This window comes from Triplophysa rosa, linkage group LG14 (genome assembly GCF_024868665.1).
Source record: "Triplophysa rosa linkage group LG14, Trosa_1v2, whole genome shotgun sequence".
Classification (NCBI taxonomy): Eukaryota; Metazoa; Chordata; class Actinopteri; order Cypriniformes; family Nemacheilidae; genus Triplophysa; species Triplophysa rosa.
The window spans coordinates 8,489,052-8,593,282 of record NC_079903.1 but is presented as its reverse complement, the minus strand read 5'-3'; the positions used below and the strand labels follow the sequence as shown (position 1 = coordinate 8,593,282).

Here is a 104,231-nt window from a genome sequence, read left to right as displayed (position 1 = left end):
CTTTCTCTTACCTTATGATATTTTAGTGTAGATTTAGTTGAGTTCTCAACTCGCATAAAGGTAACACAATACTCCCTGTGGATTGAAATGCAAAAGTACATCTGGAGTCTAGGGAACTATTCATGACTAAAAACAAACCAGGTTCCTTTTGGGTTTGCAGCGGTTTTGTTAGCAGCTTAAATATTTCACCAAAAGAAGTGTGTAAAAATCTATACTCTATACAGACAAAGTATTTAGCAGTTGGTAAGCCTGCACTTTCTAAAGTTATAAAAAAGACGAAACGTTAAAATCTGCTATCGTGGCACCACAGGTCATTCATAGAGGCATAGATCTTAAAGTCACACTTCACCCAAAAATGAAAATTCTGTCATCATTTACTCACCTTCGAGTTGTTACAAATCTGTATAAATGTCTTTGTTCTTATGAACACAGAGAAAGATATTTGGAAGAATGCTTATAACCAGACAGATTTTGCCCCCCATTGACTCCCATAGTAGGAAAAATGACAATGGTATCAAAAGTTCTCCAGAACTGTTTGCTGTCCTACATTCTTCAAAATGTCTTCTTTTGTGTTCAACAGAACAGAGTAATTTTTCCTACTATGGGAGTCAATGGGGGGGAAATCTGTCTGGTTATAAGCATTCTTCCAAATATCTTTCTCTGTGTTTATCAGAACAAAGACATTTATACAGATTTGGAACAACTCGGAGGTGAGTAGGCCAAATGATGACAGAATTGTCATTTTTGGGTGAAGTATCCCTTTAAGCTGTGACGTGAATGTCACATTTCATGATTTTATGAGATCTCCAAAAAACTCTGGTAAAACATATATTACAATTAAATATTTGTAAGGCAGGAAATACTTTTCTAGATAGAACCTTCAGTTATGTAAAAATATATTTCCTCATTTTACCTTTGGTGAATCTTGTATTTATTTGTAGTTTGTCTTTAAATTATTTTTTATTATACAAAGTATATTTACAACGTCTTTATGACCTATGGCCTGACATACATTCTCACACCAACAATTAATATCTTTTGTAAAAAAATGTATTCAGTAAAATGATTCACTACAATTTACTGAGTTTGCAAAGATGAAGCAAATTGTAGAATTATAACATACTCCATTCTGTCAAAATCTGAAAAGTTGAGATCACAATATATGTTTAAAATACCAGCATCAGATCTGAGTACTGGCAAATTTACTGTGACCTAGATATCAATATATCACATCTCCTAATCCCTTCAGATTCCCACCCATATCTTGTTGCCCTCTATATAAGGCACAGAAACATAGAAGTCATGAAAACATTATACCTGACCCACCCCTAAAGAACAAGACCCACTGCTCTGCTGAGAAATATGTTTGCAAAGCAAAAAAGTGACATATTTAGAAAGAAATTTGCTCTTGTTTTATCCTCACACTGTGAGTAATGAAATATTCTGAAGACTGATGGCTCTGCGTGGGCTCTGCATCCAGAGTGATTTTTAGTCAGCTTACCCTTTCTATAAACAGGTTTCTTGGTGCAGTGCATCATGGGAATATGCTTTTATGTTATTAAGAGCAGTCAGCTTTCTATAAACAGGGCTTGTGCCCCATCAGGGGTCCCCTTTTTAAACCTAAGGGTCTGCTTTCATCAAGGTTCATCTTTTCTGTACTGAACTGTGTTTCACAGAAGCACGACATTCCAGAGATATTGTGTCTTGGTCCTGGAGAGATTTGAGTGCCAGAAATCCATACAGCGAAAGAGGATGATGTGAGGATCATTCGAAGCAGTGGGCCTCCGCTCTCAAAACAAAGGTTCGCTCGCTCTCTCCCCTGTATGTCTCACAGATGGCACCACCTTGATGCTCCTAAATAAACAACACAGTCATGCCTGGCTCCATATAGTGACCTCCCAGAGTAAACCACCTCTGTATGGGGCTTATTAGATTCAGACACCGCATTTGTATAGGTTGAGGATAACGTTTTTTTGTCACTATACAGTAGGCCATGTAAGTTCTATTGTACCGTGGTTAATTCTGCGTGTCATTTTACTGGGAAAATTTTATTTTTACGGTATATTTCTGGGGCCCCAGCTTCCAGAAAATTTCATTTTTTTACAGTGTAAGTCAGGGTAGTCAAAGTAGTCATATCTTTAAAATGTCAAAAAATATATATCGTTACTGTCCTGTCCGAATTTGCTGTTTTTCAGGAAATGGGAAAACACTATACTTTTTCAAAGATTAAATACTGTGTTGTCAAGCTCTTTTAAAAACTTCTTATTGGTTACATATTTGTCAAATTTTCATACTGAAATGAATGATTTTATAGATTTTTTTAGATGGCTTCTTAAACACTGATTTCAATCCTTACTCGATCAATATTAAAGATGTCAAAGTTACATTTTCACATAATGTTCTTTTCATTATTATGTAGATTGATTTTATTGAAAAACAGTAAATCACAAAAAAATAACTAGCTGGGTTTTCACAGGCAGTGTCACAATTGTCATTAAATTGTGAGCGTGTCAGTCATTGTAGGTGAATACTGTATTTTTTTAAACTATGCTGAAATGCATATTTTATGCTTTAAGACAATATGAGTAGAGGAATATCTGTCGGTTTTAATAATTAGACCATCAACATTACTCTAAAACACATGAGTTTCTCTTTCAATTCAGTACATTGCAATTTAGTGCATTAGTGCACCTGCCAGCACATTTATAAAGTGCTCTATTACCATTATTATCCCATTACGCCATTATTATCACATTAACCGTGTTAAAATGTGCCCGTTGAAAAGACAAGCATTCTGTGTTGGTGCATGTCAGTTCTCTTCCTGCCCACAGATCCGTTAAGGTGCACCACTGGCAAAACAAAGTGCACAAGGTAAAATGACCCGACTGTCACACGACCCTTTACAACAAGGAAAGAAGTAACCCGCCACACAAAGCAACAGCTTTCATGTCATGGGAACGCAGGTCCAGGCTCAGAGTTCGTGAATTAAAGCATCAGAATGGCTGAGGAAACCAGATACTGTGTTTATCTCTAAATCCTGGCACCCTTCTTTTGGTTCTCCTGAGCCTGTGTATAAAGGTAGAGACAGAACACAGAGACTGTATTGTTAGAAGAAAACTACACTGCAAATCTAAGCCGAAGAGAAGGCATAGCAGGTTATATAAGCAGATATGTAGCGACATGTTTCCTGAATACCATGAGTTGAATGTATTTGTCAAGCCTAAAAATGCTGTAGCCTATGGCATAGGGTCATGTGAGCTTGGTTCCAGGCCTCAAATCTTTCTATAGCACCAGAACATCAGCGGGCTTTCCTTTGCTAGTTCTAATGCAACATTTCCAAATTATTTTTTAAATGCAATGAAAAGATTTGTTTCAGATGCAAAAGGTTTTAGTAACACTTCTTGTTTATTATTTAATTGCATGCTTTTCATTGTTTGTGGAGGAAGAATATAGGTTTACTTTATATTAGTATACTCTTGCTTGCGTGCTATCACTTTATTAGCGGTTTTGTATCATTTTCCCCTTTGGATTAGTTGCTTGTGTTTGTATTGTTTTGCAGCTCAAGTCAAAAGAATACTGCAAATGTAGATCCATCCGTGTAAGGTTGGGCAGTAAGGCAGACAATGTAAAATCCTGAGTCATTCTGAAGTAGCTGAATAAGTGCACATCTGCTCCATTCTTTTGGCGTCCCTGGCTTTAAAACTATTATGAATGTAGCTTATTATTACAAAATAAAGTTACATTAAACATTCAGATTTGATGCCCTTTATTAGCCTATATATAGTTCATTTTTCTTGTCTGGTCATGCTACAAAACCCATCCAGTCTTGGCAGAAATACATGCATTCGCTTCGCATTCTTGCATGGAGACAGATTACAAAACCATTTTTATTCCACAACGGGGCCAAGAGGCTTAATTTATTGGCACACATATGAGTAAAACTGTAAGTCATGGCATGTCCGAAAGGCGTGTTTGCTATGATCACTGTGAATGGAGACAATTGTGCACTGTATATGTTATTCACCAAAATCCTTCCAAAATTAATAAATAAAATAATAGTTTTCTAGAATTGTCTGGCTTTGGAAAATAGTAAAAGAGTCCCATAGAAGCCTCAGTTGTCTCTCAGGTTTATTTTATGGAAAGCATAGGCCAAAAAAAATACTCTTCCTCTTGTCATTTCAAACCTATGACTTTCTTTTTTCTGCAAAACACAAAAGAAGACATTTTGAATAATGTCGGTAACCGAAAAACGACGGTACCCATTCACTTCTATTGTATGGACACAAAACCAATGCAAGTCAATGGGTACCGCAGGTGTTCGGTTAGCAACGTTCTTCAAAATATCTCTATGCGGAAGAGAAAAGTTATACAGGTTTGAAATAACAAGAGGACGAGGAAATTATGACAGAATGTTCATTTTTGGGTGAACTATCACTTTAAAAAATATTTGTTATGTTCTACAGAGGACAGAAAATTATTTGGAATGACATCATCGGGGTGACTAAACTACTTTAATATTTGGGTGCACTGTTATTTTAATTGCTTTTTATTTCAGAATTCAGCGTGAAAACCTTTCATTCAGACATAGCTGTTCGATTTGTGATTTACGCCTGAAGGTGTTTGCTGCCTAAACAGCGCTGCAGTCCCCCAAATCCAGTTTAATCTCGCCTGAGCTGTGCTTGAACTGCATGTCTGCTTAAAGACCGACAAGTTTACACGCTGTAACCTGATTCCCTTGCTCTCCAGACTGAGCGTGCTATACTTCTGCAGAATGTGCGTCTTAAATTAAGCCTATATATGGGAAGCAATGATGTGATTTCATAATGCTGTTACTGGATGGGCTTTTAATTGCCATGACCTCTGACTCGGCACATTAGGTGAAAGCCAACAACCTGATACTATACCCGTCCCTCGGATTGTAGAAATGCTCAGCAAGTGAGGGGAAACTTCCAACAGAGATAACATCCTTATAAGCTACACTGCAATAAATATCTGTCAACACTAAAATAAGATGGTTAAAACTACTCCATACAAGGCCTTGTTGTTCTGGACTGATGTTCTGCTCTCCTGTAGTGGTTTTTCAGTCATTTCTGACATGTGTTTCCAGATCATACAGACCATCTCGTGGGATAATATTGGTGGTCTGTCTTTGCTGAACTTTATGGCAAATCTGTTTGTGTGTGTTGTCCTGTTTTGGCTTGGTTTATCACGAACAGCTGACATACGCAAATCTTACAAGATGTACAGTACTTTTTTAATTAAGTTAATGTCTTTATTCATTTATCTGCTAGTTTTCAATTAGGTACTAAAGTATAAGGTCCATTATAAAGTTATATCTTACAAAATAGGCCTAGTAACTTCCAAAAAAGTCTTTTAGAGAATTAATTTAGTCATCTTCAATAACACTGATATATATACTGTATATATAATGTTGTTCAATGCTTTAATATAATATAGAATAAAATATTTAAAAACTAAGATAGTCTGTCTTTTGTCTATAACAGAATGAAGAAAACATTTCTTGAGAATATTGATTAACTGAATGTGCATCACGCCAAACTAAGAAATTCCAATTACACGTTAAATACATTTGGCCAAAGATGGTTTCTGTCATTTTAGTTAGTTCTTATCACTCTGGTGTGTGTATTCAAGTGTTCCTTTTTCTAATAAGTTTCATTTCAGTTAGTTATAATATGTTATAAAAATGGCCGTGGTAACATGATTTCTTCATTTACGATTGGGGAATATGGGCGGGACCTTGATACCGCGGCTCCACATCGCTCTCACTACTGCGCAGACTCTGGCTCCAAATGACGTCATCGACGCAATATGTCAGCAGCCATAACTCTGACATTTTGGCTTCATTTCTCTACAAGGGAAGTGAATAAGGTCGCGTCGTCCATCTTTTTTACAGTCTGTGTACCACACACACAGACCAATGTCTTCTCTACTACTGTCAGAAATAGCCTTTGGCTACAACTATATTTCATCTGTGTCTGTTTTGTACCCGACCACTTCCTCCCAGTGTCAGAATAAGATTAATCAGTTTCTCACTTTGAGATCCAACAAATTCAAGCACTTGGTGTTATGACCCAAGTACACGCCACGGGCTTGAGTTGCAGACGACAGGGAAAAACAATACTCAACGCAAAAAAAGCAATTTACAATATGATTTTACTTTGGAAAGACAGTGAAATAAAACAATCTATTTAATGGGATAGTTCACCCAAAAGTTAAAATTCTTTCATGATTTACTTAGTCTCAAGTTGTTTTAAACTTGTTTGCGTTTATTGTTCCACTGAGCACAAAAGATGATATCTATAAGAATGTTTGTAACCGAACAGTTCTGGGGCACCATTGACTTCTATAGTGGGAAACAAAACTATGGTAGCCAATAGTGCCCCAGAACTGTTTGGTTTCCTACAGTACATTATTCTATATTCTTTTGTGTTCAACAAAGCCAAGAAATTTATACAGATCTGAAACAACATGAGGGTGAGTAAATGATGACACAATTTTTATTTCTGGGTGAACTATCCTAGCGCAAATCTGGCTTACAATATAATGTAATGCATTTTAAAATACCGTTGGGTCAGTGCTGTTAATGGAAATTTGCATACATTTTAATGACTGATTTAAAAGTGATTCTAATATTCCTTTGTATGATAAACAGTTTTGGTACTATGTTGGTCACAGCTTGAACAAAAATCATTTGAGGAATCACTGGTTTGTGTATGTGACCTTCATCTGAACGGGGTTGATCAATAACAAGGACGGAAAATAATTGCAAAATATTTAGGAACAGTTTAGCAAGCATCATTTGAGGTTTTACGGGTCATGTGGTTTAACTTGAATCCCTCTGCATGACCCTCAACATGACTGAAGGAATGTTATTTATCTCCTCTGTGCCATAAGAGCACCCCCATCTGCAGCATGTCTATAGCTCAAGCTTCACATCGCATGTGCATGTTTACCGAGTCCCATTCCTAGCAGAATATCCTCAAATATTGTTCATTTCTTAGAATTATGATTGCCAATTCTTAAAACAGTGTTTTCCTTATTTTGAACAGAATATTGATTGTTTTATCATTTAAAGGACCAATGTGGAGATTTTAGCGAGATCTACAGTAGTGGTGATGTTGCGAATTGCAACCAATGGCTCACTCCACCCCTCCCTTTCGAAGCACTACGGTGGCTCTCACAGGACAAAGATGTCATCACGTTTTCACATCTTTGCCAAAGGAGATAACGTATTTATGAAACAAGCTCTGTAAAGCAGTTTGTCCGTTTAGGGCTACTGTAGAAACAATATGGATGGCGAATTGACTGTCTCTGTAAAAGTGTCTCCGATTCCTTCAGAACTAAAGGGCCTTCTCTATTTCTCTCACAATCTCTGCCCTTCTTTCTTCAACACATACAAGGATATCCTGGTTTCAAGTTTATTCGATCACCCCAGCATTAGCCTTGAGAGTAATGCCGAACTGAACACACAACCAATGCCAGACCATTTCCTCGATCACATTCCATTTTGTGGTTGAGGGGAGTAAACCACGTGGTTCTAGTGAACACAATCTTCCATGAGGTCATGGAGTTGCTGCTCCGTGTTAATGACGACAAAAGAAGACACATGATTGGCTGAGAAAAATACACCCACCCTTTCATACAGTATCTCGGATATCATCATATTTCACCATGCAGACTTCATTCGACCTTTTTGCTTGTTTTTCCACATGTGGAATTCTCTTCAAATATGGAAGAGAATTGTTCATGTTTGTGAGTTTGTTTCTCCATTTGTTGGGTTTTATTGCTTCTGGTTTGTACATTTTAAATCACAGAAATCCTACAAATGTTGTTTCTCAAAAACATGTTTTTTGTCACATCCGTAATGCATACATTTTTCTCTTTTTTAAGAAATAGAAATGCATGCATAGTCTGATATTTTTCTTATGTTTGGACTCTTAAGAGGTTTAGTAAAATATATAGCCTTCAGATGACTTAATCATATATTGCTAATAAATACATTATATTTCAAATTTTGACTGAAATTGTCACATCCATACACTGGAATTACCCTGCTATATTCCAGGTCTTCTGAGAAAAGCTTTGTGTAAAAATAACAGTCAACCAGAAACAGATCAGATTCAATCAATAATCAATGGCATTCAGCATCAGTGACCTTATGGCTGTTGATGTGTGAATGACGTCCAGATAAAAGATCACGTGACGGTGTGTAAATAATGACATGAATTGTTATTCTCTCTGAAAAGCTAAACATACAGTTTCATATAAATTATGAGGAAAAAACTCCCTCAATCTATGATGGCAAAATAATGCTGTCTTTATTTTTTGTGTTTGTGCAAAGCATAACAACACTTTTAGTGTAGCAGTCTGAGATGATATTACAGGTTCAAACATCATGTTCTCAACCGTACAGTATTGAACCCCCCACCCCTAAATCCCCCGCCCCCCTCAGCTGACTGCAGACCTGCTATGTGACGTGAACAGATCTGCAGAACGGCATATCCATGTCAATGTTTGTAATCACATACGCACATCAACACACACAAAAGTATCACACATTGCTCACTTTATTTCTGCCCCGTGCATGAGTCGCTTAACCATAAATCAAACTCTCTCTTTGATGGTTTGCACAAGACTGCCAACAATAAAAGTGTCCAAATTCCTTTCTGTCACCTTATGTCTGTTTGTGCGACCTATTGTCAGGAGACCCAACCAAAATAACCTGTCAGATGTAAGGTGACATGACATGTACATGCCCATGTCTTATTTATTGGTTCTGTTTGACTTTGTTATGTGGTTTCATCACATTGAACATTAAGTTGACCACGTTCCTTGAATAAGAACAGACGGTACTAAGGTTAAGTGCTTTGGAAATTGAGCAATGCATTTTCCTTGTTCAACATGGTTTTAATGTATTTCTGACAAACCTACAATTAAAAAAAAAAACAATGAAAAATGAACAGGCATTTTGGTTCTTTTTATAATAAAAATAATATATTGCGACTGTAATTTGAAAACCTAAAAATCAGCTAAATTTTACAATGTATTAGAACATTATTGTTTTTTTATTATTATTATGAATTATTATGTTAATAGCTTAACATCTTAATATTAACCTTGAAACACAGGCTTGTTTCACTGTGTTAGTGAGGATATCTCATGGACTTTTATGCAGATTAAGGACATTTTCTGTCCCCCCCACACACGTCTGCTTGCAATTGACTGCTATTAATATTCATAAGACCCTATATACTGTATAAGTAAATTCAGAGCTCATACTAATAGTAGAGACTACCAGCCTTCATATTCCATTCATGTCCACATATTGATATTTCAGTCCTGCACATCATTGTCTCTGCTTTTCCCATTCCCCCTTCTTCATCTCTACACATCAATTCCTCTTCACACTCCACTAAGACACTGAGATGAGTCGGATCAATACAGTCATACCATATGACCATCAACATACTTTTATGGCATTTTTAGCATTTGCTGGTTTTTAACATAAAATTGACTTGTCCAAAACATTATCAAATGTACAACACACATAATACTTGTCCAATACATTATCAAATTTAAACATATCAGATAAGAAGTTTAGACACTTTTTGAAAGAAGTTGCATTAAGGCATGATGGCAATTACGTTACCATGGTTACACTACCCCCACTGTATCCCCCTGCAGGCATTTATGTGTCATGTAACCACAGCCTGTCACTATAGCAAATTCCCCTTAGACCTGCTAGGCACCTTTCTCACAGCAACTTGTTTAGACCTATTTCAAGACACTGTGTTTGGTAGAGCACAATATCATATAAGAAATTCTGAAGCATACATATGTACACTGTGCAAAGTATGCAACTTTTCTGTATCAATATAAAGCCGATGGTGAATTTTAGTTACAAAAGTGCAATGTGCTTGACTTCACCTTCCGTTCTGGATGTGTTGATGTGTTGAATAACTCAGAAGTAACATTAGCCACAAGTTATACATATTTTTTCAAACCATTAGGTCATGTCATGTGGCAACCGCAATGCATTCATGTGCCACCAATGTTACTGTTGTAAATATCTACTGTTTGTTAATATTTAGTGGTTCTTGCTTTATTCTTATCACTTATAATTAAATGCACATACCCAAAACTTACAACTTTTTCCAAAGTAATGATAAAAAATCTCTCATAGACCTAAATGTGGAACCCTCTGTAAAAATGATTTGTTGTTTTAACTTAAAAACAATAAGTTACCTGGCTGCCTTAAAATTTTAAGTTAATTCATCTTATATAATATTTGTTGAAATACTTAATATTAGTTAACATAACCATTTTGCATCAAAGTCATGTAATAACTGATGTTTTTATGTTGAATCAACTCAAAATTTTAAGGCATCCTGGTAACTTAATTTATTAAGTTTAATTTTTTTTCAGTGCATGAAGCAATCCAATAAAACGAGTAATAAGATATTAGCAACCTTGTGAAAACAAACTACACTCTTGCACGGGCAAACATCTTTGACTTTTTTTTAGAGAAAAAAAATCAAAAATTGTTCTTAATTATATTAAAGTGTACACTGTGGTCTAAAATCTTTCTTAAGCGTTCCTCTTTCTGTCTGGTTGGCTTGTCTTGTTCCTGGCTACACTAAACTTAAGCTTTAAGGTCATGGGAACCTTATGAAATTCAATTTGTTTTAAAGTACAGTAATATTTATAATGCAGCCACTTTAACATCGAATGCTACTGCAAATAAAGTCAAGAGCTAATAAAAACATTAACTTCATTTTCATTTGTTGTGACCCTGCCTGGAGATATGCAGTTAAATGAAGAGCAAGCTCTCCTGCATACCTCACTAGACAGCGAAGACAATTGTCTGCCATTTAAAGAACCTGGCAAATTCATAAAGTGAATAAAATTTGGGATGGAATCTGTCATTGGGACAAATTAGTTTGACAGCAAGTCTCCTACTGGGTTGATTAAATTCATAAAAAGCTGTTGGATTATTGAAATTTCTGTTGACTGATGCTCACACCTTGGACGCCGCTTGACTTTGTAGCATTAGTAAATGATTTGGCACAGTTTAATGTTTCCCTGGACCACACGTTTTATCCAGCTTGGTTTCTGCAAAAACCAGGTTTCGTTTGACAGTGTTTTACAGTTTGCGTATGCTTATTTATATAATATGATTTAGAGATGGCCAATATTTTGATGCTATATAAATGAAACAGAAAGCCATGTTTTATTTCATGCCATTGCTATATCTCTCAAATATCTGTGATCTAAACGCATGTCTTATAACTGTTTGGCATTGTTGTTGTTAGTTCTCATTGTGGCCCATGCATGGAAAGCACAGCACTCAGAACTGCGTAATACCTGATAAACCTTAATAGGCACCTTGAATGTTCCTTGGAAACAACAACGCAGATATGATGTGGTAGTCTATGACATCCTTTTCTCCCGTTGTTTCTCACTCGTGGAACCACATGGCACCTTAATCTCTTTATTCAAGGCGTCTGGATGGATGTGACTGCCAACATTGCTACTCTAACAGATGGCCTAGTTTCAAAAACTAATCCTGGACTAATACTAGCACAGCGGGTGTAAGTCTATAGGTCTATAAGTGATTAATGTAAACATGCAGGTGTGAATTTTACAGTTTGTATTGTGCCACAGGAACAATAAAACAATCAGTGTTTATATGTCTTTATAGACATTTGTTGTCTTTAGAATGAAACGAAAACTGTATTTTGTATGAAACCGATTAGAAAAGTGGTAATGACTGCAAGTTTTGTATTTGGATGATGTGGGAAGCGAGTGGAACAGTGGAATGTTCGCATGAGGGAAGCGGAATAGCAGGAGGGTCATTGCGGGGGTCCGTCTGCCTCTAAAGGGGTTTGGTGTTTGATTGCTCGGTCCTATGAGAACATGCACCAAGCGACCCTCATAAAAGCCCACAGAGAATATGAAATTGAACACAATTTTACTTACTAAGTCCTCGCCTTTTATGTAGGCAATGTAAATGGATTGCAGGCTTTTAAAGCCTCCAACAAAAGGCAGTGTTGTACATTATGCAAGGGAGAATGAACACAAAGGCATGATCCAAATGCTTCCAGTGTTTAATAAAGCCAAGGACCGGGATTGACCCGTGAGATGTATATGATTTATTGTGGTATATGGCCAGACTTCAGGATTAGGACTCCTTAATCATTTTACATAATTTGTCTATATAACCAAAATATTATTTATTTATATATTGGATTTAATGGTTTTAGTCGGATAACTTTGAAAGTACTTTAATCCATATAATAACTTTAAGAACTTTTGTTTTGTTGTGAAAAGACAGAATGAAGCACCGAAGAGTAAAAGAAAAAAAGAGAGGTTTCTCTAAAGGTCCTGTTTTGCCACACATTAAAAAATCAAGCACAATCATTTTTTGAGAACATATCTATTTGGTGGAATTGCAACTAAATATTAGCAATTTGTTTCTAATAATATACACATCTGTCACATCCCAACAGACCATTTTTCACGCAGCTGACAAAAAAATCAACCAATCAGATACAAACTGTAATGACAGATATGACAACTCATCACTCATGGGTTTATGAATAAATCACATGTTTTTCCTGTAATACTACGTATTTCCTCTCACATTTGACACGTAAGTATACATTTAATATATATTTGGAAAGACAGATGCTAAAGTTGGAATAACAAATGAATAAATGTAAATGTAATGTATTTATAAGAATATTTCATTCTTTGAGGTATAAAGAAACACAAGTACCAGAATGAGCAGATTTTGAATATTGGAAACCGGGTGAGATCACAACCAGTGTTGGGTAAGTTACTCTGAAAAAGTAATTAATTACTAGTTACTAATTACATATTCAATAGTGTAATTAGATTACTGTACAAATTACTCTCTCCAAAAAGTATTTAGTTACTTATAATTAATTACTTTCTATATCTACATCAACCTTGATGAGTTAAGTGATTGAAGGATAGACATGAAAGGGCTTATTTAATTAATTCAATCAAATGATATTAAACTACATAAAGTACTCTTATTAACTGACCAAAGTATTACAAATGTGAGAATTATACATTAAACCACGGATTTTAAAGTTAGACTTTGAATTTTGATGTCAATTCCACTATTGCACACACATATTACACAAAGTATTTAGTTTAATTACATCAGAAGTAACTGTAATTAAATTACTTTTCAAGGGAAAAGTAATTAAATTACAGTAACTAATTACTTAGTAACTAGTTACACCCAACGCTGATCACAACTGACACAATTTAAACAATAAATACTTCAAAATCCAGTTAGCAAACCATAAACGCTTGGGATTCTCAAAATCACTTCATTTGACATTTCTAGCAATTATTGTCATTTGTTTTCCTGAGTTGTTTGTGTTATGTGGGTCAAATGTGGGTCATTGCTCCTTTCAAACATCTTTAAGGTGTGTGTTTTGACTTAAGTATTAAGGAATGCGCAACCTCTTGTAATTATAATAAAATTCCTCTAAAATAAGTTATGATAGCAGTAGTATCGATAGGCCTAAATGGTTTTAAACAACATTACTTGCTTTTTATCTTCTTTCTGGATGGCCTACATACATCAAATACTTATGAAAATGATTGCTTTAGGTTTGGGACATTTTGTACAGATCAATATGAATGGAATCTAGAATCAGCTTATGAGGCTTTGCTGTACATTTCCTGAATTCGTGCAGCAATGCAGACTTGTAAAACCAGAATGCTTTTCAGTTTATTTATACAGCACATTTCATAGACAGTGAAAATGAAAAGTGCATTACAAAACCACAATAAAAAAGATCACGAGTGAAAAAAAGACTGTATTTTAAAATCAAATTAAAAATGTGAAGAAAAAAAATAGAATCAAATAAATGTGAAATTGAACATGGTTACGATGAATAAAAAGTGTTGAATCAAAAAAAGCCTTGAATAAAAAATATGTTTTAATTATGTTTAATCAGAAAAAGATTAGGAAAAACAAACACAATGTTAAAAATGTATTCACACAATTATTGTTTTACAAAGTGACTTACAACACAAGGGCAATCCTGCTGGCACAGAAGTGATTCTTATATTATTTAAAGATAAACACTGTTCACTTATTTTGGATAAGCTGACGTGTCCTGCTGTATATTTACAAAAACCTTAAACTTGCACAGTCCACTGTTCAATGCTGCAGGTCTCTTGTCATTCACTCTCTGTATTATTCTGCTCTCTGCTGGATGATCCAGTTAGTGCAGTTTTGGATCTGACTTTGTGCCGTCTTATAAAAACCTATGAGATTGAAACTGACTTTTATCCAGTTGCCTGGATAAATGAATTCCCCTCCTGTGATGTAGGAGCCACTCCTATGAATTTATGTCTTCGATGGTGCGGCAGCATTCATTTGAAAAGAGCTAAAAGGAGAACTGAGAAGAGCCAGAGCACTGAGTTCCAGTGTGTTAAAGTTGTTGCACTGTTGCGAAATCTAACTGTAGTCTGTCTTGTGAAGTGTATGTACAGTAAACATCTGTTATGTGAGATAAGGGTAGTACTAAAAAAACAGGCATTTGTATGAATTAAATTTGGCTTAAGATGAAACATTTCTTTGCAAATTCATCTATAGTCCGGTATTTTTATATATTTTTATGTTTTATTTATATCTCGTCTGTCAACTTCAGACCTATTTTAGTAGGTGTGGTATTTATTGGCTTAAGAGATTCAATTTAATTGAAAAGCAAACCATCATTGACAATCTGGGAGGTTTGTGGTTACATGGAGAAGACTGTTTAATTTCATCATAAAAGCTATATTTTATTACTAATGGGAAAACAATTAATTACAATAAAACTGATATTTAGAGTAAATTTACTCTAAATGTAGATTAAGTATAATCAAATATAGATTTAATTAACAAAAATGTGTATTTTGTCAACAAGACAATGCATTTTTTTACTTTTAATGTTAAAACAATCTTATAATATGCAATATAGACCAACCAAGTGCAAATGTAAAATTGCATTTACAAAATTATAAATACCATCCTAACTCTTTGAGGGAGAAAATTTACTTACATAAAATATCAAATACTTCATGGAGTCTCCATTTATACCGCCTCCTTGTGGCTATATGGTATACTCTTGTAAACCATGAAAACATGATGATGTGGCCCAAACGTAACTTCTTGTAGACCTCCGTAAAGAATCAATAACTGTTTCATTTAATACAATTTATATACAATAAAATATTAATATAAATGAAGTAGGTTATAAAATAAATTGTTATATTATAACCAAACACAAACCGGAAGTTAACTTCGGGCCAGGCACACTATAGAGACCGTTTTAAACCACAGGTGCAGAAAATGCAAATTTATGTATGAAATGCATTATGTTTGGGGGCTATTTCATGGATAAAAAAGGAACATTTTTTATGTGTTCCTACATTTTCCTTGAAATTCACTCCATGGACTCCATCACCTGCATTCCCCCATTTACAGCCCTGGTTATAAGGAAATAGAATGTATACGTGCAGTCTGGCACTCTTTCCTATTAATGAATGCTAAGGAAACAACAGCCCAGCTGCAAGATAGCAATGACCCTGTCATAGGTTACTGTGTTATCTGGTTTGAATAGAAAGGTCAGACCAACAGATAAACAAAATGCAAAGTGCATTTAAAAACAAATATCAAAGTGACAAAAAATAAAACTAATAAAAAGCAAATTAACATCACATTTGACTAAATCTACTACTCATTTAATTATTTTTATTAACTAATTTACTAAATTTGGAACAAACTTACTGATCAAATGTATACATTGGATACTAAGGGGAAAAGGTGCCTGCCAAAATTCACAAAAGAAGTAAGGATTATAACACACTATACATGTTTTTTTTTGCTTATTTTCATCTCAAATAGGAAAAATATCACTTTGTTTCAAGGCTCCATTGAGATTAAGGCACATGATGAATAACAAATCCAAGGACAATTCAATCTGCCGCAGGCATTCATGGTCTAGCTCTACAAGATCATTGTCTCATCATCCAACTGTCTGGTACAGATCATCCACTAAGTCAAATTTCTTTTTTACAAATAGTTATTCTGCTTTTGTGCAAGGTGTGGTGGGGGCTTAGTTCACCTATCAAAGAGAAACTTTTGTCATTCACCCACCCATGTCATTCCAGAACGGATGATGTTGACACTGCCCTTTTTTCAAACAATGAAGGTGAATAGTGACTAAGGTCACAAACATCTTGTTGTGTGTTCCACGAAAAAAAGTAATTATTGGAAAGTCAATGACTCACAACTAGATGGCATTAATTTCTAGGCTACTATTGCTGGACAGGAATAAGTCATGGTTACATTGAAGGACATAACAAAAAATTACGTGTGGTAGGGTGGATGTTTGCTTTATAAAACACGTATTCACTTACAAAATGTTAAATGCTTTCTCTTGTCACTATACTACAATTTCCTTTAGCAAGTACTACAGTATTTTTTCACCCGAGTGTTCATGTTAACGGGACTTTTATTTTGACGGGTCGTCGGGAAGCGCTTGAGTTTTAGCGAGTTTGACGACAGCTTCATTCAAACGGTAAAATGCTCGTAAAATAAACTCTCAGAGCAAATCTGGAGATGAAGTTCATGTGTTTATACCCTCATACAGTGCAGACGCAGACAAATCCTCGACCATCACTCGTGTAGTATGTTAATCTGTGCACCTCATCAGGGGTGTACTTAACCAATAAACGAGGTAACGTTAATGTACCGAATTTCGACTCCCGTGAGATTTTGACTCCCCTACTTCTGATTGGTTCATTCACTTAGGAGGCTGCTTTGTGATTGGTCCCTATTTCTAAAGCCCGCCCCCAAACCTAATCCTAAACTTCGTAGGGGAAAACAGGGGAGTCATAATCTCACTGGGAGTCAGATTTTGATATGACACGATATTCTTACACACAGACCGATTTTTTCGTAGCACTGTTTCGTAGCACAGCATTTTTTTCAAATTCTCTCTCACTTGCCCATACAAAACATTCACTTGTCCCGGACAAGTGTTAATGTCGAGCCCTAAATCTTACTTACATCTTATGTATATTACTTTTTGTTTTTAATTCTACATATTCAAATGTTTATATATTTTGTGTTTATGTATATACTGCATAGATACAGTATATGTGTACTCTGAGCTCCTGTAACCACAATGTAGTGTGTGTGTGCGTGTGTGTGCGTGCGTGCGTGTGTGTGTGCGTGCGTGCGTGTGTGTGTGTGTGTGTGTGTGTGTGCGTGCGTGCGTGCGTGTGTGTGTGTGTGTGTGCGTGCGTGCGTGCGTGTGTGTGTGTGTGTGTGTACACTTGGGGAAAAAAGCTAATTTCAAGTCTAATAATACAGTATAACAGTATGTGCAGGACAAGAAAATAAAAGAAAATAAGAAAACAGGGAAGAAAAAAGCCTAAAAGTCAGAAAGGCTAAATATTTAAATTTCCTTTTTAGACAATTTAGAAGATATGTTTATGCTATTTTGTATCTATCATGTAGTAAATTATTTAGTTATTTAAAAGGTAATAACTCATATATAGTGTCATGATTCTGCCTCTTCTGGTCATGTTTTTCTCAGTCTTGTGGCAGGATCATGACAGACCCACGTGTTTTGTGTAGTGTATTTCTGGGAAACTATGAGTTTAACCACAGTAACATACAAATAATTAATGGTGATTAACCATTACCTATTTTATACACTTTACCTGATGCAGCAGAGCGACAGACTAAATGTACTCGTCCAGCGAGTGATCGGCAGATCGTATATCAACTCTAAGAAATATTACTTTCCTGGCCTTGGAAAAACAATATTCTTACTGTAGTACAGTACCACTTCAGAAATCTTAACGAAATCAAGCAGTTTAAGTGACGTTGATATGTGATAAATAAACACAGAAACGATTCGAGCGTGGTTACAAATGCGGTTTTATTTACTACACTAACGGGGAAATAAAACCAACTAACTAACAAAGACCAAACACTAACTAACACACATAAAACGTAAAAGCAGTAAATAATGAAAGAAATAGACAAAGCAAAGAGTGGCAGTATTAAATCAGCTATTCACATCTGCATAAACCATCAAGGACAATCTCCTTATTTAAAAGGGGCCAAGCTTATACGCAACTATTTAGAAATCGATCAGATACTTGCATTGGCTTCTTGGTTGTGCAGGGACAAGCTCTGGTGCGCGTGTAAGAGGTTTCAGAGTCCTGATCGGTTCGAAGCAAGCGGGTGAGTCCGTCGGATTCTTTCTTAGAATCAGATTGCCTGACGAAGGTAGAACGGACTTAGCCGAAGCAAACTGCCAGAAGAAACTGTCTCCGAGGAGAGAGACAGGTCTCGGGAGGGTGAACGAACACGAGTGAGCATGAACACACACAAGCGAGCACGGTTTCCTGCATGCCCAGATGTTTTAATCCCGGGGGCGTCACGCCCCTTCAAGGTGGGCGAGCCAATGTGATGAGATAGTTTTGGGCGCGAAAACATGTTTCTTTGTCCGGCACACTAGCTCATTTGCATTTATGGTCGCCTGGGAGTTTGGAGGAGGAATAGTCTTAGAATAAAATAAAATGCATTACTGTGCTATACACCATATTCTAAGAAATGAAGAGGGGAACATTTAGATATGCCCATGAAAGGGTTATAATCACATTGACCTGTAGTTTGTACAAGTATGTAAATATACACAGAATACCACTAAGCACACATGCCTTTGAGGTTATAGGTGAAGGAGAATAACATGGGGACAAGCATACAATGTGGAGATACATGTATATTCACTTTAAACCAGTCTTTTGTGGCTAAGGAAAGAGAAAGAGACATTCTTTTGGAAGAATTTGAGGCTCTCAGTCCCTGGGGGCCACATGGCTTTTCTCACTTTGGTGAACAGTCCTGTCCTCCCCCAAGAACCTCCTTTGAAGTCCAGGGGAGAGTATTGGAATCTGTCCTGGTCAGTGATGAAGGTGTTGGGATAGGGCAGTTGGATCAGACTTGTTGGTACCTGGTAGACGCCCTGGGTGAGAGGTTACTGTGTTTTACGATTTTATGATCCCAGCTGGTAAACTTTGATCCGACCAGACCCTTGTGTGAGAGAGACAGGGCATTGTTTGTATTTGACATGTCATGCGCTCTCTCTGGTCTCGTCTTTGTCCCCGCCCTCTCGTCTCCTCATTATTGATTGTTAATTATTTCATGCCCTGCACCTGTTCCCCTCTTGATTTGATTCCCTATGTAATGCCCTTTTGTTTGCTGTCCAGTGCTGGTTCATTTTGTATCGTGCTCTCATGTACCTGTGGTGCCTTGTTCCTGCCTTGCCTTGCCCTTGCCCTTGCCCTTGCCCTTGCCCTTGCCCTTGCCCTTGCCCTTGCCGTGGTAAGTTTTGTTACCTTTGGTTTTAGTTCTTATTTTTGCCCCCCTTGTGGGAAGTTTTTGTTTTCCTTAGTAAAGTCTTTTACCCAGTCCGGTCCAGCCAGCATTCTAGCAGGTAGCCAAGGCTGCCCCTTCCCCTGTCAAGTCCCCCCGGACTCCGTGTTTCCTAGCGCCCCCCGGACTAAGACTGTTCCACCCTGTCCCAACCTGTTTGCATTTCCCCCGATAGACTCTATTGCCCCCCCCATGTTTGTTATTTTTGTAACCCCAACCCTTTGATTGTTCTTGCCTATTTACCCTTGTTAATGTTTACCATGTTCTGTTGGGTTTTGTCTACATCCCAGTCTGTCTCCTCTCATCTGTCCCCCTGAGGAACACCAGGTTGTCGTTCCTTAAGGGGGGTTCTGTCGTGATTCTGCCTCTTCTGGATTTGGATTTGGATTTGGATTTGGATTCAATTTATTGTCATTGCACATGTACAAGGCAACGAAATGTGACCTCTGCATTTAACCCATCCAGAGAGTAGTGAACACACGTACCCCCGGAGCAGTGGGCAGCTATCAATGCAGCGCCCGGGGAGCAAGTAGGGGTAAGGTGCCTTGCTCAAGGGCACCTCAGTTGTTACCCGCCGGCCCTGGGAATCGAACCGGCAACCTTCTGGTCATGAGTCCGACTCTCTAACCATTAGGCCACAACTGCCCCATTCTGGTAATGTTTTTCTCAGTCTTGTGGCAGGATAATGACAGACCCACGTGTTTTGTGCGAGAGACAGGGCATTGTTTGTATTTGACATGATTTGCGCTCTCTTTGGTCTTGTCTTTGTCCCCGCCTTCTCGTTTCCTCGTTGATTGTTAATTATTTCATGCCCTGCACCTGTTCCCCTCTTGATTTGATTCCCTATATAATGCCCTTGTGTTTGCTGTCCTGTGCTGGTTCATTTTGTATCGTGCTCTCATTTACCTGTTGTGCCTTGTTCCTGCCTTGTCCTTGCCTTGTTCCCGTTGTTAGTAAGCTTTGTTACCTTTGGTTTTTAGTTCTTGTTTTTGCCCCCCTTGTGGGAAGTTTTTGTTTTCCTTAGTAAAGTCTTCAGTTATTGTTTTTTTCCCCATCGTGGGTTTTGTTTTATCCCTTAATAAATATATTTTCTGCTGCTACCCGCTGTCTGCAATTGGGTTCTTCTGCCACATCCCTGACATAGTTACAAAGCATATTCTCTAACTAACTTACGACATCCGTGCGTGCGTATGATACTACCATTCTGTTTTTTTAACATGGTTTTTTTATTGACAGTAATAAACAAGCATTAGGGGGAGTTTACAAAAAGATATGAAAGAAATTGCAAAGTTTTAAAGTTTTCAGTGCCTTTTGTTTCAAAGAAAATCGAATTGAATCAACATAGTTCCATTTCTTTTTTAAAGGAAATAAAATAGGGTTTTATTCCAGAAAATTTACATCTGTGTAGGCTATATATTTTTGTTGCTAACAAAATGATCAAATTAATAATATAAATATAATTGCTACACTGTAAAAAATGATTCATGGCCCTAGTAAATATGGCTCAATTAAATAGGCTGATTTTCCTCAAAAAATAAGTTTTGCACATTACTTAATTTCTTGCTATAAATGTTACTAAATTCATTGAGATTGCAGTTTGCTTAAAATAATGAGTAAACTCAGCAAGTAATTTTTAGTAAAGTCGCATGAATCTGGTTATTAGTCAATTTGACTAAACATTTTAAGATTTGGTTAGATCATGTGACACAGCAGCGGCCATTTTCTGAAAATCATCTCCTCAGACCATAAAGGTGAGTAAACTTAACTTGTTTTATACTAAAATGTTTTATAAAATAAATCCCCCCAATAGTGTGAAGATACATGTTTCTTAATGTTTTCATTTTAAATAAGTTTAATTGTGGTGGTAATTGTGGTTTAATTGTGTAAACGTGCGTGCACAGCTCGCTTCAACTTTTGTGAGAAGAAATTTTATTTAAGTTGCTTAAATGAGATTTATGGTAAACAATCACGATTAACTACTTTTATGAAGGCATGAAAACACGTTGATAGTTATATTCGCCGTCCAGCTCCTTGAGCTTTTTAATTTAAATTTGACACAAGGCGCCACATTAACAGACAACGTTTTTAAGTGAGTTAAAAAGAGCGCGAAGCCGTTATTTCTTTATTTCAAACTGTTCATCTGTCTACCTTTCATCTGTTTATCTATACCTCGTGCGAGCGTTGCTATGCAACGCGACAAGCGTCTTGTTGTTAATGGTTTCTGTTATGTTTTGTCATGTCGCATCTTGAGGTGCGGACAGGTTGTGACCGTTTACCTTGAGCTTGAAGTGCGAACTGCAAGGCGGAGGCTGGAACAGCGGGCTCAAAATCTCTATGCATCGAAACCTCCTTAAAACGGCACACTGTCACTTTGCAGACACATAGAGGAGAATTGTGTCGGCTAAGGCTAGTGATTTTTTTTTTCTTTTATTGTAGTACTTATGATTGTTTGTGTGTGTCGTAAACGCATATTTTGCATACTGAGCAGTGTAAGTGAACAAAACACAGTAGTGTTAACACTTTGTTAGTGTGACACTACACTGTGGCAATGTTGTGAAGTTCTGGTAAAGTTCCATTATGTGACTTTAATATATTTGTTTTATATTTTAGGAAACCAATTCCTCAATGAATGTTAAAAAAATCTTGGGAGACCTAATTTTCATAGTGAGGAACTTATACAGAACTAGGTAAGAACTTATGCAGAATCCACATGATGCAGCAGACCTGTGTGTGTAACATAACAGTTCATATTGATTCTTTACATTCTTTTAATTATCAGTATGTATATTTATATATTTTATACTATTCTAAATTTATATTATACATTAATATCATATTGCTTTGTTTCAGGACAATAATGGTGAAGTTAATCAACCTTGCCAGAGGAGGGATCTCCAGATACTCCAGATCTCCATATTCAGCTCAACACCACACCTAACATGCAAGCATACAAGACCATACACAAACATAACTCTACACTGTTATCAAACACACATACACACTCATTCATACAACACCACAAATATTAAAAACCACTAGCCTTAGCCATGTTGATGGTTACTGTTGTTATAATGTTGTCAGAATGCCTGTTATTTAGTACTGTTTATTTGTTTTTGTTGTACAATGAAATTTACATTTCTGAACTGCTGTATGTTTCATGTTTAAATTATTCAGTGAAAAAATAAAGCTTTTAACATTTCACAGCTGTCCATTGTTTCTGTATTTTAGGTGTTAAGAACATAAAAAATATTAATCTAAACGAGCTTACATTTTGTCATGGGGGTAAACTAGACTTTTTTGGTAGAAATAACAAAAATGTGTTAGTAAAAACAACTTAAAATTGTGAGTCACACCAACCGAAAAAATTAAGCAAAATCCCTTGCTGGGAATAGGGTTAGGGTTACTCAAAAATTTAAGCAATGCCTACTAAAGAATTTAAGGTAATGCTGCTAAAAATTTCATGTAGAACTGGCTTAAAAAATTGGTCGCAAAAATGATGCACTATATTTTTAAGTAACTTCAGCGTAATTTTTTTTTCAGTGTAGTATGGTAAATTATTTGATGATTCTCCAAAACACCAAAAAGTATATGTTTCCAAAATAAAACAAAATCTCTATCAACATTCTTAATAATAAAATCATAAACATTTTCACAAAAAGGTTTCACAAATGGGCAGTACAAGTACAAACCCGATTCCAAAAAAGTTGGGACACTGTACAAATTGTGAATAAAAAAGGAATGCAATAATTTACGAATCTCATAAACTTATATTTTATTCACAATAGAATATAGATAACATATCAAATGTTGAAAGTGAGACATTTTGAAATGTCATGCCAAATATTGGCTCATTTTGGATTTCATGAGAGCTACACATTCCAAAAAAGTTGGGACAGGTAGCAATAAGAGGCCGGAAAAGTTAAATGTACATATAAGGAACAGCTGGAGGACCAATTTGCAACTTATTAGGTCAATTGGCAACATGATTGGGTATAAAAAGAGCCTCTCAGAGTGGCAGTGTCTCTCAGAAGTCAAGATGGGCAGAGGATCACCAATTCCCCCAATGCTGCGGCGAAAAATAGTGGAGCTATATCAGAAAGGAGTTTCTCAGAGAAAAATTGCAAAGAGTTTGAAGTTATCATCATCTACAGTGCATAATATCATCCAAAGATTCAGAGAATCTGGAACAATCTCTGTGCGTGGGTCAAGGCCGGAAAACCATACTGGATGCCCGTGATCTTCGGGCCCTTAGACGGCACTGCATCACATACAGGAATGCTACTGTAATGGAAATCACAACATGGGCTCAGGAATACTTCCAGAAAACATTGTCGGTGAACACAATCCACCGTGCCATTCGCCGTTGCCGGCTAAAACTCTATAGGTCAAAAAAGAAGCCATATCTAAACATGATCCAGAAGGCTCATTTAAAATGGACTGTGGCAAAGTGGAAAACTGTTCTGTGGTCAGACGAATCAAAATTTGAAGTTCTTTTTGGAAAACTGGGACGCCATGTCATCCGGACTAAAGAGGACAAGGACAACCCAAGTTGTTATCAGCGCTCAGTTCAGAAGCCTGCATCTCTGATGGTATGGGTTGCATGAGTGCGTGTGGCATGGGCAGCTTACACATCTGGAAAGGCACCATCAATGCTGAAAGGTATATCCAAGTTCTAGAACAACATATGCTTCCATCCAGACGTCGTCTCTTTCAGGGAAGACCTTGCATTTTCCAACATGACAATGCCAGACCACATACTGCATCAATTACAACATCATGGCTGCGTAGAAGAAGGATCCGGGTACTGAAATGGCCAGCCTGCAGTCCAGATCTTTCACCCATAGAAAACATTTGGCGCATCATAAAGAGGAAGATGCGACAAAGAAGACCTAAGACAGTCGAGCAACTAGAAGCCTGTATTAGACAAGAATGGGACAACATTCCTAAACTTGAGCAACTTGTCTCCTCAGTCCCCAGACGTTTGCAGACTGTTATAAAAAGAAGAGGGGATGCCACACAGTGGTAAACATGGCCTTGTCCCAACTTTTTTGAGATGTGTTGATGCCATGAAATTTAAAATCAACTTATTTTTCCCTTAAAATGATACATTCTCTCAGTTTAAACATTTGATATGTCATCTATGTTGTATTCTGAATAAAATATTGAAATTTGAAACTTCCACATCATTGCATTCTGTTTTTATTCACAATTTGTACAGTGTCCCAACTTTTTTGGAATCGGGTTTGTATAAATGAACCACAGTTTCTAAGCAATTATTACAAAAAGTGCAATTCGTATCTATATCTTTTTTAAATTTCATAAGGAAATGTTTTGTGGGGTAGATTCTATGAATAAGTTTAAATGATACTTGCTTAATTTTGTTTGTGATTAAACATTGACCATTCTGTTATGTTGTGGCGCGCAGGGTCACGTGACGTCAATGTGCGCACGTGTAAGTGACAAAGACGCTCATGGAGAGAGTGAAGGAAAGGGAGGGGACGGAAGCAAGTTTACTAATCCTACTATAGTGACGCCCATCCTCATACATATTATTTATGCGCCATGATTGGTTGCTTTAGGAGCACTGTAAATTAATATTTATGAGATACGCCTTGGTCATAGTAGGAGACGTAACTTCGCTACCAGCACACACAGTGTTGGAACTGATACGATGGGTACTTTTTGTTCCGCAAGAATTGGAAGGTGTTTTATATCATGGTTCCCATAAACACAACATTTTAAATAGTATTATTTTGTGAAATCAGCGTACACAGGACCTGGTTGAGAGAATCCCGGAAATTCAATATGATCGGGGCTGGTCATTTATAGTGCCTTTATCGCGTAAAGGTAAGCAGACTAATATTTTGTTTATATATGTAGGTATATTTAACCTTCACAAACAGACAATATATATATATATATAGGCTAAATATAGTTACATAAATTAGGACGCATGGTAATAAAATGGTAGAGGTTTAAAATGTGGATTAAACAAACCATCACCCAACGGATTTAGGTTGTTATTTCATTCATTCATTTCAATTATTTACTAATTGCAAAAAATAAGTTTGAGTGTGTTGTTGTGTTATGAGAGTTATTACGTTAGAAAGCTCGCCTACATAACAGTTTGTAGTAAACTTTGTCATAGTCTATGCGGTACATGTGCGTGTAATGCAGTAATGAATAGAAAATAATAAAATCGACAATAGAACAGACATTTTAGATGCTATTTTAGTGTAGATTGTCTTTACCTTTTTACGTTGACAAATAAAAAAAATGTGTAGTCGAGTTGTTTGTGATAACACCTGCTAATTTTCTATATACGACATTTACTTCTGTATAAGCGTATAATCTGTATTTGATGTAATTTATAATGACAAGGATTTATTGAGTGTATATGATATGCTTTGGTTTTGATAAGTTTAGGCGTTCAGGTGTATGATTTGTTTGCACTTAAGTTACTCGCATTACCAATGTCACGTTCTTTCTTTAGGTAAAATAACTGGATCTGTGCTTCACTGTCAAAGTTTGTGAGGCTCGTGCTAATAGCGCCGCCAGGCCGGCATGTGCTGTGAGGATTTTTCTGAAAATGTGGATTGGACGTGAGCTACGTGCGCCTCCGAGGGTAGACGAGATGACATGGAGGGGCTGGAAAACGGAGCTTATAAATGCAAACGGGACCGAGAATATCCGTTCAGTGCCGAATTGCTGTCCTGAGTCTCCTGCTGTGAGTAAAATGGGTGTCAACGGGAACACGCTGGAGGAGCTGCGAGTCGGTCACGCTTCTGGGATCACGGTCCTCAAGAAGGAGAGCAAAAGCGGTTTGCCCTTGTATAATGGTGAAGGATTGGCTTCTGAAGGAAGTTTTCATGATGTCCCAGCACATCAAACCGGATCGAACGGACCGGTGGAGACCCCAAAGGTGAGTCTCGTAACTCAACCCAACTCTGCGGGACATGCGGATAGGAGTTTATTGCCTGGGAAGAGACCCTGTGGAGATGTGAGGTTAAGACCGGTCCAGCATCAGAGGAGAAAAGATGAGGAGAACAGAGATTCGGGGTTAGGTAGCAGCCATGGAACGGTGGAGGGATGTAGTGGTACTTCAGACACGTCCCATGGAGCGGGCACATCTTCGCTGGAATACAAAAGGAGGAGACTTGAAATGGACCCCAAAACTGACACTAGCAAAAGCACACGGACTATTGCACCCCTTGCGTCCAATCACCAACACAATAACTGCACTTCTAATTGGGTTCATCATAATGGGCACAAAGTTGCAGTGAACCACGCACCCCCAGGGCAGGAGAAGCAGGCTGAGGTGCAGTCCACGCCAGCCGTGCCCTCCAGTGCGGGTTTGTCTCCAGAACAGGTGGCTCAGCAGTACATAGTGCCCTGTATGAAGTTTTACGGCATTTGCGTTAAAGACAGCTTTCTGGGCCCTCGCTTGGGGGATAAAGTTCTGGAGGAGGTGGAGATTCTAAATCGCAGCGGGAAATTTCGAGGTGGCCATCTGGTGAGCCAAAAGAGCATACCCTCTATGAACATCCGTGGAGACCAGATAGCCTGGGTTGAAGGGAACGAACCGGGGTGCGAGAACATCGGCTGCCTCATGGCTCACATCGATGAGGCCATAATGCGCAGTGCTGCCAATGGACAGCTGGGAAATCGCGTCATAAACGGCCGCACCAAGGTGAGTTGTAGGTGATCAGGATTCAGGTCCTATGTGACCCTGTCTGTGAAAAAAGGCCAGATAGATAGCACAGGGACGTCTGTAAGATGTCTGCAAAACAAGCAGTTTTACATCCATTCTAAATTACAAACAGCAGACGTCTCAGAGACGTATTGCAGATGAGCAAACAATCAAAAATACGTTACGCGGATGTAAATGCAGACGTCAAATATACGTCTTACAGATGTATGTGTGCTCAAGTCTCAAATTCTAACTCTGAGATAACAAGCATCAAATTAGATTTTTACCGTTTAATTTCACTATTTGTTCTGTACATTATGTAAGATGATTTTATGTAGAAAACAGCAAAAAATGACTTTAGCTGGGTTTTCACAGGCAGGGTCACCTATTTGTGCTAACATTCTTCAAACTTTTTCAGTTCAGAAGTTGTATTCTTACTCGGTTTTTGTCTTGTTTCCAAACACAATTATCTAAATATCCTTAAAGCAAGGTATATTTTTCTGAAGAAGTAAAATGAATCAAAATGTAATAGATTTCACAAAAATAAAAGATATATATTGTTTTTCCCTTTGAATTGTTTTCTTACCCCATTGATAAACAGTAAAAAAGTAGAAAAAAATCTTTCCTTCTCAGGTGAATATATCTTGTGTTTAAGGGTTATTGTTTAGGAAAACAAAACAAAAAATATATAAATAACCTTTATATAAATAAAAGTAAAGGCACTGAGGGAGAACGTTCTTATAAGATCTCAGATCAGTGTTTTTCTAACCCATACACAAACATTCTTGTGTATTAAAAAGCCTCCATAGTCAGTAAGGGACAGATGCGGTTCACCAAATATTCCAATAATCAGCCTATTCCTCACCTTGGTTAAATGGAAATGTTTTTTAATGGACATTTCATGAAATTAAACCTTGAGTGTTTTTACTTAGATAAAATAATAATATTTTGAATTAGCCAAAGCAATTTTTATTGAAGTCTAAAAGTATGGTTATGACTTTGTGACACCATGAAGAGTTCAAAACTGTTTCCTTTGTTCAAGTTTCCTGGCACAGAGGATTAAAAATGTTTTATGGAGATTTATGTCAGCACATCGACCTGTACGCGCTCGCGTTCAGAATGTCGCAACAGGCTTGTCAGCTCATAAGAGCGTCAGAGTGAAACTGCCCCTATGACGCAGGTCTGGTTATTTGAGCTTGCCAGGTCAAACCTGCCCAGTGGTATGTTCTCCGCTATAATCTCCATGCGGTGGCGTTTACCAGACACAAATCAGACAGATGTATCTTCAATAGTTTAAGTAGCTGTATGTGACTTGTTTATTTGGGTTTACACACCCAATAGGCATTCCTGTTTGTAATCACAGTCTGTCCGTTTCTGTTTCTGTAAACTTGATCCAGATGACCTTCCTGTGAATCTTACAGTGGTATTGCTGTGTTGATGTCAGCATTCTGGTAAGAGTGAGTCAGAGTGGAATGGCTCTCTCCACAACTCAAAGAAATCTTCTGATGGTTGAGTTGAAACGGTCAGTCTGCTGTACCAAATGTTGCCCTTAATCTGCAGCACACTGCCTTAAATCCTTGCGTGTTTCGGCAGTTGGAGTGGAATGAAAGTATAGCCAGGGCTGTGCGTTGACTTTTTTTGCACATAGCACATTTGCACGTCTGTTATCATCTTTTAAAAAAACACAAGTGCAGGTCATCACATAAATAGACAAGTAACTGAAAAAGGACATTAACGTTATACAATTGGATAAATTAGGGCCATATAATTTTTTTGTTTTTAACAAATACAATTTTCAATGCTCTACTATACAGTCTGTCCATAAAAATAATGTATACTATAGTATTTACTGCAATAGACTGCGGTAAAATTCTCGTGTGCTATAGTATATTTGTACATTACTATAGTAAATAAAAAAGTGTACTATAGTGTTCTTTAATATTTCAAACTTGAATCAAGTTTGAAGGTTGAACCTTTTTCCGCGGCATGAAAATAACTCGTCAGGACTCTCGGGCAAGTCTCTTGTTGCGTCTCTGGTGCAGTTATTGTCCCCGATCACCCGCCTCTTTTGTTCTCGTCTTCCTCTCCTGTGCTTTATCAGACCCCTCGCTTTCTAGCTGGCCAAAATACTTTCCCGCTGTTGCCCTGGAAACAAGACGATGTAGCGTGTTGTGTACTGCGAGAGAGTGAGTGTGGGTGGGTGCATGTGGTCCGTTTTTAAACCAGGGCCGTTGCATAAGGACGTCACCCTGATACATGTAATTCAATCTCATATCTCAATATAATTCAACATATATAACAGAAACTCGTTGCAAAGAGAGACAAAAGCGCTGGCAAAGAGGATAAAAATAAAGAGGACAGTGAGTACCAGCGTTTAACTGCACCAGGCACATCGCAGTAGATTCTGCAGCAGACCTCACATGCCCCCCCCAGAGGACAGCATGTGCGCCGAGAGTAATGCGTTTGTACGAGACTCGCACGACAACCATCCGTACACAGCCAAAGAAAACATCACAAGAGAATCGCATAGACTAACAGAGCATTGTTGCATGTGATATTGACAGATATGGAAGGGATAATGCACATTCAGGTTGAGTGTAGAAGAAAGGGTATTTTGGGGGGTTAATGGACATAAAATGTTGGTTTAAGTTTCAATTTTATGTGAGAAAACGAGACTGACACAAAAGGCATGAAAAGAGCACTATGTAGGAGACAAAAATTAAAACGTGGATGTCTTTATTATGTTAGACTGTGTATTATTATAACTGCACAATGACCTGAATCAAGTATTTCACAGAGCCGTGTAATAAAGGCACGTAATAGACTTCTTTAAAGTGAGTAAACTAGAGTGAAATGAAGCAGACAAAGGGATCTAAAAATGAGGGAAGAGCTTCGCAGCGTTTATCTGCAGCAGATCTGACCTTAGGAGACGACACATGTCTCACATGACCTCCTTTATAGCACGTGAGCATGAGGAGAGTGCGTACCACACGCACACAGATTAAAAGCACTGGAGATTTGAAATAAACAAGGAAAGTGAAAATTCTGTCATTATTCACTTTCTTTTTAAACCAATATGATGATCATCACGGCAGGTACATTTTTGAAGAATATTCTGGCTACTCTTTTCCAGAAGGAATTTCAACAAAAGCACCATTGAAAGTAAATGTGACTTGGGCTCTATATATTTCAGTTTTCTGAAGTCAGATGACATTTTTTTATTGTGTCAAGTCTCAGAATCTAATGCATGAGTCTCATCCCACATCTGTTTTCTGCGCTCTTATGTGAAAATGCTCTAGAGCATATCGATGGAATGTATACTATTATTACACTGTAAGTCGCTTGGATAAAAGTATCTGACAAGTGCGTAAATGTAACTACACCGACCACTTTTCTGGTGCTTTTAATTCGTTTTAAAGCTTGACAGGCCCAGTTCTAATGTATTTGTATTTTATGCAAAAGAGTGGTCAGGATAATCTTCAAATAATTTATTTTATGGTTCACAAAAACAGGGTGAGTATATGGTGTCAAAATATTTACTTTTGGTGATCTTTTCCTTTAAGCTAAGTCTAGACAATGGCTCAGGCAAAATGGACGATTGGATTATACAGATGTACACAAGTGTAGAAAGGAAATGTAATGTTGGCATCTCTGTTTATTTGCTCTGCAGTGAACGAGCAGAATACAGTAATGCTGTAGATGAGTATAGAGTTACATACAGACTTTCGACTGGACATAATTTCTTCCATCAGACACACAAATGCATATTTGAGAAAGTATTTTTGAGAATGGGGTAGTGGAAAGATTTTAAAGTGAAAGTTAAAAATGACATCAATGTCTAATGCGAGAAAACGTAAACATGTAAACCTTCCCTCATTTCTATGTGAGTTTAGAGTATGTTTACCCTCTTATTCTGAAGAAATAGGAAGCAGATTTACAAACAACTGGTTTAGACCGTGTTCACACATGACTTCTTTTTTTAAGATGCTAGTCTGTTTTACATTATAATCCTATGGAGTAAATTGCATTTCTAGCGAGAAATTAGTATCGTAAAAAAGACGCTCTCGGTTTATAATTCAAATAGAATTCCGTCAGTGAAGTCCCGGCTCTACCTCCACGTGGTACTGACTGGTAACAAGCCCCCGACCAAAAGGCAAACCCAATCAACATCACAAAGAAGGTCACAATCTCAACATACAATGTGAGGACCCTTAAGGACTAGGGATGTGCTCTACAACTAATTTGACAGTCGTTTAAACGAAAGATTTGTAACCGTGTAGTCTAAAACTAAGAATGGCCCAGAAGGCGGTCCAAAAACTTTGCGTAGGGCCTATGTAATACATTTTAAAGACTAAAGAATGTAGGCTGTTAATTAGGGCTGGGCAAAAAAATCGAAAAATCGATTAATCGTTTTTTTAAACAAATCAATTCAATATCGATTCTCAAAAGCCGTGAATCGATTTTTTTTCTTTCATATTTACGCAAGCACTGAACATTCATTTACGTTAATGTTATTGCTACTACTATCCACTAGATGTCACTTTTCTTTTTACAACGGGTGGATGTTACAACAGGGAGTATCCTTCATTCATTGCTTAATTAACATGGGATCCGGGTGTGTCCTCGAATTTAACATCACCTTCATATAAAAGGCAGCGGTTCACATGATTGCAGCCTCTATTTACAGCTATTTTTGTGAAATTTTGTTTGTTATACTGCATCTTAAATTTAAAATAACTGTTCTGTTTCAATATACCCACGTGTTTTTAAAGTTTAATATATAGGTTTGTGGCTCTTCATTTCATTTTTTAATTCACCATTGTAATGTGATATTTACTGATCTTTTTTAGAAATATCTATATGATTTGTATTAAATCTATACCCAGATAGCAAGCAACCATTGAATCAATGTTAAAAAATTGTTAATTTGTCAATGTTAATTGCGTTGAATCAATATCACTTTTGCACCTGCAATTTATGTTGAAAAATTTTTGAAATTTCAACAAATCACAATTATTAGGGCCCGAGCACGGAGGAGCAAGCCACCGGCTTGCACCGCAGTGCAGAGCCCTATTGTTTCTGTGTTATTCTCCCTCTTTGATCGCTAATTTGAAGGCCTAAACATGCTCAAAAACTCACAATAACATGTACACGCATCAGACGTGGCGAAAATTTACTTCTGATAGGGGTTTCAAAATTAGGCGTTGCAAAATGGCTCGCTAGCGCCACCTAGAACTGCCCAGGCCACTACGCAAAACATACATGCACCAAATTTGGTGGGCTCATAGAACCGAATCATTAAGAAAAGTCTCTTGGAGCATATCTCTAAACCCAACGGGAAGTCCTTGATTTTTGATTTCCTGTGCAATTTTGTAATTTGTTTCAATTTCCAGTCGTCGTACTTTAACGAACTCCTCCTAGAGTTTTAATCCGATCAACATCATCTTCATGTCATTCTCATCTTAAGGCCTTTGCGAAGCTAAATTGCGGAGATCTTGACTTTTCGTGGGGGAACGTGACCCTGGCGGCCTGCCAAAGTTTGGCGTTCCGCCATGAACAGGAAGTTGTTGTAACTCAGGCCTACAATGTGCAACAGGCCCCAGACTTCACCCAGACTTCACACATTTGATAAAAGTCCTGGCCTGAAGACATCTACATGGTAATTTTCAGATACAGTTATAGCGCCACCTGCAGGAAACAGGAAGTGACATGTTTCAAACTGTGATTGACTCCTCATAGAGATTCGAACAGGTCAGCATCATATTTGGCCAGTATGATCTTCAGACCTTTGTGATGATACATTGAAAGATCCTAACTTTTCTCTGAGGGGCGTGTCCATGGTGGCCTGACAAAGTTTGATGTTTCGCCATGAAACAGGAAGCTATAGTAACTCAGGCACACAATGTCCGACCGGCCTCACACTTCATATGTTTGATAAGAGTCTTGGCCTGAACACATATCCATGTCAGTGTTCACTTATAGTCATAGCGCCACCAGCTGGCAATAGGAAATATGGCACGGAAAAATCTATAATCAGAATCAGAATCAGAATCAGAAGAGCTTTATTGCCAAGTGTGCTTGCACACACAAGGAATTTTCTTTGGTGTTGGAAGCTTCTAGTACAGACATTCAACACAATGACAATACAATAAAATACGATTTACAGTCTAAAAGATTCTAAATTGTGCATATATAAAATAAAGACTATTTTACAGAAAATGGGGGATAATAACATATAAGAGACATTGTACAGGGTAGTATATAGTAGAATAATGTAACTCCTTATATGCACGTTGCCCACTGTTCATGAGACCGACGGGTGGTGATGGCACAGGGTTGCGGTTGCACTTTTGCGCGAGGGCCCGATCATCGCTGCTTGCAGCTTTAATTTGTATTGTAACGCGGCATGATTTCAGCCTCTGAGCTCGAGGTCTGATGCTATTGGCCCCGCCCGGTTCGCTGTAAGCCCAAGCGCCAGTGTTGCCAGGGTCGCGGTTTTCCCGCACAATTGGGCTATTTTGAAAATGCAGTTGTGGGAAAAATTATGGAGCCGTGGGTTGCGGGGTTTTTGGGCTACTTTCATAATGTACTATGGCCGCCAAAATGTTTATTTATATTCTAAGGATAAATGTTAATTGATGAGATTCTTAATGTGTATTCATACTCAGATGAATGCCTGGCAACTCCAGGACCGGCCCGTTCTCGAAAGTGTGGGGAACTAGCGTCAGACAGGCAGGCTACAGTACAGGGAGGGACGCGGGAGCTCAGCTCAACCAAAGAGGAAAATATAGCGGTGGACAATGCATCCGAATTATGCTTTTACCAATGTTTCGTAAGGTGCATGTCACGTTGCACAATGAAAGAAATCACGCGTGAGTGTTCAACAGTTGATTCTTCCGGCTGCCAAATATCACGTTTGAGCAGCGCTATATGCAGTCTATAACAACTAAAACATTGACGTGCTTGTACACATTATACATATGCAATAAACTTAACCAAGCTTATTTCTTAAGCAAGTTTTTGCATGTCTTACGAAGAGAAAACACGTTTCTCGTCCATTTCCGTGCGTGGCCTCGAGCACACGTGGGATCTTTTCTAAAGGGACACTCCACCCAAAAATGAAAATTCTGTTATGGATTACTCACCCTCTAGTTGTTCCAAACCTGTATAAATGTCTTTGTTTGGTTGAGCACAAAGATATTTGGTAGAATGTTAGCAACTGAAAATTATTTTGCATCATTGACTACCATAGCAGAAAAAATAATAATGGTAGTCAAAGGTGACCCAGAATTGTTTGCTTTCCTAAATCCCCCAAAACATATTTTGAGTTCATCAGAACAAAAAATATATACAATACCTAGGAAACCATTCAGATAAGTAAATATAGCAATAGAAACGTCTTTTGGCAGTTGTTAACTTTGATTCGACACCGGAAAATAATTGGGCTAGTTTTCATTCCCTTTGGGCCGGTTTTGAGGGGTCATTGGGCTGCTTTCAGGAAGCTAGTTAGCAAGATCCCTGTGACCAGCAGCAATGACAAGGTATGCTAACGTTTACATGATGACTAGCTAGAATTCTATATAATCTAGTTCAGTGATGAGATGGGACTATTTTGTATTTAAATACCTTTGAAAAAAATTAATTGTATTTTGTATTTAAATGTGTTTAATCTTAGTATTTTTGTATTTTCAAACTGAAATACTTTTTGCCAATCAACCTCCTTATAAGACTGCATGGATGGGCAGTGTATTCAAATACATCCATTTGAAATACAAAATACTATTATTTTGTAATAGTATTTTGAATTTAAATGCATTGAATCTAGTGGTTTTTATTTATTTATTTGTGTATAGCCTAGTTAATTCAAGAAATCAGCATTCTAAATTGGTTGATTGGCAAAAAGTATTTTGTATTTTGAAAATACAAAAATACAAAGACTTATTTTAGAATGTTAAGTTCTACTTCTGTAGTTATTTTGGTGAAAGTGACTCAAAAGTAATACAGGAGTCATGTAACGTATTACAATTCTGAGACAGTAATATTGTAAGGTAAGGGATTATTTTTAAATAACAGTAACAAGTAATCTGTAATGTATTAAAGTTTGGAAGTAACTTGGACAACACTGGTCTTTGGCGGGAGAAGCAGCGCTCACGGAGCTGAAAGGGTTCAAATGAATGCGTTTGGCGCTAAATAAAGATATATCGGCAAAATAATCAACATAACTTTCCCTGAGTGCGTGTGATGTGTGCAGCTCAGTTATGTAGACGTGCTGCTCAATTTAGACATAGACAATTTAGAAATAGTCTAATGTTTTTAATAGTTTATTATGTCTCGCGGTCCGGATGGATTGAAGGATAAGCTGGGTGAAAACCTGTCACCCGGTGGTAACTGGACTGTTGCTTGTCAGGGGCAGGGCATGCGTCTTTTCTGTACTTAGACTCGGTGCAGGAGAGCGAATGTTGCCATTTTCACCACTCTGGGAGCGTTTAAGTGTTTAAAAATGTCAATATTTTTATCTAAATTTCAGGTGGTTGACGCGACATATTTTCCCACACACGCTCTCTGTCCGCTGGTGGGAGTGTGCTTACCTGTAGATGTGTGCGCACGTGTCTCAGAGGGGAACTGTAAAGCGACCATGTAGAAATAGAAATGACATGCCTATGCTGCCATGTAATTAAGATAAATAACATAATGCTATTTAGCTTGTTTAATACGAGAACAAGGCATATCCTTGATGTCCATCGCAGCCAAGGTCTACAACCGCATACTCTTCAACCGAATACGAGAACCGATCAATGCAATTCTCAGGAAGAACCAAGCAGGCTTCCGAACAGGCCGAAACTACACCCAGCAGATCCATATACTGAGAAGAATAATAGAAGGCGCCTATACTCAGAACTAGGGATGGGCGATATTATATCGTTTGCGATATACCGGTAGAAATTCCCCACACGATAGGAATTAGTCTTCCCGCGATATAAACGATAAATTCTAGTTGATGACGTCATCCCCTCTCTTTGTAGATATCTTTGTGAGACCCATTCACAGCTCACATGTGAAGTGAAAACGGGTATAGCGGAGGGCGGACGTGAAGCTGAGAAAGAGTTTGCACTAAAGCTCTAAATCTCGTTTAGGTTGGCACTGTAGATGCGTCCGAGTTAATGTTTAGTTTCACTTTCGTTTTATTTAATTCGTTTGTTAAGTATTCGTTGATAGTCATAATGCGTTACACCACAACATTTAGTTTGGCTAAAAGTATTTATTTAAACATTCGTTAGATGTTATGTGCGCGTGCGCAAATAGTTTAGTATGATTTCTTGCTTGTTATATACAGGATGAACGGAGCGTCCCGTGCGCAGCTCGCGCCCACATGTGCTTTCATAGCGACACAGCGCGCACAGCACTGCTGCCTGTTTACATACGGTACACATGCGAGTTTGTATTACGTTATTTTAAATACGTTTATGAGCGTATAAAAGCATGGATTATTTAATTAGATTTCTTTTACCCGCATTTTTCTGTTCTCTTTCTGTAGCGCGAGTCATAGACAGATTCAGTGTATGTTGCTGTGAGAAGAGAAGGTTCACACAGTTCAAGAGAGAGTGATTGACAGCGTGATGCGATCGATTGTTTCCACCCAACAATAGAATATATACAGTTTTAGGTGTGACATGATGTGTTTATTGAGCTTTAGTTCATTTAACTTTTCTTTACTACAACCTTTTGAAGTCGAATCTCACTATTACATTTTATATTTACAAAAACACTGTAGGTATATTTTAGGAGCTGTTTGATTTGGGGTAAGTTTTACTTTTTGATAATATTTGTTTTTCTGAGGGTCTAGACTACATGCAGCTACTATCACTTGACGCAAAAAACAGCGGTGGATGACATTATGGATATATCGTCATTTTTATCGTTATCGCAAGAAATACCAGGAATTATCGTGATAAAGTTTTAGGGCCATATCGCCCATCCCTACTCAGAACATACCACTATTCATATCGTTCATTGACTTTAAGAAGGCGTTCGACTCAATCGATAGGGAAATGATGTTTGCCATTATGCGACATTATGGAATACAAAAGAGGATCGGTGATGGGATCAAAGTATTGTACGACAAGTCAACAAGTAAAGTTTTCTTAGAAGGCCTACTATCAGAAGCATTTGAAATCACAACTGGAGTTCTCCAAGGTGATGTACTAGCCCCGTTCTTATTCATAATCGTGATTGACTATATTTTTCTAGATTATCCGAAAACGGATATCTCACGCACAAGGCCAAAAAAGTGCAAAAGCTACCATGTCACAAGAAGTCAAACAAAGACGAAAGAACCTGAACAAGAAAGAAAAGTCAATGATTTAGCCTTCGCGGATGACATAGCTCTTCTAGAGAGCGACGCGAGTGCAAGAACAACTAGACGCTCTCATACGAAACGCCGCAAAAGTTGGGTTAGAAATAAATATAGAAAAGACTGTACAAATGCATCTCAACCAACCAAGCGCACCAAACCTGACTATAAACGGCCAAAACCTTGCTGTGGTTTCGGAATTCAAATATCTAGGATCCACTGAAAATGACATCAAAGCAAGAATTGGGCTGGCATGGACAGCCTTTGACTTGCTTAGACCCATACTTAGATCACCAATAGTAAAAATAAAAATAGACTTGTTTAGAACAGCATGTATCTCAATCCTGTTGTACGGATGTGAGACGTGGACCCTCACAGAAGCTCTCTACGAAGACCTGGATATCTTTGCAAGAAAATGTTATCGGATCATGCTAGGTCTAAACCAATCTGAGAGTCACATGACAAATGAGGAGCTATACAGGAGAACAGGGCAAAAGACAATTAGAAGCACCATCCGGGAGCGGCAACTCAGATTCACCGGACACAGTCTTCGCATGGACGTCGAAGAACCAGCAAGGATTTACGTTCTCTACAAATCGAGTGTAAGGGACAAAAATCGAAGAGGAGCACTGCGGTCAATATATCGCGATCAGATAACAAAATATCTTAGGAAATATGAGGACGACGAGGAGACTGATCTTTCTATCGATGGAATAACCGATCTTGCAGCTTCGAAAGACGAGTGGGAATTTCGAGTTGATCCGACCAAAGTTGCCGTGCCCAAAAAGCGCGCACGATGATGATGAGAATTCCATTACGCTGCCTATCTCTCTAAGCTGCCTTCGTGCACAAATGTTATCTTTGAACATTGCCGGCTGCTATTTGTAACAATGCTGCAAGCGTTTTTTTACTTTAAAAAGTGCCATTGTCAACTTTTTCTTGTCAAAAAAAGTAGTCAAATGTGAACGTAGCCTTACTAACCTTTCTGACCTTTTATTGACTATCCTCAGAAAAAATTAAGAGACCATTGCAAATTTGCATTTAGTCAGCATTTCTAGATGTATTGTGGTCATTCCAGTCCAGTGCTTGTTGAATTTCAACAAAATCAAACCTCAGGAGTGACATAAATTCATCCAACAGCAATGTGAAAGACTGACAGCATGACAAGACACATGAAAACTGTGATAACCAGGTTATCACATAAAAATATATTTTGAACTTTTCCTAAGTACTTGTACAAATATTACTGTTGTATTACTTAGAAGTGAATATGAACTTGTTTTCTTTGCAGTATTTGAGGTCTGAAAAAATACAGAACATATTTTCTGTTATTTTGAACTGTTTCTCCAGTTTTCATTTTCTGAAAATAAATGCAAATAGAAACTATATTTTTATTTATAATTTGGAAGAAATGTTGTTAGTAGTTCACAGAATGAAACATAAATGATCAGTTTACTTTTAAATCATTTTGAAATCGTCTCATATTTTTTTTCCGCGGCTGTATTCTTAAAAGCAGGTATATATGCATCATAGCTATTGAGATATACATAAGTCCTGCATTCTCTCAGTACGATTATAAAAAAATAATGAAAATACTGAAGAGGTTAATGTTTTTGTTGATTTTTTTTAGTAATTCTGCTCAGAAATTGAATTAACTGAAAAGGGTCTTCTGACTTGTATTGCATTTTCACTCTTATCTTATTGTAAACTTTAAGACTTGATGAATAAATTACGTACTAGTCCATAGTAAGTAAAATCCAGCATAATAAGTATTTATCTCAAGTGCTTCCAGAAGAAAATGTCAAGGAGTCAATTAAATCTTAATATATGTGGATTATGCTTATTACATGAATACAGAAATATTCTAATAGCTGTGAAACATGTAAATGTATTTTCCGGGAATAAAGCATTAAGGCTTAGTTAACCAAAAAAACCAACAACAATTAATATTTATTCATCCTCATGTTGTTTAAACCCCCATGTCTTTCTTTGTTGTTGAGAACCTAAATGCAGAATTCCTTAATCTGTGAATCGTCTTGTTGTCATTCTGAACGCGTTGCTCTGCCTCCGATGCACCAGACTGTGCGCCTGTCCTTATCCTACCCTGATGTCCTACTTATCAACTGCTGTCTCATCATCAGGTTTACACACTGCTTTATCTGCAGCACAGCCTGTGCTCCATATCTACCTGAATATAATGACATGAAAGGAAGTTACATGATCAAAACAATATTATTGTTTGAAGAAGCGGTTACATGATAAGAGTAAGACAATGGCATGCATAATCAAAGGACTTACTAAATGTCTCACACAAATTTTTTATAGCATTATTACTTCACTTCCAGAATGTTTTCACAGAACTAATAAAATCATCACAACATCACAAGAATTCCATCTGTTTTTTTTCCGACAACACTAAGCCATGACTCGCATATCCCAAGTCATTCGTTTATCTGCATATTTAAGCCCAGCCCACTGCAGCACATGATAAGGCGGTTAACTTCATTTCAGTTTGGGAAGAGTTATATATTCAGCTTCTGACAGAGAACGTCTGAATGTTTTCCATTGCATTCCTTTATGTTACTACTACACTACAGTGCTGAGTTTCTAAAATTGAGATTGACACTGCATTTTGGCATATTTTATCCAAAGCATCCAGTGTATTAAATTCGTTCAGGCATTCCTCGCAGTCAAACCCATGACATTGGTGTTGTCTGTTGGTGTCTGATGTTCTTTTACAGATCACCACAATGTTGATAAAACCATGGACCATGTCCATATCTTGTCAGCTAAGCCTTGTTTAACATTGATTGTGGGTTTTCTACGTTTGTGTATGTTTGTTTGGACATCTACCAAAGTGGTATTGACCGCTTTTTTTTGCACAAATGTCACCAGAAGTTTGTTTCATTTCGTGAAAGGTCACAGGGTTTTTTTCTGGGGGAAATCCTTTAGACGGTGAAGAACCAAGACCAAATTAAAGGTTATTTTAAAAAAACTGTAGCTTTTGGAAATAGCTTATATTTAGCTAGTAAACCAGTTAACACTTAACGATAAGGCTGTATTTGTTAAAGGGACAGTTCACCCCAAAATAAAAATTCTGTCATTATTAACTCACCCTGAAGTTGTTCCAAAGCAATAGAAATATCGTTGTTCTGTTAAACACATAAGAAGATATTTGGAAGAATGTTGGAAACCAATCAGTTCTGGGGCACCATTGACTACCATAGTAGTTTTTCTTCCTACTATGAAAGTCATTAGTGCCCCAGAACGGTTTGGTTACAAACGTTCCAGCACAACAACAAAATTTATATTGGTTTGTAACAACCTCTGTGTGAGTAAATGAAGACAGAATTTTAATTTTTGGGTGAACTGTTCCTTTAACATTAGTAAATACATAAATAATTGTTTTAACATTTACTAACATTAACAAGGATTAATGTGGCTCAGTATTTGTTCATGTTAGTTAATGCATCTACTAATGTTAACAGTTACAGCCCAACGTATCTTTTTTAATAAAAAAAGTTATGAGTGTTCAAATAAATAGATTTTGAAATTTTTGTAAAACTTGCCTGTTTGTAAGTTACCGGAAATAGAGGAGCAAAAAATAACACTTGTATTGAGCTGTTCCACTTTATTTTAGGAATGTAACAATAGCAAAATCTCACTGTACGATAAAACCTCGGTATAAAGTCTGCGCGGTATGACATTTATCGCAATTTTGCTATTGCGATAACATGATATCGATAATATTGTTACATCCCTACTATATTTGGACAATCTCTACTCTGTTTTATCTGTTTAATCGGGAGGTCATATTTGTTTTTAATGAACTACTTAGTCTGCCAGCAGGGGTCATGTGATCAGCTCAAGGGCCGGTCAGTGCAAGTCTATGACCGCGGGTTTGTTTTGCAGGGGTCATCTGTTTATGAACTATGTCTTAAACAGACATTTGAACATTTAGTTGAACATTTAATTTGTTTACTTAAATATTCGTTTTTGATTCGCGTGAACTATTATTACAGATTAACAGATTATATGTCGTTATAAAAGAACATAGGGGTTTTTGGAATAGTATGTGAACCCTGTTGAGAATACCAGAAGCTGTTGGCGATCTGGGCTGTGAAAATGAGGCGGGCCGAACGTGCCGCTTCCTCTATCTGTCCACGTGACGCACGTTGTGTTATCCGCGATACTGTACTGCAGTGATAAACGCTGAGATAACGGCTCGGGAGGTGGCGTGTTCTCTCCTGGGCTTGATAAAGTGCTGACCGTATCACAGACGAAAGACCCAGATGGCTCGCATTCCTGCTGAAACAGACTCATCAGCATGTTCCCCGTCATCTGGCAGCTGTCGTGCCAAAACCGAAATGACACAAGCTGGATTCGAACTGGCGTCACCCACATGGGCACGGCAGCTCGACGTGTGAGAGCATGTGTGCCAGACTGTATCGCCATGGCAACAAATACAGCTGCAAAGTCAAACACACCACTAAACTCTTGAAGTCTGAAAGGTGAAGCGGCACGGCAACAGCCGGATTAATTTGACCGGATTCTGTTAAGAACAAAGTCAATAATGACGAATGAAGATTTTGGCAAAGACAATTAAAGATTTTCATTGTGCCATTTTTAGAAATGTGATATTCATTTTTTGAGCTGGGTGAGACAGGAATGTGGTCATAAGCCCTTATAAACTGCTCTGTCATAGAGAGATAATGGCAGTTTATGAGTTGTGAGGCATTATGGCCGCTTTGTGTGTAGACACACCAAAAAGCACATGCTATTTTAAAGCATCAGTGTGCGTGCACTTTGGCAGGTGCCAGTGTGAAAAAGCTTCGTCATTCTGACAGCATAGCATGCGACAAATCTCTTAAAGGGCCAGCAAGCTAAATGAAAAGAACTTCTAGTAGTGTTGTACAGCAGTTGACAGTAAACATTACATTAGATTATCAGAAGCTTATAAACAATGACCACATACTTCATACAGACTTTACTGAAACTAAAATTATATTACAGTATTACCCAAAACTGATGTCCCAACACAATCTCACGGGAATGAGTAACTTTGTATGTTTTAGTACGATTTGCTTTCGCACCAGTGACATTAGGTTTAGGGGTGGGGTTAGGGGAGGGGCTTTTTTCTAATAAACATATATTTTTGTATGACACATCATACGAATTAGCCAACTCCCATGAGATCAGGTTGGTTGTTCACCCTAATTGACATCTTTGCCCTTTATTCAAACATATTATATTGTTGTTTTAAATATGTTGTTATGTGTGCACGTTTTGTAATCTGAATTTCAGCATTAGGACGCATTTAAGGAGGCTTGGCAAAAAACACACAACACATGCACAATGTTTATAGAATCCAAGCCCAGGAGAATGACTACTATGGTCAAAAACAAAAGAGGATGAACAAAATATCAATAACTGAAAATAGTACTTAGTATATGCTTTACATGTGAGCTTTTTGTTTTTGTATGCATTTATGTATATATATTAGAAGAATAAACCTAGGGCTGTCAAACGATTAATCGCGATTAATCGCTTCTAGAATAAAAGTTTGTGTTTGCATAATATATGAAGAGTTTGGTTCCAAAATGAGATGTTTTCAAAAATCATGTTTTTTTATTGTGCATTCCAATTAATATCAATCACACTGCAGTTGGTTTGTTTTGATTTAAGCCATAATAACTAAAAAATATACAGCTACCTAACACGATAAAACAATAAAAACATGATAACATAATAAAAAACATGATTTAAAAAAATGCATTATAAATGCATCTAAATATTTCCTAAATATATATACATGTATGTGCATGTTTTTGTGTTAATAAATACAAAATTAATATCCACAGTACACAGACATATATTATGTAAACACAAAATTGGATTCTGGATGCGATTAATCGTGATTAATCGTTTGACAGCCCTAAATAAAATCCATATTCCCTGGTGTACTGTATTTTGCCCTTTTGCTAAATTACACAGTAAATACCTTACACAGTAAATTAAATTACACCCTAAATAAAAACTACAGTAAAACCTTAACCAAGTTTCATTTTTTTCTTTATTTTGATGCATTATTTTATTTGATCAGTTCTGAAATCCTGTTAAATGCATTCACAGTGGCCTTCTCTTCAGACCAAAGCTTTTCTTAGCACTCTGAAGGATAAAACTAATGAAGGACGAAAACAAACAAAGAAATTCTTTCAGATGTAGATGTCATAGGTCATGTGTTTCTCAATGCACCTCTTTTTTCTACCAGGCCATGGTGGCGTGTTACCCCGGCAACGGAACAGGATACGTGAGGCATGTGGACAATCCCAACGGCGACGGGCGATGCATAACCTGCATCTACTACCTGAACAAGGACTGGGACGTTAAGGTGTGACGTCACGCTTTCATTGTTCTGTGATTGGTCGGGCATGATGTAATTTAGCAACATCACATAAGAGTGCTGAATATCAGCCGTGATGATATTCAGTATAAAGGCATGATGGAACATGCCTTGTCCAATCAGATTAGAGGATGTACTGTACATGCGGAAACCAAACATTTTATGCTTTTATTTTTGTTTTACAGGTTCATGGAGGTTTATTGCAGCTCTACCCCGAGGGGCGTAATGTTGTGGCTAACATCGAGCCTTTTTTTGACCGGCTGCTCATTTTCTGGTCGGACCGGCGAAACCCACATGAGGTCAAACCAGCTTTTGCCACACGGTGAGATTTCTACAGCTTTTGAGTATTTAAAGCTCACGGTGCAGTTATGTAGGTCTATATTTAAAATGGTGCCAAAAGTCATTTGCTGCAGTGCTTTAAATTCTTCTTCTCTTGGCTTTAGGTCGTGAGCATACACATTTCCTCTACCCACGTCTCCTCATAACCTCTCATCTATTACACCTCCATCAGTCCAAACACACACACACATACAGTATGCTTTTGCACTCATGTCTCCCCTACATAATGTCCACCACCTTTGTTCTCACAGCAATATAAACACTATTAAGGTTTTGATCCTGCCCTATAAATGCCACACCTGCAGTTGGTCTTCCTCAGGAAGGGTCTCTGTGATGAAATGACACTTTAAACCTTCTATTTTTGGACATCCTCGCTCATTAAAGAAAAACAAAAGAATTCTACGTTTACATTATGTTTTACATTACATTCTGCATTTAGAATGAGGGTGGGTGCATTTCAAGCCCCACAGCTGGGGGCAAGGCGGGGCACAGGAAGTACGTGCTTCCTGAATGTGAGTGCCTGTCGTGGTTGCCGGTGGCGTGCCGGGACTAGAGACGCAGGAATAAACAAATGAGCTGAGCCTCTTTACTCAAAATATTTTACTTTACTTACATAAACTGTAAATTATTGCATATTGCGTTTTTCGTCAACATCGTGCTGCCCTATTTGTTATTCTTACAAAGGTAGTTTGGTAGTGTTAGATGCTGAAGTATTGTCTCAAATATCTTTTACTAAGCCAAAGGTAGCTGTTACAGGTGCAGGTGTGCAACAAGGGTCACAGAACCCAAACTCCTAAACTGGTAGTGAGTCAACCATTTTATCTCTCAACTGATTTTAATTTGTGTTTTCCAACAGCTACGCTATCACCGTTTGGTACTTCGACTCAAAAGAACGAGCAGAAGCTATAGAAAAATACAGACTTGGTGAGTTTTGTCCCAGTAAAAACTAGGGGTGGAACGGTTCACAAAATCCACGGTTCGGTTCGTATTACGGTTCTGTGGTCACGGTTTTCAGTATACATGCAGTAGTTAATGTTAATTCTCTTTTAACACTCCAGAAATACCATACACCAGCACAAAATATATAGCCTTATAATAAAAAATAAGTTATTATTAAGGTCATGTCATGTAATCAAAAAACTGAAAGAATGAGGCAACTAGATTTTAGACAGACACATTGTGACACTGACAATCATAAATTAAACCTATAGGTGAGATTCCGATACAGCAAGGGGAGGAGATGTTGTTAATTTCAACAGGCTTTTCATTTATTTGTAAAAAAGGTTTACAACTGTTGGCCTTAAATTCTAGCTGAGAATACATTTAGTTTAAGTGGTAGGGGAAAAGGAGACGGGATGTTTGAGGACAATATGCGCTATACATGTGCTTGCGCTTTTAGCGTGACCTGCGACGCCGCGTGGACCACATGACAGTGCCGCGAGAGTGATTCGTCAGTAGATGGCTCCGGGTGGCTCCCGGTGCTGTGATGTTGTGGGCCGATCAGCCTGCGCATCACCGCATGAAGTCCAAAAAGCCTAACTGTAAGCAGAGAGTATTAGTCAATGCATTGAAGAAAACGGCGACCATGGATGTAAAGAAACGAGGTTCAACCAACAAGCAACCATATTTTTTTTAATAAGCCCAGCAACCTGCGACTCATGATTTTTAACGCGACTTTAATGTAGTATAAGCGGAAATGTCAACTATGCTACTAACGTTCGCCTCTGTCTGTGCCAAATGGGAAAAAGCATGTCGCGCTGCGTATGACTGGACCGAAGAATACACGCGTGTCTCGAACCGTGACAAGTGAATTGAACGGTACTGAGTTTTTTTCATGAACCGTTCCATCCCTAGGAAAAACTGATCAGTAAAGAGTTATATATGATTTGGAATAGTAACAGAAGATGCACCGATACAAAATTTCTCCACCGATAGCTATAGCCGATTATTCAGAGTGATATCTGCATATACCGATTCTGAAGATTAAATGAATATTTCTTAACTTTCTGAGTGTTATTAATTCATATAATGACTATTATTATTGACCATCAAACTGGTGATGTTTCTTAACATTTTCTATACAGAGCACACATTTATTGCATTTTCCTGTCCTCTTTTGATTGACAGGACATGTCGGCCCTGATCATTGGCTGTTTTCCTTTTATCAGTCGATACGATACCGATTTACATTTACATTTAGTCATTTAGCAGACGCTTTTATCCAAAGCGACTTACATAGAGTTCACAGAGCAATAAGCGATAAGTCATACAGTGTTATTCGGATTGTTGGCCGTTGGATCGGTGCATCTCAAATAGTATCCAAAATTGTTACATACTTTAAGATTCCCAAAAAGCTGAATTTTTAGTTGTGCTGTACTTTTACTGAAGACATTACTTTTATCCATCTTGAAAAAATGATATTTTTTTCTCTCTCGTCCTTTTAGCTACAGGACAAAAAGGAGTGAAGGTGCCTGTCACACAGAGCAACAGGACTTGAATAACAGCCAGCCAAACTCAGAAACTGTACTGTTCTTGTGTTCTCCAACACACGCCGCTGCATGATTGGCCGTTGCAAGAAGATGCAAGAAGCCTGAGAACCATAGCTGGCCTCAAAACAGCCAACCGGAGACTTGTGATTTGATGGATCCTCTGAGTGTACACAAGATTGTTTATGAATGAAGACCTCTAACTAATCTCACTCCAGCCTGAGGTGGTCACGGCTCTAAACGGCTGATGGGAATTCCAGACTTTCATCATCCCGTGGAACGTCAGTTGAAGAAAAGTCGCAGTTTTAAAATGGACCCTAGTTTTGAATAATTACAGTTTTTTTCCACGATTAGTTCTAATAATTAATCAAATCTGTAAGCCCGCCCTTCTTTTCCCAACCGTGCATCCCTGTGTGTGAATGGGTTTCATGAACCTTTCAGGTGGCCTTTGCACTTGCTCCGATCGACAGGAAATGAGGGTGTGAGACCAGCGGACGTGTCATATCCTGTTCAACTCCATGAATGTGTTGCTCGCTAAAAGTTCTGACTCTTAGCAAAGCTACAGCACTGAGAGAAAATAACATCGTACAGCAATGCATTGCCGTTGCTATGATTGACTGTTTTAGGCTTGAGCGTTAGGGAACGTTTAAGGGTGAATTAACTAAAAAATTCAATGACGCGCTTGAATAGTGTTGCATTTGCTTTGTTTTAACAATTATGCAAATGTGGTAATGCCACAAGCCTGCCCACAAAAGTGTGGAAGCCAATACGCACGCTACAGTTGGCTAGCCTTCAGTTCAGTCTTTTATCCACCATTCCAATCCATCAACGTCAGTTTAACGTCAATAAGATGTTGGACTCACTCCAACATTCACAACGTTGGAGATATTACCGATTGGTTGGAAATGGAAATCAAGTTGCATTTAGCAGACAACTAAATGACTTCATGTCAAGTTGTCCAGTATTCTGCGCCACGTGTTGCTATTAGACATTTTCCTGATGTTGCCTTGACGTTGAAGTGAGGTTGCCTGATCTCTCAACCTATATTTAACCAAATATCAACGTCTTAACGTATAAAGTTGACCTGCTGGGCTAAATTGCCTCTCCGAAAATGTCTACACAGCCTGACTGAATATTTGCCAAGTTATGCTTTTCTCCATCATTTAACGAACGATCGCTCTAATGATCACTTGTTTTAAACATGCATGAAACGGGGATATCCCACGTTTGGTTAGTTTGTAAATAAGACGGAAGGTTATGTTTAAAAGAACGTACTGAAGTGGCCCATCCTCAATTCATAACATGGCAAAACAGGGTGTTTGTGACCTTTTCTAATCTTTGTACGTATGTGTAGTAGTGAAAGATGACATCTTTGCATCTCTTCATGGCTTGGCCTTGCCTGTGACAGTGTTTCGGTATATTAGATCCCTCTCTCACACACAGTTTAAATACTGCTGCGCGCTAGCTCGGCTAGCTAATGTTTCATTGTGTATAGGGATGCACTTAACTGAATCACTTTGAAAACAAAGAGCTGACAATCTCATTCTCGCCTCAGTGAGGTCCTACACAGCAAAATAAAACTACGATGAGGCTCTCTACAAATGATGGCGACGTTTGGAAACGATGGCACCCTCGCTTTACCAGGTGTCCACGTGCACTACATTCGGCTGTGTTCGGAATGGAATACTAGCATACTGCACAGTGCACGGTAGATCCTGCATAGTGGTTTTATAGGAACACACGCATGTGACATGATGATAAGCATTTTAAATAGACTGACATTAGTTCCAATTCATCACACTGGAAATGGAAAGTCAAGCGCAATGCATTGTGGGATACAATATTTCCCACAGTGTGCTCTTCTGTATACTCCACATTTTGGGAAATGTAGTTGCATCCATAAAACGGCATATTATGCACAATGTACATACTTTTTACAGCAAATATAGTAAAAATAGTATGGTAGTATGCTTTTCCGAACACAGCCACAGTCTGAAAACTGGGAGCCTCATAATAGAAGAAATATGCAAAGAAACAGCACAGATCAGGACACAACATTTTTTTTAAACCAGGGAAGCAACTGGACCTTTTTTTCTCACAGCATACTATGTGAGAGTATTGAGCTGACCTGTGTGAGAGTATTGAGCTGACCTGTGCTGTGTTTGAGTGCCACTGGCAGCCAGAGGAAGTAATGCACTTTATTATATTGAATGCGTGAAATTTGAATGAGCGAGTGAATCTAGCTCATGCTTAGTGCTGTTTAACAGCATGAGACTTAAATCAACTGAGAACAAAAAAGATGTTTGCTTAACCTTTCTGAGTTTTACAGTATTTAATTAAAATGTGTTGGATTTTGTAAAGCTGACCTCTGTGTTCTTATTCTCTTTCACTTATTTAGACTTAAGTATTTATTGTCATTCTCAGGAAATTGTGTTATTTGTGAAAGAAAATGATTTACAAATGGGGGTCATCTATTAAACTATTACCCAAACCTAATTTTGGTTCTCAAAGCAAAAACAGTGATTTGATGTTCTGTTAATGTTAGACCTAAATCTGTTACAACCTTACAAACATTTTGATAAGTTAACTGAATAAAATCTGGTAGTATCACAGTTTTCTTTCTTGTTATAAATAATATTATTGTAATATTATGCAAAGTACATTTAACATGTTTCAGCGTTCAAGTTCTATTAAAAGTGATTTAAAAATAAAATATACAAGATTTAGGAGCACTTTCTCATTATATATGATTGTTTTCCACATTTTAGAATAAAAGTATAAGCTCAAAACAAAAATTTCTCAAATATAGTATAACTTTGAGAATATTGTTGTCTAAAATAACCCAAAGTCAATCAAAACTGTCGAATATTTGACCATATTCATTGTAAACACACTTTTATAAAAATGTTCTCTTGACTTTTTATGAATCTATTCTGGGCTTGTATTAGCTTATCATCTACTTCAAAAACATTTTAAATAAAGTTTTAGTGTTGCAATGAATGAAAATTTAAAAAAATATGAATTTATCTACATGATAGATTTAAAATTTTAATATTTTCATTGACAGATCATTTTTATTATCATATGAAACATTTTAGCCGGATGACCCAGCTTTTCATCAGTAGTGTATATAAGTCAATCAGCAGTAAATGATGAGGACACATGACACACATCTGGCACAGGTTTCTAGGAATGACACATTTGTTTGTCTCTTCACTTAAATAAGTGTAAACAAACAACAACTTATCACAACTCATTACACTGAACATACCAGTTAACCTATTGATGGAGTGATAATATTGACAAAGAGTTTTGATTGATCTCACAATGGTAGGTGTTTGTATTTTGAAAAAAAGAGGCTGGTCCCTGATCAGTGTATTTTCAAGATGGAGGGGAGATATTAGTCTTGGAATGTGTCGACAAACAGGAAGTGTTTTTCCTTATCCAGTCTAAATACTGAGAGAGAGGAAGGCCCTGGCCATTTATCTTATCAACTGTATCAACAAAATTTACCATATATCTGGAGAGACATTAACTGAAATTAATAGAAAACATCTCTGAAATATCACCAGGTCTTCACAGAAACACAATACACTAGCAGTCCAAAGATTTGAATACAACAGTACTGTTAAATAATTTATTGAATATGTATAATAAACGAAATTGTAAATAACACAATTTGAATAATGATATGTGTGAAGAGACCGAAATCAATCATGTGTTTATTAAGGAATATTTTCCCATTATTTATTAATTTGACAAAATTACAGCTTGACAAAAATAAAAACAGATTTTCTTCACACATCCCATGTCATTTCAAGCATTTTCTGGGGACAAAGTTTTGGTGGAAACTGGAGATATTAAAGAATGTATTAATCTTTAAACATTGATTTCTATTTTCGTGCAATTATTGCAATTAACTTGTTTCATAGATTAATTATTTTTGTAGTAAGTCTGTATATCAATAACATATACTGTATACTGTGCATCAAATCAGAAACACAAAATGAATATCTTATTTTTCATATTTCATACAATTTTCATAGTCTTCATGAAGGGACAATATAGGGTGAGGTTCAGATCTTATTATTTACATCAAAGGGGACTCTCTCTTTAAAATATTCCTCACATACATACAGTACATACACGCACACACACACACACACACACACACACACACACACACGCGCGCGCGCGCGCACGCACGCACGCACGCACGCACGCACACACACACACAGTCCGTCTTTCCTGTAACCCCCTCCCTCCTCTCCTTGCTTCTCACGCTATATGACCATCAGGTTACTCAGGCGTGGCGACACACAATCCCACAGGATCACATCAAAAGTGAGAGAGAGGCCACCGGAAGGGGGCAACACGCACACAGTATGTACTAAACAACTAATACCTAATCCATTTAAATCATAGTTTCCTCATGTTTTATTAGTTTACTGTTGAAGATTAGCATATTTCTATAAAAAATAAGTGATAACCATAAGTTGTTCTCTAAAATGTGCTTAATTCCATTGTACTGTATATGGGGAAGTAATAATACAACAAGGTTATTCTTTTAGTGGAAAGTGGTGTTCCTCTGCTTTGCAACTATTGAAATTAATAATAAACAATAATAACAAACAAACAATAAATGATAAAACACTGGGATGTTTGGGTATTCTGTAGAGGCTACTCTTTGATACAGTGAAAAAAATGTGCAATAAAAGTTTCATATTTGAAAACGCGTTTATGTATTTTAAAATCCATCTTTGATTGGGTTTGAAAGATTTCATGCAACAAAGTATGCATTTTGCCACCATGTCTCAGAGTTGCAACAACAGATAGACTTTAATTAAATGATTAAAAAAATACATGTTTTATTTTGTTATAAGTTGTGCCCCACCTTCATATCTGTGGTTTTACAATAATGGATGTCATTACTACCTTTAAATGTAGTTATGCATTTATTGCATTCTTTATGAGTTAATTTTGTTAAATTATTTATTCATTATTTTCGACATGTCTGACAATTTCATGTGTCACACTTTGGTGTTGTGCTGATAACAAAATGATGGTAAATTGAGTCTTATTCATAAAAAAATGGTTGGCCTCCAAAAGTCAGTGGCCTATCTGTGTCATCAGAATTTCAATGAATATTAAATAACTTAAAATAATCAAAATGTCCGAATATGAATATACAAATGAGAAATACACTGCAGTCGTTTCATTATTTTTTTTTTTTTTAATTATCTGGTTTGCTACCAAAAAATGTTTATAAGAGGTTGCGTTTTATTGTGTTTTGGCACCATCGTGTGGACAAACGTCACACTAAATTATTACCAGCATTTAACCTAACCTTGCGTTATTTTCTGTTAAAAATATAATAATGCGTGACAAAAATAGCAACATTTTAAGGAACCTAAACACCACATATCAAGAATATTTATTAAATATAACTTACATTACGACGTTACACGCCGGAAAGCATTGATAGATGGCGCCACTCCGTTTCACGCATACTTCTGTGAACACACACGAGAGTCTTCACACACACACTCGTCTGCAGTGTGAAAGGTCAGAGGCCGTAGAGGGGTCGTGTTTGGCTTTATTTTCATTTCGTAAACAATGGCCTCCATACGTTGGTTAACGTGTAGGCGGCTTGTTTCTCCGTTGGCTCAGATTTTGCGGCGGTCGGTACCGGCTCCGGCACGCTCCGTTCACCGGGCGACTGCGCGCCGCGCGGCCGAGAAAAACCCGCTGAGCCGAGCACGAGTACCGGAGCAACAGCACATCACTGAGCTGGATAAAGCAGATGCGCTGGTAAACGGACAAACACGTTATTTGTTTCATCATCAGATAAAACGTCTTAGTGAACGTGTTAGTTACTTTTACATGGTGATGCCATAATAGTTGCTATTTGATTCAACTTCCTTGTCATCATATACTGAGCACCAGAGATTGTCCATGCATTAACATGTAACTTAACCAAAATTACATTTATATTATATTGGATATAAAACATTTATTTCCTAATGAGAGACCCCCCCCCCACATTTTCAGGTGCGTAACGTCAATTGTTTTTCTTTAATAAAAGCTTAATAGAACTGCAAAAATGATAAACGTGAAAATAGAAGATGCACTGTGGAAGTGTAGAGACAGAAAGTGTATTATATAGAAATGTGATGGTGTATAAATGCTGTCTAGGTAGACAGTTCACTAAGTAGTCTGCTCAAATGGTTTTGAGACACTGATCATTTGTGATGCGTTCTCTTCATCTATGAATATGTATCTGAATATGTATGTTTTTATTTTTAGATGCTGAGGAAGTCTCATGAAACCGGTGAGTATTATTGGTTCAGAGGATTAGAGATGATTAGATGTGACACACGTTGTAAGCTGTACCATTCACACACAACAAAGTCTTACCTGTGGAGAGTATGCAGTCGAAACTAATACAAGTGTGTTGTCCTTTCTGTCAGACTAGTTTAAAGCATTATAGTTTCCATTAAAACTAATACAATTCACATTTTAAACATTCCGTTAGAATTCCTGTAATGTTTTGTATTGTTTGCTTTTATTGCAGGATTTTTATCATGGTTTCGCAACGGTTTGTTGGCGACAGGGATTGGAGTTATAGCTTTTGTACAGAGTGATGTGGGCAGAGAGGCTGGATATGGTACTTCATCATGTTACTTTTTCTCCCTTCCTGATTTTCTAGCATACCTTTTGAAATATCTTTCATGTGTTTTTAAATACGAAGGACTGTTACATTAACAAAAATGACACAACATCAAATGTTGGAAGGTGGGCTCTAGGCAAATGAACCCTTTTTATTGGAGCATCTATTTAATTTAATTTAATTTAATTGTTCCTGCATAATTCTGCATGGCTTCTATATAAATAATAATAAAAAATGCTAAAAAAATAGAATAATCGACACTTGGACCCTGTCTACACCGGATGCGACGTAACGTGACGTGACACAATTTACTAAATTGTGCGGTCTGCTGTGTGTCACATCAGGTAATGAAGTTCTACACACGTTTATTCACACCCACTTGGGCCAAACACAGAAAATATGTCAAGTCAAGACACATTCCTGTTCCAGTCTTAGCACTTCTGAACATTCTCTTTCTGTGCTCCTGCAGCATTCTTCATCCTGGGCGGAGTGTGCGTGTCATTCGGTGGTGCGTCATACGTGGGCAGTCTTCTGTCTTTACGGAGGATAATGCTTCTTTCTTTACCTGCCGTGCTGCTCCACACAGGTGTGGTGTCCAGCGTGGCCCTCTTCTGGCTGTGTGCGGTATCGCTCTATATCGGCCGACTGGAGGTGGAGATTATCCACGATGAGGATGAGGACGAGCACGAGCACGGGAGAAATGAAGGTGGGGAGTGTGCCGACTGCAGGGCCAGACGCGAAAGACGCGGCCCTGAAGAAAAAGGCCAAGAGAAGTGAAGAAGAGGAGAACATTTTACACTGACCTAGGACCAGAACTTTATTTTCACAGTCTATTAAAACTGCTTTACTCAGGTCTCAGGTCAGCGTAGAGCGGCGGTTTCTATCAACAATACTTTGCAGTACTCTAATACTCGAGATGTTGATTTGAGTGACTTGTGGTGTGTGTTATTCAACATGAGCTCTTAAACGCGGGCTGTCCCATTGGTTTTTTACGGGTCATTGCCATACATGTATATTTTTGTTGTTATATTCTCTGGTTGTGGGATATGAGCGCTAAAACATGAAAGTGAGAGTTTCGACAATCAGGTGTTTATTTGTCAGACTGTTTTAAAGAGACATGCGCACAATTTTCAAAAGTGACATGTTTCACAAATAAACAGTTTCTTAAAGTTCTGTTGTCGTTTACTCATTAGACATTTCATTTATATCCTGCACGATGTAAAAAAAATATCTTTTCCATACAATAAAAGTGGATGGAGAGCAGACGAGCTGTAGTCACCATTTGCTTTCATTGTATGTGAAAACCTAAAAAGTGAGTAAATGACAACAGAATTGTCTTTGCTGGTTGAACTATTTATTTTGATTATGTTTTATCATCTTACATCAGCACATAAAACCAGTTTGTTCCATTGTTATTAGCAAGCTGATCTATTTAAGTCCTGCTCAGGTTGAGGTTCAATGTAATGTGATTGGCTCATGTCTGTCACGATTCCGTTCGGAATTTTCTACGCTGGTCTACTCCATAAAATCACGCCTTCCAGATTTGATTGGAAGCGACGGATTCTCCACGGAACCATTTTCAAAGGTTAGATTAGATAGCTTGACATCTTCATTTCCTATCTCATAGATTTTCACCCAGGGAAAATTGATGCAGAACAATCTGATCTGTTCATTTATGCATGAATCCAAGTTGTACATGTTGTTATTACCTTTTTATTTACAGCACGCGGTCTTTAATGCATAGATAATCTCGTGATTTGAGATGTAGAGTCAGGTGTGTGTGTGTGGCTTCACACACGTACACTCACTCTATGAGAGTGTTTGGTTGGAGTGTTTCTACTCCTGTGTATGTTTACGTTTCATGATCACATATCACATTGAGTTCTTGGAGTGTGATATCATCTTCTACATGCTGAATAGTTTCTCTGTTCAAAGCGTTATGCTGGATTTTGAGAAAGAAATTGTGAGAGAGTCCTTTCCCATATTAAACTGTTGTCAATGAGTTGTTTTTTTCTTGTCTGTAGACTTGGAAAATCTTTACGCTTCAAACAAGTTGTAGAGCGTCATCTGTTGATAAGACCAGTCTCAGTTTATAAAAACCAAGTGCTGTGGGGCAAAACATACACTATGAAGTATAAAAATTCCTGTCTTGACACTTTATTAATTTTCTTAATAAATGCATTAGCTAACCTCAACTAACAATAAACAATACAGTTTTTCAGCATTTATTAATCGTTAAAAGCCAAAACTATTCTTCGTGTTATTCATGCATGCATTCATTTATGTTAAAAAGTTAAAACTTTTGATTTAAAAAATGTATTCGTGAATGCCGACATGAACTATGAGTAACAATACTGTAGGAGCATTGATCACTGTTAGTTCATGTTAGCTGATGTATTCATGCATTCCCAAATGCAACCTTATTGTAAAGTGTTACCAATGTTTCAGAATGACTTTTAACGTACCAAAATTATAATTAATAGAATTATTGTGTAACAATTTTCCAACAGTCTTGTGTTTGTGCTTTATGTTTTATACATTATAATTGTTTAATTTCTAGCAACATAGTTTTCTTTATAATTTGTTGCAATATAATCTTGTACTCGATGCTAATATGCTCAATAGCAGCATTTTATTAAAACACTACAAAGGATGTTTTATTCATGATAATTCACAGTTAGTACCTTATGTTTTAACCATTTTATAAAAGCAAAAATGCACCCATTCTTGAGTGAATAGTCATAGGTTGCATTGTGTCTATTAGTGACCTTTATCACAATAGAGCATATGGCCTGCAGTATAAACAAGTGTAGGCAACATTTTGATAATTGATAGTCCAATATTACATTAAATTACATTTACTAAATACTAATTGAAATTTAACAAAACAATATCATTTCATTTATAATATAAATTTAATTTATATCTACTCAAAATTTTTGGTGAAACAATTTACATAAAAAAGATTAAAACCGGTTAATTCAATTTAAATTGATTAAATGTTAGTGAAAAATTTAAGTAAATCTGAGTAATTCAATTATTTCATATGTAAAATAAAATTTAGTAGATCTACTCAATTTTATATTATATATAAAATATAATTGAGTTCAGATTTACTTAATTTTTTTTACATTTAATCAATTTAATCAGTATAATTAATTGATTTCACGGCTTTAAAATTTACTCAATATTTTTGAGTTTAAATTGATTCACCAAAAAATTGAGTAAATCACATTAAAACTTTTTAGAGTGGCTTGTCTTGTTTCGATTTTCTTTAACTAAAAACAATACTGTCATTTGAAATTTGGGAGAAATGTTGTCGCTACTTCACAGAATGAAACAAAAATGATAATTTTACTTAAACACACCAATAAATACTAAATTTTGGAAAACTGAAAATAATTTAATTTGAATCTTATTTGGCACCAAAATAATTTTGGTCTTTGTATAGATCTTAACTTTTTTTAACATGAAAGATTCACTGGTTTGAATAATTTTGTATAGTTTTCTCCAACTATTAGATGTTTTTTTTATAACAGCAGTGAAACTATACTAAAGTGTAGAAAGTTAGTTAAAATAGTGAAAGTCAAAGGAAAAACGAGTGCAGGTTGAGGCCAATATCAGGTGGCTCCTCTAGAGGGAAATATTCATCGTAAACAGTGATCTGGTGATCTGTATGCGTGTGGGGTGTTTTCAGAGCGTGCAGGGACTCTGGTACATGTGAATCGGTTCTATAGTTGTTACACTTCTGTTTGTACATCTTGAAAGGGCTCCTTATTTATTTGATTAGACATTTTAATTATTGTCATCAAAGATTTTGGGGATTTCCAGTCACTGTTGTTGTTATCAAAGATCTGCTATAAATCCTTTGAGAAATGACAGCACTTATCTGTCAGCATGTAAATGAATTTGGGAATGGTTACTGGTTTTGCTTTGTAAATTCTCAAAACACATCGTGTCAGTTTTTAAATTATTATTTCTATAACAGACAGATTTTTGCCCATGTGACTTTCTGATGTATATTTATATGTTAATATGAAATGCATTACACTATAGAATCCATCACTCTTTTCAAACCAATGACATTCATTGTATGTTGATTGTGAACATTTATCACGGAGTTACAGACTATTTGTTTATGCATGACCTTCAGTGCTATTTACAGTACATAATGAGTCTATGAATATGTACATAAATGGGGCTACACAAGCATATTTGTCTCCCACAATTTCTGAGAAGGACAGGTTCGATGTGTAAGGTGCCGTGAATTCTGTGGTGCTGCTGATAGAAATGTCACAATGGCGAGCTTAGAGGTTAAGCTGACAGCTTTAAAACTGTAGTTTCCTAAGCCTAGCCACTTATAATGTAAAATAGCTGTATTACTACAAGATGTAGTGAAAATCGAGATAAAGGGACAGTTCACCCAAAAATACAAATTGTGTCATTGTTTACTTAGCCTCATGTCATTTCAAACCTGTATGACTTTCTTTCTTCTGAAGAACACAAAAGAAGATATTTTGAAGAATGTTGGTAACTGAACAGCACTGGCTTCCATTCACTTCTATTGTATTGACACAAAGGCACTGAGACATTTTTCAAAATACATGTATTTTCGTTTGTGTTTCACCAAAGAAAGAGTCATATACAGGTTTTAAATGACATAAGGGCGAATAAATAAGGACAGATGTTTTATTTTGGGGCAAACTATCCCTTTAAAGGGTAAATAGCTTTTTTATTTATAATATAAAAAACAACTTTTTATTTTATATATATTTGTTTTTACATACATTTCGACAAAAAAACAACAACTAATAAAAATAGAAAAACTTTTGCATTTTCATAGTTGATAAAACAAGCCACAGCGTTTAACTAAATATAATAAATCGGCAAATGTGTGAATTGTCTTTGAACTGTCATTTACACAAACCACCCAACACCATTATTCTTTAAGTAAACAGTAGCCCTAAACGGACAAACTGCTCTAAAGAGCGCGTTTCATAAATACATTATCTCCTTTGCGAAATAAGTGAAAACGTGACGACATCTTTGTCCCGTGTCAGCCACCGTAGTGCTTCAGAAGGGAGGGGTGGAGTAAGCCGTTGGCTGCTATTCGCAACCGCACCACTAGATGCCGCTAAATTTCAAACGCTGGACCTTTAAACGGTCATAACGCAAGGCATTTTATCACACTATTGGCTGCTACCGAAATCGCCTACCTCCATACTATATAGTAGGCGAAAATGAGTCATGAATAGTATGTCCGAAACCTCAGTATGCAAAAAACAGTAGGCGAGAAATACCCGGATGGTCTACACTTATCTATCCCATAATGCCACGGGAGCTGAGCAACGGTCAAATTAAAAAAATAAATCAATATAGCGGAAAATTTTAAAGGCAGACGTCCGTTTTCAATGTAAGTGCCAATAAATGAATTTCTCGTGACTAAATTATGTTTTTATCAACGCACACGTATAGGTTGTTGTTAATACGTCATAGGTCAAAGAGCATACGGTCACATGACCATAAAACATGGCGGACGCAGTATGTCCGAAATGTATTCATACTACCCCCACTCATACTATATAGAACGAACTATTTTAACGGCTGATAGGTAGGTACTCATTCAAATTCAGTACGTACTGTCACAGTATGCGATTTCGGACGCAGCCTATGCACTACTTGTTGACAAAGGTAGCTTGTCACTGAAAGAGATCTTCTGTTTAGAAAACAGCTTGGCTTCTATAACGCTCCGTAAGAAATCAGTAGTGTTGTTCTTTTATTGAGAAACTCCTCGACGATGCAAGCCGAGGTGGGGATGTAAAACCCAGCCAGACGTTCTTTGTTCTTTTCTTGCCTATTTTCAACTCCTCATCCTCTGGTGTTTTGGTGCAGTTTGTTAGTTACTGATTCCGGGCGTGTCTCAGTGCAGTTGGCCCGCGGTCTGTCTGTTTCTCCCTAAGTGCGCGCAGCTCTGTTTCACATTCAGGGCGTTTGCGGAGGCCGACACGCGGCTAAAGGGCACGGCGCCCAAACACGCATCCCCACCAGCCAGACTTCACACACCTGTGTTACATGAACTGAGTTTTTAATCACGCATACGTAGAGAGCCCGTGTGTCAAACTGCAATTTTATATTTTCCATGCTTCGCAGCGAGATCACTGATACATTTATATATTATATAAGAATACCAAAAAGTCTGAAGATATCGGCGCAGAGGGTGTTTTAGAGGAGAAACTTGAAGTCACTGTGTGAGGTATTGTATGCGCGCGCACGCACACGGTCCGGCCGTTCGCCTTTTTCTTCCCAACAACTCGACTGCTTTAGTATGCAATTCCTTTACTCGTCAAGAGGGAATGATCTTCACACTAATGAACTGAGGCCTGCCACTTGAATGTAAAACAGGTTTTAACCCGTCTTCAATGTCAGAGCCCCTCCCTTGGGTTTCCTGAAACAACACAACACCACCGCTAGCAGCACGCTTCGCGTTTCAATCACAATGTCTGCCTTTGTCTCGACCCTGCGGCCTGTTACTCTGACGGCGGACTGCTTCCCGACTCCGCTTCAAAGACGCGGACCGAGAGTTATGAATCTGTACACGGATTATGATGAACGCCAATCAAAAGACTTTATTGTGAGCGCAGCGGAAGAGTTGACAGACTCGGGTAGCTTACATGCGCTCCCAGAGGGAGCCGATCACATCAATCCCATCCGTTTTCTTTCATCTTTTCTTTATTTTACTCTTCTTTTGAACATGTTAACACGGACCGGTGCGGATTGCAAAATTTACACTGGATAATAGCTGATTGTTAATCTCTTTTGATCGCTCACTTTTCCCATCCCCTTTACGCCATTGACTCCGAGTTTAGAGCGTGCAACTGGTGTTTGTTGTTTGGGCTTTGTGTGTTCTTTAAGTAGTTTATCCAGAAGTGACATTTCTTTATTTATGCACCAGTTTTAAACTAATGTGTTGGGTATAACTTTATATAAAACATTGGATATTTGTTTAGGTTATTATTTACTCACTCATGTCATTCCAAACATAGGGTTACTTTCTTATGAGGAACACAAAAGAAGATATTTTGACCAATGTCTTAGTAGTTTTGTGTCCATACAGTAGAAGTCAATGGGGTCCAATGTTGTTGGTTACCACATTTTTCAAAATATCTTCTTTTGTGTTCAGCAGAAGAAAGTAAGTCATACAGGTTTGGGTAAGTAAATCATTTTTGGGTGTACTTACCCTTTAGGTATAGAAAAACTTTAGGCATGCAGACTAATCCACACTTTTGAAGCCATTTGATAGCTTTTTGTGCAAAATGAACCGAAATTTAAGTCAGATTCATTGAAAATTCTGGCAGTTGTAGCTCGCAAATCTAGTTTATGCATGTTCATACTTCATGTACAAATTTCGTGCCAATTGGACTAATTTTGTAGAACGAGTTTTAAAAGGTATGTTTCGAATAAAATTCATTATGGTGTACAGGAAATATAGTGGAATATGAAAAATTTGGTATATTTGGTTTGAGCCAAAAAATCTAGTAATGTAAATCCAATGACATGATATTGAATTTCTCATATGTTATAAGCATTTTCATAAATTTCGTTATACCTCTTAACTACAATAGGGGGTGCTGACCTAAAACTACTGGTCCTCTTAGAATATGGTCATGATAAACCATACCAAGTTTTGTAGCGATTCACCATTGCATTTGTAAAACACGGCATTTTATTGGACATCATTTTGACACAATGGGCGACGCCCACAGTGGCCGGCCAAGGAACACTGGGTATATGGTTCCATTCGCCATGCCTCAGGGAAACAAATGAGACCACTCTCATTATTTTTTAGAGCAAAGTTTTCAAAGGTTACTCAAAAGGTACACATACCAAAAAAAACGGGAAATCAAAATGTTGGTGTTTTTTTGTCTGTGGGCAACTATATGTGCACAATGAAATGTAAAGTACGCAAGATATGTCTCTTTAATGGCTGGACTATTTTTATTTATTTAAAAAAAGGAACAGTGCTATTATTGAGATATCTCTCAACGTCCTTCTAAATGTGTGTACCTGGTGTGTGCAGGGTACTTCAAAGGATGCTTTTCCAAGAGGGTTTTACCACAGCAGCTAGAATGCGGCACACTGTCAAATGTTAATCTAGAAAAAAACTGAAAGAACTTCACAAACAAACTTGTCAATTAGTTTTCAACAAAGTTTTCAATTAGTAATCGAATCAACCATCAATACCAATGCTCTCAATTTAAACTTTTTAAAAAGCAAGAACAAGTGGATAAACGGTATGAAATACACTGTGAATTCTCCACGGATTAATAACTTTACACAAACAAATGCTCCATTATTGGAATAGAGTTTATTGTTGATGTTTGGATTATCATAATAATCATTTTTACAATGTATAATTTTCATTTAATGCTCATGGCGCTGTATGTTCACAAACATCTCCTCATCATAAAGAAGTTGAAGTCACAGTGGTTAGAGTCAAGAGGACATCAACTCTTGAGCTGATATTTTCTGGATTGACTCTCTCGCTCTCTCTCTCTCTATTTACACATTCACTCGCAATCACAAATGGAAATAAAAAGACCATCTCACATCATGTAGTGCTACTGAAAACCACTTATATATGATAATACTGCATGAGAAACACATATACACACAAAAACAACAAAATACCTAGAAAAGTGTGGCGATATGGAGAGATGTTTGTCGTCATAAATGCTTTTACTGCTTATCAAACCACATTCAGTTATCTTCGGTGTGGCTTTATAAGAACTTGATATAGTTTTTATAGTCCACTTAAATACAAACACATTATTGTAAGTATTTTAGTTTTTGGAACCTTCACATCCCATAAAAATTCTGTCATCATCAATCTCATGGCATTCATTGAAAAATGACTAACAGTTGGGGTTAAATTCAGTATTCAGTATTCACAGTATTCAATTAAAACCAGAAAATAAATTGAAAGATTTAACATTTATAAGAAATCTAAAAACAAAAGAGCAGCATGAACATTCTTTAAAAAATGTTTCAACATGACAAGAAAAAAAGATGACATAATTGTTATATTTGAGTGAACTACCTTTGGCTCTGTAGTCCTTTAGTGACAGTTTCATAAAAGGTACAATCCTTAATTTTACATCTGAGTAAAGACTGAATTATTATAAATGACTTCAAATCTGTTCAGATTTTGTCACGTGAAAGTGAACCATTTTAATTTTTGGAGTTTTGTGATTCCACACACTTGATATCCATTGGCTTGTTAACATATGACTTGAGATTTTACTGGTGGAACATCATACAGACACATACACCAAAAGATGTCCTCTTAAAGGCGGGGTGTCCGATTTCTCTTAGCCGTTGTTGATGTTCAAATCACCAAAACAAACACACCCCTACCCCCATCTTTCGCTTTCGTCAGCGCTCGGCTCGGCTAATGTCCGTCCTGTGCACTGTGCACCTTACTGCTCATTGGCTACAAGGTTGTTTTGGTATATAAGCGTACCAAATAAGCGTTTTCTGAATTTACAATATTTCTTCCAAATTTCAAATGAAAATCTTGTTTCTATTTGCATTTATTTGCAGAAAATGAAAACTGGAGAAAGAGGTCAAAATAACAGAAAAGATGCTCAGTATTTTTTCAGACCTCAAATACTGCAACGAAAACAAGTTCATATTCAATTTTAAGCAATACAACAGTTCTACATGTATTTTATTTAGGACAAGTTCAAAATATTTTTTTAATATATGATGACCTCGATTTTTATGTGTCTTGTCATGCTGTCAGTCTTTCTCATTGCTCTTGGATGACCTTGTCACTCCTGAGGTTTGATTTCGTTGAAATTCAACAGACACTGGACTGGAATGACCAAAATACATCTAGAAATTCTGATTTAATGAAAATTTGGAATGGTCACTTCATTTTTTCCATGGCTATATATTAAGCACTACCTTTTTCATATTGTAAATATTATGTCAATGAGAAATTGAAAGGAAATATGCTTTTTTTTATTAAGTAGGTCCTAAAAAAGAGGTTTCTTTTTCAATTTATTTTACCATTAAAGATTGCACCTTTATATAACAAGCTCACGCTTACTGTAAACTTAATTCTTGTGATTTTACTGTAGGAGAACTAGAATACAGAATACTAGAATCATAGATGAAGTGCTACGTGTCTGCAACAATATCCTATAAGTGCTTGGACATGATAAATGACAAAACAACACACACAACCACCCCCAACCCACCCGCCATCCCAACAAACCCCAAATTACTGACAGGAAGGTTAGTCCATGATATTTGCTCTGGAGTTTTTTGGAGGCTTTGCATGTATGAAGTCTCTAGTGTGGTCTATATATGGCTATGACCTTACATGGGTATTTTGTTTTCAAGTGATTCTTTTCATACGTTTAAAGACAATTATTCAATTTTCTTTTTTTACAAAAATGAAAATTCTACATTGTTCAAAAGTTCTACTTTTCATCAGTCTGGTCCCTCTGAGGGCCACCCGGGGACCTCTGGACTGTGCTTTCTTATGTATGTTGTCAGGAATGTCTGTTTTGGCAATTGCCCACCATTTTGCTCCGGTCCATACTTGCATATTCCCAGAGCCATTGGTTAAAATCAAACGGCCCAAGACAAAATTTGAGTGGGTCCCTTCTGGGGACAACTGCTCTTTATATTCTCAACGTGTAATTGCATGATGTCCTTCATATGTTCAGTATGGCTTTAACTGCTTGTTAAGAGAGAGGAAGACGTACAAATGAACAGAGAAGAGGATTCTGGGAAGACTGTTTGCCCAATCTTTTCCTGTGGTCCCTTTTGTAGTATTATTCCTTATTTCTTAGTGCCTCTCCATTTCATTTTCCCTCTCTCTCTGTCCATCTCTCTCTCTCACTTTTTCCCTCTCTCAGTCCTCTTCCGTTCCAGCGGCACCCCTCAGTCCATTCATACAGAAGGGCAGAGTCGGAGGAAAGGTGGGTTCTGCCGGAGAGAAGCCACTGAAGGGCGGCAGAGACGCGATCCTTTGCAGGTGTGGAAAGAAAGCCGGGGTTTTAGCCACGTAATCCGAGCGATGACCTTCTGCATGACCCGCAGGCATCTCAGCGGGGGCGTAACGAATCGTACTGGGGGCGTAGAGACTTTGAGGCCCTTGTGGTCCGAGTGCCAGGGGATGAAAGAGCACCCGTCCCGCAGCTCCGCTCGCGGTCAGTCTCTGGAGCAGCTCGAAGTCTGAAGCGCGCCCTCCGTGAATAGAACGATCATCTCTGGCCAGAGGTGTGGCAGAGATGGGCGGAGACAAAGTTGGGGAGGGAGGGTTGAACAAACCCTTGGGTGGAGCTTCTGTTGGGGTGGATTTTGAAGGCTGACTGCTTCCGTTGGTTCCTGCACCGGATGGAGGCTGGCTCCAACGCCCCCCTGAATTTGTTCCCATCACTTCCTGTTCAGTTTTAATATTTGATGCTGAACTGGTCACCACGCTCTTTAGATGCTGGATCACAGCGCGACCGTTATGGATCTTACCGTTGCCCTGTTTGGCCGTCCCATCCTCATTCTTCACGTGTTTGCTGCTGGAGGCGTGGTCCCATTGAGTCTCTCTCTCTTCCTCCTCCTCCACCTCGCTGTCGCTGGCTTGGTCTGAGGAGGTACAAGGGCTGTCCTCTCTCTGACGAAACACCTCCACACGCCTCCTGCTCTCTGGAGGACCGCTGTCAGAGTTAGGATGGTGGGATCGCTTCCTGGTCTCCTCTGCTTGGCTGGAAACCGAATGCGCGTAGGTTTCCTTTCCTTTGCGGTCTGGTTCGGCTCTGGCCGCATTACTTTTTATAGGCTGCGTGACTGTGGAACCTGGAAAAAAAATAATGTAACATTGTGTTGAATTTTGGATTCTAAAAAATGGGTTGTGAACCAAAAAAGGTTGAGAGCCCCTGGCTCAGAACATACCTTGTGCCTTTGGAGAGTTGTGTCGTGGGGAGGAGCTTACTTGAAGCCGTTCTGCCCTCAGGCTTTCTGGGAGTTGTAATAAGTCCAGAGGCATGTCTGCCAGCTCTGGTCGACTAAAAATCCAGATAAAAGAGAGTGAGCGCTTCTCCTTCGGGAGTTTCACACATTTGACCATTTAAATGCTAAACCTTGCCTCGGTGCTACATAGAAACATAACTACAAACATCACACTGTTTTACATAATGTTCTTCAATGATTTATTAAGATGGAATCACACAACAGGAGGTCCACCAGCGTTAAATAGGGTTGCGTTTCTACCTCGTGTAGTCCCCAAACCTAGCTTTCTACCTAGATGGCATTTTAAGGCATCTTAGTTGTGCTCATGCTGGGAGTTTCAAAAGGAATGCAGTAAAATAATGCTGCCTTCTAAAAAAAAGTAGTTTCTTGTGCGCTGTTTGAAGTCTCTGGGAAAATGAACATTTTTGCAGGGCTGTCAAACGATTTTTCGCAATTTATCGCATCCAGAATAAAAGTTTGTGTTTACATAATATATGTCTGTGAACTGTGCAGATTCATTTTGTATTTAGAAACACATACATATTTAGGAAATATTTACATGTATTTATTTATATTATATTTACCAATAATTAAATTATATATAGATGTTTATAAAAATATATATTTTTCTTAAATATATGCATGTGTGTGTTTATAAATACAAAATTAATATGCACAGTACACAGACATATATTTTGTAAACACAAACTTTTATTCTGGATGCGACTAATCGCGATTATTCATTTTTTGTTTAATTCTGTGAACTACTGATAACCTTTCTCTCATATTCGAAATTATGAGTATTGTTTTTTAAGTAGTTTTTCTTTTTTTTAAACATATTAATGCAATTAATTAAACATCACAATATAACAATGTAATGTATAAAATAATATTTTAATGGAATAAGTCTGAATTCATCGAACACTGGACTGGAATGACCACGATACAGATATATACGTAAATGCTAATTAAAGGCAAATTTGAAGTGCTTTCTTATTTTTTTCTCCAGTTGTATGTTCCATGTTTGGCCACCATGCAGCCTAAAAAACAGCCTATGTAGGTAGTAGTCAAGAAGTCATCTCATTCGGTTTTTGGAAGAGAGCTCTAGATTTGACAGTGTAGACAGAGGTACACACTTGTGTCACCCCTTCCAAACACACACACACACACGCACACACACACACACACACACACACACACACACACACACACACACACACACACACACACACACACGCGCACCCAAAAAGCTCTTGTGAATGAGCATGGCTCCAGCAGGGTGCTGTAGAAGTTAATTAGCTATCGTAATTACAAAGCTAATTAACTAAAACACCATTCAGCCAGAAAATTTTGACATCCATTTGCTGTAATTATATATCACCAGTCCAATTATCACTGAAATACAGCCAACTTTTTCCTTGTTTCTGTCTGACTCCTTTTAACATGCGCATGCTCGTGTATGGAAGATCATCTTGCGGATGAGAGCAAGAGTGCTGACGGGACCTCTTTTGAGAACCATGAACATAGTTTATATTATGTAGTACAACGTTTAAACACATGAGATCAGCATGGGACCGTTAAGGCTGACCTGACCACATAGTTGACCCAGATGACGTTCCGCTCATGGGGTGCTTTGTGGTTGATGGACACGGTTGCGCAGGACTGAATCCATAGATAGCCTCCTCTCCTCTGCAGCCAGCGATAGTAGCCCGTCACAACCTGCCCCTTCCGTAATACTGCGAGGAAGGATATGAAGATGTAAGGGGTTGGTCAGATAAAAAACATAGGCTATTACTACTTTTCTGAATACATTTCTTACACACAAATGTTGAAGATGCACAGTTTGTGCATATGGCTAGGGGGCGCTGTTGTCAATATGTAAACAACATTTTTGGAGTATTTTGTGAAATGATTTGATTTTGTAAGAAGAATGCTATGACAGTTATTTTCTTAAGAGCAAACCCAGAATAACCCCACACACATTGTAAGATCCTGACAGACTTACAGTCTTCATGGCTCTGCCTGATGGTGTCCAGATCTTCTACATAGATGAAGTGGTAGCAAGTTTGTCCGACCACGTCTGCTGGACTGAGATCCATATACTCAGAAATCCTGCAAAAGCCACACGAGTACATGTCAGTGCAACAGTCTGCAGCTGCCGTCCGATTGGCACAGGCAGATCTTTTGGCAACGCAATGTTGCAGACAACATACTGTGCTGTTGAATGGTTTAGAGTCACCTGACTGAAATGTTTCTCATTTAGAAAAATGTAGTCTCGTTTTTTTTAAAGAAAATAATATAGTTGTGCAAATATAATAATTTCTTAGAAATCTACACTGTAAAAAAAATCTGTAAAAATAGGGCGCAATATACTATATTAATATGAAGGAATTTTCCGGATTCATAACAGTTGTTTTACCTGTATTTAAAACTTTGCACTGCATTGAATAACATTTTAGCATTTACGGAAATGTCCGTCAAATAAACGGATAAAGTACTGGCAGAAAATTACATTACAAAAGTACATTTTACGTCATTTTTAACAGAGTAGAAATGTTGTGTTTTGATATAGATAAGAAGCTGCTGTTTGATAAAAAACCAAGCAAACATTTCTGCAAATTCTAGGTGAATAAAAATGATAAAAACATGCTAAAATACTAAAATATTATTTATTTTATATTTTGTTGTCACAACATAATTCTCATAGTAACATTTGTTTAATTTCACAGTGTAGATGAGAAACAAATATTTAAAAAGATATTTTGCAGCAAAAATATTGAGAAAGCTCTAATAAGTGACCCTAAACTTTCAAGCAGTAATGTATGTTTGTATTTTACTTCACTAAAACGCATGCTGGGAAATTACCTGTTCTCACAGTAGGTGACTTGTAAGTCCATGTTGACCCTGAACACAAACATGTGACTTTCCATGCGCACTTCATTAAGCGTGGAGGGCGGAAGTGTGTGAGCCAGAGCGACTAACCCCATTGGCCGATGCAAGGGACGGGAGGTGCCTGGCACCAGGGCGGGGCGACAGCGTATTCGACCTGTTACATGAATCACCTGATAAGGAATTAAATGAGTTCAGTTCAGTTCATTAAAATTGTTAAAAAATATTTAATTAGATGAGAAAATAAATAAACATCCTTTGATGATGTAATCAGATGAGGGAGTAGATCACATATAAAGGACTCACTTTATAACCAGAAGATTTAACGTGGATGCCGCGTTTGGTGAGGGTGGATTTCATCCGGATAAAGAAGCCACGTTCTGACAGCTCATTGGCAGGAGAACAGGGACTGGATGGTGCTACATACATCATAAAGATTCCTACGCGTTAAAAATACTTGAATGTCTACAGATAATGACAGCAATTCAGGAGTAAAGCTTGACTTCTGATATCTTGACTGTGTTACCTGATTCTGGAGTTCCCGCCAGTGAAGGTGTGGAGGCGGAGCTTGAAGCACTCTCATGGGAAGTTTGACAGCCTGCCTCCGCCCGGAGGTGTGGCCTAATGCCAAGACGATCTGCCATCTCAACATGGTCCGCAGGGTGGATGTAATCGAACACGCTACTGCCGGTCAACTCAACCTGTGCATACACATGCACGATAGATCAATACGATAACAGTCATTAGACGAAAAGGTGAATTGCATATAAGAAACATGACATTGAATCACTACATATTGGCTAACAACCAGTGAGTGACCTTGAAAAGCATAAAATCATCCGTAGTCCATAGTATACACACACACATACACGCTCATTCCAAAGCAAACATCAGAGAGAGATAAAAGCAACGCTACACATAAAACATTAATTACGGCACGCCATGACCTACACTAAATATTCTATCTTCTGCACATTACAAAATGTATAAGAAGAGTCTTCAGAAAAGATGAAGCTCATAAAATATACACAACAACTGCCTTGTGTAAGCATATCACACAAGGCACACGGCATGAAAAAATAAACCTACAAACCTACAAAAAAATCTACAAAATTAATGAGATTACTTAAATAAACTTGTTATCATGTATTCATCCTTATGTCGTTTAAACCTATACAATTTCTCTGAAACACAAAAGCAGAATCTGTCAAAGCTCTTTTCTCTTTATGCAACAAAAGTGGAGGGCAGACTGGCACACTGGCAAGCTGAAAAAACAACAAAAATACCACAAAAAGTTGTCCACTACACCATACAGTACTGTGCTGTGCTATATATTACATTATATTACCTTAAGTTTTTAAGTTGAATCATATTGGCTTTACAAGTCATTTCAACTTTTCAATAAAAAATACTATTTTAAACGCCTTTACATTAACTTAACCAAATCAAATCAAATCAGCAATGTCAACTTATTTTTGTATGTTACATAAACTCAACCACTAGACAAAATTTTAAATAGTAAGTTAAAATGACTTGTAAAGGCAATTTGACAATGTTACTATACTATACCATGCTACACTACACTATACTGTCCTATGCTATGCTATACTGCATTACACTATACTACACTACTTTGCTGTGCCATACCTTAATTGACATGTTATGTTATACTATAATACACTACACTACACCTTGCAGTACAATACTATACTGTGCCGTACTGTACCTTGCCATACTATGCTATACTATAATATACTACACATTACTGTACCATACTATACTTCACCGTACCATACCGCACCATCTCGTGCTATCCTATCCTATATGCTATTCTATACTAATATATACTACATTATACCTTACTGCACAATACTATACTTTACCATACCATGCTATACTATACGATACTGTACTTATCCTATACTATAGTAGTATAGAAACAGGCCTAAGATGCTAAAAAAGTTTAAACTTCAAGTTTTGGAGCTTGAACTTTCATTATACTGTATAAAAACACGCAGCTCGGACATTCTGCCTAACATTTTCTGCGTTCCACAGAAAAAAAGGCTAGCACTTTATTTTACAGTCCTGTTCAACATGTGCAGTTTGTACTTACTGTGTAAATGTGTGATTACTAAGTACCAGCCCTGAGTCTTGCCCTCAATCTAACCCTAACCCATATTAAGAACAATTAGTTTCCAGTATTTTGTTGGGTAAGTACAGTATCTTGTAGGTATTTTACAAAACTACTACCTAATAACTAGAACGAGGAAAAAAAACGATTTGCATTCCCATGACCCCTGGATCTATAAAAACTAATCTGTGTGGGTCAGATTTCATTCCATCTTGATAAAAGGCCGGTTTCTCCCTAACACCCTTGTCTGTGGGACACAGACATTTATTATGGGATTAGATCCATTTACGGAGGGATTTTAAAGGATTTTCCGCTGGCCGTCAAGGACACTAATGTGTGTGCGCAAGGCGGGTCGGGTGCAAACAGCGGGAAGAGCAGAGAGAGAAAAGGGACGGAGCGGGCAAGCAAAGAGCCGGGCTGTGTAATTGGGGATCAGTTGAGGGATGAATTTTGAAGAGTCCGGGCCCTTTAAACCTGTGTTGGCTAATTGAGAGGTAAAAGTAAAGGTAAATCCAACAGACAGGTGTTCCGGCTAGGAGAACTTAATCTGGTCCACAAGGCCTCGGATAGGGATGTGTAGCTCATAAAAGACTTCAGGATCTCTGAGATTCGGAAACATACAGACAACAATGGTGCATTACGAGGAAACTACATTGGGAAGTCAAATTTAGTTACGATCCATGCGCTTTGTTTTGAAGAAAAGAATAAACTGACAGCCCTAGTACAAACTCTAAAAATACAATTAAAACTCATTAACCTCAAGTTGCACAGAAACCTTGAAAATATATTGAAGCAGTGTGAAGTTAGAAAATATTGTTGGTAAGTGTTAAGAAGAGGGTTTAGAAGAGAGAAAGAGAGAGAGAGCGAGAGAAAGACATGATATAAATAATAGCTAGGCTTTAATATTTATGAGGCGTCCGGGCAGTTGTCCACAACACTCTCTCAGTGTGTTTCTGACTGATGGGCGAAGAGCAAGCGAGGAGGAAGCAGAGGAAGAGGAGGGGAGGAGGCATGATGATGGGTCCGCATACTAAATAGCCCAGGATCAATTTCCCACCCCATACGCCCCTCTGTATTTCCCTGATGGCGTGGCTTCGGCCATGGGGAGGAGATGAGAGGCTAAGCTCCAAGACCTCGATCTAGGCCTGAAGCTTTGGGTTCTGAAGGCCAGCAGCCTGGAAGCAGGTATATCATCCTCAGTTCTTGACCCTGCGTAATCCGCATAAGGAACCCCACAGTCTTTCGAAAGGTCGGGAAGATTAACCGGGTGGACAAATCCATCTATAGGGTGTATAATGGGGTGTCATGACCTCTGACAAAGGGTGTTAAATTGTGTCCTATTGCTTATAGATAATGTAATAATTGCTCCTGTGTTGACCTTATAACGGTCCAAAAAAGGCTGGAATAACACAGCAGCCAAAAGTTTAGACACTTGAATGAGTTTTGTTTTCTGTTGGCTGAAAAATCTTTTGATTTACTGGCTTGTGATTAAATTACTTAATTTTGCAGAATAATACAACATGTGCATAAACATGAATTTCGTAATATAACTGAAATGTAGTTGCATTATAATTTGGTTGTTTTGTTCACTATTACGCCTAAAAACAATAGACATTACAGGGAAGTAATATTCCTATATGGAAAAAAGACAGGGTGCAAGTTTTCAGCATGCATGGAAATGTAAGAAGCATCGCAGTATGCCAGACGTATTCTAAATTTGGAGTATGCCAGGCTTGGAATATGACAAAAGGAGAGTATACCAGATTTGGATTATGGCAGATTGAAAGAATGCCAGATTTGGAGTAGGCCAGACTGAGAATGACAAATTTGGAGTAGGTCAGATTGAGAGTATTCCAGATTTGGAGTATGTCGGATTAGGAGAATGACATATTAAAATGATGCCAGATTTGGAGAATTAAAGTTTTGGAGTATGCCAGATTTGGAGTATCTCAGATAAAAGTATTCCAGATTTGGAGCATGCGGATTAGGAGAATGACAGATGAAGAGTATGCCAGACTGACAGTATCTCAGATTAAGAGTATGGTGGATTAAGAATATGACAGATTTTGGGAATTCAAATTTTGGAGTATGCCATATTAGGAGTATCTCAGATTAAGAGTATGCCAGATTTGGAGTATGCCAGACAGAGTATGCCAGATTGACAGTATCGCAGATTGAGAGTATTCCAGATTTGGAGTATGACATATTTAGAGTATCTCAGATTAAATGATTCCAGATTTGGAGTATGCCGGATTAGGAGAATAACAGATTAAGAGTATGGCACATTTTGAGTATGCCAGATTGAGAGTATCTCAATTTTTTGCCTATTCCAGATTTGGAGTATGTGGGATAAATAGTATGCCAGATTTGGGGAATTACAGTTTTGGAGTATGATAGATTTGGAGTATCTCAGATAAAAAGTATGCCAGATTTGGAGTATGCACAGTGTGTGCAGAGCTTTGTATTCACAAATATTATTAGCTTCTTTAAGTATCCCCAATAAGTTTAATGGCATACTGTATGTTTTGGCCGAAGTATAATTTTCATACTTTCATACATAAAAATAAAGTATCTTCTCATTTACATTTCTCTAGGTACCTTTAAAGCATCATAGGCACATTGCTGGTATACATTAAGCTGCCTGTTACACGTTCTGATCAAATTATACAGTATGATACTATGTGTCTTCCTCATAAAAGACAATCCCAGAAAGCATTGCAACAATGGTAAATGTAGACTGTTAATATACGTATATCTCATTTAATACTGAAACGTGATGGTAATAACATAATTTAAAATGGACGATTGTATAGACCTTTGACTAGGCCTATTTTTTATTCATAGAAATTCCCATTGAATATCACATCACATATTCTTTAGCAACATGCTAACTCTTTTGGAATCTGTGAGTGGACTATCCTGTTTGCTCAGAGTGTGTATGCTCAAGCTATTTTGTGTGGTACTGGCAGTGAACCCACTTTGCCTACACATCTATTGAATTTCACTTCTGCGCTCCCAAACTACTTCTCTAACAGGAGAATTTCTTAACGGGCAAACAGAACAAAATAAATCTTGTTTTAAATATGCCTCTGCTCACGCAGGGTTCAGGTCGATGGCTTGTTTGGCTCGCATCAGTAAAGGCCAGGACATTGCAGATTGATCTGGTACAAAGACATAATCCACACACTTCTAACACAAGAGCAGGATGCCCACAGCAAGGACGCAGATTCGATCAACACACAACTCCTCCTTTATCACTCTCTCAACGGAGTGCAACAGCCGGGTTTAGGAAGTAAGAATCCAATTCATTTTCCTCATAGAGTTAAGACAAACCTTTAAACATAGATCTAACAGGAACGAAGGGATTGTTCAGAGCTAATGTGTGCTTCTGAAGAAGCTGTAGGTCAATGGGATTTCCACATTGGTTTCAAGAATTTGACGTATTGACAAAGATTTATATTTTATTTTATTTTATTTTACTTGTCATATTTTTATTAAATAATTGTAACATTTTATTAATTTTACATTATTCACAATGCTTCAGTGTATTTCATTGCCTTATAAAACAATTCATAAACAATTGCAATTTATGTTTGTAGTCTTATTTGTAAACTTTAAAGCTTAAAACGCTTAAAAATGCTTAAAATCCTCATAGAGAAAATGGATTTGTAAAATATCTTCCAAAAGATGGCAGCGCATAAAGAGGGCGGTCACTGCTCTGCTCAATACCTCTATCCAAGAGCAACCCCTTCTTTTCCTCAACCATCCAATTCCATTCACATCTATTTTCCATCCTAAACTCACTATCTGACCCCCCCGGTCGCATCTGCGAGTGTGTTTGTGTACGTGTATTCTTTTTTTGCCACACAATCAATGTGGCTTTTAAGATGTCTATCGATTTGTTCCCGAGACAGACCCCGGCTCGCTGGAGCGACGCTTTGATTGCTGTGCGAGTAATTACTGTTATTATTTATGCATCTGGGTGAAATGGCAGGACTTAACATTCCCCTGTACAAGAGGCCACAGGCAATCAACACAGAGAAAAGCACCTGGAGAGGCCACCGGCTCTAGAGACAAAGAGAAATGAGCACAGGGACACAGGGAAATTCTAACATAGCCTCTTCATACTCTCTTTTTGATACCTTTCTCCATTAATATATAAACATGAAGCATTAAAGCATATCGGTAGATGAAATGAAATACACTTGGGGAGTTACTGTATTCAAAACGGCATCTTAAACAAAATTTGGATTGGATGAGACACATTTCTAAGATGTTGTAAAATGATGAAAAACACACAATTATACATTCATACATTGCATGAGATGTTTAACTTCATCTGAAATTTAACTTAAAAATTTGTTAATAAAAAGTTCATGGACATGTTATCTATCAATTATTCACATTGTTTTGTATCTTAAAATGTGTATTTGAATATGTTTTCATCTCACCTGTGAAAGACCAAGGTAGATGGACACGGTCTCTGAGATATAAAGGAATCTTCCTTCTTGACTGACCACAAACACAAATCCATCTAGAGACTGAAAAAAGAAAGACATGAAAATCTCTCGCACACATACTGACCATTTCAACACAAAAAACAAGCAATTATTTTTCTCATACCACATCAGGTGGATCACAATGTGTCATGGCAATGTTTCTAGACTCTTAAAAAAGGTGCTCCAAAAGATGCCATAGAAGAACCTTTTGGGTCCCTAGATCTGTAGAAACTTTCTGTTTCACAAAAGGTTCTTTGTTGCGAAAAAGGTCTTCAGATTATAAAAAAATGTAAGAAAGAGATGGTTCTTTAAAGAACCTTTGACTGAATGGTACTTCATGGAACCAAATCTGGTTCTTCTATGGCATCGCTGTGAAGAAACTTTTAAGCACTTTTATTTTTAAGAGTGTAGTGACAGCACAAGTTGTCTATCCACACTGGAAAAAATGCTGCACCACACAGTCACAACATAATTATTTAAAATATAAATTTACATTTTAAATACATTTTCCTGAGCAATACATTTGTGCACATTAATTTTTAGTTTTAAAAATGTAATAACTTGCTCCGCCTCTGAATAAGTTTCCTTTTTTGATGATGTCATCAAGCCCTCTTATTTTTAGCCCCTCCCCTCCAGCCACCTGTCACATCACTGGCAAAATGCACAAAGGGGGGGGGCTCAACCAAAAACAAAACCAGAAAAATTATTTAAAAATAAAACTATATTATCTATTAATAAATTTGACACAGATATAAAACACTTACAATAAGTACCACCCTACATTTCTTTTACTTGTTGAATGTTGCACAGAAATACATGACATCACGTAAAATAAAATGTAACTTGGTCTTTGCACGTTCGCTTTAAAATACTGTACATCCAGTGTAATGTGCAGTGTTTGTATTTTGGACCATTCTAAAGAAAAAACGCAACACAAAAATCACCAAAGAAGAGTTGTAAGTGTGTGAATGATTTCATACAGCATCATTAAAGAACTGCTTTATAGAATTATATTAATTGTAGCAACACACAGGGACGGGTGAGAAATGCACTGGACACTTTATTTGAGACTGACTGATGTTGTGGCAGTGGTAATTTATGCAAGTGAGGAGCTCACTATGCAAATGAGAGTGGACGGTATGCTGGAAATAAAGAGCAATTATCTAGTTATTACTGACAGAGTACGAGACAAAGAATTTTTAAAAGTGTTCATTTGATTTCTATCAGCACCTTTCCTCTCTGAACATTTAACTTCACTCAAGGTAACATTCTGATGAATGTCTTTTTCTTTTAAAATGTTACCCCTTTTAAGACTTACAGTATTTGTTGTTGCGTCGAATTACAATATACGGTCATTATAACACATCTTTAACAACAAGGCTGTAAATAGAGAGAATATACAGTACAATAAATATACACTACTGTAGCCCCAAAAGTATTTTGGACTTGATGAACTTAATGAAGATCAGATTATTTTTCAAAACATAAACCTATTTTTGTGAAACATTTGCTTTTAAAGAGGCTTTGTGCTATATTAAAATGAAATATGTAATGCAATTACATTCATATATTAAAAGGATAGTTCACCCCAAAACGAAACGAAAATTCTGTCATCATTTAAGTGAAAAAAGTGAAAGTGATGTATTCACACACAACATTATTCCTCCTGCTAAAGGGGAAGTGACATCAGTCTTTGGGATCAGTCGGCTAATGGTCTAGTGCCTGTTTGCAGATTGATATTGATATTTTGTTGCCATTTAATGTAATGATCAAATGTGGTCCTGCCTGTGAAAACCTAGCTAAAGTCATTCTTGTGTGAATGTATTTACTGTTTTTTACATAAAATCATAATTTAATAACACAGAGTAAAAATATAATCTTGATATATTTAATATTGACTAAGTAAGGCTGTGTCAAAGATTGAAATCATACTGAAATTAATGAATGAAATTAAACTTTGATGCTCTTTATCTCATTCTAAGATTTTGAGACTTTAGTCTGATCTTCGCAGGCAGGGCCACGTGTAAGAATGCTTTTAAACATCGAGTGTTATAAAAATCCACATACTTTTGAGGACAGTAACAAAATATTTAATTAATAATCATTACCGACACTGACATGAATGAATGAATGAACTGTATGAATAAACGAATGCAGGAGTTGCTGTACCTGTAGAAGATGAGCTCCCAGGTGCTGCTCAAATATATCAGTGGCCAATGAATGACTCGTTCTTCTCACTACAAAAAAAAGCAAACATGTAAGCATTCACAACACATAAAACTTAAGCTAAATGGCTTTAAACCTTTTTATAACTAAAAATACATGTAATTGTATTCTTATTTTTATAGCCACAAAACACACAAAAACCTAAAACCACCAATCAATCAGACATTGAACTTGGTATCAAAGACGATTTTGAACTTTTGAAATATTTTTGAATCACGTTTTTACAAAAATGCATCCTGTTACACAATGCAAACGTCATAAACATCCACTCTAGAAACTGATGTGTACAAACAAACACATTTTTCTGTTACGTTTAACTCTAAATTGTGTTGTCCCTTTTATTAATTGAACACAAAATCAAATTAATTAAAGTAATTCAATTATTAATTAATTAAAATTGTGTTATTATTTAACGCATCCTTTTTGAGATTGTGTATTAGTATGAGGATATGCTCATTATAACCATACAAACTCCAGTCCCTTTAACATACATTTTAAAATGTATTACAGAAAAACTATAATAATTTCAAACGTATTGTAAGGATTTTAATGCAAGATGTACTAAATTTAATATTTGTTTAATAAACAACAAAAAACATAAACCGCTTTTAAGACACCTTTTCAATCCTTTATCGCAGATATTATCAAAGACAGTGAGCATCAGAAGCAGTGCTGTTTATTGGGCTGATGACACCCGCACAGACATGCTAATTCACCCTCAGCACACAATAGCATCCTGGGCCGCCTGTCATCACAAAACAAACACATTTACAAATCACACAGATGACAATCGCTGTGCATTTCAAACACGGCCCGCTCTGATCTTACACCGTGGAAGCCACGTTGAGATTCGCTGCGCACACAGCAGGTTGTCTCTCTGCGAGTGTGCGCTTCTGTCGCTCTGATGGCTGTGAAATCAATAACTGTTTTGAGAGGAGAATACAGCGAGCAGACCCTGAGCTCACTTCTCCAAACCTTTAACTGTTGCTTTCCAGACGGAATATAAATTGGGAACTTCCATGCAACACTAAAGATGAAACTTAATGGGACTGTCAAACTTTAAAACGAATGAACTAAACACATGATCAATTCCTTTTCAAAAATTGAAAATAAAACATCAAGCCATATGTGTGATTATTATGTCTGTATGTCTGTATGTGAGGATGCAACTCTAATCTTGTTGTTCGGCTGGCAGGGCGCTAACAGCTCCAAGGTCATGGGTTCAATTTCCAGAGACTGCATGTACAGACTAAACGTATAGCTTGAATGTACTGTACTGTATGTTGCTTTGGAGAAAACCGTCTGCCAAATATAAATAATGCAAATTTATTCGACAGCGCTCTAGACCTATTTAACTTGCACAAAATGAAAACTTCACTGCGATCAGGTCCAATTCACTTCGAATGTTCTGATCAGCTTTTAGAAATCAAACAGAACAGAATGAAACACTTTTGATTTCGAACCCCACTCGAACAATGTGGTTTTAATGCTAACTTAAATAACAACTTAAATATCAGCATACTCCTCATACAAATTTCTAGCATATGGACTTCTTTTACAATTCGTATATATTTTTCAGAGATGCACGGATACTACATTTCTCCACCGATACTGATAGCCGATTATTCGAAGTGATATCTGCCAATACCGATTCTGCAGATTAAATGGAAATTTCTTAAAAGGGTCATATGACACGGCTAAAACGAATAGTATCCTTCGTTTTAGATGTAATGCAATGTGAATAAATGATTTAAGGTTCGAAAACGCTGTATTTTCCACATATGGAATTCCACGCATGTTTGTATCTCCTCTTTGACCCGCCTTTCTGAAATGCGCAGATTTTTTACAAAGCTCATCGCTCTGAAAAGCGAGGTGTGCTATGATTGGCCAGTTAACCAGTGCGTAGTGATTGGTGGAATACTGCAAGCGTGTGATGGAAAGTAACGCCTCTTACCATATTTGGAACATCAGGTTCCAAAGCAATTGTACTGACAGGTACGCCCACCTTACTTGTGTATACATTTGGGCGGTCTTAGTCAAATCATACCATGAACTGACGTAGATTTGTGGGGGTGTGGTTACACGAGGCGTCTCAGGCAGGTCTGGGTGAGTATTCGCTTTTAGATAGAATGCATCTTTTGTTCCGACACTTTATTTTTTTTACAATTTTACGTGTCTAATACATGCATGGGCAACTTATAACACACCAAAGACACAGAAAAACACGTATTCGCGCCATATGACCCCTTTAACTTTCTGAATGTTATTAATTCATATAATGACTATATTGAACATCAACCAACAGGATATATGATCATTGGCTGTTTTTAGAATATCGGCTAATAGCCGATAGTGTGAAAATGTGTTTTTATCAACCGATACTGATTATTGGCCAACATATCGGTGCATCTCTAGTATTTTATTTTTATTTATTGATTGGTGTTTGGTTGAATAACCATTATTTAAGTCTCTTGTGTCTCAGATATTTCTTCTAAGAAAAAGATTCAGAACCTCAAAAAAGTCTCTACTGGAGATTCAGAAGAGATATCAACAATGTCACAAACTGAGGTCAGATTTGTTTAGTCTGCAATCACAAATCAGTATTATTGAAGATCTCAGTATCTCAAACTCAAACATTTCTCATCAAATTTACCCAAATCCAGAATTAAACCTTCCTACTATTGTCTCATTTGTTTCTATTTTTGTTTTTTATTTGAACAGAAACATCTGAGACTAAGTCGATACTTAAATGAAACATAACTGAGAACTCCATCGAATCTCCTTAGCTTTATAAAAGAGCAACCTCTGAGCAATAAAACGATTGTTTGGGAAATAATACAGATTTGAGGCGATGAGACACATATGCACACTTTATACATAAACACAAATATGGCACAAACGTCTCCCTGATCACATACCCCAAAACACAGTGGCATTAAAGGAATGGGGTCCCCTCAGAGGAATATCAATGAGTCTGCCCCATTCACAGGCCTGAAAGGGGGGTTTGGTGTAGAGACCGGGATCACGGCTCAGTATGTGTGTGTAAGAGTGTGTGTAAAGTAGGGATAGTACACAGAGCACTACTTGTTCGTCTTTGGGGGTCACATGCACGTTGGCGATTGAATTGTTTAGCACCCCACCATCCATACACCGAGGGTCTTCCCACAGACTTTGAGTGATGCGGTCCAGCTATAGGGCAGGGCTGACAGCCGTACTGCTTGATGGATGGACAATGGCCGGCCCTCATTTCCCAAAGTCAGCCATAACAGTAGAGGCTAATGCATAAGTCGAACCCGGCCCGATAGGGAGGACAGTGAGAATAATGAACGTTTTTTCTCAGCCTTGGAGTAAACAGGATCTATTTGACAAAGCACATCCAACATTAGCCCTAGATTCCTTAACAACTCATGGCTCTTCAATATGGGTTTCACTTAACAGTGTTTTATTTGTTTCATAGTTTTTGTTAAAGAAAATATGTTAAATGAAACAATATTTAAAATAAATATAAAAATAATGTAACAAAATGACAGTTAAATTTAAGAAGAGCTCAAATTTAGCTGCGCAAAGCGGAACATCAATCATGATTCTTTAAATGGATTTGCAAACAGAGTATGTTTCATGACAACGATGTAGTAAAAACGAAAGAGTTTTTAAAAAGTTTCAAAACTATCTGTGTGTTCACACGGGCAAAACGACTTAAAATGCTATACTATGGATGCCAGGCCACTAGTTGTCAATGTCACTTTGTAAAGAAACACTACGCGAGTTTATAATTTGGTAAACAACACTGGTTTTAGTCATGCAGTATATCTACTTTTTCCTGTAGAAACGTAAGTACAGTATGTTAAGTAACACAAATAAAGACCTGTATTCCAGCATTGTTGTCATATCATATATACAGTACATATTGTTTTGGGTAAAACGTAATACGCATGCGCATGACAACACCGGTTTTTACAGATTTGCATCTGCACAGTTTATAGTCGGTTTTATCGGATGCACGTACCTGGCCCGAAGTTAACTTCTGGTCTGTGTTTGTGTATCGGTCTGGCTTGTGGCTAATAATATAACTATTTATATTTTAACCAATTTATATTCATATTAATTGATTTCAATATTTCATGGTATAATAATTGTATTATATAAACAATTTGTTGAAATTTATTGTATGTTAATTTTATTAAATTTACAATTTGTTGAATGGGTCCTGTAACTTTGTTGCAGTTAAGTTTAGCCAAGTTTTGTTAGTTTTGTTCATTATTGTAAACCAGTAACATGTAGCATAAGATGTAAGACGGTGGTTCCTGACCTGCCCTGTCCTTATATGGACTAAAGGGACCTCTGATGTTTGACATGAGGATCTTTAATCTCACTTGGAAAATGAATGAACTACCCCCTATAGACAAGAAAAACAACAAAATCTCTTTAAAACTTCAACTGCTTCTCCTGGACAGCAATGATATTTACTTTGTCTCCTGATTCTGAGCCAGGTTCTTCTGAGAAACAGATCTTATAAATCTCGCATGAAGATCGTATAGAAGAATCTCAACAATGACTATGTTTACATGCACCTTCATGGTACGAAGTAAAATTGACCTCATGTAAAAACAATAATTTAGTCTGAATAATGTGATTAAGCTCATAATCATAGTAAGCATAATTGTTGTAAAATTGTTGGTGTATGTCGATTTTAATCGCAATAAGAAGGCATGTAAACGCTTTAATCACATCTCGACCAATGCTCTGACCAATGAGTTTGTGTCACGCATCTTGAGCGCACATTTGTAGTAAACGTGACATTACCGTCAATACAACTCGCTACCAGCAGTCTTTGAATAATCACACGATTGGTGCACATGTAAACGTAGTCAATGTGCCAATTCACGCTCAGTTTATATTCAGAAAACAAAACAAAATTTGCAGTAAAACCGCAAAATTAACTCAAAAATTTCCCATCAAATTCATCCAATACCAACTCTCCACATTCATTGTATGTCAACAATTGAGAAACATCTGAGACAAAGCAGAAAAATGAACCCAAACCGAGATCTCCTCAGTTCTCCCAGCCAATAAAATTGTCTTGTGGGTTTTAATCACAGCTTGACACATGGGTCAGCTTTGAGGAGGCCCTCCGATGTTACCGCTCCACCACAATAAAGCCCAAGAAGACTCGAGTAATTTAACGTTCTTCTCCTTCACACACAGAGCAACCTCACATCTCGTCCCTTTCATTCTTTCAACCCCCCACCCAACCCGACAACCTTTTAACCAAGTTAGAAGGTTACTATGGGAACTGCAAGGTTGGCCTTTCATTCCACATTAGTTTGCTCAATCAAGTTGGCTGATGGGAATCGTAGGCCGATCACCTAGCAACTTGTTTACAGGGCGGTGGACGTGCAGCGGCACGCACCCCCCACCTCTAACCTCAAGGATAGAGACAGGAGCAATGATTCTCAGACAGATGGAAAAGAGAAAGAAAACGTCTCCAATCGTAACGGCCCTCTCTGCCGCAATTATCCTATCACTCTGCCATCCCTCCCTCTCTCTCTCCCTCAGCTGTTACCTCTCTTCTAGCACGGTCGAACATAATTTGAGTGCAATTAACGTCCCTTAAAAGCCCTCAGTGCTTTAAATGCTTGGAATTAGGGGCGGGAGACAGACACATACAGGGAGAGAGAGAATAAGAGAAATGAGTGAGAAAGAGAAAGACAGTGTGAAAGTCAAAAACAAGACAGTCTGACACACACACACACACACACAGAGAGAGAGAGAGAGACAAGGTGTAAAATAAGAGGAAATATTTACAATTGCGTATACATAACAGTAACACGTTATGGTGACTATATATTACTTTTTATGTTGTTAATACATTTTTTTTTTTTTTGAACTTGCTATGCAAAACTCACCACAACACTGTTGCCAGAGTTGGCATGACTACTTTCCTGGTAGTTTGTTCCTGATATTTCCTCAATAGTATTTGTAACTTTTGTCATATGCATAGAATAGTAATTTGATAATAATATAATATATAATCAAGAGACCGTTCCACATTTTAATTGAATCAGCATTTCTAGATGTATTGTGGTCATTCCAGTCCAGTGTCTGTTGAATTTCAACAAAATCAAACCTCAGGAGTGACAAGAAGTCATCCAACGTGAAAGACTGACAGCATGACAAGACACATGAAAACTCTGATAAAAATCCAGGTTATCATATAAAACATAATTTTGAACTTTTTTAAATACATGTACAAATATTACTGTTGAATTGCTTAAAAGTGAATATAAACATGTTTTCTTTGCAGTATATGAGGTTTGAAAAATACAGGTCTTTTCTGTTATTTTGACCTGTTTCTCCAGTTTTTATTTTCTGAAAATAAGTGCAAATAGAAACAAGATTTTCATTTAAAATTTGGGAGAAATATAGTTAGTAGTTCACATAAGTAAACCAAAAATAATATTTTTCCGTAAACACATAGGCTACCTACAAACAGTAAACCCATTGGAAATAATTTTGAAATGGTCTCTTAACTTTTTCCACAGCTGTATATTTGAATAAAACCCACATTTCCCTTTTTGTCAAATAATTTTGTCTAATAAGTACCTTAAAAGTTTAATGTTTTGTACCACGTGCTTCATATTTGTGATTGACATGTTACCTTAACGGGAATAAAATGCAAATGTTGTAAAAATATTCACCGGACACCACTTTTGGCCACTACTGTATATCAAAGGTTAAATATTACTTCAAACGTTTACATTTCAATGTCTATGAAAACATAAGTAAAAGTTCAGACTTTGAATACAAATGTTGAATGCTCTCTCATTTGTAAATTGCCTCAAATAAAAGAATACTGAATACATAAAATCTAAATGAATAAATGTAAATTAAACATGAGAATTTTACATACAAAATGTAACAACTGATTCTGAATTGATCATACTCAACTCAAAGACTAAAGGGGTTCACCTCAAGTCTCCATGATATTTTGGTCCCTAGATACAGTATGCCTCCGGTCCTTCTTACAGAATATGCCTATGGTTCTGTCAGGACCACTGTCGTCAAGTTAAACAATCACAATATTAGCAAACTTGCTTGGACAGAGCAGGAGCGCAGCAATACATGTCTTCCCACCTGGGGGATCAGAACAGTTCATGATGCGTAACAGGATTCAATTAAAACGATCCGACAGTTACAGGCAGATATTGTGGAGATGGGGAAAGGCAACTTAAATAGGACGCAGTCTAGTATGTGTTGTATGACTATTGGTTAACGTTGATTAGCTGTACCTGATGTGAATGGCTGATGCAAGCTTGACTCACGTGACCTGCCAGAAATGACGCTACGCTTGATGATTTTTCTAGGATCATGCACAAAAGGTTATTATTTAGGGTCAGGGGTTTGATCAATAGCACAGGTAACACAAGCATAAGCAAGCACCAGTAAAGAATAATGAATCATACAAAAAAACTTTAAAACCGAATTAAAACAGTAAAACATTTTGGGCATGATCTGCATGGGCTAATAAATGTGCGTGTTTCCTTTAAAGGGCCATGGGTCTGATGGTCTGACATAAAAGGTTTAATCACCCCATTATCCATAAAGACTATCATTCCCGCAGCAGAGCCTGAACAACTACACACTCGCGCACGCCGCGTGCATATGCATAGCACATAAAGACAGATAAAACATCACTATTTTGTGCCACAGCCATTTCACATGCCCTCACGTCCCTCATAGTCTCTCCGTTACTCTTCGGCTGCCCCTCCCGATCCCTCTTCTCTCTCTCTTCCTCCATCTTTTACTCTCGCCCCGTGTGAAGGTCATGCAATTGATTTTCCTCTGTCTATTCATTTTTCAGTCCTGCTTTTGAAACGTGGGAAGCAGACAAAAGCTATATCCCCCCACCAGTGCGCAGAACCTCCCCCCACTCACGCCGCTCTCACCCACTGCCGGAGCGCCGGTCCCGCGCTCGCATTCCAGCAGTGCGCCATTACCGTAACAGCCCGGCTCCTTCCGGTGCACCAGCCATCCCAGCATGATAGAGAATATCATCACTGATATGCTCACACAGTCAGTGTTTGTGATTGACACCTGTTTTTACTAACAGGTGTGACTCCAAATTGTCCTGTTCACACAGAAGCTTGCAACCAAAGTCAGTCCTATTCTCACAATAGCCACGAAAACCACCGGCAACCATTTTTCAAGTGATTAAAGTCACAACCTGTGATGAAATAAAACAGTATAAATCAATTTGAAGTCAGTGGTTGGGTTTGACCAAATTTGACCCAACTATGAGTTAAACCCAGCATTTTTTGTAGAACTGACCTTTATGCTATTTATGTAGAGTATGTGAAGTGTCTTATGAAACGAGATAACTACTACATCTAAAACACAAGTTAAGTGTTGGGTTGTGGGTAATCTATGATGAAAGCCGCAACAGTTTGGTTCAATAGAAATCTGTTTTATGTTCTCAAGTGTGATAATCAGAATGTCTAAGTATTGACTGAATCCATTCGTTTTTTTCTAACAAACACATGCGCACCGATATCATCAAACACTCCCACACTCAACAACTCAGAGCTATCATTTAATTCTACCCACAAGCATACACGTCTATATCATATTTTGCATCCATTTACTTTCTCGCAGGTGTGTATATCCACACAGGCGTACGTATACACAGTCAACACACATTCACACACACCTAATTGTAGTTGAGTTGTTTCCCCTCTGTAATAATTGCAATTAGACAACCCTTGTAATTACGCTCTCCTCGTTATATAGTTAATATCTATAATTACAAATCACACACATAATTTCCTCCACATGTGCTTTCCCCTGTCTCCTTTTACACTAGTCTTCGCTCTTCTGTTATGCTGTACATTTGACTGGATGGGTGTGGATGCCGATGTTATTCTGCTTCTGTATCTTTATCGTTATAGTCGTGTTGTCAACTCCGCAATTCTCTTGAATTTAGAACGATTTTTAAAACTTTATGTTCAGAGTCGTAGATATTAAAATGGAAATTCTGTCATCATTTACTCACCCTCGAGTTGTTCCAAACCTGTATAAATTTCTTTGTTTGAACACAGAGAAAGATATTTGCAGGAATGCTTGTAACCAAACAGTTCTTGACCACCGTTGACTGCCATAGTAGGAAAAATTACAGTGGTAGTCAAAAGTGACCCAAGACTGTTTGCTGTACTACATTCTTCAAAATGTCTTCTTTTGTGTTCAACAGAACAAAGAAATGTATAAAGCAGTTTTTCCTTTGACAATTATCCATTGAGAGGATTATTATAATGCATATACACTGCACGTTCAAAAAAGTCACCACCTGGGCAGTGCTATGATCCGGGGTTGCTGCAGTTGGTCAGGTCTAGGTTCAGCAACGTTATGTGCCCAAAGAATGAGGTCCGCTGCGAATATACTGAATGACCATGTTATTCCATGATTGAGTTTTTTCTTCGCTGATGGCACAGGCATATTCCAAGATGACAATGCCAGGATTCATCCGGCTCAAATTGTGAAAGAGTGGTTCAGGGAGCATGAGACATCATTTTCACACATGGATTGGCCATTGAGAATCTTTGGGATGTGCTGGAGAAGACTTTGCGTAGCGGTCCGACTCTCCCATCATCAATACAAGATCTTGGCACAGAATGAATGTAACTCTGCACGGGAAAAAATGTTGTGACATTGCAGAAGCTTATTGAAACGATGCCACGGTGAATGCGTGCCGTAATCAAAGCTAAAGGCGGTCCAACGAAATATTACAGTGTGTGATTTTTTTTGGACGGGCAGTGTATTGAAAAGGAATAAAAAACAAATAGCTCATTGAAAATAAAACACACATTGAATGCGGTATTATCTGTTTTTAATATTTGAAACCCTCTTTTGTGATAAGAGGATTCTTGTGGTCATTCTCCTGGGCCTTGTCTCAGTAAACTTTGTAAGTGTGTCATTTTATTCCAAGACTCCTTAAATTCTTCTCAAAACTGAGCTTCAGTTTATTCTCTAAACACACCAATAAAACATGCATACAAAACAATTGTAATGCATCTTAATACATTTGGGCATCAGTTTGGCCACGTCTGTACTTCACCAATATTCACCTGTGCTATGTCTGTTTTTAGAGAATTAAATTGTTAAACTTTCATAAAAACCATCATAAAAATAAAACAAGTTCCACATGAGGAACACTGTTTGTGTGGCACACAGACGTGCTGCCTATGGAGAACGTTCCAAATAATCCCTTTTTTTGATTCATTTCCATTAGGATGATGGTAGTAGGCAGTAGACCGAAAGACAGCTGACGTGCTTTAAAGCCAGTGATTCATACAGACATACAGAGAACAAAAAGAGACATTTGTCTGACTAACCCAACCGAATTGCTCAGATGCTGCAGGTATAATGAAATTGGCAGGTGGACTACGTACGCCTCATCTCTCAGACACGGACGTTCTCGCTCTGACCACTTGTTAACAAGCATCAGCGAGGACTCTGGCTCTTTTGTTCATCCCGCCGGCTTCCGCGGAGCCCTGAGCGCGGTCTGCGGCTAATTGGCCGTTAGATCTATTGTTCACTTCACAATTGAGATGAGACTATCAGAGGATGCAATGAATGACGGTACGTACATGAGAAGCCAAATGACCCCGCTCTTGAATTAAACTCAAATGACAAGGCCCCCCTCAGAAATGAGACATGAGAAACAAACATGATGGCTTCGACTGGTTTTCGCTCCCACAGTCAACGTGACAGAGAGTCAGATGCGTGCGACAGGAACGTATAATTTCAGATGAGTCACGTTTACCTCCGCATGACTACGAGCGATTACTCTTGCGACCCAATCTCAATTACTTTTCTGCGTGTGCGGCGTTCCGCGCGTGCATGTTTAAGCTCCCTCTCGCTCTATTTTCTGCATTCTTCCGTGCAGTTTTCAACGTGAGAGTATCCCGAGCGACGTACACCCGCGACCTATAAGACAATAATAGCCTATTCCATTTAAATTCATCATTTAAATTAATAACGCATTTGTATTCATTGACAGGCCGCCACCGCCGTGTTTGAATTGAGTTTCGCTGTGGTTCACTTGAAGCCATCTAGTTAATGCTACCTCAAATACAAAAATCGACACTGGGATGGATGCTAAAAGCGTCACATAAATCTGCCTCGAAATGTGTAAGATATAGTAAAAGACCTCACAAGTTCTTGCTGTGTCTTCGAAGTGTAAAAAGAGCTAAACCAGAGGGAAAACCAGCTAGACTAAGACCAGCAGACCAGCTTAGGCTGGTTGAAATGTTTTTATTTTTGACAGGACAGGTGTTTTGAGCAAGCTTACCCTTGTTGCAATTGTTCTGCCCCTCCATTAGAGGGCTCCAGGGCGGGTCTCCTTGGCTGGCAAAGTGTCTCATATGCAGGTAGCTGATGGTGAGGCGGATGATGGAGGCCTTGTCCAACTGGCTGGTGATTGCTCCGGGAAGAGGGAGCATTTTGGCCAACTCAAAGAACTCAAAATTCTCTTTACCCCGCCGAGAACGAGCCGCGTTGCGTGACTTCTCCTTCCTCAAGTTTTGCAGGCTGGGGAAAGATGAAACATTAAGACGGTGATCAGACAATGATAAAAAACAATAGATTTGTGTCACGTTTATTTTGGTTTTACTGGCCACTAAAGCAGTGAGGAATAGACATGCTTTTTGAACACAGTTTGTGTACAATAAAGAAACAAAAATGTTGTTTAGTTATACATTTTAGTAGCTAAAATTCGCCTGACTCTGATGTGCAATTAAAATATTGTTTTGTTTAAAGCTGCAATATGTAAACTTTGCCTCAATATCTCTGTTCGAAAACATAAAATTGCAGGGGTCTTGTTGAACTATCTCCTTAATATGGGTTGTGTTTTGGATCCTTTGTGCGGATGAATTTGATGGTAAGAAGTACGATTTTATTGTCCTCTATGTCCTTTTTAATAACCCAAAAATGAAAATTCTGTCATTTACTCACCCTCTTGTCATTTCAAACCTCTATGACACAAAAGAAGATATTTTGAAGAATGTTGGTAACTGAATAGCAGCGGCACCCATTCACTTCTATTGTGGACACAAAACCAATGCGAGTCAATGGGTGCCGCCGTTGATCGGTTACCAACATTCTTCAAAATACCTTCTTTTTTTGTTCTGCAGAACAAAGAAAGTCATTCAGGTTTGAAATGACAGAGGGTGAGAATTTTCATTTTTGGGTGAACTACCCCTTTAAGGCTTAAGAATGTATACACTTGCTGTATATTTTAATACAGTATTAACACAATATTAAAAACGTACTGGAAGAGTTAGGCAAACTTCTGTATGCCATAATCATATACAGTATTTACATACATGATGTTACATATTTTTGTGATTTAATGTTTAGAATTTCTTGTTTTTTAATTCGTGAAGTTAATAATATATAGATATATAGATTATATCCTTTACACCCTCCAACTCTTACTGCACGTCTTCAATTTGTTAAAGCTATTTTCTTAAAGATTTTTGCCAGCAGGATGTCACTCTCAGTCTTTTTTCTTTCTGTCAGCCGTACGTCTCCGTTTCTCCAGCATCTCGGAGCATGATGGCTGACCAGTGATCAGCTTTTTATAGTTCACTGTAGCTGGTGGGAGGCCTGATCTTACATCAGAACCGCACCGTGGTCTACCCCAAATCCAATCGCTCCGTCTCTTTCCCAGGCTCCCTCCTGGGTGGTGAGCCCCGGTCTTGATTGAGGAATCAATGGAGGGCGGGGCTGTCTCAGAGGCAGGCCTAGGTAGCTGTCGCTCTGATTGGATATCGACTCGCTCTCAATGGGGCCTGAGTGGTGGAATTATGTTGTCACGGCGACTCCACAATTTGCGTCTGTTCTGGAAGACGGAGGCGAACGTGTCCCTCTCTCTCCGTCGCTTTCTCTCGCTCGCTCGCTCTTTCTGAGTCGGTGACATTGATTCTTATTCATCCTGCAGATGCACGGCGAGTGAGGGAGGGCACGGAAAGAATGTGTGTGTGTGTGTGTGCGTGTGTGCGTGTGTGTGTGTGTGTGTGTGTGTGTGTGTGCGTGTGCGTGTGCGTGTGTGTGTGTGTGTGTGTGCGTGTGTGTGTGTGTGTGTGCGTGTGTGTGCGTGTCTGGGTGTGTGTGAAAAGGGGTACCGAGTGAATGAAAGGGAACTGCCAAAAAGCTTACACAAAAGAGTCAGTTCCTCAATTTGAAAAGAGACTAATTTATTTGTTTAGACAGGACTGCGCTGTGTTTTACGGGACAAAGTGTATAAATCAGCAAACTTATGTGATTTGGCGTTTTAACGGCGGTTTATGACCTGTGTGTGTGTTACCTCACAGTACATCACTAGATGTGTCATGGTGCGTTTGTTGCCCTGTGTGATTTCTTGGTGTGTAAACAGCTTTGTTCAGAGGACAAAACACTAGAACATCCCATCGTAGTAAAACGGCCCTGGAGAGTTCAATCAATACAGTCATTGATTCTGTTTAGTTTTTATATCCTCCACAGTTGAGTGGACATTAATAATTCTGCTAAAACTAATGGAACCGCAAGAACAGCATTTCAATTATTGGCTGTTTGTGAATATCCTTGTTTATGTGATTTCCAAGCCTGCATTCTGATTGGTAGGGGTGGGCAGTACGATCAAAAACCGGTTTTACTATCTAATCAACTTTATTTTATGCGAAACAACCATGATACAGTTATACAGCCGTGGAAAAAATGAAGAGAGCACTCCAGTTTTGCTGTAAATCAGCATTTATACATGTTTTGTGACAATTCCAGCCAATTGTCTGTTGAAATTCAACAGACTCAAACCTCAGGAATGACATTAAATCACCCAGCAGCAATGTAAGTCTGAGAAAATGCAAAGACGCATAAAAAAATGAAGTATGTAAAAAACTTCTGTAAAAAAACAGTAATATGCCGCTTGTTTCTTACATTTCTTATATTTTTATACACCCAGTCTGTTTCTGTATTGTAAAATTTTTACCGCATTTCAAAATATGTGAAAATAGTCAAATTCTGTACAATCACATTTTTTACAGTCTAAAACAGGAACACCATGTTGTTTAAATATGAACAGCATAAGTATATTCGCACTATGAATATGAACACGTTTTGTTTTCAGTATTCAGGATCTGCAAACTTTGCATCTTTTTTGTTTATTTTTTAACAGCTTGTCCTATTTTCATTTTCTGCACGTCAATAAAAATCAATATTTTCATTTGGAATTTGGGAGAAATGTAGTTCACAGAATTAAAAAAAAAAAGATAATTTTACTTAAACACCTTCTTAAAAATAATTCTAGGAAACTTGAAAGTAGTTTTGGAGTGTTCTCTTCATTTTTTCATGACTATATAGAAATCCAAAACACATCCATTTCCACAAATGTCACAAAATCTGTTGCGGTTTACATTTTTAGATCTTCATACTAGCCAGACTTACTGATTAGTAAACATAACATTGCAGCTAAAACTAAAACTATGATATAGTAACAGATTTCACGCGAAACACCTGTTACACAAAAAAAAAGCAATGTTACAGTTAGGCACTCAAGTCTATTTCGTTACGGTACTGTACTACAAAAAGTACAGCCTCGTGTACATCTTGCTTAATGCATTAAGGTGTGTGTTGAAGTTGTGTTTGTCCTCACCAGGGCAAGGTTGGCGGTTTGGCGAGCAACCCCTGTAGGAAATCCCACTCCACGCTCACACACTTCCCCTCGCTGACGAACGGCATGGCCGCCATCACGCCCCTTATGGGCCGCCACCTCTAACTCAGTCTGTGATTGGCCGAGGCTATGTCAGTCCGAGACCCCCAGCAGAAGAGCTGCAAGAATGGAAAAAAGTTTATCAGATGAGCCACATACAGTAATTTGAGGTTTACCTTAAACCAGACATCCCTTTAAAATATACACCATAATGCCATACTGTACATTCAATATTTTTGTATTTGTAGCCATTAATAAATAGTCGTAGTTAGATGCCTGCACAGCCCTTCCCAAATAAAACACACCTACACAAATGCATACACTCCAATTTCCAGTGTCCAGTTCCATGAGCTTCCAGCAATCTTTGGCCCCAGTGCTTTTCGTCTTGGCCTCAGCTCTATGACATTTAAAGGGCCAGCGTGCCCTCCAGCTGCGTGGTGCCATACCCACAGGCGCGAGATGCCTGCTGGCCAGCTCTGGGTAAATCACAACACTGTCATACTGGCTGCATGCCACAACACTTACATCCCCCTCTGACCTGACCTGGCACTGCACATACTGTACACACACACACACACATCACTAACAACATGACATCAGCGGATTACTCATATGGGTCGATCCAACCTCTGACATGACACTGAACTTGTATAAAGCCGTTAATTTCAACTGATCCCAGGGCAGCCATGACCAACATCATCATAGCTCACAAGAAGGCTTAACCATGAGTTGAGAGACTGTATCAGATGTGCTTTATTAACCTGCACATATCACGGAATACATATGACTTGACACATATGCACAATCCCATGAGAAAGACGAGAATTTCCTTGTATCTTTTTTATTGCTTCTTTAATTCCTTTTAGGTTCCCTGAACTATAAAGAAACAACCTCTGAGCGATATTTTTCTTGCATACTTGTTTGGATGTCATCATTTACACATTACATAAACTTGCATGACACATCATTCCAGCAAACATAAGTGATGACAAGAACACATAAGATACACATCTACAACTAAAGAAGGAAGAATACAAATACTAATAGGAGCTCTTAAACTACAACAGTACCACACACACATAGACATTTCTGCTCTTTAGCTTATCATTTCTCATCTAATCGTGTGTGGGATCTCGCTCTGCATCCTCACTATCTCCACAGACATAATGGAGGTCCTGTCCGCCGTAATTGTTCAATTAACTCCACAACCTTGTTGCAAGGTGTGTTAGAATTCATGCCCTTCACAAACGGACGACGGCATCAGAGAAGGTCACGGCCTCCTAAAACTTTGAAAAAACAACACATCATCTTCAACGGTGTGCTCCACTGAATGACTTGAGTGTTACCGGAAATAACTGTAAAGTTGTGTTATGAATGCATCATGGATTTGTATGTTTTTGTGCATGATGAACATATATCGGCCCAATGATAGAATTAAGAACATGAGCAATTAATTAGCACTAAAATTTAAAGGAAATCATTTATTAAAATGTAAGCCTAGTGGTCTGCATGTAGGTGTGTTGTGCAACAGGATTCTGGGACAACTCGATTTGGATCATGGACTTATGTCCGTCTTTCTCACCTTGTATGATTACCTGTCCTATTGTATCTCTAATATCATATTCAATAAAGCTATAAAGGCCCAAAAAGTTTCTTTAAATTAAAAAATTAAAAATGTTGCCCAAGCTCAGATCTGCGTCTTTGCATCTAACATTATGCAGCTCAGAAATGCTTTTAAAAAGTGCAGAGCAGAATCTGAGGATTTCAAAAGTTGAAATTAACTTGAAAGTTGAAATTATGCACAAAATGTGTAAAACACTGCAAAAGACACAGCATGCGAGTGCAATGGTTAGTATAATGTCTATCTAAGGTTCTATCTGCATTATGAACAGTTTTGAGGTTTTTGAGTTTTGAATTCCATTTGACTTACTGTAAAAACAATATTTGTCATTTTTTGTTGTTTCAACTCAAATAAAAAATAAGTTACCTGGTTGTCTTAAAATGTTGAGTTAACTTTAAAATATTAGTTAATTCAATTCATTTGATGCAAACTCGATGTGTTGATTAATATTTTTAAAGCAACCAGGTAACTTATTTTTGTTGAATCAACTCAAGTCTTTTTTTTGTTTAAAGAAGTCCCAAAATGTACATAACATAAAGAAAAAACATCATATCATATAAATACGTTGTCACATAATATGAATATGTGAAGAGCTCAATTTTTACAAAAATGTCAGATAGAACCTAATAATTCCAAGACGACAACATTGTCTAGCATGTGTTTACATAGGAAAACAATGTAAAAGTAGCGCAGTGGAACGGAAGAACACATTCTGGTTGAACGGCCCCAACACTTTAACCAAATCCGTAAGACTTGAATGGATCATAAGAATGTTAGGATGAAAGAATGAAGGGATATTTCATGTTCCATGTGGGGAAGTCTGGGTGGGCAGTAAATTGTGCTACACGGTTATAAAGAAACATCTGTGCATGAAAAGTAAATGAAAGAACTATAACCATACAATCTGGTTGGTTGATAGGATTACTTGGGTAAATGTTAAATGTTACAGTTAACTGTTAAATACTTCAAACATCAAAACCGACAATCCATAACTTTTCTTGGTTAAAAATAAACATTACGCAGATTCACAATAGTAAACTTAATGACTATGATATGTTGTGCTCACTTCAAGCAGCATAATAACAAATTTTATATTTCAAAAGTAGTCACGTATTGCATTTTTAAAGAAATGTTTTAATTGCTGGATTCATACGTGTCAACTTCATATGGTGAATAAATGCATCATAGATGCAATGTATGTCTAAAAGAGCATCAGAATGGGGTGGGCATCGGCTCAGGTTGGGGTGCGAGGGCACACCAGAGATGGTTGTGTGTGTTTGGCGAGCCCGTGGCTGTTTGTTTTCAGAGGGGATGCTTAATTAGAGCCTCCAGCTGTCAGAGGTTCATTAGCGTGCTCCGCCCCTCCCTATGGAGTCACCAAATGGGGAAAATGAACACATTCAAGTCAATCTGCACGCAGACAATACAGCACGTCTACTACTGACTTTCACACAAACACACGCTCGAGCGCAAACTCCCACTTGTGCAACATTTCGTGCAACATTTATCGCTCCCACTTTTCCAGGCTGGATAAAACACGGCCATTCCATTTTAAATGTCACATGTGTGAGAATCCGTGAAGGACCTCGGGAACATTCTGGATTATTCATTTTTTTGTAATGCTGGGTGACTCTGGTGACTTTGACCTTTGAATGGCTTTGACAAAAGAAAACAATTCGTGTATGTGGCCATCGGCCACCTTCTCTCTGTCTCTCTCTCTCTCACACACACACACACACACACACACTTTCCTGGCACTCGCCTCCTTTTCCTATTCTCTTAATAAATGTAAACAGCAAACAGCTGTGGTGAGCGAGACAAATCGCACAGCTTTCTCTCTGTAACTTTGTACAGTTATAAGCAGCCAATGCAGCTTTTGACAGAATTAAAGAAAGTAGCACTGCATTTGAAAACGTCAAAAGCTTGTGGTAATTTGCCATTACTTGGCAATGTTTGCCAGAACTGGCTGCAATCTATTGTTGTTTTTTGCAAATCAAAAGAGAAAAAATATTTTTAAAACATTATAAGAGAGTCATTCTGTGTTTTAGCAAAAAGAGCATTTCAAGGAAAAACTGCAGATATGACACAACGCACGTCACATTCAATTATGTTGCCTTTCCAAATGATTAATCAGACACCTTTGAAGTGCAAATAGTTCAGCAATATGTATACTGCATGTAGTTTTCCATCAATATGAGGAGCTGTTTCTACAGAATACTAATTTCTCTTCACATCTCTCCGCATTTGAAGTCCGGCATTAGGAAGTCAGATGTTGTCTTGTTTTCTTCGAACACTGATAAATCAACCCTGGTCAACACCATTTCTCTCCCTATAACATTTAACTGGACCTCGCTCTCTCTCTCTGCTCTGGCTGGACATGGCTTTGGTGCTTTGCCGTTGACCTTGGCGGTTCCCCATCATTCCCAATACAAGGTTCCCTTCGGATCCACAGAGATGGAGTCTGCACCTTCATCTTCACCTGGCCCATTAATTATCTAATGGAATCAATACCGCATTTGATTAGATCAACCCGACCCTACCCGCCCCTGACCCGACACAGACAGAGAAGGTAAAAGAGATGGCGGAAGGGGTTCCTCGACCGCCCAGTGCAGCAGTGACCTCTGCCTCGGAGGCGTTACGCATGTCTCTCACATGTGGATATGTGTTGATTGTTTATGTTATTAAAAACTTATGTTTGATAATGAAACCTGAGAGATTAATTGAGAGGGATATATAGAGAACTAGTTTGATAATTCTCTTGTTTAAGCTTTACATGTATAAGATGTGCAAGATCCACTTACACAGTAGACATGGATATAAAAAGCTTGGTTATTTGTGGGATTTTCATCTAAAGATTAGCTGAGTGTGCATGGAAAGAAACTGTAGGTCATGCTTAGCCACAGAGGAAAAAAACATAAATGAGATATTTTATTATATTTACTGTAAATTGCTACTAGACATCTATGAGGAAAAACAGAGATTTCTCCTGCTCTTTCTCCCGCTTTGCCTGAGAAAAAGACCTTGATAATCCCCAGATGTCTGCTCTAGAGTTTCAGAAGACATGTCAACAGTGTCACACGCTCAGATTTGCTCACACTGTGCCAAGATATGAATCAAAGGTCTACAATTAAAAGCCAGACAAGCCAGATCCAAACGTTTCTAATTCATCCAATATTAAAATGATTTAAGCTATGAATTCTGTAGTACTTTTATAGATCTATATGCTCTAACTGTATGCCAATTGAATTTGTTTCTTTAATGGAATTTTAGGAAAACATAAGATACAAAATGAATGCTAAATCAAAAATAATGGATAGAGCAACCTCTAACCAATAAAAAAAGGTCAGAGATCTTTCAAATGCTGCATGAGACTTTATCTAATACAACTATGAGCCGTTACAGTTATATGTTTAAATAATGTTTCATAAACTATTTTAAAAATGAAAGTTTCAACGGTAAAAAAAATAATGCATATGTTATGTACTGATAAAAATACACAGTATCTATGCTGAACACACTCAGAAATCCCTTCACAAGAAAACACTCAAAAACACACACAGGGTCAAACAGCCATACACATTTATACACGACATGTCAGAGAAAAGCCCAGAGTCTGTATGCTACACAGTCACATCATTGCATTTACCTGTCCCCTACATGTCTTTTTTAATTTAATTATGTATTTTACTTTTTGTAGGTGTCTTGATTTCTATATACTCGGCAGATGCAGTATTGTATAAAAATCAAAAATTAAGATAATTCGGGGATTAAGATTTGGAACACTGTTAAAATGTTAACTGTGGGCAGTGAGAAAAAAATATGAATTATTTAATATATATTTGGGTTAATTTACGTAACTTGGTAATATCTGTTATGGTTGTATTTGTACTTTCAAACTTTAAATTTCTCTGGTTTAATAACACAAAAAAAGAACATTGGACTTTATTTAAGAGCAAGCAAATTTAAAAGTAAATCACCACTGAAACTAATTACAAAAAATTCAAAGGTAAAACATCTATGAATACATCAGTAATAAGTAATAAGAAAACTTTTTTGCACTATAGTTATTAAAACTGGATAGCAGCGGGGTGCACAGTTGTCAAATCAAAATGATGTGACCATATTTTAATTGCCTTAAAAACAGGCTTCATTTTCTTGATTTTTTTTCTTCAGATTTTTCCGTAATATGCAAATTGTGCCCTAAAAATGGTCTGATATGAGATTTTTAAGGAAAGCTGGTCATAAGCTTTTAATAAGACCACCAAGTTCTCTCCGGCTGCAGAAATCTGAAGGGGTCGCTATATTGACAGGGTCTCTTGTTTGTTTGTTTGTGTGTGCGTGTTTATAAAGGCATATCGATGTGTGTGTATGTTGAGTATATAAATATCCGTGTGTGTCCCTCAAGAGCCGGGTATGAGTGGCAGGGATTGGTTATGTAAGGAGTCACAACGGGTTGCAGTGGACAGCCTGACCACAGATCAGGTCAACCAAGTGTGACACCAACAGCTTCTCACTGACACACCACTGACACTGTCTGTCACCGGGCCTGTCTGTCCCATTCTGAGCATGTGTGTGCGTTTGTGTGTTCTTTTATGGTTCTATAGCTCCATCTTACATACCTGCATAACTATCAATTCTCCATTCACGTCCCTCTCTGAGATTCTCCTGATCTGTCTCGCTTGCGCGGATATGGACTTTGGATGTGCATGCTTTACTAACAGGACGGCAGGCGATTTCAGGGTTTGTGTGTTGAAGGTTACGTTGATAATTTGATAATATAACAATAGCAACAACGGACCATCCAGAGCACAACAAACTCCAGAAGATGACTCGTAACGGACAGTAAGAACATTTATCATATCATTCCAAAATAACAGAGAAACATTTAGCAACAAGTAGATTCCCATGATGCTATTGATGATTTGGGTTCAAATAAAACACGTATACCAACACTGAAAACAGACTAATGACAATGAAACAAGATGCAAGATGTTTTTCACTCTTCCAGAAAGACAGAACAGCATCTGACACAGATCCATTCATCATGGTGTGGTCACACGAGTGATCTCTCCTGTCCTGAAACTAAACTACACGGTCACGTACGATTTTATATTTATGGGAAAAAGTGAAGCATCTGTGTTGAAATAATTCATATTCGAAAAGTCCAATCGTCTGAAGTGGCGGTATAAGACTATTAACAGCATTCATTTCTTTTTCACTAAAGAATTTATCAGAAAAAATATGAATGTATATTTTAGTCACAGCACTATATTTGCATTAAACGGGTAAATGTGGAATATTACTAATAAGCTGTAAGTAAATATCTTGAGTTCCTTATAAATGCACATAGTTTTTGTTATTTAATGTTACGTAAAGTGAAAAAATTGAAAATGCTTTCATAAACATGACAAATTAGAAATAGTTGTGTGGGTTTATAATTTGATTTTAATGATTCATTCTGTTTTAAACAATCATAACATTTCTGTCCTGTAATTGTCATTTTGAAGTTGTCATACTCCAAATACGTCCCGACGTGTTTCTCGCAAAAAGTTCCATTTTAAAGCACCCAGAAACTGAATTGCAGTTCTGTTGAAGTAATGTTATTAAACCAACAATTTAGTTTCTCCTATAATCCCACGCTAAGCTCAAATTCCATGATGAAGAAAAAGGTTAACATTTACCCACCCTCTTCAATTCTAATACAAATGCAGTCATTTAAAAGAGCCTGTTAAATCCAAAGACATCAGATAACAGAGCGCAGCCGTCTCCCAGCCACCATTCACCCGCTCGCACAGAACACGCTGTCAATGCAAAAAGCTCTAATCTTGTAAAATCCACTAATGAAGTGAGAGATGATGTTTGAGAGCGAGCCAGGCGGTTCCTCCCCTCCGCACCAATACCTCCGACATTGACGGGGAAGGACAAGTGCACTTGTGAGTCAAAGCATTCTCCAACACATTCCCCGGAAAAACTTTCCCAGGATGCCATGATCGGGCGTTTAGTCATCAACAAGTTTGTGGAGGATCCTAGAAGCACGCTATAAACTCTATCGTGTAAATTACTGTAACTTTTCAAATGACATTGAGAAGAACATTTGTGAAGTTCAGAGACCGTCTTTGAAGCACATGTGTAAACACAGACCAGAGCGGAAGGAAGTTGTTTCCCGACTCACCTGATGTGCATGTCCAGCGCTGAGCGGCAGATGCTCTCCTCCTCCTCTTCCTCAGATGCTCCAGGACCCGTCCGGATACCCGAACCCTGACCCTCGGCTCGCTCCACGTCCCGAGACCCCTGACGCTTTCACATGCACTCACACACACTAAGGGGGTGACAGGGGGGTCAGACGGGGCCAAGAACAATCCCAACTGCCGGCACAAAAGAGCAGACGCACACACAACACACAGCTGCCGCTAGAGTGTGAGAGAACGAACGTGTGTGTTTATGGGCTCAGGGCGGCGGTGACCACGCTCTCCTCCTCTCTCACTTTCCCACCATCCGGCTCAGGATCGTCTCAGATATGACTTGAGTTGGAGGATGCGAGGCTGTTTCCTTCTCTGGCATGCATCCCTCTTTGGCTCTCTTTCCTCGGAGAGCTTCTATTCTTCTCATTTCCTCATGGGAAAGCTGCGCGCACCGGTTGTCTCTTCACCCGCTCTCTCTCTCCCTCTCTCTCCTCAATCGCTAGTAAATATAAAAGACATGCTTGTACAGCCCCAGCCTCTCTCTCTCTCTCTCTCTCTCTCTCTCTCTCTCTCACTCAATCTCTCTCGCTTTCTCGTTTCTTTCTCGTTTACACTCCCTCCTCCCCACTGCCCCTCACTTTCTTTCTCACTGTCAAAGCTGCCTTTCAAATGCTGATTAGCACAAGTAGTGGAGCGGGTGTTATGGCTAGCGTTTGGCTAAAATTCCTTCACACACTGCAAAAAAATAAATAATATACATTCAGAACAAGTATCGAAATATTCTAAACCAGATTTACATTTACAATTTTCTCATAAAGGAAATTAAAATAATAACTGGATGTCACGGAAAAATGTAACTATTTTACAAGGTGGCGATTTTGTGTACATTTGTATATTGTTAATCGTACGATGTGAAACATACGATTATTCGAAAAAAAATCCAGACTGAAGCCCCGCCCCCAAACCTAACATTGCTGCGGCAAAAGCAGAATCAACTTGACGTCTCAGAAAATGTTTGCTATTTTACAAGGTGCCGATTTTGTATAAACTTGTGTAATGTGAATCGTATGACGTGAAACATGCAATTATGAAAAAAAATCAAGATTGAAGCCCCGCCCCAAAACCTAACATTACTGCGGCAAAAGCAATCAATCAATTAAAACGTACAAATGCATTTAAATTAGCCTCCTCGTAAAATAGTTACGAACTGCGAATTGACTTCTTTTCAAAGTAGCCTTATTTTTTGAAGCAAGTACATTTTTTTGTTTCGTTTTTTTCATATTAATCATAAACTTGAAACAATGGCAGATGGGGCGTGTTTGAGAAACCTGTTCGTAAACAGTCATTGTTTTTATAAATCCGTTTGGTGACACCGCAGAGGAAATTACAAAGCTTCAAGATGAATTTACTGCAGAAGCAACACCTGCTTTCTGATAAATCTTGATTTAAGATTTCTTACGCCTTTGACAACTTTTAAACAAAAGGACAAGATGGGGTTTATGATAAAAACAAGGAAAAACTATTTGCCAACGAGAAAAAAAATAAAAAACAAGATGCAAGCTGTGGTCAAAAAATTGTCGCAAAAAATAGCGGTTGGTTCTACACAGGTTTCCTTTAAAATTCTCCTCGCCTTCCATTGGTATTCGAACCAACAGTTCCCGCCCCAAACTTGTGTGATTGGTTGGACCAACGTTGCTAGTAAAAAAACACGCATTTTTTATAGCAACGCAAAAACAATGTTTACCCATTTTCAAGAAAGTTTAAGCAGGGATGGCGTTATAATTGTCTCTGCCTATTGAGTTTTCCACTTACTTAAATTAATAACTATTAAGAGTGTGTTTATACAGATATCATCTCCTAAAGCACAGCCACACTGACAAACATGCATACACACTCGCGTATTGAGCAAATAAACACGCTCGCGCTGTTCGGCGCACCCGCGCCCCTCTCCTCCCTACCCTCCTCAGTTCGTTCTTCTTGCCCTCAAACACTACTCAGAATATTGATACATCACCCCCCTCCTTTCTCTCCTCCCTTTCTCTCTCTCTCCATCATTCACTTTCCCCGCTGAATACTGATAGGCCGTCTACTCCGTGGTCTGGGTTTCAAATTCTCATTCTCTCTCTCTCTCTCTCTCTCTCCGTGCGCTCGCAAAAAGCTCTCCGTAACATAAAGGGGAAAACGGCAGAAGTTAATGCACTGACCGAAACATAAATTCAGTTAAGTACCATTTCAGATTACGTCGAGCTAAAAAGTTGGCTTAAGCATTCACGAAGGAGGAGAAAAGAATGCGAGCGGCCGAGACGACGGTATAATAAGAAAACAAAGAAGCGTGTGGGAAATGTTGAAGAGAAAGAGCCGTTTCATTCTTACTTTTGCTATTGTTGGAATGGAGCAGTGATAGAGAGAGAAAGAGAGCGAGACAGAGAAAGAGAGAGGATAAAGGACAGAGGGATGGTCCAGATGAGAGAGGCGACTCTCTTGGTAGTTTAAACAGCTGACTGCAAACTTGTCAAGCACACATGTTTACGTAGCTGTCTTAAGGAAAACATATTCTCTTGTATAAGATATCTCACAAAAACATCCACATGACTGATTAAAAAGTAGCCTAATTTAATTGGTTTTATTTTAAGATCATTTACCTGTCACGTTTATTAAGCACCTTATCTCCTTTTTCATCACTTTAAAGGGATAGTTCCCAAAAATGAAAATTCTGTAATCATTTACTCACCCTGATGTAATTTTAAACCTGCCATAGTTCGGTTACCAACATTCTTCTAAATATCTTCTTTTGCGTCCTGCAGATTAAAGAAAGTCATACAGGTTTGAAATGAGGAGGGTGAATAAATGACAACAAAAGTTTCATTTTCGGGTGAACTATAACTTTAAAGAGACAGTTCACCCAATAATAAAAATTCTGTCATCATTTACTTACCTTTGAGTTGTTTCAAATCTGTATCAATTTCTTTGATGAACACAGAGAAAGACATTTGGAAGAATGCTTGTAACCAAACAGTTCTTTGCCAGTAGGGAAAATTGCTTCATACATTTCTTTGTTCTGTTGAACACAAAATAAGATATTTTGAAGAACGGAGGAAAGCAAACTGTTCTGGGGCACTTATGAATAATTCCTACTAAGGTAGTCAATGGGGTCCAAGAACTGTTTAGTTACAAGCATTCTTCCAAATATCTTTCTCTGTGTTCAACCAAACAAAGAAATGTATACAGATTAGGAACAACTATAGAGTGAGTAATTCATGACAGAATTTTCATTTTTGGGTGAACTATCTCTTTAATGTCTGTTTTACACCTCTGAGTTTTTATTCGTAATTTCGCAAAAACAGCATTTATTCACATTATTAGCATCAGAATCTGAGACAATACAACTGTGCTTCCATTAATAAACATTTATTATAAAAATTAATGAACAGTATAGTCTGAAGCTGCTGATAAAAGTGTTGTAGTACAATTTGTCAGCACCTTTACAAATATATAGCTAGCTAACATACTTAAATTTTTTTAAATAAAGTTTTCTCGGAATTAAAACATGTATACTCTAACAAAAAGGGTTCTTCAAAACGCCATAGAACATAGAAGGCCAAAAGAACCTTTAACATCTGAAGAACCTTTCTGTTTCACAAAAGGTTCTTTAGATTATAAAAAGTAAGAAAGAGATGGTTCTTAAAAGAACCTTTGACTGAATGGTTCTTTGTGGAACCAAAACTGGTTCTTCTATTGCATCACTGTGAAGAACATTTTAAGCACCTTTATTTTTAAGAGTAGCATTTAAATGGATAGTTCACATCAAAATGAAAATTATGTCATCATTTACTTACTCTCTGGTTGTTCCAAACCTCTATAAATGTATTTCTTCTGCTAAACACAAAGAAAGATATTTGGGAAAATGTCAGATCTCATACCCCATTGACTCCCATAGTATTTATTTTCCCTATATGGTAAATGAGGGATGAGAACTATTTGGTTCTTCCAAATATCTTCCTTTGTGTTTAGCAGAGCAAATAAATGTATACAGGTTTGGAAAAATAAGAGGATGAGTAAATGATGACAGAATTTTCATTTTAGGTGAAATATCCCCTTAACAAAAAAATTGTATTTCCTGAAATATAAACAAAAACAAGCACATTTAAATTTAATTTAAATATGGTGACGCATTGCTAATTTTGAATCCCACTGGTCCACACAACTAGTTGGTCTCATGACTAGTTGGGTCATACATTGACATATATAAAGTGATACATATTTTAAAAACTGAACAGCTGAAGAACGGAAGTCATATACAGTACATCTGGTATGACATGAGGGTGAGTCAATTATGAAAAAAAATCATTTTGGGGTGAATTATTCCTTTAATACAGAACTTGCTTCGCCATATTATAGTCATTATAGCTCGACTTTTGGTTAAATTTGGTTCATCCGATCAGTATTCAGCCTCAGAACTGTTATATAAATGTCATGAAATCCCCT

General features: G+C 37.7%; 3 protein-coding genes across 3 annotated transcripts; 2 read left to right on the top strand and 1 right to left on the bottom strand.

Annotated features, from left to right (window-relative positions):
- Positions 1–25,156: 25,156 nt before the first annotated feature.
- egln2 (egl-9 family hypoxia-inducible factor 2) lies at positions 25,157–49,472 on the top strand. The gene is made up of 6 exons (XM_057351133.1): positions 25,157–25,351; positions 25,998–27,194; positions 43,817–43,936; positions 44,134–44,270; positions 45,144–45,211; positions 46,732–49,472. Exons 2-6 carry the CDS (start codon positions 26,094–26,096, stop codon positions 46,782–46,784), a joined length of 1,479 nt encoding a protein of 492 aa, XP_057207116.1. The 5' UTR covers positions 25,157–25,351; positions 25,998–26,093; the 3' UTR covers positions 46,785–49,472.
- Positions 49,473–52,315: 2,843 nt separating this feature from the next.
- On the top strand, positions 52,316–56,280 carry tmem160 (transmembrane protein 160). Its single transcript, XM_057351094.1, has 4 exons — positions 52,316–52,584; positions 53,080–53,104; positions 53,348–53,440; positions 53,913–56,280. The coding sequence occupies exons 1-4, from the start codon at positions 52,390–52,392 to the stop codon at positions 54,218–54,220; spliced, it is 621 nt and encodes a 206-aa protein (XP_057207077.1). The 5' UTR covers positions 52,316–52,389; the 3' UTR covers positions 54,221–56,280.
- Positions 56,281–61,800: 5,520 nt separating this feature from the next.
- On the bottom strand, positions 61,801–100,259 carry npas1 (neuronal PAS domain protein 1). The gene is made up of 12 exons (XM_057351879.1): positions 99,737–100,259; positions 91,887–92,062; positions 88,548–88,786; positions 77,147–77,214; positions 74,930–75,019; positions 68,874–69,048; positions 68,654–68,766; positions 68,324–68,520; positions 67,464–67,570; positions 67,047–67,194; positions 65,402–65,514; positions 61,801–65,305 (listed from the first exon to the last, which is right to left on the bottom strand). The coding sequence occupies exons 2-12, from the start codon at positions 91,979–91,981 to the stop codon at positions 64,368–64,370; spliced, it is 2,283 nt and encodes a 760-aa protein (XP_057207862.1). The 5' UTR covers positions 91,982–92,062; positions 99,737–100,259; the 3' UTR covers positions 61,801–64,367.
- Positions 100,260–104,231: the final 3,972 nt, after the last annotated feature.

Bases quoted from the DNA above. Each gene is read 5' to 3' on its own strand.
- tmem160 (XM_057351094.1), top strand. From the start codon at position 52,390: ATGGCCTCCATACGTTGGTTAACGTGTAGGCGGCTTGTTTCTCCGTTG. The intron at 53,105-53,347 runs GTGAGTATTATT...CTTTTATTGCAG, and splicing joins GAGGAAGTCTCATGAAACCG to GATTTTTATCATGGTTTCGC. The intron at 53,441-53,912 runs GTACTTCATCAT...GTGCTCCTGCAG, and splicing joins GGGCAGAGAGGCTGGATATG to CATTCTTCATCCTGGGCGGA.
- npas1 (XM_057351879.1), bottom strand. From the start codon at position 91,981: ATGGCGGCCATGCCGTTCGTCAGCGAGGGGAAGTGTGTGAGCGTGGAG. The intron at 88,787-91,886 runs GTGAGGACAAAC...ATCTTTCCCCAG, and splicing joins AAACCGCCAACCTTGCCCTG to CCTGCAAAACTTGAGGAAGG. The intron at 75,020-77,146 runs GTACAGCAACTC...TTCTTTTTTCAG, and splicing joins TGGGAGCTCATCTTCTACAG to TCTCTAGATGGATTTGTGTT.
- egln2 (XM_057351133.1), top strand. From the start codon at position 26,094: ATGTGGATTGGACGTGAGCTACGTGCGCCTCCGAGGGTAGACGAGATG. The intron at 27,195-43,816 runs GTGAGTTGTAGG...TTTTTCTACCAG, and splicing joins TCATAAACGGCCGCACCAAG to GCCATGGTGGCGTGTTACCC. The intron at 43,937-44,133 runs GTGTGACGTCAC...TTTGTTTTACAG, and splicing joins ACAAGGACTGGGACGTTAAG to GTTCATGGAGGTTTATTGCA.